At 38.6% G+C, this 121,896-nt stretch overlaps 2 protein-coding genes across 5 annotated transcripts; both read left to right on the top strand.

Annotated features, from left to right (window-relative positions):
- The first annotated feature begins 8,668 nt into the window (after positions 1 to 8,668).
- On the top strand, positions 8,669 to 23,222 carry DSCC1 (DNA replication and sister chromatid cohesion 1). Of its 2 annotated transcripts, none has more exons than XM_057367999.1 (9): positions 8,669 to 8,893; positions 10,359 to 10,527; positions 12,951 to 13,085; positions 15,909 to 15,999; positions 16,930 to 17,068; positions 18,591 to 18,643; positions 19,867 to 20,021; positions 20,566 to 20,714; positions 21,475 to 23,222. In XM_057367999.1, the coding sequence occupies exons 1-9, from the start codon at positions 8,682 to 8,684 to the stop codon at positions 21,581 to 21,583; spliced, it is 1,212 nt and encodes a 403-aa protein (XP_057223982.1). In that variant the 5' UTR covers positions 8,669 to 8,681; the 3' UTR covers positions 21,584 to 23,222. The 2 variants fall into 2 exon arrangements, with proteins under 2 accessions (XP_057223982.1, XP_057223972.1); XM_057367989.1 differs by having other exon boundaries at positions 19,864 to 20,021.
- Positions 23,223 to 23,626: 404 nt separating this feature from the next.
- On the top strand, positions 23,627 to 85,718 carry TAF2 (TATA-box binding protein associated factor 2). 3 transcript variants are annotated; one of them, XM_057367967.1, is made up of 26 exons: positions 23,627 to 24,337; positions 25,815 to 25,868; positions 26,672 to 26,832; positions 37,161 to 37,279; positions 38,611 to 38,752; positions 39,125 to 39,356; positions 39,682 to 39,866; positions 40,440 to 40,553; positions 41,846 to 41,945; positions 43,545 to 43,630; positions 47,436 to 47,571; positions 48,577 to 48,731; positions 50,916 to 51,030; positions 51,164 to 51,273; positions 51,903 to 51,968; positions 53,888 to 54,140; positions 57,491 to 57,631; positions 58,952 to 59,062; positions 60,408 to 60,601; positions 61,145 to 61,284; positions 66,972 to 67,041; positions 68,529 to 68,638; positions 70,890 to 71,119; positions 73,737 to 73,889; positions 74,296 to 74,401; positions 84,693 to 85,718. In XM_057367967.1, exons 1-26 carry the CDS (start codon positions 24,284 to 24,286, stop codon positions 84,956 to 84,958), a joined length of 3,603 nt encoding a protein of 1,200 aa, XP_057223950.1. In that variant the 5' UTR covers positions 23,627 to 24,283; the 3' UTR covers positions 84,959 to 85,718. The 3 variants fall into 3 exon arrangements, with proteins under 3 accessions (XP_057223950.1, XP_057223961.1, XP_057223956.1); XM_057367978.1 differs by lacking the exon at positions 73,737 to 73,889 and having other exon boundaries at positions 23,629 to 24,337; XM_057367973.1 differs by lacking the exons at positions 23,627 to 24,337; positions 25,815 to 25,868; positions 26,672 to 26,832 and adding an exon at positions 35,381 to 36,164.
- Positions 85,719 to 121,896: the final 36,178 nt, after the last annotated feature.

The raw sequence follows: 121,896 nt of genomic DNA, 5'->3' as shown, positions 1-121,896 counted from the left end.
TTTATAAAGGAATAATTTTTAGACAAAACAATCTTGGCACAGTGTTAAAAACACAAACRTATTTGACTCCATCATTAATTTTCYTCCTCAATRAACACCAAAAATCACTGCCCAATCTAGTAAAAATGAAAAATTAAAGCCAGGAAAACACTGGATAATTCAATATTCTCTTTCATGAAGGCACACTGCAAGCATTTATCTGGGATTCCCTGGGTTCTCAAAATATTTCTGGTTGTTTTACAGTGCTGAAGCAATGAGATTAACTCAGTAGAACATGATTCTAAAATTAATCAGAATATGCATTGTGCTGAGATATAGCAAAATGATTGGCTATGACCATACCCTTTATTGAACTAAAGAGAGGGTATCTTTAGTGCTATTGAGAACCAGAATTCTTTATGGAGAAAAAGTTTTTCTGCCAGTCTGCATCAGGGTGACTGGATACCAAAGAAACTGTTGCAAGGTGGCACCAAAAGACAGAACTGGGATGAAACAGAACCACATTAAGGTTTTATCATAAGACCAAATTCAGATTTCTTAAAATAGAGAACTGAGTGCCAAGGGCTGAACTGTAGKGGGAACACTGTTCTGCTCTCAACACCTCAGCAGAAAAAAAGCATGTAAAAATCAGTCTTGAGTCCAAGAAGAAAGTTTCACCAAGGCACATTCACACAGGGAAGGGTGAAATGAGGATAAAAAGGTCCAGGAAAAACCAGCGAAGAAAAGAGGATTGGTGAGAAAAGCATCCCACTAAGAACATAAGTAGGACTTGAGCTGAAAAAAACGGAAAGAAGCTGGAACAGCAGCAATAAAGCCAGGGTGAGCTAAGAGATGGAATAAATTTTCTTTGTGATGTTCCTCAGAGCTCTTCCCCTCTGTATTATACTGCTTCACAGCAACTGTCAGAGAGACAAGACCTTCCCTCCCTACCTGCACTGACTTCTCTCTTTGGAAAAGCCCTCCAAATTGTCACTTTKAAAGATGTCAATATAGAAAACTTACCTGGAAGTATCTCAGAAGACTTKTTTTTTGCACATCTCTATCATATAATAGGATCAGCTAAACCTGTACATTTCTATAACAAATTTGGCAGATCCCAGTGTGCACTCCCCCAGGAATGGAACCTGCATAGAATTTTTAATCAAAGCTTTCTAAGTATTTTAATTGCCTTTGATGTTTCTCTCATTCAAATCATTAAATTTCAAAGGAAAACTCATTTAGGTTTCTGAAGAGGGGCCTAAAGGACAGTATTTCTCCTCATGCCTCACACAGGATCTCTTCTGAAGCAGGTCACGATAAGAGAAGCCTCATCATCCACTTACCAAACAACTTCCCAGGGAGAGGCAATTCTGTTAGGTGAGGTCCATGTCAAAACTGATGACCCAGTCTCCACCACTTAAATAGGAGAAGGTGAGACAATAAGGATCTCTCCTAAGTGTATAGGCARTGAACTTTCTGAGCCAAAAGTGATTGAGGATCTGAGAGGCCAAAGCATCCAGTGAAYGGAAAGCTGCTCAAGTTGTCCTGGTTATARCCTACCACATGATGGCAAATTGTWCAAYATCTCAAGASATTGATAGCCCTTGTGATATACTTATTACTATTCATTACTCAGAGAGTTGTAAGGAAAAAAGTCCAGCTACTCATTGACACTGATTACGATGAAAAAAACAATTGTTCTCTTGACAAACTCCAGTATTCAGCAGCAGGAGAAAAAAAATACAGAAGGTTAGCATCTTCACAGGAAAATATAAAAACCACAACAGACATGGGATAATTGGATCATTAATGCTTTACACATAGGCCCTAGTGGTACCTGATGAGGGGGGTAGATGGAAATCTTCAGAACAAAATGTTTCCTGYAGAGATGTCTGCAGAGTTTTTCCACTTTCATGTCAGGTTGATGGCTTGAGACTAAAAAAGGCATAGGACTAGAAGGGCTTCTAGGTGTACAGGGGAGCAGAATGGGAAGGGTGTAGCTTGCTCATCTAACATTTCAGCATCAGGAAGAAAGTTGAGAATGACAAAATCAAGTGAACTGGTAATTCTTGGATGGTTACAGCCTGACATCTCATTATTCATCATGACTGAGAGTGAGACTAGAARGCCCTACAAGCAGAAACAGGAGAAACAAATAAAATGTAACAGAATTAGATATCTGTTCTGCAGCTTATTACAATATTGGGTTTGTTGGACAGAATTTWTATGATGTGTTCACGTGTATTGCATTTTATTCTTTCCCGATGTAAGGCTTCTGCTCCCTTTGTTACATAAGCTTTTCCTATATTGGCTTCTTTTCATTTAAGTTTTCCTCCTGCTATTTTTCACTGTCATTTTCCTGTGCCACACTACTCCTCCACTGTATTCTCTTTACGAACAGACTACTTGATGCATTTTCCTGTTTRGGTTTTAAAAGATACTTTGCATCAAATGGCTATGGTTTTCCCATTAATTTGATTAATCTATTTATTTATTTTAGATTCACACAGAGAGTATAAGTATGTGGTTTGCTGGGATATATTTGTAGCAYTTATCCCTAGCAATGCCTTAAAAATTAATAATAGATTAAGTCAAAACCACCCACTCTCTGAGGTTATTACTATGCATATAGTAGCTAGTCAAGAAGTTAGATGATGTGGTAACTTGCCACATATGGATATTTAGGTTGTAACTATTAATAAGGTCTCCAGACTGAGTGTGAAATTAGCCACAAAACTATCTACACGGTATTTTAAAAACTACATTTATTTGCATTTATCTCATGTAACTTCTAGATATTAATGGTAACACTGTTTCAAATAATTCTAGTGGCAGGTGTTTTATGTGATTAAATTTCAGGACCTGCAGTAAAGTATTGCTGTTAATTTTCCCAACAATCTAAATGATATGAGTCTGAATTACAGGTTTTGCTGTGGTAGGAGCACTCTGGAGATCTATCCAGAAAATGACGTACAGGGAGCAAAAGATTTTAATTATGTGCTCATGCGTGAACTAACATGGTGGCCTGACATATACTCTTAATCTAAAAGGGACTGTGTCCCTGTAATTATTACATTCTTTAAAAAAGTAGCTTGCTCTTTTCCTGCCAATGTGAACAGACATCACAGCACCTTCCCACCCACTGCACCCGTGTTTACATTGTGAGGACAAGCTGTGTAGGAATTAATGTCCTGGCTGACTGGTTGAGATTGGGAAAAGCTCTGAACTCAGGAGGGGTTCCAGCTTGTTCAGGTTTACCCCACCTTATCATGAAATCAGTGTGGCGTGGCTGATTCTCTGCCTTTGTTTGCAATTASACATGCAGTCTGTGCAAAGAAATAACATAGCAATGAAACAGGTCTCAAATTGCTGATTGTCTCATAAGAATTGAGCATCTGGGTTCTTGCTTGTCACAACTATGTATGTCACAACTCTCAAAGTCAYTTTTGAACTGTGTTGATCATGTGTGTGCTCCAACTATTTTGGTRTATGCTTTCCAGCTTTGTGGTTGAGTGTTTCTTCTGCATCATTTGCAGGCCAGAACCAATTTTATGTCCCCAAGATACTCCAAGCTATTGTATATTTTACACAAATATTTAGGTTTAACCAAAMAGCTGTTTATTTTCCCCTATATTTGAATATAACTGTTTTGCATTTYCCTGGTGGCCTGTTAAGACTGACAAGACAGCCTTGTCTGAGGTAGCAATGAGCTATCTGGTTATTCTACTAATTGGCTGAAATCTTCCCTGTTTGAGTCTTGGGCTTATTAGCTCCTGCTTTGTGGTGCTTTTCTGGCTGACATCATCAGGTATGATGGTTTTAGTGGGGTAAGATCATACAAATGAATCAAAGTCTGCAACAGAGCAAGCCACTGTTTTGCTATTTTACCTTTTCCAAAAAAAAAAAAAAAAAAAATTAAAAAATTAAGTGTGTCTCAATAGCCAACTCCAGTGAAGAGCAGAAAAGCGTGTGGTCTGGTGATTTAGGAGGTCTGAATTTATTTAGGATCCTGAGTTCTGACTAAAACCTGGATATTGTGATTAACAAAGAGAAGCATATCTAGTCTTCATGAACTTGTTTAACTCTTCTGTAGATCACAGCCATTTTCACTTTCACCACATCTCCCAAGTTCCACAATGTGTGGTGTAGAAATTTATTATCTCATGTTATCCATTACTTTCTGTTCTTTTCAGTAATAATCCCCAGTTCTTACATTTAGGACTGACTAGACAATTATTATTCAGGACAGGTGTGCACCATGGATTTATACAATGGCATAGTGGTATTTTCTGTTTGGTTTTTCTTTTCTCTTTCTAATTTCCTAGGAAGGAAATGTAACACATTCATTACAGACCATCATTCTCCCGAGGTCCCATGGGAGTCTGCAATGTGCTGAAACAGCATTCAGAGCTCCAACCTCAGTCACATCTACAGCTTCGGTGGTCACCTCTACTGAAACACAATGAGCACATCCAATGGCTTGAAGGTATTTCTAAATGATGAGTAACAGTCATTAAATGAGTGAAAATGTAACACACGTGCAAATTTTCAATATTGCAGATAGGCATTCCAGCTGAAAAAATAAATCCTTGAACTAGGGCTTATGAGGCTTTAATCAAAATGAGTCTCTCTTGTGGAATAATTTCCAAGAACTGTAACTGTGAATTGTGTAATTATCACTGAACTGATAATGTGTTGCTGTGTTCAACTTTGGCTCTGTGCCATTTTTTCCAGTGCTGGCTTTATAATTTTTTTTCTCAGCTAYTTCTGTTGTGCTTTGAGGACATCTGTAAGTTTCTAGTGTGTACATCTTTGTCATTTAAATGCCCCAGTTTTCTCACTACATTTAACTGCAGGGCTCCCAAGCACTTGAATTGCAATCACACACAGGAAGTCATCCTCCTAACAGGCTACCTAATAATTAAAGCCTGACAGTGGTAGCATGTACTGTTATGTCATCGCTTCATTCATGTTTTAGCTGTAGAGCTTTGGAGTTATTTTTATTTCATTGGCCACAGATGCCCTTCATTTATTTAACAGTTCACATCCCTCATGTTTGAGTCCTGGGAATKATTATAAAGGGCCAAGAACTTCAAAGGCAAGACTATAACAATCTGCAACAATCCTTGTTTTTATTTTGCCAATGTCACTGAACATTAGTCAACCACATTCCATTAACACTAATTTCCATTAACATTTGTCAATTGAAAAACTACAGCAAAGCTTATTTTGCTTGAGACTCGACTTCATTCCTTCCCTGTTCCCAGCCCAGCTGAGGATACAGAGGCTATTTAGCAGTTCAGTCTGCTTCTCCCTTATGCTGACAGGTGTACACATTATACACTCACAGCAGCCACTTAAAGCCTCCTATGGCCACCTGGGTGGACTGGTTGCAGTTAAACTGGGATGGCTGAATTAACTGCTTCCTCAACTCTTACTTTCATTCTCCTAAGGTGAGTTTCATGYCTGCATGTACCATGATGTTACATGCTCCTGAACCCTGATAGTTTCAGCCCACCAGACCAGCTCAAAGTGAAAACAGAACTTACTTACGATACAGCAACTCCAAAGCAAACAAATAACCCCACAGCATCAATATAAAATAATTTCAGGATCCTAACAAGCACCCTTGCCATAGCATGCATTTCCCTATGAATTCACAGCTACACTGAGAGTTCAGCATCTCTTATTTTTCTCCGCAGTTCTAATTCATTAAATGATTCATCCATGTTTCAAGAAATCAGCTTCATGAGTTCCTAGACAAACCCATTTTTGTCAGTTAGGTCACTGCTCTAAAGCACTCTCAGCAAAAACAGATGCATTATACCAGTTGTTTCCTGAGAAACAAGATATAGCTATAGATTCATGTCCATCTTTTTACTTAATAGGCYAGTTGGCTTCTGYCTCTTWGAATGAGGGCAGAGCAGCATTCCCMTAAGTAGAGGCTTCAATATACCACCCAGCTGCTGATTTCTAACAAACTTCCAGGAAACTTACCTGCCAAAKTTGCTTTACCTTGAACAGCAACTTCCAGAGTGGTCAGCGAGGGACAGGCAAAGATGYCAGGCAGCATAAGCATATATATTTCAATTCCTAAGGAAAAATATGTAAAAATTATCTTCAACCAGAACTACCAGGATAAACAAAACTGATTAGAAAAATTAATAGCTACTACAAATGTTCCTGACCACAGAATAATGTCAGCTCCTGAATAACATCCAGTGATTTCRTTCCTGTTGGATTTCTGTTACATAGCAGAGCTCTTAAGATACAAACTCCATGAACCCATRCCTTGGATTCAGTTTCTTGGCTATRCTAGAACCTTCTTTTATTTCACAGAATGAAAAGTAGAAAGAAGAAGCAAGTGTGCAAGGCCATTGGAAAATTGCACAAGTTAAGGTATAAATCAAAGCGAGCACAATTAAGCTGTATTTAAATAGTTAGTAACTATGTGAGCATTTACTTGGTAAAAAGTGATTTTCTGGTTTACCTGACAAGTGGGCAGGAAGAGATTTACATTAAAACAAAATGTTAAGTCTCAAGGCCGTAGACATACCAGTTTGTACCTACACATCAGTAGAAACTAACCAAAGTTGGAGTGTCTCTGGTTTCCTRTGTGCACAATGACAGTATTTCCCCCTTCCAATACTGAAATAAAATATGAAAATATGATAGATATCTGAGTCTTTGAGCAAGCAATTGCACATGTGATAGAGGTAACTACCTAAAAACTTCAAAGTTTTCTCCAAGGCCAGCTGCCTCGCTGGCACCACTCAGGCACCACCTTCTGAAGGCCTGACTTAGTCACATACGATAGTTGGTCTCTGCCAGGCTGGCACTGAACCGAGCCAGCTCCATCCCACCAGCTCCTGCTTCTGGTTYCCACACAAAAGGGGTTACAACCTCCTCGTCTGGGTCATTTGGCACTGGCTTCTACCAAGCACAGAGGTACTCTGCAAGTGGATATAGCTAAGTTAAGAGCACTGAGTAACTATTTGTTAGCTGATGCAYGCAGCAGATGGCTAGGGCTAGCACACTACTAGGCAGAGTGTTAATATACCCCGCAGCAAAAATCGGTATCTGAGGAGCCAGTTGTCCTGGACAAGGCAGGTAAAAGGCATCCTGTGCTATGCCTTGCGGAAGTCTGACTCCCACTGCTGCTGACTTGCTGTGTTCTGAGCCCCTGCTTTTGTTTTCTTCTTATAGTTTAAGGATGTCAGTAGACTTCCCCTTGCATTTCTGAGCTGCAGACTATTTCCACTGCAATAACTGCGCATGCCTGTGGTTTCCACTCATTTCTGTCATGGCTTTAGCTCAAGCGCTGCCTCTGGCAGAGGGAGCCCTGTCAGGCCACAGCAAGAAGCYGAGCCCTGAGTCACAGGGAGACAAACCTCTGTGTGGAGACAGTGCAAACCCTTTCCCAAGGGGTCATGAGAGCCTGCAGGTAGCTGCCCTCAGTCAGACTGTCCCCAGAAGGACAGAAAGACCTGGGGTGAGTGACACCAGTGGGTGGCAGCTCTGTCAGCAGTGCCTTCCTCCCACAGTCAGGCCCCATTGTGGTGACTCGGACACAGCCTCCTTCTCTCCACACTTGCGGTCACRCTCTAGCATCAAGGAAGAACTTAGTGAGTGGCACAGCAATGCTGCAGGCTTGGGGCASCATGGCTGGTGGAAAGGGAGTGCTGGTCAACAGTCACTGGACATGRGCCAGTGTCCAGGTGTCCAGGTAGGCCAATGGCATCCTGGCCTGTATCAGAAACAGTGGCCAGCAGGACCAGGGCAGAGATTGTCCCCCTGTACTCAGCACTGGGGAGGCCTGGAGTGCTGTGCCCAGTTCTGGGCCCCTCACTACCAGAAAGACACTGAGGGGCTGGAGCTTGTCCAGAGAAGGGCAGCAGAGCTGGGGAAGGGTCTGGAGCAGGAGGCTGAGGAGGAGCAGCTGAGGGAGCTGGGGGTGTTCAGATGGGGGAACCCTTCCTGCTCTCCATCACTCCCTGAAAGGAGGCTGTAGCCAGGGGGGATTCTCCCAGATAAGGAGTAACAGGGTGAGGGGAAATGGGCTCATGTTGCACCAGCAGAGATTTAGATTGGATATTGGGAGAAATGTCTTCACAGAAGTTGGCCAGGCCCTGGAACAGACTGCCYAGGGAAGTGGTGGAGTCATCATCCCTCGAAGTGTTTAAAAGACATGTATATGTGGCACTTAGGGTCATGGTTTCATGGTGGATTTGCCAGTGCTGGACTTGATCTTGGAAGCCTTTTCCAACCTAAACACATTTGTGATTCTATGTTGCCTCAGAGCTGGGCAGTGAATTCCATATGGGACCGGTTTTACAGTGTTCTGTGGTTATATTTAATTTTGTGCATTTTGTAGATTTTTTTTATTGCATTTTTGGCGTGACGAGAGATTTTACGGCAGTACAGCCCGGCTCCTGTGCAGCCGGTCCGAAATCGGGAGGTTTGTCCCAGATTAGACCCGGCGGAGAAGCAGAAAAGAGCTCGGGGTAACCCCGAGCCCTCCGCGCCCGCCCCGCCGGCCGCCGCCGGGCGCACGGCCGTCAACCACAGAATCAATCCAGGCCCGCGCGCGCCGGGGAGGAGCGGGGCGGGGAGGGGAGGAGCGGGGCGGGGAGGAGCGGAGCGGAGCGGGGCGGGGAGGAGCGGAGCGGAGCGGGGCGGGGAGGAGCGGAGCGGAGCGGGCGATGGAGGCCGTGGCGCGGGGTTCGGAGCCGCCCGGGGCCGCCATGCGGAGCCGCGCTGAGGTGGACGCAACTCTGCAGACGGCCAAGCTGAACCCGGCGGAGCTGCTGCCGGCCGTGCACTGCCTCAGCTTCGGCCCTCATGTCGGCAGCGGCGAGTGCTGCCTGCTGCAGCTGGAGCCGGGGCTCTGCGCCGAGCTGGAGGCGGGGCGCAGGTACGGCGGGCGCGGGGCGGGCGGGGCCATCGCGGTTCGCGCCGCGGGGACGTCGCGTAAACGTGGTGTTGTACACGTTTATCATACTTGCGGTCTTCTGATGCGGTTCGCATAACTGCCCCTTAAATCCTTTCAACCTGTCTCAGTTACACTGAACTAAAAGCTATATACATCTATAAGAAGTTTGCTTGGTTTTTGTATGGAAAACTTTCTCCTGTGGAGACTTCTAAACAAAACTCAGAAGATGCTGGAATAGGCTCCYCAAGAAGTGGCCACAGCACCTAGCCTGCAACAGTTCAAGAAAAAACTGGACTGCACACGGTGTGATTCACACACGGTGTGATTCTTTGGGCTGTCCTGGAGCTGGACTCAACTTGTGGGTCCCATCCAGCTCGCGATCTTCTAGATCCCGTCGGTGTAGAAAAGAGATTATAACTCTAAAAGAATTCTGACTTTTAGATTTTCCTGTGAGAACTCTTGAGGTCTGATGGAGGGCATGGTACCTACAAAATGGAMAAATTGGCAGGGCAGGATATGCAGTGTTAGCATGGGCATGGAGTAGGCTGRTTATGTGACASCAAACTCTAGACCAAGAGCAGATTYTRGATAAAATTTTGATACTRTTTTAAATTTATTCCTTTATTGCAATACCAGTGACATAAGGAAAATCTTTACAATGATACAATATGAGAACTCCCTCTAGAGAAGGTTATTCTCTGACAGGTTTATTAGTAAGTCCGTTCTTATTTAGTGCAATTCTGATAGAAGTATCATCTGTTAGGTCCTGAATCATGTTGAGGATCCCTTGGGGCACAGCTGAGCTTTGTTCATGCRTGCAGCTTTGGGAAATGAGGAGCAGTTAAATGAAATTGAATCTGAGTGTTTAAGTGTAGCCTGGGAGGAACTGATTGTTCCTCCTGCTTTGGTATTACCACATCCGCACRCAGAATCCTTAATTAAGTATGTGAGCTCAAGAGAGTATTGGTCCAGAATTGTTCTAGAAGATGATTTTCTTTCCTGCTTGGAATTGCTTGAAAAAAATAGATATTAATTATGTGAAGAGCTCTGGACAATAAACACGATTTCTGTTCACTTTCTTGTTTCACAATGAGCCAGTTTCAGTCCTTATTAAAGAACAACTCTGGTTRTAATCTAACTTCTAAAATTAGTGAACTAGTTCAGACATTAAGCATCACTTAATMAGTGTTTTAGAGAGGGTTGTGTGAATGACTGGAGCCATTCCACTGTGATCTGCGTTTTCCCACACTAAAATGAGAGGGGAAAATGTCAGTTAATTGACATTTGCATGTTTATATTTTGGTGAAGTGTGACTGCGCCYACCAGAACTACAGTTTATAACTACTTTACAAATGTATAAATGTGAGAAAATACCAGACAAGTTTAGTAAGTGTTCATCCTAGAGGTAAAAATTTGTGTTTACTTCTGTGCTGGTTTTTTTTTCCAGCCTAGTAATCCGTGGTGAAAGGGATGAACATGCAGTGTTGTGCAGCAAAGACAAAACTTACGACATGAAAATAGCAGATACCTCAAATATGCTGCTGTTTGTTCCTGGTTGCAAAACTCCAGAGGAGCTGAATGCAGATCCAGCATCTTGTAATATTATTCATTCACAGGTATGTCTTTCAGGGTTTTTGTTTGTTCGCTTTAATTCTCTGCTTTCTTCTTCTCTCTGATTTCTTGTATTTTGTCCAAGATGTTTATGTGAAACGCAGCTGGGATTCAGCTGCCTAAACACAGGCTTCTCGTGCCATTTTAGAAGCCCTGTGGTATTGCTCTAGCTGCTAKTGCAGACTGCCAGTGGAGAAAGGATGAGTCTCCTGTAGCTTCTTTGTATATTGACCAGCAGCAGGAGGATATCTTCATAAATGTGCTTTTTAGACAGGGTCATGCTATGCCTTAGGGCATCCAAAACGGCTTTAGGGCTCTTCTTCAGGCAACTGAACTCTCTCTGTAATGTATGATTATTATTATTTCCAAGAAGCTAAAACTTTGTTTTATTTTTAGTGCATAGTAGTTACATGGTAGGTATTAAAAGCTTGCAAAGAAAATATGATYTTTTCAGTGTTACCAACTATTTTTAAAATAAGCTATTTACAGGTTGATTTTTAGGAGTGCTTTCCCCAAAAGGCAGATTTTACCATGTCATGCCTGAACAGTATTTTTTAAATTTAGAAATATATTCAAAGTTGGCTCTTTCAATTAGCATATCAAAACATTTGTTGGAATGAATGATTTTAGTGTTTTCAGTTTAAACTCATTATTTTCTGCTCTTCTGAAGCATAGTTAATTAAATTCTATTAAAAATAGTTAGGCAAATATTGTTAATTAATCATTTTCTGTGATAAACATGAGGGCATCATTGTGGAATAATCCTGCTTCAGCATCAGTTCTTCCATGAGGTATAGTGAACTAATGTGGAAAGTTAATTCAAGCTGACATAGATTAATGCGAAAGTAATATTCTTCCATATACAGGGTGGGTTTTTTGCTACATTTAATGATTTCACTATTCTTGTGAAGTTACACATCATGAAAGTGTGATTTTCTTAGGAACTATTTAAAGAGTTTTCTTTCTGAGAGCTTTCAGAATGTTTTCWAAAATGTTAGATGGTTCGTTGGCAYTGTGAATTGTGAAACATAGCAAAAGATACTATGTGTACTCAATACTTTGGGGCTTCGCTGCCCTTTGCTTGCAGTCTGGCTGCTGGTCCTTGAATCACTTGCAAGGCTCATACTCATGGACAAAGCATCTGCCTTTTAATCACCTCACAGAGCCCAGCTCACGTTATGAGCTTTGGAATATAAATTAGAATTATTTATTTACTTTTCCATGCAGAGTATCTTTTTATTAACAAATTGATGAGAAAACAGCTTGACCGGAAAAAAGCCTAACGCTTAAGTAAATACTATTGGACATGGAGCTTGGAAGTTTATCAGGAAATTCTTGAATTTTTAAGCGTTTACTTGAATTTTTTGCCTAGTCAACTGTGGAATAGTTAGATTAAGTTGAGAGATTTTTCTGTGTTAGATTCGTATAGGATTTCTTTTGTATATAGGTGGTTTTGCTTATAATTGATTTAAATGAAACATTATTTTAAAATTTTTGCTTTTTTTTCATGGAGGACTTCTAAAATACCTCAAGTACTCTAGTCAAGCACTTGAGTCTTTTAAAGTATTGTCTAGAAGTACAGTAAGTACTGTACTTTTTCATGGAAGMTTTTCTTACGTGAGACTAGTGATTGGGTCAGGAATCACTAAGCTGGAGCCTGTTCTGCCACTGCCATTCTGATCCCATTTCTGTCAGTTTGGTAAATAGAAACTATGCTCAAGGGCCTCCAATAGTCTGTTCTCTTCAAAGAATCTTCTGGGAAGTCCAGGCTGTACCCCATGAAACACCTCAGGATTAATCTGAAAGTAAAGCTTTTTCAGGTTAGTGTTGTTGAGTCAAGTACATCCAAGCTTTCTGTGCACTCTCTTCATTTGTGTGTTGAGTCAGGGCAAGGAACAGAGATGTCCTGTTAGTGGTGTGCAAGTGTAGCTTACTGTCCATGTTAATGTCTGCTTTGCTTATGTTTTGTGCTGTGATGATTCATTGAAGTGTAAAAACACCATGAAGTAGATCCCAAGCATGGGAAGAAATGGGGAAGATAGACACAGGTTAATRCAGGAGGGCTTTTATGGCAGTAATATAATTTCACATTAAGACAAAAGGCAGTTTGGAGGAGAATTGTGCAGAAATAGATCCCATGGTGATTTTCTGTCATTTGCATGCAGAGTTGAGTTGTGTTACCTTTGTCTTAAGCACTGTGAGTGTATTTTTATCARTCCTCACTGGATTTTTATTCTTCATTGTCTGTACTAATTTTTTTTTATTGAAAACATTGCAATGATTGTTTTGTTTTCAGTTAATTACTCTGTTAATAATTTCTTGTTTTCAGTGAGTAGATTAATGCTGCTTGTTGATAATTTTTAGTAAGCAGCTTTGAATYCAGATGCTATGTTAAAATGTTTTAAGAGTTGCTGTTTTTTTCTTGTAGATTGCTGGTTTCTCCAATAACTATTGGGAATTAAGGAGATGTCGACCAAAACTGAAGAAACTGAGGAAGCTTTTAATGGAAGATCCATATGAAGGRCCTGATAGTCAGAAAGATCAGACTTCAACATTTTCAAAGGTGAATCAGCTGTGTAAATTGCTTACTTGTAATTGGTAATGAGCAAATGAAAGTGAAGATACATTCTTAAGTAGAAAAATTATTTTCCTTACATGATTGAGTGCTTCTTTGAGTTAATTTTTTAACCCTTCTATTCTAAACAAGTTGGTAGTTGTTAGCACTTCCAGTGAGTACAGTAAGAAACCTTYTATTAGTAAAAAGAGAAAAATGAAGGACATGGAGGAGATTGGGCATCTCCCTTTTCCTATGTAAAATTTCTCAGAGGACAATCTTCAGAACCTTTTCAAAACTCCTTGAGAGTTATATGACTACTAAGGTATAGTGCAGCTTTTCCTTCTGCTTTGGGAGGTCAGAGCACACCCATGTGCAAGTTCTTGCCAGTCAATAACTGGTGATGATAAGAAGAATGGACTTGAAGAGAGTAACAGGGATGCTATAAGACATAGAATAAGACTGACAGTACAAGAAGGGAAAACAAATAAAATCCTGTCCTGCTGTGGTATCATGTGTTTCCAGGATATTCAGTTTAGGATCTAAAGAGTAATGGAAAGACCTGGACTGTGCAGCATGTGATCTCAGATAAAAGGCTGATAAAAATTCCAGGGTTGTGTTAGTTTGGTTGGTTTTCCTTTTAACTTTAAAACCAAAAATAGTTGCTCCCAAGTATTTTATGCTGAGTCTAGATTGAATCTGACACCAACAAACCATCTGTGTGTGCTTGGATGTGCAAACACAGATGTTATTTTTCTCCTTTAGAGAGACATGATGCCTCTCTTTTTGATGTATTAACAGACTGATTTCTAATCAGTTACAGAATCTTAATACCAGCATTGCCTACCTACTCTGGTCTAGGCATGGAAGGACATACAGAGAAATAACAGATGGCAAAGGTTAATGGGCTTAAATTGTCCAAAAATTTTAAGCATTGACAAGGCCTAGCAACACAAGAATGTCATATGCAATAATATTTATTCGTAATATYTGGTATTATAAAAAGATAGCAGTATCTCCCAAACATTAGTACCCAGTTTGAGGATTGATCACCATTTATTTTGAAGGAGAATGTATCTCCTCTATGAACTTACTGGAGAACAACTAGATATATCTGATACATGTAGACARGTCTTAACCTTGCCTCTGGTGGAGCTCCTAAATGAATCTGAAAGCTCTCCTGGGGAAAACTCTTTCCCATGGGACTAATTCTCACTGAAATCCCAAACAATACATGTATAGTAATGATTTCCAYTGTTTTGTTTGTTTAAACTTAATGTTTATCATGTTCTGGCAACTAACAGGCCACCTTTGATGTTTGGAAACATCTTCCTTTTGGTTGTTTAATGTAAGCTTCTCATGGTTTTCAGGACTGTATCATTTACAGAGAATCCCAGCAAAAGAGGCATAAGGAACATTGACACTGTAGGGAACCTGTCACACAGTGATGTGATTTGGAAAACTTTTAAATAAGTAGACTAGTACTGAATTTTACAGTTAACAGGAGGGCATACTCAGATGATCCCAGACGTCTGATAAGAATAAGGATATGAAACATTAAATACATTATCTGGAAGTTGCTGGTGTGTACATGGTGCAAGTCAGGCCATTCCATTTWGTGTTTGCAAGGGCAATTAGCTGATAATAACATCAGAGCTAAGAGCAGTGATGTCTTAAAGCTTTTTAAGATTGCTAGRCTTGCCTCAAAGCAAGAATATACGCCACAGACTTCTGTGCAAGGTATCCAAATGGCAGCATTTAACTTTCAAACCCACATATTGATTTRGAGATATTTTTGCTCTCAGTTGCTAGCAGTGATTTTTTAAAGTACTGTATAATAGTCATCCCTCATTGACTTATGATGGGAGTTGGGCCTGATGATATTTCAACATGCTCTAATAGGAATAGCATAGCAGGAAGTGGAGGMCTTTCTGTATTTATTAAATGCTCTTTTAATGTGTGGACATTCCAAATTTGGTATTGGTTTGTTCCATTTGTGTTCCCATAGTCTGACGGATCTCAATCCAATACTTAATCCAGTGTTTTCCTTTTTGATAGGAAATATTCTTGAACTATTATCAACAGAACTCTTATATTAGAGTTGATYAAGTAAGCTGTAATGTGAATAAAGGGATCGATAAAGCCCTGTTTCCTTTGGATTGAAGTCTGGTATTTCTTCCATGCACTTCACTTCTCATGATTCCTTCTGTTCTACCCACGTCTTTACCACTGTATCCCACAGCACCTTCCTATCTCACCACATAACTGTTGTGCAAAGAGATGTTTGTCTTATGGCTGGGCCTGTGTATGTGTTGCCAATTGATTTGCAGACACCAAAACACAACTGGTGTAACTGTTGAGGTCGTGGTGAAGGGAGGTTTTCCCTCAGGGGAGGTAGTAAGTTCAGGTTCTGACTTCTATCTAAAAGTGATAAGTCATTTTTGCTTTGCCTTTTCTTTGAATTTCTCAGATAAAAATATGATTTCAGGAAAGGCAGRACACTTTCACTTTTCATTCTTGCTGGGATACTTTATTTACAATGTCTGCTTGTGCTAGTTTGACATTCTGGGAATACAGCTACATTACTTATGCCTGGTACAAAGACTTTCCTGTAGTTAGACTGGGTTTTATGTTGAATAATCCTTTGACAAAATGTTTTGCGTTACAGGAAAAGAATCAGAAAGTGTGGTAGATCTTAGAAACTTCAGAGGAAAAAAAACATGTCTCTTAAGTCTTTCCTTCATTATAGCTCATAGTGCATTTAGYATGGTCACCGAAGCAAAAGAGTCGGAATAACCTATTTTATTTCCTTCTTTTTTTCCCTTGTTGCAGTATACAACAGAAGATTTGTTAAGTCTGATCCAAGCAAGTGAGGAAGAAATACTCCAGCAATTGCAGGTTATAGATGCCTGCAAAATTGACGGTATTCATATCTAAAGAATATTATTACCTATGAGGAAATAACCCTGCTGTTTGCCCCAATATATGTCTCCTTTTCCTAAGGCCCATTCCATATCCTCATTTTTCAAGGTGCAAGTTATTTGAAAGTTSTAAGATTTGCTTCTGTAGTTCTATATCCTTTGCTGCTATGAATCTGATCAGAAAGATAAGGCTGAGCAGGCACTGCCAGTCTCTCCGAATAATTCCTTCTTTGCTGCTRCAAACACTGGCATCTGAGTATCCCACCCACAGGATAAATATTTTTTAACTRGTCACCCTCTTCATGAATGAGTGGGTACTGCTTTCTGTAGTTCTAGGGGCAAAAATAGCTGATTCTTATGTAAGCCCAGCCTTTTCATAGTCTTTTCTTCCTCCCAGGCTGAGTTTATCTCAGTGTCTTCCTACCATGTGAGGCAAGGCTTGAGCAAGTGCCTCACCTTGGGACAGGTCCTACTCATCCTTCACCTGGCCATGGCCAAACCCTCACTGGGACACAAGGTGATGGCAGTCCTAGAATCTGGATTTCTGGATTTTTGTGAACTTCTCTGGACGTGACCTRTTGCTTTGTAGGGCAAATGCAGCCAGTTCTGTTCATGCAGTTCTGTGCCTGAACTAATTCTTAGTCTTTCCATGCCTGATTCATCTTGGAATKATACTAGAAGTGTCTTTGTATCTGTGGCAGTTAATCTACTAAAGAATTGCAAACAATTGAGATAATKAAGTTATATTCTCCTTTGTATTTGCTCATATTATTAGTTCCTTTTCTCAGTTTTTAATCCTGAAAAAGACACGTTACTGCATTTTGTAAAGGAGTGACTTGAATGTCCAGACTCCTGCAATGTATCTTTCTGGCAATAGGACTAAGCTGTTAATGTTTTCTTCTAACAGTGTTTTTTGGTGGTCTGTTTGATAGGATATTGGAGAATTCTAGACTTTGACTATGAGATGAAACTCTTGAATCACGTGACTCAGCTAATAGACTCAGAGTCCTGGCCTTTGAGTAAAGTTCCTTTATGTCTTTGCCTTGAAGAACTTGGATCTCTAGAACCCAAGTAAGCAATTATTTTTAGTWCTTAAAGTTGCCTACATTCATTATTAACTATCACTGATTATTGTACTTGTTAACTGTTTATTAGAATTATAGTCTTGCAAATCTAGATTGTAGTTACTGTGGTATAAATGATTTTCTTTGTTTCTAAAGATACAGAAGGGAATTTTTAGACGGATAGATTAGTAAACTAATTTTAGTGTCTATTGGTAATRTTTCCATTGATTCATAGTAGAAACATTACTGCTGAGTTGTAAATGATGGAAGTAGCATATGCATAAGTTGTAAATTTCTGACCATCTTCTAATAGGTGTTCTGAAGCTATAGCTAGCTAAAAATGTTTGGTTTTACCTGCTGCAWGCTGTCTGAGATGGGGGTATGTTTTCTGGTGTAATGCTGGATTCAGAATGTAAGAGTTRAAGTCATTAAGTAATTCAAGATTACCATTCAAAGAAAGTTTCAAGTTTACAATATGTAGCATTTTCCATTTATTTGGCTTTTGGGTCAAAAAGATGTCTTGCTTTAGTGTCTGCAGTTAGGGCATAATTTTATGCCAGAGTTTCATTAAAATGCCTATTATTCAGTAAGGGATAATTAACTGCCAAATTTTTGACTTTCATYATAGGATCATTTAAGATTGGTAAAAAACATTAAGATCATTGAGTCCAACCATTAASCCAGCACTGGCAATTTCAGTACTAACTGTATCCCTAAAGTGCCACACCTACACGTCTTTTAAACACCTCCAGGGATAGTTTCTCCAGCGCTTCCCTAGRCAGCCTGTTCCAGTGCTTGACAATACTTTCCATGAAAAAAAAATCTATTATATGTAGTCTAAATCTGTGGTGATTTCCTCTTGTCCTATCACTTGTTGCCTGGGAGAAGAGTCCCAACCCCTCCACCTGGCGAGAATTTCCAGCCGGTTGTAGAGAGAGATAAGGTCTCCTTTGAGCCTCCTCTTCTYCAGGCTAAACACCCCCAGCTCCATCAGCTGCTCCTCATCTGTCTTTCTTGTGCTCCAGACTCTTCCCCCCACTRCCCTTCTCTGGCCATGCTCCAGCCCCTCATTGTCTTTCTTGCAGTGAGGGGCCCAGAACTGGACACAGGATCTGAAATGCAGCCTCACCAGTCCTGAGTACAGGGGGACAATCCCTGTCCTGGTCCTGCTGGCCACTGTTTCTGATACAATTCTTTCTCCTTGGAAAGACGTGATACTGCAAGAGTCTCTTTTCTTTATTCTCCTTATGCATTTTAGTTCTTTCTAGTTATAACTAGAAAATGGAAGAGACCTTTGTGTGTGACGGGCTACATCAACTTCCATCTGTTATTTGTCCCCTTTTGTTCTTCCCTTTTACTTCTATTTTTTCAGTTTCTTCATTTCACCCATAAAAACATGTCTCATCATCTATTCTGTTCGATTTTTTTTTCCTCCATACTTGTTTCTTAATCTTCTTCTTGGTAGCTGTTTCTGCAGTGTCCTAATGAAGAGTGTTAGAACTTGATTTGTGATTTTTTTTTTTTTCCAGAGAGATGATAGAACACATTCTTTTAAGCTATGGCAGGAAATACGTTGATGATGGTAAGTTTGGGAAAGCTTGCATGGTTTAACTTTGCATAAAAGAAATAATTATTAGTGAGGAAATGTAGGTTTTGTGAAGAATGGCCCAAATAAATGAGTTTGCTACGATGAAGAATGGCCCAAATAAATGAGTTTGCTACGATGAAGAATAGCCCAAATAAATGAGTTTGCTACAATGCCAGTATAAGGAGGGAGCAAACTGGGCTAAAAATCAGTACAATTGTTAGAGGAAGTTTAATAGGAAAAAAGGTTATTAAACTGCACAAGACACTAGGGGAAAGCTGTCAACAGAGGTACTGGAAGTGATTTATTAAGTGTCTACAAGCCATAGAGAAAAAAGAGAGATCACTAGTAAAATGTAGATGACATCTCTCTTTAGATACCCTAGAAGGACTCAGGCATTTAACCAACTAATTGTGAACTATTGTGAATAGTCAATGGCATGAATTCATCTTGMCTGAAGTAGGTGTCTGCCTTTCATCTCTTGAACTGCACCATAAGACCCGCTGGTTGTGTTGATTACATTTCCATTGTCCATCTCACACACAGATGTAATATTGCAGTGCCTTAATCTCAGTCTGAATTCTTCCCCACGATTGCTTTCATCTCACCTTTGGCTGAAGTAAGAGTTGCACTCAACCTTAAAGGACATACAAAAGTAATTGGAATGACAAAAGACTCTTGTCTTAATATGTTTAAGCAGATTAGACAAGGAACAAGTCTTAATTACAGACAGGTGGCTGAAGAAATACAAGGAAGTGTTTATACTTGATTTTGTTCAGAGAATTTTAGCCAAGTCAGTGTGAAGAAATTGAAGTCTCATCACTTCATAATCTCATAAGGGTGATCAAAGAATGAAAGTTTTGTTAGTTTAAGCAAATGCTTTAATACAAGCCATTCAGAAATAGGAATGAAAGCTATATGAGAAACAGTATACTGTGAAAAGGGAAAAGATGGAGGGCAAATACATTTATTAATATGAATCTATACTGYAGTTGGGACTGTGCTGCTGTATTCTGCATCATTTGTTCTTGAGAATGAGAAGATRCCATCATTTGTCCAAATTAATACCAAAAGTCAGATTACTTCCCAAGGAAAAAAAAAAAAAAAGAGGATATTTGGTGTGTAGAACACTGAAGAACAGAATGTAAATACAAGGCTGTTCTCTGTTCTTTTATCAAAAGGCAAGAACCCAAGATAACCTAGTTTTTGCTTCTCAGCAGGGGAGGTTTTCTTTGAAATGCGTGAAGATAAAATATGCAGAGCTATAGCACGAATGCTTTTGCAAAATGCAGTTAAATTCAATCTATCAGAGTTTGAAGAAGTCTGGCGGCAGAGTGTCCCTGAAGGGATGACAACAAGGCTTGATCAGCTTAAGGTAAACACATAAAGAAATATGGATCTTTTGTGAGTAGGCTGTAACTGACTTGTGCCATGTATCGATTTTATTCATTACTGGGTATTGTGTTGCTTCTGTCAGCTTTTGAGTATGAGTATGCTTTATGCCATCCTGTATAAGCACCAGTAGTCTGGAATCATGATAATTCAGGTTTCTGTAATTTTGACACGTTTCACTGTTTGAAGAAAGGTTGCAGTTGTACAGTTACTACTTGTAAATGTGACTAGAAGAGAAGCTGAAGCTTTTGTTGCACAGACTGTAGTGACAGSCAGTAGAGTAGCAAGCACTATGGGCATCCTTTTGCTCAAAGGAGGCAGGTGTTGGATTCTCCCTTCCTTCTTGTCATAAAGGAAATKATAAATACTGCTTGTGAAATAGTGCCTTCATGACAGTTCTTCACTCTGCTGGTAGTACAGTTCTAGAAGGTTTTGGATGTGCAAAGAGCAGSTTATATGGAATATTGTCAGAAAGAAGGAAGTTTAATTGTTTTGCCTGTGCTTAATATTTTCTCTCTGATCTGCAGGGCTTGGCTCTTGTGGATARAAGTTCAAGACCAGAGACCATCTTTCTGCTGAAAGTAGAAGACTTACCTGAAGACAATCAGGAAAGATTCAACAGCTTATTTGGCATACGGGAAAAGTGGACAGAAGTGGATATTACCCCTTACATACAGTAAGGATGTATTTCTTTTTATTAAAATAAAATTAATATTAAGTTCTTCCATTTTGGGGAGCTGGCTTCTGATGAGCTATCACTGCCTCAACTACTATAGTTTGCATTTTAAATTAATATGAATTTTATATGCATAGAATACCCACCTCTGGGATCTGAAGCTCTCTTTCTTGGATTTAAATATGTATATTGGATTTAAATGAGTGATAGCTCTCTGTCATTTGACTAAGGCAGACTAAGGAGGCTAAACCTGCCGACCTTTCCAATCAGTCTCTATATTTACAACACGAGACCTATAGAGCAATAGTGCCTCCTGTACTACGTCCTTTGCTCCTTTGGTGGTTATGGCTTACRCTACTGCACTGTCTGGAATACCCAGCTGTGATATATGTGAGCAGATAYTGATGGTAACCCAGAAATAACTGCATCAACCCTTTATGACTGGCTCTAAATTTACTGTAAAAACTGAATAGTTAAAAACTGTTTTGCTAGACTGAAAACTCATCAGAGAACAGTAATAATAAAAACTCGCCCTAAAAAACAAAATACTTGTTTCTGAAATAATGCAGTTTTGTCTATTGCTTAAATGTCATGGTAACTTCTAAATTTAAGATAATTTAAAGYATTATGTGACAGGTGGAGTAGTTTGAGTTTTYTCCTAATATCCTAATCCAGTTTATTGCTGTAGTTACAAATATTTTACAGATTCATTTTGTGTGAGAATCTAATGTCAATGYCATCTGTTTTATTTCCTCTTCAGAGATTTATGTGCAGAGAAGCAGACTGTTGGTGCTCTACTGACAAAATATGCTCGTTCCTCAATGCTGAATGGTGTTAAAGTGTATAATTCTAGAAGACCCATCTCATAACAAGTATTGTTTGAAGAACTGAGGGTACTGAATGTAGTAACAATCAATGTTACTTGCTGCTGCCTTCTGGGGAAAAGAGTGGCTGACCAACATTATACAGTGTAGTTGAGTTTAAGCAGCTAAGCTACTTGAACCACTTCTGTTTTCTGCTCAGCTAAGGAGAGTGTGAGGGCATTTGTGCCCTCTAAGGAACAATAGTTCAGCTCACCTTCCTTTGCCTACCTTTGCCCAACTTCTTTTCCATTTGTGTCTAGTTAAGCCAAGAGCCAAGCTACTTCTTGAATACACTTAATCTGTTTATCTGTAAGTCTGAAATGAATACAGAAAACCACCTTGATARTATTTCAGTCAACTGAATTGATTTGAATAGCAAAACGGAGTTTTTAGTCTTTTGCCCATTGGTGATCATTCTTAAAGATTCAGGTTTCATTGCAGTGTTCACATTTTGAGTAGCACAGACCTTATCAAGCTCATGACTAAATCATTCCCCATTGAGACTAAACAAGTCTTGATTTTGAAAAGTGGTTCTTTTTAAGGTCATGTCTGTGAACACCATTAGCACAAGCACCTGACACTTTAGTACTTGGCAGAATGGCCTTTTGTATGTTACAAAAAAACAATTGTAATGAAGTGTGAATGTAAGAGAGTAGTTGAACATTGTGTTACAAATTTCCTATAAACTGTCATTAAAATATAGCTGAGATAAAACTAAYGCTTCACAGAAGACAACTTGTGCTTTTTGAAAAAACACAACTTTGTAGTAAAATTTTTTTAAGAACTTTGTTATGGCAAATAAATGCACATAGAAATTGTGCCTTAAAAACTTACAGTATAATATTGTTCTGTTTAGAGCAATGAAACAGGATTTTTTCTTATTATACTGTCAGGAAGTGGTATGTGTACTTTTGTGCTTTTGAGATGGTAGTTTTGTAATTATTAAAAAGGATTTTTTGTATGCCAGTAAAACAGATTTTAATACCAGGTAATTTTCCTATTTATATTTTAAACTTAACGATTGTAGGTTATTTGATACAAAAAGCATTTGCTTCATCACACTCAGATATGAGGTATGAAATACCTTGGAACTGCCAGCATTGCCGCTGTAGGGTGAGTGGGGAGAGAAACTCATCCTAAATCAGATGTAACTCTTAAGATGCACATGTGCATACTTAGAATTGGGTTGATTAAAAGCTGAATAAAACGTTACTGAATAAAAATCCTGAGCTCCATTTATTGTTGCCCAGTGCTGCAAGGTCAGTGCCTTGTGTTCCACATTGCTGGTGCAGGGGGGTGGTGTTTGACCAGCCGTACAATGGTTCTCTGCTGGGAAAAGCTGCCTTGTTTGYTGTCTGGTTCCAACAAGTGCACTCGTCCAATTGCACCAGAAGGTTCCCCCTCAGAGATCAGTGGTAATATGAATGGAAAAACCTTGGAAATTCCTTCCCTTGTATCACAGAAGGCTCCTTAGCTGAAATACACAACACACTTGATACTTCGTAGCCTGTGGTCCAAGTTTATATTTATATAGGGGTTTCTTAGTAAAATAAGAAATTAAGTATTTCATAAATAGCGCTTCTCACAGCAGCGCGAAGAGTTTGTGTAAATTAATTGTATGTGTTACCATTCTGTGTGTTCAGTGCTCCTGATATAGGTTTTGGTACATTAAAAATGAAATTAAGCTCCATCAGTTTCTTTGATGCATTTATTTTAACATAAAATAGACAAACCTAAACTTACTAATAATAGAGCAATCTCGGTTATGAAAAGCAGACCCCCACGGGCTGTGTGCCGGGACTCGAGCGGTGCCGCCCCTCACCCGACTCGCGCGGCAATGGCCGAGCCCGCGCTGCTCGCGCCGCCCTTTCCCGCCTTCTCCAGGCCCCGGCCCAGCCCGCGCCTGCGCGAGCCGCGCCCGCCGTGCGCCTGCGCACGGGGCCACGGCCCCGCCCCTCTCCTGGCTTTTGGAGGGTTTATTCTTTTTCTTTTTCTTTTTTTTTTTTTAATTTTTTTTCTCCGGCTGCTGCCGCCATCTCTGCGCCACCCCTCTGAAAAAGCAAGACTCCAAAAGTCTTTTCCGCCTTAAAGCGATGGAGCTCAATTAATGGGGCCGTGACCTCTCACCCGCGGGGTCGGAGGTGAGCGGCAAGATGGCGGCGGCTGTGGCAGGGCCGCGCACGGCTGGGGCGCGGCGGGCGCGCTGCTGAGGGAGACCCGCGGGGCCGACGCTGCCCCGGGCCCGGCCCGGCCCCCGCCCGGCCCGCTCAACCCCTGGCACCTCTTCCGGCTYTCAGCGGACGGCGCTGTCCCCGCTGGCGCTCCCGGGAGCGCGGACACCGGTGCCTGCCCGGCTGTGGCCCTCCTGATTCCGCAGCTCCCGCCGCCACCATCCGCTGATCCCGTCGGGTTCCGCAGTTCCCGCGGGGAAGAAGCGCCTCCGGACTGGTACCGTACCCGCAGCGGACAGAGGGGCTGCGTGTGCGCTCACAGAAGGTTATGTGCAAACACTGGGCTTTGGTGGTGCTGTAACGATGGTGCACATTCGAGCTGAAGGTTCCTGACTGCTGGGGGTCGCGCATCAGCTGAGGAGATGAGTGATCAAAYACGACGTGACACGGGGAAAAATCGAGGGACCCATTGAACGAGAATGATGTTGATGCCTGTCTGACGGTCAGCAGTGTGTGTTTAGTGCTGCGGTTCAGAATGAATAGGAAGAAAGGAGACAAAGGATTTGAAAGCCCAAGACCATATAAATTATAAGTATCCATTTTTTTAAGTTGCTATACTTGAAACTTTGAAATGCACATTAAAACAGGCTGATTAGTAATGATTTGCCTAAGAAAGTTGGAGCTGTWGCTTGTGGTGTAGCTTGCATTAAGAAAATGGGTGTTGCAGATGTATATTTTATTGTGTAAATGGACTTACTCATGGGCAGTGAGTCTGTCAACCATTCAGTCTCAGAAGATCTTTACATTATGCTCTTCAAACCTTGGACATTCCTCCACACAGTTTCAGTACCAAAGATCATACTGCAATGTTCCATACTTACTTCTGTGTCAAAAAGCCTTTTTGACTTAAGGGCAATTTTATGTATARAAAATGCTTGCATTTGCAGCAAGCAGCTTTGTTAAAAAAATTGTCATCTTTACACATTCACTATTTGGGTTGTAACCAAGCTGCAGAGCAGTTGGTGATGGATTTCAGTGCATCTTTATACCTCCTTGAYTCCTTTCTAWATGAGTTACACAAGTGTATTTCTAAGTAGAGTCAGTCTTCTTATATACATTTGAATGTAGGTAATGTCTGAATCCATTTTTAGGTGTAATTTTCTTTCTGGGATTTTTATCAAATTTTATCTCATCTGAAGCAATGTCACTTTGTAATGCACAGGGTATGTGCAAATAAATGTTGATGTGCTGTAGTAGTTGAGTTATTCCAAGGTTTTATCTTGAGTTATGAATTTCACTACTGTAAAGATGCCTCCAAGTACAGAGAAATATGTAGAAATAACTTATACCGGTTTAAAGTTGGAATTATTTTATCTTCCACCTTTTAAATCAGAGTTTTGTTTACCAGGAGTAATGTTACATCACTCAAAGTGAGTACTAAACACACTAAAGTTACATCAGTCAAAAATTAAGCAGATGCATTTGACTATATTAAAAAAACCATCTTTATTAATATATCACGATTAGTTTAAAGAATAAGTTCGTGGGGCATGCTAATTGTAAAAGCACATACTATATCTTTTAATTGTGATACCTGCTTACATAAATTATGTACGAGTGTTGATTCCCCAGGTAACTTTCCACAGGTCTCTGATTGCAAGTGTTATTATGGCTGTATGCCATTACTGGTACCACACATCACTTCAGTGTTAGACCATGACACTCTGCTATTTTTARTTCTTTATTTTTATATACAGATAAGTGATGTTCAAAAATGATTTTATTAATTTCCTGTATTACCAGTAATATTCATATTGGTGTGATACTGTGGGGTTTTTTTKGAACTTTCCTGACATTGTGGGCAACTTCTATTAATTACTATGTTTAGACCACATAAGAGATTGAGACAATGATTAATTGTTTAAATGTAAATATATTCTCTATGCAGTATTTACCTACATGTACTTATATTCTGTGTGGCTCTCTATTAAACTAGGTTAAAAGTACTATTTTAAATGCYGTCATTTGTGCAAAACTTTACTTTTATTTTCTTTTTTTTCAGCACAACTCATCAGGTAGTTTGTATCAACAACATAAACTTTCAGAGAAAGTCTGTTGTAGTAAGTATTTTTTAATAAAGTGGGAAAGTAGAAATTAAATGTCTGAGTTTTCCTTATGCTTTTAGAGGGAAAAACTGCATTCACCAGCTAATTATGCTGTTCAGGTACTTCATCTGTTATACTTTGTAATCTGATGCTTCTCTTAAATCTGTCATTGCTTGAGATGAATCAAATAAAATAGGTTTTAATTGTGAACACTTTTATCTGTGTAAGAAAAAGCTGTCTAAATGAAGGTTGCTGCTGTAAATCATATTACAGAGCAATTTGCAGTTCAGAATTCATGCTCACAGAGTGTTAGGTGATGTTAGGGATAGACTTACAGAGTTTTCTAGCTTGTATGTGAGTTCACTTGKGCCTTGAAGAGACTAGCATAATTTCAGGCCTAAAGTCCCTGATGGTCTTTGTCAGTGTTGATATCTGCTTAAATGGGTTCTGCTTAGGTTTTAAGAATCCCTGTCTCAAGTTCAGATACCGAAGCCTACAACATAGTGATGCTAGTAACTTGACATCTTGTCAACAGAGGCAAATTCTTTACAGTAAAACGATCAGTCATTATCAGTCATCACAATCAGTGATTATCAGTCAAGTTGAATTGTTTTGTTTTATTTCACAGCTGTGAAAATTCACCTGTTAAACAGCATGAAAAAAATCTAGACATTGAAGAGCAAAACATTTTCCTTTTTAAATATGAAAGTACCTTTATACAAGTTATTTTCTTTGAATTGTATTAATAATAATTTTTATAACTCTAGTTTTTGAGTTGATAAGGATTTTACAGATTATTTTGGTTTGTGTTTTTATAGGGTTATGTGGAGCTGACAATATTTCCCACAGTTGCAAACCTGAACAGAATCAAGCTGAACAGTAAACAATGCCGGATTTACAGAGTGAGAGTCAATGATTTAGAAGCAGCTTTCATCTATAATGATCCAACGCTGGAGGTTTGTCACCATGAGTCAAAGCAGTAAGTGGTGTGTTTAAGACTGCAGATGTAGTGTTCTCTGTTGTTCCTAAGCATAATCTGTTCTAATTTACTGTTGTGTTTTACCTGGTAATTTCCTAATGGTAACTTTTGGTATGGTGCCTTAATTTTGGAGAAGTATTTTGGCAATAATTTTGACTCTTACACTGTTCTTCTTTGGAATTTATTTTACTAAGGTATCTTTGTATTATCATGTCAAAGTATCAAAAAATTTTCTATAAAGTACTTTGGGGGGAAAAATGCCTTGGATTTGAACTGTGTGCTCATGCAAGACTCTGTATTCCTTTATTCATCAGTTATGCAAGAGCTTCAATAATTCAGTTTGCAGAAACAGTGTCAGTTTATATAGGACACCGAATTTGTATCAGTTATGAAATTTTCTTTGAGTGTTGATACTGAAYCACTTGAGTATATTAATTCTGTAATTGTTTGCTTCGTGACTTGATTTTTTTGTTGTTGACGCTATTGCTCGTTATGTCAAAAATTCAGAATCCTCTTTGCAAGGATTCTAGATCATTAAGAGCTAGAAAGTAAAGCTTTTGGCCTTTCCTAAGAAATCAGTATTTTTTGCTGTAGATAACAGTATAAGTCCCAGAATGCTACCTGAACTCACTTTAAAATTTGAAAGGAAAAGTTTCAAATTTCTTCAYCATCTGGTATTGAAGAATAAGTTTAAAAATGTGGATTCCTGCTTGCTTTSGGGAACTGATACAGGAAGGGGCTTTAGCAAAAAATCTTGTAGCTGTTTGATTTTTGGTGAGAGCATGATGGGCAAATTTTTTCTCCAAGTATTCTCTTTTGATTTGCTGCAACTTAGGGTCATATACACACACCTTCTTTTGGCTGTCTTGGCTGAATTTGTAACTTGCTGAATTGTTAAAAAATTTCTGTTGAAAGTGTTGTACATGTTTGATAGCAGCTGATAGGAAATGAGTCACAGAGTCCTTTAGGCTGCAAAAGACTTACTAAATTCACCTAGTCCAACTCCCTTCTCACGCAGGGTCAGATAGAGCAGGTTGCACAGGGCTGTGTCTGTTTGGGTTTTAAATATCTTCAGGGRTGGAATCTCTGCAGTTTCTCCAGGCAACCTGCTCCAGTATTGGTTACCATTACAATAAAAAGCATTTGCTTGTATTCTGCTACAATTTCATGTATTTTAACTTACGTCCACTGACAGGTGCGCAGTGCACACAAACTGAAACAGAGGTTCCCTCTGAGCATCAAGAAACAGTTTTTACTGTGAGGGTGACTGAGCACTAAGATAATTTACTCAGAGACACTGTGGAATCTCTATCCTTGGAAATACTTGAATCATCTGGACATGCTCCTGAGCAGCTGGTTGTAGGTGACCCTGCTGGAGCTGAGGGCTTGGACCAGAAGACCTTCAGAAATCCCTTCCAACCTCAGCCATTCTGTGATTCTGTAATAACTGGAATCCTGTGTAACTTCTGGAAGATGTGGGAAAGGAGCAGCATTTAAAATTATCAGTGAGCACTCCATTATGTTGAAAAGAGATTAGGAGAGATAATTCTGTCATGTTGTGGTGTAAGTGAGGKTTTTTTTGTTCAAGCTATTCAAACTTAATAGAAAATCTCTGTATTTCATATACGCTTTGTTATTCACAGTTATGAAAGACAGAGGTCACCAAATATTCATAACAAAAAATGAATATGCCTCTTTCTCTATCTCAGAAGTTAAAGGCAACATGAGTTACAAAGTACTAGATGAAGTTAGATGTRTTTTTCCATTGAAATACCTGGTCTCGATTGGTTAGTTAAATATACCATCTTTGCTCTTAAGGCAGGATTGCAAACAAATACTAGAAATCTAAAAGCTCTAGAATTAGTACTTAAAAAAATCATCAGTGTGTTCCCTCTGCTCTTCTTTTACAAAGAATTGCTTCTTSAAACAGTGGTTTGTAGTAGCCTTTACATCTAATCATCTGGTCATCTCTTCCAAATTCTCTTTTGTTATGGCAAATTTAATGATGTCCTTTGTACTCTTGCAGCTGAACTAGCTGCAGCAATTATTTTGAAYGGCACACAGATTAGACATGATGGTTTGTTTCTGATGTTACAGGGTTAGTTACTTTTTGCACAGTTTTCTTAAGTAGTCTGCTAAACAAGTTAAAAATATGAAATTAAGATGGTTCTTGGCAATCCGTTTATTTTATATATTTTGTTTTCAAGCTTTGTTGTTTCCTGTGGTGTGTAGTAAATATAAGTTCAAGTTACCAGATTTTGTATACAAAAATCTTAGTTTGTTATGATTATGCTTTTAGTTTTTTAGATGTTGTTTTCTAAAAGAGCACATAAAATCATAGAAGYGTTGAAGTTGGAAAAGTCCCATAACATCATCAAGTCCAACTGTCAACCCARCACCCATTAAATCATGTCTTGAGGTGCCATGTCCAATTGTTTTTTRAAACRTCATCACTTCCAGGGATGGTGACTCCACCGCTTCCCTGGGCAGTCTGTTCCAATGCTTTGCAGTCTTTTCTGTGAAGAACTTTTTTCCAAATAGTTGATCTGGGGCATGAATATGTAGAAAAGTTTTTAATTTGATGGACACTTTCCTATCTTTTTATCAGAGTTAAAATAATTTGAAGAATTCTTACTCCCTTATTTAGCAACAGAATTCTGTTAATGGAAAACTCTGCATGGAGTAAAGATTAGAAAACTTGCTACATCTSTGACTTGAAGGATTATGTTTGCTGATAGGAGGTTAAGAGAAATGGTTCACTRTTATGTTGTGCAAATTTTAGCATGCAAGAAAACAGTTAAAAGGGTTAAGAAATTCAGCTGTATGTATGACAAACAATTATGTCTGCCTCTCTGTGATGTTCTTTGCTACATCTTTGTGAGATGTGAGATCACCTCTTGGTGTTCTGAATTGAAATACTCTACTTGTTTTCAATTCAAATAGTACTATTAGGTTTTAGCCCCCAAACTATAAATTCAGATAACAAGGGAGAGAATTTTTAAAGGCTTACCTAGAAATAAAGTCAGACTTTTATCTTGTAATTTCCTTCAGGTAGACATGGCTTTTTCATATCAGAATAGGTGATAGTGCAGTCACTTTCTTCCTGACTGAGCAAACACTTAACAGTGGTGTAAGCTATGGAATAATTCACGTTGCTTCACTGTGTGTATGCAAGATGGCAGAGAATCCCCTTTTGTTCGTGCTTTTGAGAAGAATTTCAACTCTGGTGAGGACTGCAAATAGTGTTGGAGAATGTCTGTTTTAGGGCTGCTGGTTTTGAATATTATAGCTATCCTACTCATCYTTCTTTTCCTTGTAAATTGTTGCTTTCTCGATTCTGTCAGTGTGAGAGAAATGAGTTTCCCTTTTCTGTGCTATACTGTGTAGAAATCTCAGTGCGTATTCTGAATACTGAGACAACTGCTTGTATCTCAGCCCTGTTTATTTAAAACTGGCAAAGATGGGGTTTTTTTCCCTTAATCTTATGGGTGAGATTGTAAACTGTTAAATAAGTGCAGGAAAAGTTTGGAGTTTCGATGCAGTGTTTTGATCTGTGATAAGTGAAGTTTGTGATGATCCTGCTGTGCCTGCTTATGTTTGTAGGATGCCTAGATTGCAACCAGAAGCTGTTGCATTTTAATGTTATTTCTGTGTAAAGGAAGTTATGTTTTTATACAGCTAGCTAATGTGCACATAATGCTTTCCTGTGCATTACCAGTTAATTTTGCTTTTTTTTTTTTAGCTTGAAGCCTGTAGTATTTAAACATTACAAATATGAAGGTGTTTTGATATCCTCTGACTTCACTGTTGCTTAAGTTACAAGTAGTAGTAAGCTGTGAAAGAGAGCAATGTGGTAGCCTTCAGGGCATGTCTGTCTTGCARTATTTGTTCTTCTGAGAAGTCAATGATCAAGCCTTTAGCCTTTGCACAAAATAGGAACATTTCTGGTGGACTGAGTGTGTGTTGCCTTGCTGCAATAAATAGCCTTTATTTCCSTTGAAATGATGYGTRTCTAATTGAAAGTTCAYGATACACTTYGTTCRAAATAAACMAAGTGTCCTGGCCAGGACAGGGYTAATTTTTGCAGTAGTCAAGAGTGGGGAAGGCTAAAATGTGAAGATTATTCTATTCCACCTCACATCATTTCCCATGGATGGGGGAAGGGCTTGCTTTGGGGTCACATAGTGTGGTGGGAGGGAGCAGTCAGGTATTTTCAGGGAGTGGGTGTTTCTGCAGGGTGAGCAGTGTGTGAATTGTTTGCGTCTTCTACACTCTGTAATTAGTATTGTTGCTGTTACTGTTTATGTTCTTACTTCATTGCTGTTTCCAGTAAATTGTCCTTATCTCAACCTGTGATCTTTACGTTTTGTGCCTTCAATTCACCTCTCTGACCCCAAGGGGGTGGGGTCAGTAATCAAGCTGCCTGTGGTTTGGAGTGTCTAAATGGGAACACTGAATGGGGGAGTACCATTCCTAAACCAGGACAGCATTATGTGGGGCCCAGGTTGGGCATGAAGGGTTGAGATAACAACAAATTTCATTGAAACATTTGTAGTGTTAGATATGGAGCCACTGGTCACACTGTCTTGATCTGKTCAAGTGGTTGTGCTATCTARCCTTGTATGTGTTTCTGTATATGCWTTATGTGCCCATCATGGTGCTTTTTTTCAGAGTGGGGAGAGGGATCAGGATTGCTTTGTTGGTGTACTGTGGGATAGGTTATGATATAACATCAAGGACAATGAGGGTCATTTGGGATGTGTGTTCAGYGTTGYTCTCCTACCCTTACCTCAGTTGCTACCTTTGGGAGTCCATTAATAACTGTACCCAGTCTGGGGAGAATGRGGGAGGATGATTTTCCCTAGCTTTTCACCCCCTTTTTCTCCTTCATGCCTTACAACAGCAATTGAGAATTTTAAATTTCCTTTGGATGTTAAGGAAAGCAGACCAACAGGCACTGAGGCCACTCAAACTGCAGCTGCACCAGAGGARCAACCTRTGCCAGTACCAGTCACMCCTATACAGAAGAAGAAATCCAAGACAAAATCARTTCAGTTGATGAGGGATGAAGAGGAAGAGGGCCCTCACAACAGGAGGAAGAAACAGGGCCAGAGATAATTGCCTGATGTTCAAAGGGAAAGTCCCTGCAACTCCGATGCTACATGGAGTAAATGGATGGTGCTGATCSCACCATAGCGAGCTCATACAGGAAATCCCAGYCGCCTGGGGATCTTGRAAATCATCACAAACTGGCCTGAGGGTGAAAATTTCGGACTGTCATCATCAKMRGAGGAGGAAAAGGTGACACATGCTGAGGAGGCCTCACCATACAATCCGCTACCAGAAAATGCTAAGTGACAGGGTCTCTTTACTGACTCTTCCTGCTGTATCATAGGGCTACATCGCAAATTGAAAGCTGCTGTATCGAGTCCTATGCCATGAATCATAGAAGCTCTTGATGAAGAGAGATAGCTCATAGATGAACAAGGTGGATCAAGCCTGGTTGCAGAGCTGAAAGCATCCAGGTGGCTTTGGGCGTTGCTAAGTGAGAAAAGTAGCCAACACTCCACCTCTACACTGGCTCATGGATGGTAGCAAATGCTCTGTGGGGGTGGCTGGAACAATGGAAAAAGACCAATTGGCAGCACAGAGGTAAATGCATCTAGGCTGCTGAATTGTGGTACGATACCACTGCCCAGGTAGAGAAGTTGGCTGCAGAATTACGTTATATACTGGTACCCAAGAGTCAGGTTGGTGAAAAGTGTTGCAATGAAAGGGTGGATAAAACTGCCAAGATTAAAGTGTCTCAGGTGGGTCTGGATTGGCAACATAAGGGTGAAKTATTTCTGGCTTGGTGGGCCCATGATGCCTCAGGTCATCAGGGAAGAGATGCAATATASAGATGGGCTCATAATTGTGGGATGGACTTAACCATGGTTATCCATAACTGTGCAACATGCACTGGAGTCAGGCAGGCYAAGTGGGTAAAGCCTCTGTGGTGTGGTGGATGATGGTCAAAACAGAAACATGGGGAGGCCTGGCAGGTTGATCCCATCATGCTCTGCAAACCCCCCAAGGCAAGCGCTGCGTGCTAAGAAGATGGAAGTAGCCACTGAATGACTGGAGATGCACGCAGTGCCTCACACCACCTCTGAGAACACCATCCTGGGCCTTGAAAAACAAGTCCTGTGGCAACATGGCATCCCTGAAAGAATTGATTCGGACAGCTGGACTCATTTCAGAAACAGCCTCATAGACACCTGGGCCGGAGAGCGTGGTACTGAGTGGGTCAATATTCCCTGTTATGCACCAGCCTCTGGGAAAATTGGGTGGTACAATGGACTGTTAAAAACCACATTGAAAGCAATGGGTAGTGGAACCTGAGTTTGGAACTTCCACCTTCCTACATTGAGTCAAGGCCAGGTGCTTGGTTAACACTAGAGGCTCTAACAGTTAAGCTGGCTCTGCCCAATGAAGATTCCCATATACTGTACAAGGGGATAAARCCCCTGTGGTGTATGTGAGAAATGTGTTAGGGAAGACACTTTGGATGAGTCCTGCCTCAAGAAAAGTCAAACCCATCTGTGGGATTGTTTTTGCTCMAGGACCTGRGTGCTCTTGGTGGGTAGTGCAGAYGRATGGGGAAGGATGATATGCACCTCAARGGGATTTGATTTTGGGTAAGGACAGCCTGTAATGTTAAACTATATAATACTGCCACTCTATGTCATAACCACCATGGAAAATTAGTATGGATTGCTCCAGTTACASCAGTCATGAGTGCTTGATACAGCTTACAGCCAGCTGATAGCACAGCAGCTCTGCTGCCCTGAAAGACATTTAGGATGGATAGAACATGCATGGACTAATGAACCTCCAACAGAGGTGTTGGAGAGATGGCCATTGACTGTGACAATAATTTGATATGTATATATGTATGTATGTATAGTTGAAAAGTGTAGGATTTGGACATGATGTTGACAGTAAGAGGTAGATAGATCCTGATTCTGGCCAGGATAGGGGTAGTTTTTGYAATAACCAGGAGCAGAGCATGACTAGGACCTGGAGATTATTCTATACCAMCACACGTCATCTTCCAGGGATAGGGAAAGGGCTCACTTCTGGGTGCCATAGCATGGCAGAGGAGTCAGATATGTTCAGGAGTTTAYCATGGGGGTCAGCAATACCATGTGAATTGTTTGCCTCTTTTCTTGTACACATTGTCATTAGTACTGTTGTTACTATTCCTTGTCTTATTTCATTGMTCTGTCTGGTAAATTGTTCTTATCTCAATCCATAAACTTTGCCTTTTGTGGCTCCAGTTTTCTTCTCCAGCCCACCASAGGGGAAGGGAGGGGAGATCAAGTGGCACATGGTGTGAAGTAGTTTCAGTGGAAACACTAAATGGGAGAATTCCTAAATCATGACACAAAAGTGTAGACAACTTTTGAAAAAAGATGACAAAGCCTTAAACTTGGTCAGAAATTAAAATTAGGTTTTTCAGCATGACAAAGATTCAGGTCATTGCCTTATTAATGAAAYATCTATATGTTTGGAAAATTTATTATTAGTCCTTGGGCTGTGAATTTTGGCATGTGCTCTGTTTTTCTTAAAATGTTCGTATCCAGTTTATCAAGAGTAGTTCAACCTATTTTAAGGTTGAAAGAGAGATTAATCTGTAGTACTAAGCTTTTAATGGATTCCTTTTACAATGAATCACCCAGTTGAATTGGAACACTTCACAAAACTAGAAATATCAGGATAGACTTGTTTTCTATAAAATGTTAAGCTCTGGAGTCTACCTTCTTTGCTGTAAAATCATAACCTTTTCCTGTCTGTGAACCCACTGATGTTTTAAGTGTAGCCAGAAGCTCATGGTGATCCTTGAATTTTGAACAAATTCTCACTCATGTATWGGAAAGGAATTCTCTAGCAATAATAGTTAATTTTCAAAACCAGTTTGGATTGGAGTTGAAAACTTTGAGACTTTACAATGTAAYAGAATTTAACTGTTGTTTTCTGTTGCTAGTTTTTTTTTAATTACTGATTATTCTTAGTCATGCAGTCTGTTTTTCAATTAGATTTTTTTCTGGTGGTATTTGTTTGCCTTTCTAGGATGTTATTTGAGAATAGCTCAAAGCAACTTTGCTTAGGGGGGTTCTTCAGACCCTCAGTATGACAGATCAGGGAAATAAAACAGCTGAAAGCTGCCTGATTTGAAAGAAAGGACTTATTTTTCCRTTGACACTTCTTTTCCCTTTGACATTTTCAGCTGCATCTCTGCAGGGTCAGATGAACAGTAGTTTCCATAGTGGGTCAGGTAGTAGGAATGCGTGAGTGAGACTCGGAGACAGCACATCAGCTGGGATTTAGATGGCTTTGAATTGTTCTGGAGCCATACCTGAAGTTATAGAATATTCGAGTGCACAAATTCGATTTTTTGCTTTTAAAACTTGTTGGCACTATGTCCTACCTTTAGGTACATTTCAGCTGTGAAAAAAGGAAAAAAAAAATTTATTAAAACTTCAGATTTGTGTGTTTTTATGTGTCCGATTTTCAGAAGCTTGTGAGCAAAGTAGAAAAGTTTACTGCTCCTGACATTCTTGGTCTTGGTAGTGGTGCCAGGGAATTTGTGCACTATTATTGCCAAAGATGAAGAACTACATAAAAATATGTTCTCAATATATTTCAGTGTTTTAGCAAAGTTTTTTTATATGTGGAAGAATAGCAATATTAAGCATAGTGTTTGACATACCTAGACTTAGAGAATGGTGCTGGTGGCATTGTTAATTACATTTCTTCCAACCAAGGTACTGTAATTTGAGTTGTTTTCTCTCTGGGTAGTGAATAGAGAATGGTTAGATGAAAGCAAAATCGTGAAATGAGATCATGTCTGCTTTGTGTGGGCTTCAGATTCCATGGAAGGTGGAGTCCCCAGCCGAAARTCATTTACTCCACTGTGGTGCAGTATTTCTGCACCTGGGTCAGGACAGCTCTAACCCCCAGTACCAGTGCAGGCTGRGGGATGAAMGGATTGCAAGCAGCCCTGTGGAGAAAGATTTCAGGGTGCTGATGGATGAGAGGCTCAGCATGAACTGATAATGTACATCGACATCCCAAAAAGCCCCTGGTGTCCTGGCCTACATCACCAGCAAAGTGGGCAGCCGGGCGAGGGATTCTGCCCCTCACTTCACCTGTATGAGACCCCCAACTGCAGTGCTGCATCCAGTTTGGAGTTCCTCAGTGCAGAAAGGACATGGACCTGTTGGAGCACATCCAGAGGAGGCCACAAAGATGATAAGAGGGATGGAACACCTATCTGTGGGGAAAGGGTGAGAGRGTTGGGGTTGTTCAGCCTGGAGAAGATAGGGCTCTGGGAAGATCTTATTGCASCTTTTCAATTTTGGAAAAGTATAAAAACTAAAGCTGTAAAAACAGGGTTATTTTTGAACTTGGCTGGTAATCCTCCAGTAGCTAAATATAATCACATTAAATAATAAGGTAACTTCTTGCTCATAAGTACTTTTAACAGTAGACATATCCTTGTTCCTGATCATTTCAGTAGAAAACAATTAATCTAAGTCATAACTGAAGTAATTATATGAATTTGGAMTGAAGAGAGCAGTTAATGAGCAGCTAATACATAGTTGTTTAAACCTGATTACAAAAAATTGTGTTTGCATCTTAAATAAATTATGGTACACTTTAAAAAAAAAGAAGAGTGTTCTAATATAACTAGAAACTAAAAATTATATMACGTATTTCTGTGTTTGTGTGTTAAGGTCTTTTATGTGATATTTACAAGTGCATTAAAAAAGCCCTATTCCAATTCATCACACTAAAGGGGAAAAATACCATTGCCAAGCTAAAATCTTGCTACATTTAGAAAAAGCAAGGTAAGAGCAARACTGCAATATATGAGGAAGCAGATCTTCAAGACAGAACTTTGAAATAAAGATGTAAACTTCATCCAGAATAAAACCCAGAATTTTTCATTTCTGTTCCAGTAAATGTAAATATTACTCTCACTAGCAAGAAAAGAATGCTGAGCATTTCTCAGTTTATTGGGAATTATTACTGCTTAAGTCTTTTTGATCACAGATCTCTTCTGCAAGAGCCATATTTTAAGTTCTGGTTTTTGAAATCTAATCTTCACTCCTTTTCTCTTTCAATCCTTTGAAAACAAAACAAAACACTTGGTTGAACATACACCTTGAAGTATAGRAATTTTAGTATACACCTTTAAGTATAGAAATTGTCTTAATTTCCAAAGTTTTTTGTGATTCAGTACAACTGCACTTTAAGAATTAACTGGGTATTTCTGACAGGAGGAATCTCAACTATTTTTCCAATGCCTATGCTGCCGCAGTCAGTGCTGTGGACCCAGATGCTGGAAATGGAGAACTCTGCATTAAGGTTCCCTCGGAGCTGTGGAAACACGTTGATGGTAAAGAGACCATACTGAAAGCTTMATTTAAGATGTCATAGAGTTGTCAGCTTCAAATTAGCTTGGGAAGATAATAGGTTTAAATAAATAGAATTAGTGTTACATAGTTTTATGAATTTATGATTACTTTCCTTTTTCCACTTGAAGTCTGAAAAATATGTTCCCTTTTTGGTAATATGAAGTGTTGCAAGRTTTCTTGACACCATATACAAACATACTCTTGGGTGCTCATGACCCCATAAGAATATTTGAGGGAGTAATGGAGTATACTAGGTGCTAAATTGTAGTTTTGAAGTTGCTTACAATATACATGATCCAACAAAGAAAATTATTTACAAGGTTATATATGCATCTTTTTACAAAGCTGTATTGACTTTATGCTATCTCATTTTGAGAAATGGTCATTTTAAAATCGATTTGGTGGTGAAATAGACTACTTTTATAAACTGACATACTAGATCCTGGAATAAGTTAACAGTTTTCATAAATTACTCTCCAGTGTTGATTATTTTCTTACAGGGATCTTACTAGTTTCTTGTATTATTACTTGCATGATTTTATCAGTTTTTCCTGTGGATTTTTGAGACGTCTGAGTGAACAATAACAAATCTATCATGAGGCTGACTCATGCAAATTATCAGATGCACCTTAATCGGAAAGATGCTTTTGTTTGTTTTCATTTTTGTGTAAGTTCCTGTTGCCTTATGTGCAAGCSTAGCAGGGAAAATACTCAAACACGTATCGTTTCACTTTTCAAAGTTTGAGTGTCAAAATATGTTGAGACTTGTGGGATAAATTTCAGCATATGCTTGAATTTCTTTTCTTGCCAATCTATTCATCACTGAGATGTCTGTGAAACAAAATGAAAACAAAGACACTTCAGTTACAGGAAGAGCATTAACTATAATAAGAGATTTTAAGCAATTGCCAGTGACAATAATGTGTCTTTTAAAAATGTGCCTGCTACATGGAGTTTTTGGAGAAAATTATTTCAGGAAGGTACTAAGGAGATCATGGTTAGGGTACAGTCTGTATAAAGATGCTTTACTGTTGGGGAATTAGAAGATGAAATGTAACTCTAATTGCAGTTTTTGTTAATTAATAAGAATTCTTATAAAYTCATCTCCTGTAAGTTGCACTTAGGCTTTGCATAAGTTTGCACTTAAGCTTTGATCTGTGTTTTATGTAGATGGGGAAATCCTCGAGAATGAAATAAACATGTAATCTTGAAAGAACTTTGTGTTCTTTCTGTGTCCAAAACACAATTACTATTCTGAAAGAACTTTCATGTAAATTGTATATACTTACTCCAACTTTGGTCTTTGCTGCAGAGTTAAAAGTCCTGAAGGTGCACATAAACTTTTCTCTGGACCAGCCAAAAGGAGGCCTTCATTTTGTGGTACCCAACATGGATGGTAACATGGCAGAAAGAGGGGCTCATGTCTTTTCATGTGGTTATCAAAATTCTACAAGGTAAGAAAACTGTCTSAGTATTATACTTGTATTTCCTATTTATTCTCAGAGTGTAGAAAATACAAATAATTTCATCAAATTCTTTAAGTTTAAAACATTCTAAAACTTAATTTGTGCTTGAAAGGAGAGTACCGATATAAAGTAGCATCTAATGACTACTAATTAGGATGTCTAGTCTTCATAGCTCAGCAGRAGAGAACAACAAAAAGACTTGTAAGGCTTTCTAAAGTTAAGGTCTTGTAGGAGTCAGTATGTTAGCATTCATATATTCTTAAAGTATTTAAGGATATAGTTTGGAACTTGAGAGAAAAATCACTTGTGAAAAAAACTATAATTGTTAACCATTTTGCACCCTAATCCTAACTTCCCTAGATTTTGGTTTCCTTGTGTGGATTCGTATTCTGAGTTGTGTACCTGGAAACTTGAGTATACTGTAGATGCTGCAATGGTGGCTGTTTCAAATGGAGATTTGGTGGAAACTGTGTACACCCATGATATGCGAAAGAAGACTTTTCATTACATGCTGACTATTCCAACTGCAGCTTCTAACATCTCCTTGGCCATAGGACCTTTTGAAATCCTTGTTGATCCATACATGCATGAGGTAATAATCTTCGTTATGGAAGCCTCCTTTTCTTATTAAAGAATTACTGACATTTTATGTTGCATTCAGTATATATTAATGCAGAAATGGGTATGTCTAGATCAACCTTTATGAGTACGGTTATATGATAAATCTGGTCTGGTAGTGCCTGTGTTTAAATTTATCTCCAAAAGAAATGTCTTTAAATAAGCAATAATTCCATTTATGTTTGAATTTATTAGGTGAATGTAGTTGAAATTGGATATCCTCCCTGTTATATAATATACCTGATGTATATGTATTTAAATATATTCGTAGATCTTGTCACAAATTTTCCTGTTTGTAGGTGACTCACTTTTGCTTACCACAACTTCTCCCATTGCTCAAACATACCACATCATACCTTCATGAGGTGTTTGAATTTTATGAGGAGATTCTTACCTGCCGCTATCCATACTCCTGTTTCAAGACTGTTTTTATAGATGAAGCTTATGTTGAAGTAGCTGCTTATGCATCCATGAGTATTTTCAGGTTAGTATTTGAAAAAATTACACCTTCTAAATCCACAGGCCTAGAAGCTCTAGATCCAAAACGGTTGAGAAATGTGTGAAACTCTATAGTTATTTTTGTAGCTTGTAGTTTTGGGCTCTCTAGTTTGAAAAGGCTTGTTTTTATTGACATTACAGGCTTTTAACACCATTTCCATTTTTATCTGTTATAAAGATGTTGGATTTACTTTAAGAAAAAAACTGGCAGTAATTTTCCTTCTAAATTAAAAATGCCATGCACGAAATACTTAATCTCAAATTAAGTGCAGGAGTTTAATTGTGTTTTATTTTTCTTCACCTGGAATAGGCTATCAGGAATCCAAGAGAGTTTCACCAGTTGAACTGCTTAGGCTCTACCCAGAGAGTTGTGTATAGATGATAATAGAAGGAGATCTGCTTGCATTAAGTTTGGTGATTTTTTTTTAAATCTTTGACTATCTCACTGGAAAAACAGTGAGGGAATTACTTAATTTGTTTTGGTTTTTAAGGCAAGGTCTCTTATGTTTCTTTGGAGCTGGTGCTCATGTTGTGTTATTTTCTTTTTATGGGGGTCCAGCACAAATCTGTTGCACAGTGCAATGATTATAGATGAGACTCCAYTGACAAGGAGGTGCTTGGCACAGGCCCTGGCCCAGCAGTTCTTTGGATGTTTCATATCCAGAATGTCGTGGTAAGTATTTTAGCATAGTATTCTCCAGAAAATGGKGAGGATCTAGGAAGCTCAAATTTGATTTTGCAAATTACATTTTATTAGAAAAATGAATGAAACAAAAAAGAAGAAAGCAAAAACAAGGGGAAAGAAGTAACAAATAATAAACCCAGCTCAATAAATGAAAATACATTAGTATTTTTTTGTTGGTTTGGAATGAGAATGTGAGAGGTAAAAGTTCCAAAGGTTGTATAGCTTGAATATATCTTCCTGAATGTTTTATTGTGCTTTGGCACCTGAAGATTTTAGAAGGGAGACTCTTTCGCATCATCAGTCAATTTCTGTTAGATTTTGTGCATGATGAAGTATAACCTGCAYGCAAAGTACTTGTAGAGCACAGAACTAATAAATTAAGAAGTTGTTCAAGGAGAGGAATGCAGAAATTAGTGTCAAATGGGAAAATGCCTGCTAAGGTGGCTGTATCTCCATGTCTCAGAAAATCTCCCCAACTGGCTCCTACACAAGTCTTGGATCAGTATTTATTTTAAATCCTTTTGCATACTCTATCTCTTGGGGATGAGTAGCCCATTATTTTTTTTTTTTATGGCAAAAGTCTATGTCCCAGAGTATCYTTGTCCTTAAAAAAATGGAAATCARCATGTTGTTTAATTGRTATTTGTGCTGTTGTAATTTCTCTTGCTYTCTTTCTTATTTCTAGCCGCCTTCTGTGGTGAAGGCAATTTTTTGCATCCTTCATAATGACTGCATTTTCATATGTTCTTGTTGTATTTACTTCATGGTACCCTGTGTGCTATGTCATCCTTCTGTTTAAGATTCTAGTTCATGACAGTGATGTAGTTTTTGTCCATTTTTTCTCTCTGAGAACATAATTCACAGAAGATGTGTTTAAAAGGGTGTCCACCAAATTGTGAGATAGGCATTTTGTCTACTTGTTGTCTACTGCACTGCATTGAGATGTTTRTAAAGAAATCAAGATCATATAGATGAGCAGTTGCTTTAATTTTAGTGTCCGTTTCCACCTGTTTATTATTGTTTCATCTAAAATAGTTTGGTTTTATATTTTAATCTGGATTTCTGTGGTTAAAGTTCAGTTTTCACTGACTTTTCAGTTTCATTGCACCCGTCCATGTGCCAAGTTCCATAAATTGGTTCACAGCTCATCAGACTTCTGTTGACTTAGAGAAGTTATACAACCTCTTGAAATTTGTCGCTATGTTTGAGCTGGTCATAAATACCATCCCTTGCAAAACATCTTCTGAAGTGATATAATTCATGTTTCTTTCTTATAATAGGTCGGATGAATGGGTGCTAAAGGGAATCTCTGGTTACATTTATGGCCTYTGGATGAAAAAAACCTTTGGTGTTAATGAGTACCGCCACTGGATTAAACAGGTAACATCATACCATTTTCTATACCTTTCMGACATTTTGCATCAAAGAAGATACAGTGTAAAACCAGAAAATAAAACAGCTTTGCATTGCGATCTGAAGACCTTTTTAGTAGTGACAGAACTTAGAGCTAAAATATTTTTACCACTTGCTGCAAGGAAGAGTAAACAAACCAAATAGACTTTTGTCACTGACATATGAATAATAATTTTCATTGTCTCTCTGTGCAGTTAGTTTTCCTCTTTTTGTTTGGACTTCTGCACCAAAAAAAAAGTCAAAAAAGATGTTACTTTTGGAATACTTAGTGTAGAATGTAGGATTCATAAAGATATGTATTTGGTGGATTTATTACATTGTGATAACTATCCATATAGCTCAGAAAGGCTCCAGTATTAGCTAGGGTCAGTGGTGATTCAGGTATCTTTTTGTATCATTGCAGTACTAAATGAAGTAATGAAACAATAAAAAAATCCCTGTTTGAAGGGTTTTCTTTTCTGGGAAAATAAATTTCTGTSTGTAGCTTACATTTCCAAGTGCAATGCTGTAAGACAGGTACTTTCTAGTAGTAGCAGCACTGACTCCTCATTCTTTGCCAGTAACATTTATTCACACAAAGATGTGTATCTTTCTCTCATCACATTCTCTTACTCTTCCTGCTCCAAAAATTAAATCCTAACCCCACTTTCTTCATTTACATCCCTCACTCACATGGAGAGCCACTACCACATTCTTCCCTGCCTAATGCTCATTCAGTTCACCAGTGGTGTGTTGTGGTGTGTTCACCAGTGGTGTGCTAAAGGTGTGGATGCTGCAGAGAGCAGCAGACCTGCATGAAGGTCTGTTGTAAGAGTTCCGTGCTGTGTGCAGCACAGCTTATGTTGTTCCCCATGAGTTGATAAAGGTGTCCACATAGAACTGAGGTGCTACTGTCACAGCCTCCAGCTCTGCCCTTCTTTTAATCTATTATCAGTACATGAAATTGTGTAAGTTGATATGTATCAATAAATAYCAATGCATACAAACATTTGGAAATTCTCTATCACTAGGTTGCAGATAGGCATCAGTTTACATTTCCAGTGCTTAAGCTGACACAATTTGATTCACGTTGACTTTTGGGTGACAGTAAGCCCTCATGAGCATCCTGCCTTAAAGTTTGCATGTTACCATGGGCACAGCATCACACAGATTGAGACTTACTGCAGAGCGGGGTTCAGACATAAATATTTATATATTTATTTAGTAATATCGGTGTTTAACATACTCATGTGTGTCTGTCTATAGTTGTTTCATTGCATGAAATGCTGATCACATTTGTTTCTTTTTCTCAAAGACAGCTTATTTATTGAGTAATAATACTCTTTAGTTAGAATGTAGTTTAGTATTGTGGGGAGTCTAGCACCGAAACAAGGATAACTGCTAATTTCTGTTGGTTTATTATTTTTGTCATTTGAGGAACATCCCTGATTTTAAAATATTTCTCCCTTTGTAAACAAACTTAATTAGGAAGTATGGCTTGAACAAAATTAAGAACTTATCTGTCTTCTTTAAATGATTTCTCTGCTCTTCAAAATTATGCTTACTTATGTATATTGTTCTTCTCAGGAGTTAGATCAAATAGTGGCATACGAGCTGAAGACTGGTGGAGTTTTACTGCATCCAATATTCGGAGGAGGAAAAGAGAAAGACAAGTATGTTTCTTTTAGCTGCAAGTTATTGCAGGCTATGTTTTTATGGGGCCATTAATATATGCCTTGGGTGCATTGTGCAGCATGAGGCCAAAGGCTGAAGGTCTCATGCTGCCCAAGGCATGTATTACCAGTCTCATAAAGTACATCTTGAGTATATTGTAATCGCTCTTGGTTTACTTTTCTTTCAATTTGAATCTCAAAGGAAATGAAGTAAAATGAATGTTTTTAATGCTGTTCTGAAACTACTTTTTAGTTAGAGGATAAGAGAGAACATGGACCCAGAATTTTGATGTGAGCTATTTCTGGAGTGGTTAGTAATTTTCAGGCATTTTTACAGTATCACCAGCTTTCTATTTCTTTGCTCTTTTTTCTTTCCACTCTCAGATATCACCTTGTAGTCTTAGGCTGAGATTTCTTAATATATTGGTCATCTGTGAAACACTATTAGATACCAATGTGAACTGGCTGGATTTTTCTTTTCCCTGTAACTGTAGCTCCAGTATATCTAATTTGGAATGATTCCCCTTCCCTCTCTTGTAATATTCCAGTGCTAACCACTGAGTACTACTAACCACTGGAGGTAGAAAAATATTGCTACATGTCAGATCAGTAAGTTGATCTGCGTTTCAGTGACAATCTTTTGCTGGGTTTTTCTTGCATAAATAGTTACAACACAGCCTCAAAAGGAGTTGCTTTTTGGAGATACTTGAGCATGATGTGCAAAATTGCAAGGTTGAGCCTGTGCAGGTAGACTGCTATGTCTGTTTCTGGTCTTTACTGCAGCAGAATCCCCTATGTTACGAAAATAGAACCAAAACTGCCTATAACAGTGGTTCTTTTRCATTTGATTGTGTGCAAATCCAGATTTGGTTCATTTAAAGCTAAAACTCTGGATTTAGAGCAGAATGAATTATGAAAATCACTAAATTCACAGTAGCAAGATCAGATTAAACTAGAGATAAGGGACACGTATTAAAAGAATGAAATTCACAAACATCAAAGTCTCTTTTTAACTGTTAATTTTATTAGTTTCATTGTCTTTATTCTAGAATTGGACACAAATAACTGACAAAATCTTGTCCTAAGCTCTTACACGTGTGTTTCCTCTCTGTGATGTATTTTTGGAAACTGTTTCTGCAGTTATTTTATTACTTCATTGTATTACAGCTTCKTAGTAATCACAACTTAATTCACTTAAATGTGAATTACAACTTGCTGGTCTTTGTAGACTTCGGAGTTCCTTTGTATGTAAATGACGTATATGTTCCTGACTCTGGGAAATTATTTGTATTTAGGGAAAGTATTTTCATAATGGTATCTAGGACACTTTTCTCCAGTATATTTTCTGCATTTTATTTCTTTGTTCTGCTTGTTATGATACAGTTTCCTGACAAATGTATTTGCAGGACAGCAGTTCCAATTAATAATAWTATGAAGAAAATCTGTGTTAATTAATGATCTCAATTTGTGGCTAAATTAGAAATAAAATACCATAATAAATCATCAAGGGAGAAAAAACAGTTTACTTACACRTGAATTAATTTGTGAGCAAAACACAGGTCTCACAAATTCTTCCTGTTTATGTCTGGTGTAGCACAAACACTGCACTCTAGAGTGCTTATTTTAAAAGACAAAACCCCAGACCTTGGGAAAATGAAGGAAAGAAAACTGCAGGTTAACTGCCATGTGGATGAAAGCCTCAGAACAAAGTTTTGTGTGTAACCTTTTCATTTTACCTTCTCCCCTCTCAGACTTTGGTTCACTTCAGCATTTTATTGTGCTGCTACCACTCAACTGCAAAAATTAAAAACTTCTAGAAATTTATATAAATATATATTTTTATAGAAGAAGCATACTAACCAGGTTTATACTGAATGGCTGGACTGTGTTCAAGAGCATGCGCATTATAAATTTCCATGGAAAAGCTTTCCATGGTTCACTTTCTAATTCAATAAAGGTTCTAGGTCCACATTGTTGATTTTAAGTCTCTTTTGGTGCCAGTTCAWTAAAAACTTTAGAATTATAATAATTGAAGAAAAATATAATCTRAAGAAATGTGTTAATATTGAATGAACTACAAAATGTAACTGTCAAATGCAAACTTGTCTGAGTTTGTTTTGCAGTTAAATAATGTAACCARTACCAAAATCAATCAACACTTGATAAATTTAAGGAGGCTAAGAATGTGGATCCTGGCTTGGTTGTAATTTGCAAGAGAAGAATTTTACAAAAGTCAATCAGCTGTATAATTTGAAACTGAATAAATGGTTTTTATACTGAGACCAAATTTTTTTTTATTATATAATGTCTGAACCACAACCTCAGTTTCCTCCTTGAATTTCAATTCTTTCATGGTTGCTAACCCTTCCCTACTTCAGAATAGAGAAGTATCCAAAATAACAGGAGAATTCTGATAAGGGGAACTTCAACAGTTGCCTATCAACTAGAAACAGCAAGGAGTTAACCTACATACTTCTTTTTCACCGAATGACTCTACCTAAGGAGGGTAATATGTGCTTAAATTTAGAAATACTTTTCTTTTTGTATYTTCTTAAGATGTTTAAACAGATACWCAYGAGCAAAGTCAAGGGAGTGTCCCAGTAAATAGAAGGATGGAAAAGTTAYTAAGGTATTGCAGCTACCTTGGTTGATGACATCTCCTGAAATCTTAAGGGCTGCAGATACGGAGCTAAGTGCTGGTACTGTCCTGCTTGCTGGCAGAACAATTGCTGGCAAACYTCTTTCAACTGCATGGAAAGATTGGTTGAAGTTGTTATTGTTTAATAGTTCTTTGAAGGTTCTGAAAAACCATTCTCTTTGTGAGGTCCCTGGCATGAAAGATCAACCTCATGGCACTTATTTTTGATCATTGCAATTTGGATGTTATTTCATTCCATATTGCAGTGTCTTCTACAGTTTTTGGACAAATTTGRTGTCTAATTTGTCTGGAAATGTTTTAGTTGGGGAAGAATCCAGTTTTGAGCCCAGACATTTTAAGTAGCAGGCATTTCAATGTTGCAATGGTCAATTTCTGATTCACCAGCTACCAACATAAAATAAGTCTGGGTTTCCACTTCTTAAGAAGTTGGCCTGACATGGTTATGGGTGCAGTTTCTTTAGATGTTTCTTACTCACTAATGGAAAACACTAATGTCCTGTGAAAAAAACTTGAAAGAAAAAACATAGCAAAACATATTGCCACAGATTTGGTTCATGAATAAAATTAGGTCAGAATATTAATAATTTCTACTTCTTAAGTAARTAGAATATTTTGCCTCCTTAAGAGGAGGCAAAAAAGTCTTATTTTTCTCAAGGATTGAATAGAACCTGCCTAGTCTTTGGCATGTTATCTGATTTAGAAAATACCAAATTTACAAAAGTATTGAAAGATAAAGCTGCTAACTAAAATAAGAGGAAAGCAATTCCTTTGGCCCATCACATGAAAGTACYCTATGAATCGTAAAACTCCTACTTCTCTTGAATTGCAATGATTATTTATTTAAATACAGAAGATTTACCATATACAGTCACTCTTAAATGGAAGAATGCTGATTAATTAGTAATTTCCAGACTCACTCACARATTGCTTGCTCAGTTTGCTGGTGGTACTGCTGTCTCTACAGCATTACACAGCAGGTGTCATGTGCCATTAGTCTCTGTRCAGAACTTGCTGGATGCCAGGTACACACACCCTTGTCACCTCTCTGTAAGTAATTTCAAGCTCTAAGCTTTATTACTGGGGTACATTTTAAGTTTCATTCAATCAAATGCAAAATAGAAAACTTTGATTTTTTTTTTTTTTCAGCCCTGCATCACATTTACATTTTTCTATCAAACACCCTCATACACTGTCCTGGGAATATTACACTATGTTCCAGTGTAAAGCACATCTTGTTATGAGACTGATTGAGAACAGAATTAGCATGGAGTTCATGTTACAGGTAGGTRTTTAAATAATGATGTGGAATATAGAAAACTCTTTGTCTTCCAYTGCATTTCTGTTCATTAAATGGAGWTCAGAGAAGAGCAGAACAGGTCATCGTAGCATTCCATTTGTAGTTTCAGTTTTAGCAGGATTGAACAAACATTAAATATAGGTCATTTGGGYTAGGATAAGGTTAGCTATTATTCTTATGCATAACTTAAGATACTTTTTATATACTGCATGTTCTCTTTAATCTTAAGGTGTTTCATTGGTTTGGGTTATTTTGGTTTTTAACACTGAGAGTCTGTTTTACTGTCCCTAGCTGGTTCTGCTGTGAGCTAATCTAATGAAAGTATAAACAATGGAAGTAGTGAGAATCCAGCTTCAGCTCTTTCCATTATATAAAATTTTCAGTGCTAGATGAAGCATAGATGCTTATATTAGAAGARGCAGTTGAATAGAAAACTATTTTTTCCTGAAATACTTACCTTCTGCAGAACTGTAGCTTCTCTTCTTTACTGAGTATCTTTTGTGACATAAGTTAGAAAGAATAGGGTGATACAAATACTCAGTTGGAAACTCAGTGATATTTTCATATTTTTGAGGGGTTGGGGTTTTCTTGGTTTGGGATTGTTTTTAAGAAAAAACAAATGTTATTGTGCTAGAGCTATTATACATAGTTGTCAKGTTGAAAATACAGCAGAGAATCTGATGAATGTTTAATTTCTRAAAAAGAAGATCTAGTCAGTGGTCCCTTTTACTGTAGATAATTTTTGAAAGTTGATCTATTAGTGGATTTTGTATGTGCATATGTACTTGTAACTTTGAGGAAGATRCATTTGGACTGCTAATCACAGTTTCTCATATGGTCAAGCAAATAATGTTTTTTTTAACTTCTTTTTAAGACAGTTTTCAGAGAGTGAGTTTATTGGCCTTTAGTTGCAATTCAGCTGAAACTGAACAGAAACATTTGTTTTTTATGTAAGTATTTAGGGAAAGTAATGACTTTTTATCATTTTAGGTTTTCAACAAGTTRTTGAGTCTGGCCAGTACTGCTTCATCTCAGAAGTTCCAGTCACATATGTGGAGTCAGATGTTGGTTTCCACATCTGGGTTTTTGAAATCAATCTCAAATGTCTCGGGCAAAGACATCCAACCTTTAATAAAGCAGTGGGTGTATCCTTTTTATTCTTGGTTTGGATTATTAATATGGAGAATGCATTTGGTTTCTTAATTGGCACTATTAAAGGAATGTGAAGAAGGGTGTGAACTATCTTTGTATAACACAGTTAAGTACATTATTCTGTGAATTACATGTCTATGTGAGCCACAGGTTCACAATCTTTTCTTAGTCCTTTGAACTTAGCCAGCCTATGCTGCTTTTTTTGCATGTTCTTTACTAGAAGGGATTTCATTATTTTAAGTTTTCCTTTGAAAGAAGCACAGGAACTCTCCTGGAATTTAAGGCCAAATTACACTAAAAGGATTCCAGAGGACACTGCCCATAGAAATATGCTGAAGTTGTACATGGAAAATGCTATAGTCTGGTGCATTTTAATATGTGATTTCCAGTAAATCACTATGAAATAAGTAAGCTAAGCACAGACTATTAGTTTACAATATACTTCAATAGCTTGGTAGCTTGTGTTCATAGTACAGTTTCAGGTAAAATAAACCTCTCTCTTGATTCTGCGAATTTCAGTTATATTAGTCAAGAAWCAGGGTTACTTTAAATTGATATGAGGGGAAATTTGAAATTGCTCAATTTAACAGGTTTAATTGTTAGTTTTATTTAATGTGACTCCAGGCTAGAATTGTATGTGACTGCAGCAAAAACTTACTACAAACAAAAGTAGGTATTTAATTTGAGCTGTCTTAATAACATTCATGCATCTCAATATCTTAAATAAAAAGCAGTGTATAATTTATATAATAATTTGAGAGGCTGGTATTTATTTGCTTTGGRATGTTCATAAAGTGTAAATACACATTATTCTAATTTCCATACTTTGCTGTGCCAAGTACTTGAGAAAAATAGTTCTACATGTACATATATCCACACTGCAGCTACACTTAAATGTCAGTGTTACTATCTGAGCTGCGTGAATCTTAACTGCATCTGTTCTGWAAGAAACAATTGTAGATTTGGGGATTTTTCACCTTCACCTTATTTTGGCCCCAAGGCTGATCCTATTAACTGACTTCCATTTAATCCTGGGATTGCAACATGCGATGCTTCAARCATTGCTGTTCCTGTGACAGTAGATTTTCCACCTTGCAACATCACAGCAGGTCTTTATGTTTTTGGGAGGAGATCTTACTGCCAGTAATTAGTGCTGTCTTATGCCATTAAGCAAGGGCTGTGTTGATGCCAGGTTTAAACCCTGTGCTGAAGAATCCACTAAAAAGTCTTAAACTGTACCTGATGTCAAAGTCACAGAGCTTCATGAGTAGTCAGAGCCTCCATGATCAAAACCAGTCTGAGGTATTTAGCCAAATGGCCAGATTTGGGGAGAAAAGTTAATAACCTGTGTACRATAAGTATCTTTGACTATGGAAGCTCCTCCCTTAAATGTTGGGGCATGAAAGAACAGATTTTCCTCCTTTTGTCTCATACTGTCAGAGATTTATGAGAGTGTGCTTTAGACTAAAATGCTTCAGTTTTGTGGTTTTGTTTAAGTAAATTGTAGTAATGGCTGTCATACAGAGATGAATGATATAATTGTTCACAGGAAAAGTTGTCTTGAAGAAATCATTGCCTGGGCAAAAATTTAGAGTGAGATTGTTACTTTATCATTCATATTGTATACTCTCATGTATATGTGAATTCATACATATACACATGTGAATGTTCACGTGACTCAGTTTGAAAAAATGTAAAAAAATAATTGAGTTAAATGTAGTTTAGGTAGAAAACAGAAACTAATGCCTACATTTCCCCCTAAGTTTTATTTAACTAAAATATGTAGTAAAACAAAACATATTGAAATTACTGAAGTCTTACTCAATTACTTTCTTTGAGGGCATGCCAAGGACATTGGATGTGGTGGGTCCAGAATAGTTTTTCATAATGAATTTCTTCTTACTAGSTAGTTTTCATTGCACTTCTGTTTTTCTCCATAAGAGATATGACTGGACATTAAAGAACTGTTTAAAGGAAAAAAATTGAAAGAACTTCAATTCATGAAAGAACTTCAAACCCCAGAATTTCGTGAATGAACATGAGCGTTTTCATTTCCATATTTTCTTGGAATGGGAAATTCTAGGAATAAAGAAACATAAAGCAAGTGTTAAGAATTGAGAATTATGTTTTTTTATAACTACTGCATTGTGCACTAGAATTCCTATACTGCTTATTAGAGATCAGAGTGGAGTGGTAAAATTTTATGGTAGCTTTGCATTTAATAGAAAACGGAATGTGTTGGAATTGGAAATAAAACAAGATTACACGTCKCCTGGGACTCAGAAATATGTGGTAAGGTCCATTTTCCATATTTTAGCTAACTAAGAAGAATTATTATTATTCAGTGTAATATGTAGAGCRTGATGTATACATCAATAAGCTTAAATGAGTTTAATATTAATAACAAAATCTTGTGCGCTTGAAGGGTCCTCTTAAAGTGACAGTGCAAGAACTTGATGGCTCATTCAACCATACCTTGCAGATTGAAGAGAACAGTCTTAAACATGATATTCCTTGCCATTCTAAAAGCAGAAGGTAAGAACTGAAATACTTTCTGCATGTATTTTTACTATGGATATATAAAAACACACAGGGTATTTGATGATAAATATATGCTTTTTCTTAATCTTACTAAATAAGATTTATCTGTGATGTAAGTGGAGAATTTCTTACTGTTTAGGGACAGCAAGAAACCTTACCCAGTTCTTAATTATAAGTCATTTTGCAAGAGTTTTGAAAAGACCTAAGGTATGTAGGATGAGTTGAATGAAGACTAATTAATCAAATTATTCAAATTAGAAGAAAGACAAATGTAGGCCAGAGGAGTGCCTCAAGTGAAGAGAGTGGCGGTACTGTTTGGTGAACTTAAGGAAAGTGGCATATTTCTCACATAGATTTTCTCAGTTTTCTAATACATTTTCATAATTACTTTGAATTCTACTTCTCAAAGTTCTCTGTTTATGTATAATTGTAAAAATGGTAGTTTTGAAAATTGTAGAAATGGATGCATAGCTCAAATTGTGAGTATTTTTTGCTGGAGAGAGCATTATGATTTTGTGTGTTGAAATACACAGAGTATTTTTGCAGTCTTAAAATCCATTATTAAAATATGTTTGCCAGTCTGGTACTTTTCTTATTCTTTCCATTTTCTCTTTTTTAAATAGAAATAAGAAGAAAAAGATWCCACTGATGAATGGAGAAGAGGTGGACATGGACCTTTCTGCTATGGAGTAAGTTGGCTTGTTGGAGTTTCTCAKTGTGAGTGTGAGCCATGTTCCCGTTGTCTAAAGCATGCTATTTTGAAGGATTGGACAGTAATGTGCATCATCATATGAGTGACAGCTTTCAAGTCCATCCCACATTTCTTTGAGGCTTTTCTGCTGTAGCTGGGGAAATGCTGGCAAAGTCTAAAACATATGGGTTAACCAATATAATCAGATTTTATAAAAAATCTTGGGCATGGTAAGGTGATACAATAAATTACTTGACTCTAGCACATTTCCAATGATACCGTTCAGCTGCCTTTAAAGGTAAAATATAAATAAGAATTTGTTTGTAACAAAGTGAGAGCAATTTTTATTTGATCTTGATGAAGACCATTTAACTGCTGCTAACACAGACAAGTTCCTGAACTCTGTAATTACAAAAGAATTTTTCTAGATTAAAAATAATGATGAAGTGTYTTACTCTGAAATCCACACTGGCATTAATTTCAGTTGGAACTGTTAAGCTCTTTGGATGCAAATTATTACTCAATGTAAATACCCACCTTACTRACCTTGATTTGAAGCTAGTAGTACCATCAGAAATAGAAGGTGTTGGTACTTTGTGTTCTGGCTAAGGGAAGAAAATAATCTGCTCTTGAATGCCAGTGGTGTCTCCTTGAAGAAGGATASGTTGCTTGTCACTTTAAAAGTGTTGGAAATTCTCATAAATTTAACCTCATCTAATATGATGAGAAAAAAAATTTAAGACATACTTACATTGARCAAATTATTGTTATCATTTCTAGATGACAGTTGTCATAGAAATTGTTTTAATTGTATTGAGGGATAATTACCCTAAATATTTGTGCGTATTTTTCATCGGTTATGCTCTGGTGCCTGTTGCATTACTCTTAGCTGAGACKTCAATGATCTTTGAATGACCTTTGAATTGTATTCGATTTTATGCAAGACACTTGCACTTGATCTGCTAACCTAATCTGCACCGTGATCATTCTCTTGTCCACTTTGGACTCCTCTACTCCAAGCATATATGATAATACACATCCTATTCTATTTTCTAAATCTTTCATGTACACTCTTTCACCGTCCTTTCTTTGGCTGCATCTTGATGGTAATTCTAGATTTTCTACAAACATACAGAAATACACATCATATTTATAATGATGCTCTTTTCAGCATTCCAAACCCTCTCCTAATGCCATATCTGTTTTGTACATATCCATATTTTGCTATTGTGGTTTTTATGTGGTAAAATGAGTAAGAGTATGTATTGCACAGTTTGTGTTTGTTGCACCCATAAATTACTTCTGCAGTCATGGTGCTGTGTGAATACTTCAGGGTAATATGTTTGTTTGGGTGGAATACAACTGAGTCATTTTATCTGTAGGATAACTGTAATCCTGTCTGTTGATACTTTCACATCTATCATCATTTACWTGGTWACCGTTGTCARGTTKCARCATCATAGYATGGGARTGGTTGTAAAGCCATTTCACATCTATTGATTAAAAAAATAAGTAKTGACCACCAGGTGTTCTTTCTTGAATTTTTTTTTGTAACGTTAACCTTTAGAAGATGATGAAATGCTTCTCAGTTAGGAAAATTGTAGCACCTGAGGAAGTAGATATGCTGATATTATACCATAGTTTACCATAAACAAAGGTCTGTAGGTTAAAAATACTAAAACACTGTTCACTTGGATGTGTTAGAGGTTTGGACTGATTGCCCCGTGAAGCTATAGAATTGCCATCCTAAAAGCAGGAGATTGGACCAGGAGGCCTTCAGAAGTTCCCGCTAACCTATATTTTGTTATGGTTTTTTGAATTTAGATACTTTGCAAATAACTCATAAGTTATAACATCTTTAGAATTTCTATTTCTTGAAATTTTGTAAGCTATTAYTATTTTTCGTGTCTGTCTTAGTGCTGATTCCCCCTTGCTCTGGATAAGAATAGATCCCGATATGTCAGTACTGAGGAAGGTGGAGTTTGAGCAGTCTGATTTCATGTGGCAGTATCAGCTGCGATATGAGAGAGATGTGGTTGCACAAGAAGAAGCCATTCTGGCATTGGAGAAGTTCCCTACTCCAGCATCACGACTTGCACTGACTGATATCCTGGAACAGGAACAATGTTTCTACCGGGTGAGAATGCTGGCCTGCTTCTGCCTTGCAAAGGTGAGCTTKTGTGGATGGGAGGAAGGGAAGAGATCCACTAGACTTTGTAAATGGGTAAAAATGGGTCAAAATTCATCACAGCTCTTAAACCGGCTTGGTATTTAGGCTCTTAAATATATTTGCCAAGTATTTTTAGCATAACTGATTTAAAAGGAAAGTTTTGTTATTTTAGTCTGTAAATGGAGACTGCAGAAGGCTTTCATAATTGTCARAATTGAGATGTCAGACATGAAAACCACAAGGGATTTTTCCAGATTTCATTAAGTGGCAGAAATAAAAGCCTTTTGTTTAATTTTTCTTCAGAGCCAGAGTGTATTTTTTATTATTTTACTGGGAAGTTCCTTGGCCAGTCTGTTGAGAACTCTTCATCTTTGTTTAATTRGAATTGAGATTTCTGCTCTATATTGTTTCAGATTGAATAGGGTCACAAAATAAACATCAAGCTGGGCTACAATTAAATAACAAAAAGTCAAATAATTGCCATGCAAAGGGATCTTTTCTTCTTACATATAAAATTAGTATTAAGAATGAAAATTAGTAAACCCCTGATTTTACAACATCTGGGTGGAAACACAGAACAAGAACTTCTAAAAATGGGCATGTTAGTGACATACTTTTATGGACATRAAGGCATATTGGTGGACAATTTGTACAGTTCAGGTTACTGGCATACAGCTTGCTTTCTGCTGTGTACCTGTTGGGAGTAATTCAGTTCCCACATAGAAATAAAACCTTCTGCCRTATTTTGAAATTCAAAATCCAAGTGTTTTTGATGAAGTATTTTAGTATTGTGAGCACTGACGTAAAACTGCCAGTGTATGTGCTGGTRTTGGTGCTGCCAGTATCTGACTTAAAATAATGCTCTTTTCATAACGAATTCACTTGGAGTATCTAGTAGTGTATATTCCACAGGTAAATATTAAAAGAGCAGTTGTTGCAACATTTAAATTCGATAGTATTTTCTGTCTTTAACTTCTTAGGCAGTTGGGCTGCAGATAGTCATTACTGGTTTTTGTTCAGTTGTAATTGTATGGAAAATCTTGGGTCTGTGGATTGACTTAGAGAAAAGAAGATAATAAGGCAAGGAAAAAGCATGGCTGTGACATTAAATCAAAGTGAAAGAGGCATGGCAAAACAGAGTTGTAGATATGTTTGTGTAAGTTAGCTGGGAGGAAAGTGTAATACRTTCTATTGCTGATTCCAACATCAGGATATTAATAACATCCTATTGTCACTGACTTTAATTTTCTGTGCTTGTAAACAGTCAGGATTTGTATTCTTTATTGAAAAAGGCCAAGTCRCTTGTGATTATTCAGAGGAAGGTTTCTGTTTTGTTGATTTGCAGTTTCTAGTTGCGTTGCAGTTACTGTTGTCAAATGTTTTCAGTGTGCTCAAGTTGATACAGAGAGATGATAAGTGACACAGCAATTATCAAACTGAATTTACTACACTTTCTTGGTGTACTTCATTGCAAAACAGGGCTTCAGTCTCAGCCGTGAAGTATCCAGGTGACAAATTAAAGCCTCATTGATAAAGAAATTGAGAGATATGTGTGAATGTGTGTGCACACACTGTGCTGAGTCCTTCAGGATAAATAACAAATACAGAGAAAGGAGAAAATAAAGTCACAACCTTAATTTCTGAGAGTACACATGCTGATTTCCCAGTTTGGATCCACTGTAGTGTGAGTGATGTGCTATAAACTTGAAAATAGGAACACTACCATTACAYACTTTTCCCTCCCAAAAGTTGAGGAGTTTCATAGATGTGCATGAGAGTTGCACCTTAGTCTACTTTKTAATGCTGTACTGAATTGAATGATGCAGAAATGGATTGTACCTCCTGCCTTTTTAAGTAGAAACAGTGCAAGACAGGCCACTTGTGTTACTGTGTGGGCAGTGTGCAGATATATTTAGTTCATAGTATGTAATGTCTCAGTAGAATAAGCAGAAAAAACAGATTCTGTCAATAAAGAGAAATTCARATGAGTCAGAACACATGATGAGACCCCAAAAAATACTGAAAAGATGATGATTTAACTACTAGTAATTTTATTGAAAATAGTTGTTCATCTAAAGACTTTGTGAAATGAAATGCTTAAAATAAGTTAATATTTAAAAATGTACCCCCTGATATTAATGGAATAGTTAATAWCTTGTAACTATAGTAAACTTTGATATTTTGGGGATTGAGTTTTATTGGACACTGCTTCATAAATTYCATATTTTTAGTTTTAAGTTCTTTATCCTGGTTTCTAAGCAGTCCTTGGGGATAATCATCCTCTGYAGAAAGAGTCATTGTAGCTTTCAGAAAAGCTGTACCTGCATCTTTAGTTCAAACACTTCAGTTGTTGCAAAGGGAAGGTTGATACTGACTGCAATATTTTCTCTCTCTGACTTCCTTTGAAGCCTGGCTTAGTGGGAAAATGGTTTTCAGTAATAAAGCACCAGTCTTCCACAAAAGCAATGGTGAAGTAGATTGCCTCTTGCTTTTCCTTCACTTACTCCATATGTAATAGCCTCTGAAACAAGCTAAATAATTTAGAAGGAAATAATCAAATCCATTTTTTTCCTTTGTGAAAACATTTTTTTTTGTGGTGGGTGTGTAACAATGGAAATTCCTGCTACATTATAGGGTGCATTGGTCCCATTTGTACACACCCATGCATCAGCAGGCACAAGTGTTCCAGTCTGCAGGCTTTCAGTGTTCCACACAGCAATGTATGAAACCCAGGATGCTGGGAAGGCACAAAAACCATTTTTGTCTCTGGTGTAAGGCAGTTAAGGTTTCACAAAGCAGTCAATAGCAGTAAATAGCTCATAGCACACAGTCCTTCTAGTAAATTACAATTCAAGTTAGAAGGAGCTGCCTTGCCTTTRACTTTAGGGGTGGTCTTTTATTCTTAGGGTGGCTGAGGCCTATTTTAAAGTCTAGGCTGAGGTTACTGGCAGGGTAAATTTTGGAAGTTGGTATTGCAAAATCCCCTTCTGTCACTGGCTTCTGTAGAGTCAGAGAACTTGACTTRGTAAACACAGAATTTTGATCTAAAATATATAAAAGACAAAATAATTAAGAACMGAGTTTTATCATGGAAGGATATTGGGTTGCAGATGTCTTCCAAATGGAAGTATTTTCATAAAACTTAGCTTTAATGTAGAGAAGATATATTGGGAATGACAGTGAAAACTTAGCTAATACAAGATAATACACTTAGGAAAGTATCTATTTAAAGGAGAGAATGTTCTTGGCAATTACTCTTTTTGATTATGGGAAATGTGTGTTTTTCTACAGCCAAACTAAACTTGCAGTGGTCATGTTAATACCATTTCCCTTCCCCCCTACTTATTCAGATTGCAAATTCCATGGTAAGTACATGGACAGGACCACCAGCCATGAAGTCACTCTTTACCCGAATGTTTTGTTGTAAGACTTGTCCAAACATTGTGAAGACCAACAACTTCATGAACTTCCAAAGTTACTTTCTTCAAAAGGTAAAATTCATTTTTCTTGATGAATGTTTGAAGAGAATTRTCAAAGCACAGAAATGTTCTTACAATTGACAATTACAGGAACATGGATAGCACAATCCTSATTTACTCATTAATAAAAATCAAAGTAACAAATTCTTTCTCATATGACTTCTGTTTTTTCCTTCTTAGTAAAAAATCAACCAATTTTTAGCATTTTTTTTCTGAGTAAATTAGCAGTTTCTTAAGGCGAGTGGAGGGCATATAATAATAATTTGCAATTATTTGTGAGCTCATTCTTAAATAGCACTGTAAGGAAGATAGTAATTTTATCTTTTAGGTGAATTCAGAAACTGCCTTTACTCTTTAATAGCAATTATACCATATTGCAAGTGAAATCTTAYAACTCTTAAATTGGTAGGCTTTTTAATTCAAGACATTGCATAATCCTTCTTGCCCTCTTCTTTCTATTGTCAACATCACATACTGCTGCTGCTTATTTTGGTGTTAGCACAGTTTTTTTTACTGTAACCTGTAGTTTTTGATTGTTCRTTGGATAACAAAACATAATTACAATGTTTTTCTCTCAAGATTCRCTTTACTGGGTGATTTGAGTTCTTATTTCATAGATTTCGTATTACTGATTTTGTAGAAGACTAAATTTTGGGTTTTTTACTCTGTCCAAATCTTCTTCATCCTTCATAGATGGACYTTCTTTTTGTGTTTTTCTGCTTTTTTTGTCATTATGCATTCTTTATCACTAAGTCTTACATTTTTTCTTTTTAATCCTGTGTGTCAAGCTTTTAGATCTAGAGTAAGATTCCTAAATCTGTGTTGAGTGGAGTGTAGAGATCTGCTTAGCTGATTCTAAAATAAATACCTCATCAGAGTAACACTTACCTGGCTAATAATTCTTCAGGCTTCACTGACCCTGTTGGATCTACACCTCTTCAGTGGAAGTGGAGGCTTAAACATTGTTTCACATGAAAACACTCAAATTCAGTGTTGAACTCAAAATCAATTCCGTCATCGTTTTCTCTGTTTCATTGTTTTTCATTTGATACCTTTTTAATAGTGTCTTGACTCGAGAGTCTGTTCTTGGGTATAGTTTTTTTTCAAGTATCTGTACTGTGACTGATTATGGAGCAMTAACTACATAGTTTGTTTGATCTGAAAATTATATAGTATATGGTCCAACTTTCAAAAAATACCTAAATACAACTTTTCAGACATTTGCTATTGCAAATTTGTTCATTGCTGATTTTCAGGATGTACCACTTTTCAGGGTGTAACTATCATTTCACTGATGTGAAGAATGATGTTAGTATTAATTTTATTACACAGACTATGCCTGTTGCCATGGCTCTTCTGAGAGATGTTCACAACCTTTGTCCTAAGGAGGTTTTRATGTTTATTTTGGATTTGATCAAGTATAACGATAATAGGAAGAATAAGGTAAAGACTGTGCATATTTTATCTACTTCTTTTTTGTTATTGTTGAAAAAAAGTTGTTAATACAGTGCATGATGTTTGATGCCACTGCTGTAAATATCTGGCTCAGAGTTTATGAAAAGGTGATGCGCTAAACAAAACGATAAATGTTAGAGAGTGTTCTKTAGCTGACATTTCTGTGGTGGCATTTCTTGGGTGTTTCAAAGCTCTGTGTGCTTACTGAGGACCTGTCTGTCATAATTTGCACACATACTTTTCTTTTGCTTTGCTCTTTTTCATTCAAAAGACCCATGTATTTGGAGAAAATATAGTGTGCGAAGTTAAGCACTGGTTTTTTTGATGTTTTTTTCACCTCAAGGATAGTATTTGAAAGAGCAAGAAAAGGAGAAATAATCTTTTTTTTTAACAATATACAGGACTCTGGGATTCTGTGTTCTGAATTTCAGTTCTAGCTCACAGAACAGGATTGTTTTCATCTACTTAAATAACAGGTGAACCACAGGTTAATATTGTTCCATCACTAAACTGAAACATCTGAGTTGGAAATGTTGTCACCTCAAGTTCCTTCCCACACAAACCACTTCTGAAGGATAATTAGATGACCTTTAAGATTCTGAAATGAAATACAGAATTCCATCTCTCTAGCTGGGAGCCTAGCATGRTCTTCCCAGTATCCAAAGTTAAGTGGAATCAGTCTGATGCATKTGACACTTCATTTTTTCTTGTGTGTAGAACACATACTGTAATAAGACACTTGTTGCTTTTTACTGAATTAAGGATGATGGAGGGTGGAGAGGTAGAGAGTTGGAYGCAGGAATGCAAGCATCAGTAGTCACAGAAAGTGGTGAGATGTGCTGACATCTTCCTACCACTGAGGGAGAGATCCAGCCTCCCTTTTCCATGTCACTWCCGTGTGTTTGATATCTTCTGCTGGATCTGGTAGATGTTGGGTTTGTTTAGATTAAAATAACTAATATTCAAATCGAGTACTTTCTGCTTTTTGTAAATTTTATTTTTATATGTTCTACTGCTTACTAATGCAATGAACAGATGCAAAAGCCAGCATAATGGAAGGGGTGAAACTATGAGCCCAGGTAAGAGGGGTAAATGAAGAAACAAGGTTTTCTGCACTAAGCAGCAGTGAGCTCATTAGTTTGGTTCAGAAGCTTGTGAAGTTGCTGGCTGGATTAATGGTTTGATTTTCAGAACCAGTTTTTGTTGTTTTGCTTTCTCATGCCGTTTCTCCCATGGTCTTAGTTTTAAGATCCGTTCTGTAACAAGGCTTARCATTTCTTAGCTTTGAAATAATATATATTGTTATATTGTGTTAAATGTTGGTTTTRTCTAGTTTTCAGACAACTACTATCGTGCTGAGCTAATTGATGCCCTAGCCAACTCTGTAACTCCTGCAGTCAGTGTAAACAACGAAGTTCGAACATTGGATAACTTAAATCCTGATGTACGRCTTATACTTGAAGAAATTACCCGTTTCCTAAACATGGAGAAGCTTCTTCCCAGTTACAGACATACTATTACAGTCAGGTATGGTGTAATGACACTGCTTTTCTTGGGKTTTATGTACCTTTCTGTAGTTACCTTTTGAGATTTTAGCTTGTATGTCTTGAAAAGAATTTGACATTTAAGATTAAGTTTCAAAGCTGATAATGCAGGTTTGTCTTGATTGCTTTACTTTTCAGCATTAATTTCTGCCAATGTAGACTTTTAATAACAGTCGTAAGTTGATCRTGCCATGCTTCTTCAAGAAGAACATTTATAAAAGTCTTGCCTTGTAGCAATAACTGTAGAGTACACAATGTCATCTGTGTTTCCTCTAAGTTATTGTATCTCTTCTGAAACTGAGCAATGGATTTGACAGGGTGGAGAATTTTGTTTGTGTTTCTGCCTAATTCAGAGGTAATAGCTGTATGTTAATGCTGTGAAAGTAACTGTAATGTGTTAATCGTATTAATGTGGATAACATAATTCAGAAAATGTACAGTACTTAATTTGGTAGAAGGTAATTTTATTTTTCTTGGCTGGTATTCCCTAAACTTGATGCAGATTTTCTCTTTCCACCTTGACTAGCTGTTTAAAAGCTATTCGAGTGCTTCAGAAGAATGGGCATGTCCCAAGTGATCCTGCTCTCTTCAAGTCGTATGCAGAATACGGGCACTTCGTAGATGTCCGGATAGCAGCGTTGGAGGCTGTGGTCGATTACACAAAAGGTACATTTTTCCAAGTWTTTTGACATTTTGTAACAATTCTCATACAAATGTAATGTTTWCCTCATTAATAGTAGGTTGAAATAGTGTCCATCAGAAGAGCTTGTATGATGACAGGTGTATTGATAAGAAGCTGAGATTTCTATTAATACTTTGTCCTAGCAAGTACAAGTGTTATRAAGATTTGCTGAGCATTGTTTCTCATTGCTTTGCAAATTGAGTCAGATACCTAAGTTTTGAAATAATGAGTGGCAGTAAGGGGATTTAGTAATTTCTCTTTGACACTTCATCTTCATTGACTTGGATTTCGTTGATTTCAGCCATAATTGCTAGTCCGAGTTTTTGGTTTTTTGCTTTACCTTCTTACTGATATCTTTATTGCTTTTTGCATGCATCTTATGGTTATCAATTTAGGAAATTTAGATTATTGTAGTGATTTTTTGGCTGATTCTGTTTTGCCATTCTTTATGCATAGCTTATACTTGTGAGATGTTTACATTCTTTTAATGTTGCCTTTATCTTAGTTGACTATTGCAGGTCCACAGAAAAAAAAAACCCGGGCATTTTTTTAAGTGTTCTGTAGCTGAAACTCAATCCTGACAGATTTCTAATGGCAGGTAGAAATTACAGCTTCAATGATTTTCWTTTCATAAATTTAATTTAATACTATATTGCTCTGTTCATTTATATTTTCCTGTTCATTACATTGTCCTCTTCATTTATTAGTCTTTCTTTGTTCAGCAGATYTGTAACACTTTTGTGTTTGAAGGTTTATACCTTTCAAAGTGGCCAAATTSTTCAGTTCTTCCTCTGTAGCATGGTGGATCTAGATTTCTAATTATTCTGTCTCAGGTTTCATGGATTTGGGTTTTTTTCAGGGTAATGGAGTTTCTTTTGCCTATTACATGAATAAATGTTTACTCCTTTTTTTTAAGGACTATTATTACTTTGACATTAGTCCTGTTATTCTATCCAAAGACAAGACAAGCAGTGGGAAACAGTTGGAATCTTTGAGTGAATGCATCTGGTGGAACTCGAGCATCCACTCACAGACTGAGACCTGTGAAAACTGAAAGCTGACTCAGGCTGTCATTTCAAACAGCTGATAACTTCAAGGGAGGCTGTGCACTGAGCACCACTCAGGCTCTCTCTTGTAAACCACCAAACACTCTGTATCCATAACCCACTGCACATAAACCACTTGGTGATCCTGTGAGTGATAAACAGCTAGAATTCAGAACCGTGCTAGAGCTGTGCATATCTCTGGTGGGCTAATTGCTTCATTCCACCCTTCACAGAATGCTAGTGGAAAGATTTGCTGGAGAATAGAAAGCTTAGCCATCAGCTCTTTTCCTTTAGAATAATCTCACTAATTCATTCCAGCCTTTGGAGAGACAAACCAATAGAAATAATGTTTTCCATTAAATTCTTGACCTTTAATGGATGGTATTTATAGTTAATAATTGGCTTGAATAAGAAAGAGTTTATACTACAAAGTAGTAAAGTACATCTTTAAAAGAGCTGATCAAATGAGATGCTGCTGTATGAACAAGGTAATAGGGTAATTTGCTTGAAGCTTTCTATAGGAATCTAAAACTTGAATGGTAAAAAGTAGTAGATTGCTTGAAACCAGTGGTTAAGCTGAACAGTTTTTGACTGAGCTCACTGTGAGATCTCAGAAAATCAGATCATTATAGGCTAAATCTAGTGCAGACTAGAATACTACTGTACCTAACTGCCTTGCCCCTTGCCAGCAGCTTTTTCTCTGATGCACAGGTAGCAGATGCAAATATCTATCTGCTATAAGGTCACTACAGTTCATCACACAGCCTAGTATCTAGCTGGTCATCACTATCACTTATCAAATACAACTAAACACAGGAGCTTCTGCTCCTGCTGTAAGACTGGTGAGTTTTTGATGGAGGGGTGATCTGGGAACTCTGTGCTTACTGACTTCTTCTTCTATCCATAGAGAAGTTAGCAGTGCTTGTCTTGCAGAGCCCTAAACCTGGCTTCAGAAGGAGAAATGATTGGCCATCTATTGCMAAGAGATCTGATTCTCGTTGTTCCCAGTTACCTGGTTTCCAGTTCACACTGGATGCAAACCAGCAGCTATCAAATGCCTATTGCTTGTGCCAAAGCTGCCTTTTAATAGTTCTTGTAAAGGAAGCCGACAGATTTTGTAATTTCCATAAAAAGGAAAGTCTGTGTTTTCTGGGTGGAACTTTCAGAGTAGGAATAACACTACCTTTTTTTAAGTCACTTGARAAGAAATAATTTCTCGATGGAACTGAATAAGTTGTTTTCTTTGCCATTAATAGCAAGGTTTATTTTGAGACRTGGTAACGTTTTTAAATGCTTAAGGCAGCATATAAGGGCTTGGACGGTTGATCTACAGTGGCTTGAAGTGAACAGGGTTTATTAACTTTTTTTAAGTTAGTTTGTGAGAGCTATATGACCATTAATAGTTACTTGTATAGAATAAAGCATAGTTGCATACTTAGAATAGATAACAACAAACTGTTTTAAATATATAACCATTCTAAATTTCATGATTGTTAAAGTTTAGTGTGTCAGAGATGCTCTGCTGCAACTGAGAATGGAGACAATGTCACTTGTAATTTGAAAAACAAATCACAAGGGGATTTTTGTTTTGGAAAGCAATCACTTGTGCTGTATCTACCAGAAATACGAAAATCTACACATGTTGCTTTTCCCATARTCTTCTCCTAGACAAACTGGCAGGCTCCAGACAGGATGGATGGTCAGTGCAGTTGGTAGGGATTCAGGTCAAGGGCCACACTCAGTGGTGATCAGTGATTTTTACTCAGGCTGGCAGTCTGTCACAAATGGGTTCTTCAAGGAATACCTTCAGAAATTATGTGGAGAACAGCATTGAAAGCAACCTCACCAAGTTTGTTCATGACAAAGCWGGTGGTGAGGTGGACACATCAGCAGGGAGAGACATCTTACAGYGAGCCCCTGGGCAGGCTGGGAGAGCAGGCCAGCAAGAACTGTTTGAAGTTTAATAAGTGCAAGGTCCTGCRCCTGRRACAACATAACYAAAGAGCCCAGAATAGGCCWGGATCTGTGTGGCTGGGGAGCAGCATCACTGAAAGGGACCTGGGGGTCTTGGTGGGTGACAAACTGACCAYGAGTCAGCRGTGTGCTGCTGCAGAGAATCAGATCCAGGGCTGCATCTGCAGGGACAATGCTAACAGAGACAGAGATGTGATCATCCCACTCTACTTTGTATCCAATCTCTACTTCAAGCAGTGTGTATAGTTGCAGCCYTCACAAATCAAGAAACTTGTGGGCTGGGGAGGGTCCAGAGAGGGGCCACAAAGATGATCAGAGGATCAGAGGGCTAGMGAGCTTGCTCTGTCAGGGAAGACTGATAGAGTTTGGKCTTTTCTCYCTGGAGAAGAGAAGGCTCATCACAGTATTCCAGTACTTGAAAAGCAGCTACCAAGTGGATGGAGTGTSTCCTCTGCTTGGAAAGGAGAAGGATTAACAAGTACAAGTTGCACCAAGAGAGGTTTCATCTTGATAAAAGAAAAAAATATTGCAGTGAGAACAATCAGTCAGTGGCAAACCTCCCCAGGCATGTGGTGGAGTCCCCATTGCTGTTGGTTTTCAAGATGCAGTTGTTGAAAACAGAGTGCTAGATGGTTGCATCTAAGCTCTTTTTCCCATGGAAGGCTGGAGCAGATGATCTTGTAAGGTCTCCAGWCCAGGCTGGTGTATGGTTCTTCTGGCTAATTAGATTTGTTCTGTGTCAGGTTTAATTTGTCATTGCTGTTCTAATTGTTTCATAGCTTCTATATAAATTTGAAGAGCATGTTAGATGCATTAATATCAAAGCTTTGAAAGCCTAGAAAGCTTAGTTTACACTATAAGGCARATAGCAGGGAAGTCTTACTTCATTTCTAGCAGAAATTAATTTAAAATACAAAAAAAACCCTTAACTTTTTTATCACAATAGTACAATATTTCTTAGTTTTGTTATCCAGTACTGTCACCTAAAGGATTAATCTCCCAGACTTTTCATTTTCTAACTAAAAAACATTTTTAAATCTGTTTTGTTAGTCAAAATAATTRCAATTTGCTAATGACCTCATGTTTGCAGTGTTGCAATTCTTTGCTGCTTGGTAATACAATATTATTTTTGTTACACRCAAAACAACTTTCTTTGCAGTGTTCTAGCTGCCTTCTGTCCCAAGCCAGGAAAAGCAGCTGTGCATTGAGCTGAGCACAGGCAGTCACTAATCCTTTAAAAGTACGTTCTAGGCATAGTTTTCAAAGATTTCTCTGGTTTTTAAAGCAAATCTGAGATGGTAGTTCTGGTCTGTATGGATACAGATTTGCTCTGGCATCATCCAGAATTGTGTAGCCATKCTCTAAACAATGCACTGTGTGAGCTAATACATTCTGCCTCTGAACAGGGCTCATTGGAGCCTCAYCAGTGTAACCAGTTTTGTTTTGTTTGGATCGTAGGAAGAGCAGAGTTTACTTGTGAGTGGCCTGAAAAAGACTCTTCAGCAATCTTCTAAGCAATATTATAATGTAGTTGCCTTCTCCTAGCCCAGAAAGGGGTCTTATGTTCTAGTTGTCCAAAGTACTTTTTAGACTTGCARTGGAACTGAAGTGTTGATTCTTATATTATAAATAAATGCCTCTTCTGGTAAAAGCAACTTATCATAGTGAAATRAGAGAATAATAGGTACTGGAATTGGTTGGACTAAAAAAGTTGCATTTAAAAATTGTTAATTGAAATAAGGAAGAAAAGTTGGACTGAGATAAAAATACAATTGACTAGKGGAAAAAAGAAATACATTGCTAGGACCACAAAATGGAAAGCAACAGAAATGGTTTTGGGCCTRTGTATCTAGTAATGATTAATACATKCTCTTCATTGTTTTGAAGAAATGAGACTACTGCTCTTTTAATCCTGCAGTTGTGCACCTGACAAAAAGACCACATAAAAGTTCTTTCGTTTTTTGTGTAATGAGTGATGATGATATCCTCTGTAGTTTCCTATTTTGCAATATTGCTCWGATAATCAAAGGAATTTTGTAATGTAACATTTCAATCTAACAAGCTGACTTCGTTTCCAACAGTGTCAAACAGCAATTTTYTAGAAGCATGTGTTGATAGGTTCCAAAATCCATTTTAGTTGCAAAATACACCGATTTAAAAAAACTACTGAAGGCTACTGAGGTGTGCATGACTGCAGTTTTGTATAAGCCTTGTGGTATTCTGCTTTCTATCCTATGTAAAGATAATAACCTTTCACAGATTCCTGTGTACGAATCCTGTGTACAATTGTATCTTCTCTACAGAAAAAGTTTCACTTCTGGTTTTTGAAAGGATATTTGAATGTGTTAATTTTAGGAAGCACACAGTGTCAAGATGATAATTTACTCTGACTTTCCCAATCAATGCTCATGCAATTATTTAATTGGTTGTTATTGAACAGCTGAGGAATGTAAGAGTTTCATAAAGAGTTTCTATTTCAATGTAAAGTAAAACASTTTTTGCTTTGAATTTGCTCTATAATTAGTGGAGTTCCTCTTAGTTGCAATGATTCAAGCTCTTCGTGTGCTAATTCAGGAGCTCATCGTTGTCTTCATCAAAATACTTCCAGTTTATCTATATTAATAGGTATTTTGTTTTATTTTGCTTTGTAGTTGATAGGAGCTATGAAGAATTACAGTGGCTACTTAGTATGGTTCAGAGTGATCCTGTACCCTACATAAGGTGAGTTAATAAAGAAACWGCTTTTTCTACTAATGATGAAGCTACTAAGTAAATTCTTCACTTGGAATCAATAGAATAGACCAGATCCTTAAATGCTTCTTCACAAAACTGGTTTTCCTTGTTATTTTACATTAATTGAAGCATGTTTTGCTGTTTCAAAGCTCACAACTCAAAATTTTGTTTATTTTTACTCTGCATTATGTTCTTTTTTCTTTTATGTTCTACCCTTGGGGCAGAAGTCTGAAGTTAGAGATTTTTTCCTGATCATAAATAAAGTGTATAAATCTGATGTTTCATATTGCAAAAAAGACTTGGTGATATTTGGAAAAGACAGAGGCTGGGACRTAGCACACACAATATTTGGACAGCAAGGGGTGTAAAGCAATTGTTAGACTGTAGATGGGGTGAAAGGATCATGTGAAAACATGGTGAAATTTTCAGTATTGCCTGTTTCAACTTTGTTTTCACACAAGTGCTTGGGTATTTTAACTTGTTTGTTACAAACCTGTGAACACCAAGCTTCTTAATAAATATTTTCCCACAACACTTTATTCTTTTGATCACCATTAAAATATTGAGTTTAAAAATTAAATAGTATTTCTTTTACTCCCTCTCTATAGGTAATTTCTTACAAATATCATAGCTGCAAGATTGTTCTGTTTAATTTCTGTCATTCTTGTTAATTAAAATACAGGTTTATCTTCAGTTTAARGAGATTTGATTTAATTTGTTTCCTTTTAAAGAGGAGTTCAAATTTTGAACTGAGTGCAACATGTTAGGCTCTTCTAAAAGAAAATGCAAAAAAAAACAATTATCTGCAAGTCTTCTTGTTCTAAATTGTAAGACAGCAAGGTGAAAGCTAGCTATAGAGTAAATTGTTAAAATAGTAAGTAATGGAACAAAGAATTATTCATTTAATGTTTTCAAGGCCAAGTTTGAAGAAAGAAAAATGTATCTACTTTCAGCTCAGTGTGTAAATATTGTAAGCAAACATGGTAAATACAGGATCTTCATACTCCAGTGTAACTTAAGAGGTTGCAGTGTTTGTTTCCAGGAATATGTGCAAGTCACTGGTTTTGGTCCTGCCATTTCGTATCATAAACATTTAGAGTTATTTAAAAGCCCTTTGGTATCAATAYGTAAGGAGTTTATTTGCCAGTGTTGGTTCTTCTTGGGAAATTTCCAAGTCAGTGTGTGAAAGAAAGASCATTACTAAACAGAAGAGTATAATGTAGCCTACTGTTAACAGTKAAAAACATCTACTGCTTTGCATCTTACTTTTTTATCTCTAAGTTACATTGCTGATGGTAAATCTGGACAGAAGGAAGAACTAAAGGCATCAAACATTGGTTAAATATTTGGAAGGAATACTGTAGTTTGTTGTTAAGTTTTAATAAGTTTATAAGAATATTGCGAATTGAACTGACTTTGTATCCTTAGGGTTTTTCTTCTGGATTTAATAAAGATTATTTTTCTGTTTCTTTCAGGCATAAGATCTTGGATATGTTGACTAAGAATCCACCTTTTACCAAGAATATGGAGTCCCCTTTATGTAATGAAGCTTTGGTAGATCAGCTTTGGAAACTGATGAATTCAGGTTAGCGTTTTTTTATTTGTTTGTAGTTTCGTTGTGTTAAGGTTTTATTTTGAGGTTTTTGAAATATGTCTTAAGGACTTGCTTCAGAATATGCCAAGAGCTCTCTTAGTTTCCATAGTTAGAAATTGAAAATCCAGTCTCAGAAGTTGAATATSATCTGTGAACTTCCAGAACATTCTTAGTGACATAGGCTAGTAAACCTTGGCTTTAATTCTTTTTGTACTAGTCTACTTTGATGTCCTTTTGCACAGAATGATACTTTTAGTGTTAAAAGATGTTCAAAGGAAGTGTTTCCTCGAGCAGTGGTGTTTAGAGCACCTTACCAAACTTAGAGTTTGCTTTATCTTAGATGGTCTCTTTTTGCCCATTTTACTAAACTCTCCGAGAATATGAGAGATAGCATTGGTATAGATAATTTAAATGAGATTTTTAGAAGTGCATTATAATCCTAAAACTCAATTTGCCTTGTGAGACTAGGAAAGATCCTAGTGAGGGAAGGGCTTGCATCTTTACCATTGACCTGTTTTTCATTAGTGAAGCAGTTTCATACAGTCCTGACAAAYTGCCCTTTAACATCTGGCATATTACTACATAGATTACATATAAACATTTATATAGCTTTTTTAGGTCATTGCAGGCTTTCTGTTTTCTGTGTGTCATTATACCTAGTGTTTAAAAGTTTACAGCTACACTCCAGGGGTTGAAGTKGGGAGACTACTAGTAGTTCAGTTTCATTGGATTTGCCTAGTGTCAGACACAGAAAATAAACAATTTTGATGTTCCCATCAGAGATTCTGTTTTGCTTTTTCGTGASAGAAGAGTATGTGCAGTGTTACAAGCATTACCTCTTTTTGCAAGTAACAAATAGGGTTTACATCCTTATTAAGGTTCAGGGGCCTTTAAGTACTTAAATTTCTATGCCTCAAGATGACATAATGTTTCAATTTATTTTCWGTAAGGGATAACTGTAGCATTCCAGGGTGCCTTGGAAAAAATCRTTGATGTGTGACAAGCTAGTAGCCAGGTTTAAAGGTGCATGATTCTGGAATCATGAGTTGCTTTCATTTAACCTAAGCACRTGCTATAGGGACAGACTCTGATTGTTAAGTGTAATTTTTCTTCTCTGTGTTAATGTAAATTAAATTGATTATGTTATAATAGTTCTAAAATTTATATTTTTGAATGTGTCACTCTCTGGGGAGTATATTAATGTTAAAAATGTCCAGATTAATATTCATATTACTTTCCTTTATAACTGGTTAAGTTTAACTGGTAATTTGCAAMTGTTAAGGGTAAGCTAAGCTTGCTCATAACACTATTTTGGCCCCGTAAAACTACTATTTACAGGGATAGATCTTGTAATTTTATTTTGTGCTAAATCTTGCACATCCACATTAACATGGCAGTTGGCACATCTGTGTCTTGTTTACCAGATACAGTTCAATTCCTGCTGGGGAACAATATGTTCAATAAACTTGCAATCAGTCAAGAGCTGGGCTGAGTTAACACCAGAATCCCTGTATTTGCAGCATTGCACCAGATGTTAAATGTCTTCTCTTGTGATTGGTGCCAAACGTGCTTAGACCATTTGTGTACAGATATAAAAGCAGTACACAGTTTGCAGTGAAAAATAATAAAAAAAAACGAAGCATTTCTTTGTGCAGTAAGAATACACATTTCAAGTATGAATGCAGATTAAAGTACTGAGTATCAGTGAAGTACGTGACATAGTGATGATGTTACAAAGCGTGCTTGTGCATTTCTCTATCAGTGCAGTGGGAAGACCTTAGTTGTGGTTCAGGCTCTCACTACATTTTGTGGAATACATAGGCAAATGCAACCAAATCCATTGATAMAGGAAGCCAGTTTGGTAACAAAATGTTCTATTTAATTGTCCAGTAGAAAAACTTCAGAGTGCAACTTGAAAAATCATAGCATATGGGTGTGGTTATTTTTCTTYTATTTTTCATTATGTTATTATAGTATTTAGTTTTCCAGTCTTSTTCTATTAAACATGTCTAACTTACAACCCAAGAAAGTTAAAGCCTTCCTTTTAAATAGGAAAACTTTAAAAGAAAAGAAGTTTAAAAAGAAAGCAATTTAGAGCTAATAAGAGGCAAGAATAATTAAGGAAGTGTATCTTWAGTGCAGAAAATGTCATACTCTGGTGGGTCTAAATCACTTAAACTGTTTTATTTGTGGAAGAGGAGGAGATTTTATCTTTGTATTAACAATCTCTTTTGGATTTTAGGAACTTCACATGATTGGAGATTACGATGTGGTGCTGTGGATCTCTATTTCACACTCTTTGGCCTCAGCAGACCTTCTTGTTTACCATTGCCAGAGCTTGGACTAGTTCTTAACCTGAAAGAAAAGAAGGCTGTACTTAATCCAACGATTATCCCTGAATCAGTTGCAAATAATCAGGAACCTGTGAACAGTACTAACAATCATGGACAGTCAGTAGGATTTCAGAACACCGTAAGCACAAACCATCTGCATACATCCCCAGCTGGCTCCAAGTTCTTGCATGGGTTGCTGCTATAATTTTGTGTTGTGTTCAAGCTTCTCATGCTTTACCTAAGCTACCTTCTTACCTTATTGCTCTTTATTTTGTCCACTTGAAAAGCTGGCATATACCATGGCTTTTTTGACTTTTTTTAACTGTTTTGCATTGCATATGCAAGCTTTTTCCTTGTTTTTTTTCCTAGTCTCATCATTTCTGTTCTTTATAAAACTTTATATATTGTTTTTGAGATATGAAGTGATTCACAGAAATGTTTGATGCTGTGATGGAAACTTTTTTTATGAGACTATTTCTTACAGGCAAGTTACCCAATTTGCCAAAACAAAACCTTTTATCAGGAAATTTATTACATTTTAAAATACATAGAGAATCCTAATTTTMAACAACTATAAGAGATGTGAAAGTTGAAATTTTAACACATCTGCATTGAACATTTGAATCTGACTTTTTAGTACTTTACTCTGAAGGATTTGTAACAACTTCTGAAGAATGGCATACATTCAGTTTGCTGTCTTTCTGGATTCGGAGGCTTCAGTCCTAACACATATTCCATTGTGTAGTTAAAAAATATTTTTTGTAAACTATTATATTCATACTTTCCTCAAGAATAACTTCCATTGCTACAAGATTAAGTACTTTTATTGGACAAATTTAATTATGAGGGGAAAAAAAATCAACAGACATGGAAATAATGAGTGATTTTTCTTAAGTTTCAAAGACTTCATTTGATTGAAACTGCTCAGGAGTAAATCCTGAAAGAGAATGTGAACCTGTGATTAGCATGTTTGAAACTTTCTACCCTTTTGAATGGGATGGTTTACTGTTACTTTATCAGTCCCTTATTTAATGTGTAAACAGTTTTTATTGCAAGGTATACTGAGAGWGCTAATTAACAGTACCTGGCAGGCCCTTTCCAGCAGAGGGAGAAATGTTGGTAGTCAGATATCATTACACCCATCCTGCATATTTACAGAGCATGTARTAAGTCCTAATTTGCTGCACCTACTTGTTAGCACAAAAGAGCAGGAGGCAATTGGTTGGCAGATTTTTAGGCTGCAGTTCAGTGAACACCCCTAGGTTTTTTGGAGCCAGACTATCAAAATATTTCCTTGTAACTCTTCTTTTCCTAAACTTTCCCCTCCMTTGTGCTAGTAGTTGTTGCTGTGTAGTGAGCTGATCAGGGTGGAWCTGGTTGAACAGTACCTTTGTGTGAACAGGTATTTCCGTTTCCTGAGCTGATTTGTCACAGTTGYAAAAGTGCTTGTGGCACCCCAGGACAGAACTGTGTGTGGATGAGGCTGCTTCATTGAGAAGCCACACTGGCTTGCACTGGTGTGGAAATACAGCCCTAGTAAAAGCCTCAATTTGTACATCATCCATTGTATCTTCTCCTATTCCTCATCTTCATTCTCCTACCCCTTACTTTAACGTTATTATTTTCACTGTAATTCCCCCAAAATTCAGGGAACTGATTTTTCCATAGCATGAAACGAAGACTGCCTCTTCTATCAGACAAATTTAATCCAAAAGCATTTTGCAATAGCAGTGCCTTGGACAAAGTAATAGGGATGAAAAAAGGGAAATACATATTTGAGGAAAAAAAATAATAAACAGGTGAAAGATTTTATCAGATTAACTAGATTCTTTAAAAAAGACATACTCTGAGAGCATAAACTTGTTAAAATCAGTACTGATAGACTAGTGACACTGAAGTTGCTGACGATGGTAAAAGTTGCCCACTTCAGAAAATGAATTTGAATTGTTCAGGACAAGAATTTGTGGAGCTAAAGTGCCCTTTGTAGGATAGAGGAAGAGCAGTTCAGGGAARTAATATAAGCCTTTGAGAGTCTGTGATATATATGCCTTTTATCTAGTTTTTAGTGAGCTTTTAATTAAGTTTGCTTCTGTGGATATTTTGTTTTCCCTTCTAAATTTTATCTATTGGACTTGTTGAAACACCTGTCTCCTGTTTTCATTACTATACGTATAACTTAAGAGACTCTCCTATTTTGATCTCTTTGACCTTGTTCTTTTTATAATCTAAGCAGCAATTTACYGAACAGTTTTATTCTTTTTAACCAGTATTGTTGTAATATAAAGAAAAAAGTTATAAGAACTTGTAATGATTTGTACTAAGTATAGTAAGTGTTAGCTTTTAAAACTAACTAAAAGAAGTTGGCTAAATCCCATGTGCAGATCAGAGGCTATCACAGTTTTTCAACTGAGATTTGGCCTGGAGAGAGTCTGCAAGACACAGATTTATAGAAAGGCTATTCAGAGGCAGCAAATGTTGTTGYACACCAACAGTACCATGATTGTGAGAAGCGACAGAAAAGATGCCAATGCTAGATATGCAGAGGGAGCAGGAATAGAAGTAAAGGGAAACTATGTTTGTAGGAGTGGTTGGCACAAATCCATACAGGGTTTTAGAAAATACTTTTTGCCAGAACTACAGAGAAAACTTTGTTCAAATCACCCACTTTACTCAGAAGATTTTTCAGGTATCAGGTCTCTTTCTCTGAAATATGGATCTTGCTGTCTTCTAATTTTGGTCTTTTAATGCCGCTTCAGGAGGATGATCATCTTATTAAGGAAACAGCATCCAGCATTTCTGGTCATCAGCAGGGGGTGAAGAGGAAGGCTGATATGCCACTCGGGTCTCCATTGGAGCCAGGGCAAATACTAGAGAAGAATGAAGACAGTAAAGTCAAACTCAAAATCAGAGTAAGAAATGGAAATTCAACTTGCRCAATATGTAGGATGTTCAGAATAACAGCAGTGGCGTCTGCTGGCTTCCCTYGAAGCTGTGTTCAAACAAAAGACATGCTGTGTATATGTGTACAGCAGTTGTTATGCTTACTTTGGCAAAATTGTTTCCTATCAGATTCTTTATTGGCTGGCAAGAACTAAAGTTGACAGATAATGCTCTTGTTCGCACAGTAAATTAGAAAGAAGGAAAGACACTGACCCTTTTTAATTTTACTGGATTTTTATTCCTTTGCAGTGGTAGATATCAWTTCCTTTCCCTCTCACCCCCAGTTTACCTCAAAAAGAAAATACTTTAAATTCTGTTTGGTGATGTTTTTATGAGTTATTAGCATCTGCTTATTTTTTTTCCCTGATATCTTAGTTCTCAAACTCTCAAGAGGAAGAGGAAATTGATATGGACACTGTTCATGACAGCCAAGCTTTTATTTACCATCATTTGAATATGCTGGAGAGACCATCCACACCAGGTACGAGTAACTTTGTAATCAACATGGTTGTATTTATTTTCAACTGCTTCAGTTGTGAGGTTTTTTTGCTACTGCTTATTTCCATACATACAGTGTTGGTAAGTGTTAAATGTTACAGGAATTCCAGGACCTCTATAAAGGGTGCATAAGAACGTTTCTTTAGGTTTCAGTAGATGTACAGATACATGTATGCATGTGTCCTTTTCAAGCTCATCTAAGTAAGACAACTATAAACCATGCTTATAAAAAATGAAAARCTAAAGAATGAATAAAAAAGCGTGAAGTTGAACCCCATAAGCAATTAGGTAAAACTTGTTTTGCCATAGGTGTCATTTAACCACTAACAATTTTGAAGGTTGAAGAAAATAGCAAGACTCTTTAGGTAAAAAAACCCTCAAACATTAATAATGATTTATTACTTAACATTAGCARTTAAAAAACATACAAGCCTCAAAGGTATTTAGAAGGGTTTTCCACAGTTGAAAAGGTTCATCTGTGAATAAAATAGTTTCATTTCAAGCACTTCCTTTCTTTTACTACTTCTCTTAGTATCTTTTTTGTACAACACTTGACAAAATTATTCCCRAAGCATAGTGTTTCTTAGAAACCTTAACTTCATTGTTGAACTTCATTGTTGAACTTCCACCTTCTTTGCTTCACTAGCAAAGACATTCAGTGATTAGTCTCATTTTCTTGAAATATTTTAACCACATGTGTAAAGTTCAGTTCCAGAATGTGCCAGTGGAGCTGAAGTCATGTGACAATGTACCAAGCATTTTGAGGGATCTTCCATACAAATCCAGAACAAGATTTTAATATTGCAGTACTGTAGTGTTTACAAGTGGTGTTTTTGTCTTTAGGAATAGAATTCAGAGTAATTACCCTCTTGCTTGTTTTTCTGCTTTGATCTGGTAACTGCCTTATGTAAAACAGAAGTACCTTAGCAGCAGAATCTGGAATGTTGGYTCCATCTTGAGTTGCCCTAGGTCCTGAATTATCCTGACAGGTGACCTCAGCAGCTTTCCCTGTGACCAGGCAATTTAGTGACCCCACTGAAGAGAGGGGCTGGTGGATGCTGCTCCCCTGAGGCTTGTATCTTGCTGCCAGTGGTGTAGAAGCTGTAGACTCATATTTCATTAGGGCTTTGGACATAACGTTTTTCCTTCCTTGGCAGATGCTCTAGCCGCTAAGGGAGTTTATTTCTTTCTTTTAATTCTTTTATTTTTATAAAAGGTAACTGCTGTCACCTCTCAGCTAAGAAATTAAGTTCATATGGGGACATTAGAACACAGGGAGGTCTAGTTCTGGATTCCAGATGGCCTTCAGTTAACAACATCTGCCTGTACAGCCAACTGTACCAGAACAGCTTTGCTGTTAGATACCTGGAGTAGGAAAACACACAACTTTTTGATTTACCTTAACAGGGTAAAGGGGCAGACTGCGTAGAGGTTACTCTCATGAACTTAGGAGCCTATATCTGCTGAAGCTTTAGTTTAAACTTCTYAGAGCTGCTTTGAATTTTGTTCTCAATGTTATAGTCAACCATCAYCCTTTCTGTTACAGAAAAGAATGATGCATCCGGGCTGTGCAAGTGCAAAGCTGATATGCTGAGGATTAGTGTTTATAACTCTTACATGATAGTTTGCAACAAGTTTTTTACTAAATTTACACACTCCCTGGAATATAAAGTCATAAACAAAACTTGATCAAATGCTTCACAAGTAGGACTTATGGGACCCTCTGTATGCCAGCTCTGTGCTTAGGAGCTGTTTGGATTAAGTTTGTGCTAGAGGTCAGAAAGGGTAAAGTCTGACCAAGAGTGGAGCAATGGCTAGTTGACTGGTGCTTTTGTAGACTTACAGCAGACACAAGCTACTTCAAGTTTCACTTGTGTCCTGAATGATTTTCTCACCTCTGTAAAGCATTAATTTGAAACATTTCAGATGATTTTGTTCTTTTTTTTTTGGTGCCATTAGAAACAGTTCCATTTCATATATTCTTTGCTTCTAAAATTTCACCTGTTTCTTATTCATGGCATTTTTCTTAGAAGCAGAGATGTATGAATTACAGACTGAGTAAATAAAGATGGTTCAGTCTTTAGGAAATGGTACACTGCTGAGAAGAAACAGATGGGGAAAAATAAAATACATAAATAAAATYGTTCACGCATAGCAATGTTCTGTTTTACAAAGGAATCCCAGGGTCTGTGAGGTTTTACAGAAATGGTGGAGGATGAATGCATTTCAGGGAGTGCTCATTGTGTAATAGATTGACAGCAGGTTCCAAAATGCTCAAAGTATCTTGTCAGTATCTGCCTCAGTTCTGACTCGTACTTGGAAGGAGCGAGCTCTTAGTCCACCCGCAGTTTTCCTCCCSCAGCTGTGGGCAATGTCCCCACGTGTCACATGAAGTGTTAGGTCATCAGCCAAAAACAGCATGTGAAAAGCAGCTGCCAGGAGGAAGTTCATGTTGGGTCCTGTTTTATCTGTGTTTTTTTTGCTGGATTGTTGGGTTGTTGTTTTTTTTTTYACATTTCCCAGACCACCCCAAATGATGATTTGGATTTGATCAAGTTGATGTAACCCCCCCTAACACCARGAAAACATTATTTTCCTTTAAAAGTTGGGGGGGGGGAGGGGGGATGTTTTTGTATGGTTCTGCCCATGGATGTGARAGGTTAAGGCTGAGACAATAAAAAAGTTTTCCAATACAACACATGCTGGATTATAGGTTGCAGTTATAATTACAGCACCTGTCCTATTTCATATAGAAAATAAATGGTTTAAATCCTACCAAAGCATCCTGACTGTAATAGTAGAACTGTGGACTCWGGTAGTTATAAGGGAATCTAATAATTTTATCAAGAAATTATTAAAACAAACAAAACATCAGTTGTGAGCTGTCTGAAGAATGATGTTGTGATGATTACTCATCTGCCCTTAGGAGTAGAAACTTGGTAGCCTCCTTTGAGCCTCCAAGGCTGTGCAAGGTTACATTTCTAATGTGAGAACAGATTTTATTTACTATTAATCATCAAGAATATTAGGAATGCTGCCTTCACTTAAATCTTAAGATAAAAGAATTTYGAGATCAGGTTTTGTGTTAGCAACAGATTTGACCTCTCAGGCTATAAGGTGACTTGGCTTGCTTTGCTGACTTYGGTGAAATCAGATAAAGATATACTTCTTTAATGTTTCACTCACCTAAAACTACAATACATGAGAAGTAACCTTTAAAAGGTTCTGCTGGATCTGTCAGATATTGATTGGCCTGGTCTTTTCTGCTCCAAAATAAATTCCTGGCTGTAGGCTGCATGATCTGCCAGTGAGGTTACATGTCATTATGGCTCATCACTGGTAGATACTTAATTGAACTTTTTCCAACTAGTTTTGGTGGTTTGAAAGTTGATAAARAGCAGTATCCAATTCTGTCCTTATTTCTGCAAAGGAAAGGAAAATAAAAAACAGTGATATTCTCTTAGTGTACTGGCAGTCCTTTTTCTGATGGCATTCAGAGGCAGTGGGTTTTGAGGACACATCCTGGGCATTCCGATTCGGATCATACAGATTTCTTGGCCATTCTGTTACTCATTTTGCTGTTTTCCAGGATAATGAAGTTGGAATTTGCCACTGCTGACTTTGTAGGTTGCTCTGTTTACTGTGTAGAAGTACATGAAACTTTGGAGGTCTTGACYACAGTCATAGTGTTGATAGGATTGTGGTCTTGTTTATGACAGTTACTGTCTGCACTTTCAGGAAATTGTGATTTATCTGGATTGACTTTTTTTCTGGAACAACTGGAAACCAGACATACTGCATATRTTGCAGTAAAGAATTGAGGTAAACTACTGTAGTTATTTAAATATTTAAACCGTGCATTTCCGACWGCTGATCCAAGCCTGAGATGCAAATCACTGCACTTTGAGTTTGGATGCAGAAGTAAATAGGGATTCAGTCTGAACTGTGTGAGAAGCCCAGTCCTCTGCARCTCCACAGTTACCCAAGTTAGCTGTAAGTGCACCAGTACCTCAAAGTCTAGCTATTAGTGGCTCTTTGGCAAAAAGTGCTATGGAAACATCAGCACACAGACAAATACATAAATGAACACTTCTAGGATATGAGGACACCACTGGCTTTTTGCTTTACTTTCTAAGGATGTAAAAGTTGTTACAACTGTTCYGTTAAAATGCCTTGTAATAAAATATAATATTAATACAGTATCTGTTACATTTTATTACCCAAGATATAACTGTTTCCAGACTGGTAAGGCATAGGCTGTGAGGTTTGTAGATAAATTTGCCTCACTGAAATAGTATGTTCACAAGGAATGGTGTTTTCCAGTGCTTTACCATAAAGAAAGCAGCTTTAATAGAAACACAAGCCCTGCAGAAAGGACAACGTGAATGAGAATTGCATCATTGTGTGGCTGCAGTGTGTCAACCCCATGATTTAATAAAAACAACATAATACTGTAGTTGTGACTGTCTCTGAGGAAACAACTCATCACCCTCAAATCTAGAGGATAAATAAAGCTAGCAAGTTTTCACATGAACTATCTGAAACTGATAGAGACACGACGTATTCTGAATTGGCCTCCTGATTTAAATGTTGTTTATTTCAAAAACAGGAATTTCACTAGAATATTAAAATAACTGTAGTAAAAATAACACYACAGTTAAGCTATTTTAATGTAATTATAAGGCAATATAGTTACATGAAAGTCAAATGAGGAAATTAATAAACTTTTTACCAGTTAAAAGTGTATTTTGGTTAAAACACCAGCTTGTCTATAYAATACTTTAGTTATAGCTTATAGGTATAAGGAATTGTCTGGTTTTAAATCCCACTAAATAATTGAAGTCAAATGAATGTGTAAATTGGAACTGGTTAAAATGTTTATTAGCCAAATTAACTGATTTACTTAGCATATCTTCAGAAAACTTTTAKCTGGTTTTATTTTGCTTCTCACCCTCAAACTTTACATTTCGTCCCGTGGACCTTAAAAGAGCACTGTCCTAGAGAGAAAATTGATAACCTTTTTCAGAGATATATAATTTGAAAATTCTACTACTTTAGACTAATTACAGGACATTGCATTCTGGAAACTTGAAATAATTTATGCTTGGTAACTTTTTCTATGTACTTTGTTGGTGGTTCAACAGATGCATAAACACAGCATTAAATTAAAAAATAGTGTGTCTKGGGCGTTTCCAGGGTAACACTAAAAAAAAAAAGAAATAAGGAAAACCAGAATAATTTTGAAATCGTTTTTATGGTCTTTTCTCTTTGAAAAAAAGTGTTTTCTCTTTGAAAAAAATTGTGAGGCAGAGATGCTGTTCAACTGCTKGGCAAAGAGAGTGCATTATCTTTCWYGTTWGTAAGCTTTCTTTGGGTTCTAGGAGAGACACATTAAATGTTTGCATGCTTGTATTGATGTCCCACTCTCCCTGAGCTTGTTCATGTCCTGGAGCACCAGCCTGTCCTCAGGACCCATGGGCTCCAGCCTTTGCTATGATTTGTGTACTTAGTTTCTCCTTCTCTGATGTTTGAATGAATCAGGGTGCAAATGGGGTCATTTCAAACAAGTGTYAGTTTGTAAAAGTCCTGTATAAGGTAGCTGTTTTACGTTCATTGGTCATGCAAAAAACAGAGGACGTAARTTTGTGGCATCCTACTCTCTTCACACAAAATCAGAAGCATAGGAGGGACCATATGAAAGATCTCATGAAAGCTTGTTTGCATGTTAAAGCCTCAAGTTACATGTTTTCAARCTGTAAAAGATCAAAATAAGAGAAAAACAGGTAAAACACTCTACTCAACAACATAGTTCAATATTAATGCACCAATGAGTCTTACACAGAAAAAAACTTAAGTGAACAGTGTGTTAAAATTACCTGACAGCAAATTGTATTATGACAAAAAAATTACTTTAAAGCTTAGCAGGATTTAAATCCCTTTAATTTTAAATCTAAACTACAAGATCTATGTTTTCATACTTTGTTCTCTCCCACAACATTTACAGCATTTGTATTTGTCCCTGGGGCAAATGGTACACAAAGATTCTGATCTTTCTCTCATGGGATCATAATCCTGTCTAATTTTAAACACCTACCCAGCTAGCTAGAATACCACAAAGCCAATGATTACATTGGAATCTCCACATCCTAAACAGGAGGAGATCCATGTGGATAGACACATGTATGTGCATTTTCTTCCAAGGAATGCTACTAACCACTTCAGAAGCGAGCTCCTGGGCTCACCCTCCACTTATTGTGTGTTTCTGTGTTTTGCAAAACTGGGTTTCAGTCCTGCTCTCTCTGCCAGCAAGAAGTGGGTTCCCTGCAGGAAGAGGGAGTGCTCTGTGCCTCTTTGCATCAGTCCTGCTACCCCTGTTGATAAAAGGCTGATGGATGATATTCCCCTATAAGGCAATTTCTATTTAGCCTTGCTTTCCTTAACTATGCTTGCCATGTTTCTGGCATAAGTAGATATTAATTAAAAGAAAGGGAAAAAAAGGTTTTGCAAGTTCAACACTGGATTTTATGCATGCAAATCTGTAACATTTTTGATAGAGCTTTTATAGGGCTGTCCATTTTAGCACACAACTGAGTTCGGTAGTTTTCTCTTAGAGCCATGATCAATATATTTGATTCTTGATTTCAAAACACTCTTCAACAGGAGTAGGAAATTTTCTGAATAGCTGTTAATTTTGCCTTTAAAAGCCCAACAGACTAGACTCATTATTGACCTCTTTGAAAAATTGTTTGTGTACTCCTGKTGCTGACTCAATAGAAGCAGGTTTTTGTAAAGACATTGTTTCATTTCTTACTGATGTCTTTTCTGTATTACCAGTGTTGARTATCTCCTCACATGTCAGTAGCCCTTGAGTTGCAGTTGGATCCCATTTCTCCCCTTCATGAAGACTTCCCTTCCTCTCTAGGTGGTCACCACCACCCCTTTAGTCCTGTTGGCTTAAACTACTGTTGTATTTTCTCCCTAACTTACACCAGTCAGTGGTGTTTAACTGCTTTAATGAATGGATTTTTTTAATAACACATTTGAAATAAGTAATGAGATGGTAATACAGAATGTTRCCTTAGCAAAGCTGGTAGCTCAGTAAACTGTAGGAAATTAGCACAATTGGCAGGTCGTGTAACAGCCAGGAGAGTTCTGTCCATCTTTACTTGACACTACTGCTACATCATCCTGCAGACTTAAGCTAGTGTTTTTATACAAGTTCTGGTTAAAATTTTTGGAGTTCAGAGGCTTAGCTTTGGTTTGAGGTTGTTACAAATGTAGTGTCTAGACAGGTTTAGTTTCCATATAAAAATAACCCCACAATTTGGAATTAATGGAACTGAGAAGTTTTAAGAGTTTGTGTCATGTTGTGTGGGTTTTTTCTTTTATTTGAAGTTGACTTGAGTTTGCTATGTATATTTTAATGTATCATATGCCTGCGGCTTGAGAACATATGAGAATGTTTTCTGTGCTTTAGGTGATCTCTTGTACATTTTCTATACAACCAACCAGGGGTCTTCAAGCTCTTTGCCAAGATCTTTATTTCTGTGCTTCCAGGAACTCTGTCACTGCCACAGTTCACCCTTAACTATTGCCACCTATTTTAATGGTGTCAGATACTGCCTGCTTTGGTTTTCTGAGGTGCAGCCTCCACCCTTTCCTTTCCTTTCCTTTCCTTTCCTTTCCTAATGGCCTGAGTCAGATATGCTTCTTTTTTTCGCCATTGTGTCATCTGTTTAATGTCTGGGTTTGTATCCTTGCTGCTGTTAAACAAATGCTTTAGAGGAAAGAGCTCAGGTTAGGGGGATAGGTTTAGATACAGGKAGGAATTCCTGTAAAAATAGAATTGGAAATAGTTACATTGTGAAGCAGTCTTGTACCTTTTTGCATCAAATGCAGTATACTTGCACACTGTCTGCCTTATCGAGAATGGCTCCAGACAACAAAATAAAAAAATGGTGACAAGTAGGCATTGAAATCAGTGAGTGAAAGTTGGAATTGGTGTGCATCTCTTCTACCTGCCATAAGTTGCATAAAAAAGTAAACTTTTTGATTTTAACAATAAATGTTTGCATTGATAACATGAGCTTAGTGCTGCTTAGTTCTGATTAAATAAAATTTAAATATTTTWAAATTGCTTTTATATTAGAGATAYCAAGTTTATARGAAACTATTGTACTCTAGACTGGCCTCCTTCATAACCTCAGTAGGATTTTATATTGCAACATATTCCTATCTTGTGGTTAAGACCAAACATATTTCTAGRAAGACATAATTTTTCTGTTTAAGACTTCAAGCAGTAGAACTTCCACAATGCCCCATAGTAAGTTATTGATTATCCTCATTATAAAAGTGTTTTGTGTTTCTATTCTGACTTCTAAATGCTTCATAAAGATGTAGACTTTGTTTTTTCCAAATATATTTAAAAAAAAAAAACCAAAATAGAATGGTACAGAATAGCTGTAGCATCTAGAATAGCTGTACCATCTAGAAATTTTCTTATCTATATGTATGATTGAGTTAGTCCTTAATCTTTTGGGTAAGGCTAGAAAGATTGCATGGAATTTTTTCACAATACTGGCTTGTCATAGTACAGGGAACTGTCTCTTTAGACTTCCAGGAATCATTACCATACACAAATCATTCTTGTCTTTAGAGTTACAAAACCAACCAGCCAAATGAAAAGATGTACTGGAAAATAAATGTGTTTTCAAATATACAGAAAAAGATAATTACAAAGTACATAACATAATTACTTGTTATTTAGTGGGGATATTTTCCACCAAAAAGTGGATGGGGAAAAAAACATATTTAAAGTGGCTATGAAGAAAATCCATTTTGAGTAAAACTTAGAGGATTAGTTGTCTTGAAGAATCTGCTGGTGCTTTTCTACATTTATGTAGTTGTTAAAGCATTCTTGCTATGTGAGTGATTTGATTCAATTTCTGCCTAAAGGAATGAGTTTTCCTACCTTCCAAGCATTTCCGCTCTTTAGCAATGGTGTCCTTAGAACAATGTCCTTTAATCCTTACTATTGAAGCTATTGCAGTCTGTCTGAAATAATGAAATATTAAATGAGTCAAAGAGAGAATGAGAAAATCATTCCTGAACTCAGATGTCATGTTCCTCAGTTTCAGATACCAGGCTTGCTGAATATATAACTGCTTCTAATGTACTTGTGAAATATGCACTGATAAATATGGTATAATTGTCTTTATTGTGATTTGGTTTTGTTTAAGAAAAAAACTTTGTATAATCTTTCAAATGGGCTAAATTGGTTGTAAGTGTCAATYTTTAGAAAAAAACAGTTTAATTCTTCACTATCAAAAGGGTTTTATGTTCTTGCAGGGAGCTTTACYTCCTGACTAAAAAGAGTTCACATCCCAAAAATGCGTTTTAATGAATGCCAGTCTTGCACTYTATAGCAGAATTTTCACAAGCAGTTATAATTGCATTATTCAGCAAATATATAGGCATATAGCTGCCTCCCTACTCTATTTAAAAATTAATTTCAGGAAGCTAGTTGGAGTTTCTTAGGGCTCTTTACAGTTCCTGATTTTCTGGGATACTTCTATGCTGTTGAGGAAGGAAGGAAGGACCATCTTTAAGARTCAGTAGTGTGGGAACTTCAGTGGCATGTTCAGGCCCTTCTCTGAAGCTAAATGCTAAAAGTATCCTAACAGATTCCGTGTTTGCATGTTTGGATTGATGCCTTAAGGACCTTAGAAATGAAACAACATACTTCTGAGATATTAGTATAGGAGATCATATAAAAACTGGTCATTATTTGGAGGCCTCCAGGAGCAGATATGGAAAATTGTCCAAAAACTCCACCCCTCACAGGGTGAATACAGTTTTAGAAATTTGGCAAATTAGCAAATTTGACAAGAATTCCCAATTAAAAGCACAGGTGATGAGGTCATCCCCCCTTCTGGTTCAACCGTTTCTGGAGCCCCCCTTTGGTACTAGTGGTACTTTGTTTATGAAAATGTGTTTCCAAGAACTATTTTTCAACCTTGGTACCCAGGGAGAATCAAGATAGGATAGGGACCCCKGGAATGTGTTTGGTCTATCTGCCTGGGGAAAAGGGTAGGGATAGGTACTGGGAAAGTTACAAATACATGTGTAAAGAATACAGAGAATATATAAAAGAAAAAAAGGCAAAAATCATTCCGGCATCAAAATGTAGGTTTTATCTAATATTTCAGAATTCCTTATGTTTGGAAACAATGCAAGTTAAACATTTACTAATCCTAATCTATCGATTCTTTTAGGTAAGGAACAATCTTCGGGAGAAATAAACATGCACCCTGTCTCAGCAGCTCCACTCTCTGTGTTTAGTAAAGAATCAAACTCCTCAAAACACAGCGATCACCACCACCATCACCACCATGAGCACAAGAAAAAGAAGAAGAAACACAAGCATAAGCATAARCATAAACATAAACATGATACTAAAGAAAAGGAGAAGGATCCCTTTGTTTTCTCYAACAGTCCAGCCAGTGCACGATCAATCCGTTCCCCATCACTTTCAGACTGATACCAGTGGCTTCTCTGGAGTTCWACTTGCAATATTCTTGGAGTGCATAGAAGGATGTACATAACTATYGCTTCTATCTTTTTTTATGGAACTAAGAGTATGTGAATTGCYGTAGCAATTCAGAAGCTCTGCCACCTTTGAAGCCTTCTTTTTGCATATGTGGTTGTTGAAATCTGATTCAAAAAGTATGGTTTATGATTCTGACTCATTTTGTATTTCACTGTTCTCCACACCTCCCACTCATTTTTCCATTTTAAACAAAGAAAACAGCCCTTTATGTAAGGGCCCCATGTCCACTGGCAACCCCCTGCACATCACGCTTACCATGTGTATTGCCAGAATCAATTATGGTTTAATCCTTTGAAGAATGTTAGAGGCAGAGGATGTTTTAAGCAGAAGCCAATTGCCAGGCCTTTGGTGACAGGCTGTTTCCAGAGCAGTATTGTACAACTAAGTGCAGATCTCCTCAGAAGACAGGGATTTTCTTTAGTCTTCAGCTGACCTGTTTCTTGCTTTAACCATTGCAATGTTATGTCAGACTTTTAAAATAACTGTATGTAGAACATTTGCATTTTTCAGATACTAAAACTCTTGAAAAATTCCAGGCTGCTTTTAAGCTGACGGTATTTATTATGGACATGAGCCTTTGAATATGATTAAATTCTGCAATTGTTTTTGGAATTTTAGCAAAATGCATAATGCATGTTTTGTCCTGTAATCAGGCTTTTAAGAATCCAATAAAGTTTGCGAATTATTTTGACAGAGGCAGAATTTTTTCTTCAAGCTTAACATTGGAATATGCTTTTGAAAGATGTTTGATAATTTTTTTTTAATTCTGAAAAGCTTGAAAATGGAAATACTGAAAAATAGGTATTCCTTCTGAGGGGTGGTTTGTTTGGAAGAAAGATCAGCTCATGAATCCACAGGAGAAATGTATTAGTGGATTAAACTAGGTCTGGGACTTGAAATGATGGTTACATTTAAATTTTCTTTAGCTGTGTTTTATGCAGTGTACTATTTACACCTAGGAAATGTTTTATTTAAAAACTTAATTTTTAAAAAGTTTTAAAAATAGAGATAAATAATCTCTGACACTTTTTATCTGTTTTCTTTATATGTGTGTAGAGGCAGCATTTTATTTCCATGCGCTGGTTAGCTTCTGTTGCCTAGAGTTCACATAGTGTTCTATAAGATGGTTGTATTTGGGTTAAATATTTTTTTAAATTTTCAMAAATTTTCATGAGATACTGATTCTCCTTCTTAGAACAAAGAGAGAAAGTTCAAGAGGGACCCAAGAAGACTTTTTTAAGCCATATTCTGTTTCGTGAAAGTTAATAAATACTTTTATATTCTATACCTGCTGGTGAATCCTGTAGTTCTTGGAATAAGAAGTTATCTGTAGACTAGAAAGATGATAGACTCGGATGTTTTGTAATATGCAAACACTTAATTTGTTTTTCAAACACCATACACTTTTATTCCTGCATGGATAGTTGTACTAATCTACTGATGTAATAGTTGTTGCATTTGGAACACATTTGGGCTGGATTCAGACACAACAGCCCTGGGCAACATTGCAGCCTCTGCTGATCCACTGCTTTGCCATGTCAGGGGAAGCCCACCTTGGTTTTGTTTCCTTTTAGYARTAACTGCAAGTTCTTGGAGCTTAGGAGAGCTGAAGGTGCAAGAAGAACACCTGAGCATGGGTTGAATGAGGTGCTGAGCATGTTTTGGGTACTAACCCTGTGCTGCTCAGCACTCCTTGTGAGGCAGTGAGTAATAGCTGGATGGAAATATTTTGAGGTGTTTTTTCCCTTGGCTATGGAGTGATGTAACAGTGCCAAGGGTGTTTGTGGGAGACCTGGGCTAATAGGCAATGAAAGCTGGCATTGTTTGGGAGAGTGAAGGCCAATGCATTTATGTTTTAAAAATGAGGTCATGGATAATTTAGACCGGTGTCGTTTCTACTTTTGGAGAGGTGGATTTACACTCTTGGGCTGAGGGAACATGTATTGTCCAGTGAAACAGGCACAGAACTGAGGCAGGGCTGTAGCACAGGAATTCTACCATCACYGGTTTTGCTGTATGACTTTAAGTGAACTATTGAATATATGCTAAGAAAATATGGCAAAAATACTGCCAACAGAAAACTGGAAGGTAGGGGAGGGAGGGGGAGAATGTAAAAAACCTTTTTCTAATGCAGTTTCTGAGATACATCATGTTTCTGGTTCAGAATATCCATTAGTGTGTTTGATGGAATACAGAGTTTGAGGTCTGCAGGTGGTGCAACRTGGACAATGTTCACAAACTGGTAAGTGTGCTCAGAAGTCAGAATAATTTGGCAGATTGCACAGGTGATTCAAAAAAAGCAAAGTGAAATCCAAAAGGAATGGATGTGAAATACTGAACTCCGGGGAAAATGAAGTGCATGAAAGCAAGCCATTCTCCTCATCTTGYATGGTGCAGTGAAAAAAAAAAATAATCTAGTTGCACAGAAGTGAGCAGTTTAATACTATGGCAGAAGTAAAAGTCATTTARGGATTAACAGGATTTTTTTTTCGTATAAGATGTGAATGTAATTATGCTATCCAGTGCCAGTGATTTGGGGCAACATATTTTAAGAAATAGGTGGGCAAAAGGAAATGAGATAACATTGCAGATAAGAAAACAAATRAAAGGAACTGAGTATCCCTGGTCTRGAATAAAAGAAGTTTGAGGAAGGAACTCGTCCTTCTCATACCTAAAATATTGCTGCAACAAAAAAAAATTATCAGTTGTTCTTGATACTTCCTTTGGGAAGAGAGGGATTAGCTTTATTCTCAAGGAATTTTTTTTGTTGTTGAATATTAATGAAAAGCATTTTAACAGGAACCTAATGATAATGTGAAAACTCATTTCTTATAGGCTTTTAAACAGCAGATTGGCAAATGTCTGGAGGGGATGTTTATGAGATGCTTCACCCCACTGAAGTGCAGGGACCTCGCTGCTATGAGTGCTTTTGTGGTTTCTTTGATCTTGCATTTTGTCAGTGGAATTTTTGCTTTGACTCCCTGGATGTTACCAGCACTTGTGGAAGAAGCAGAGGTCTTTGCCTGCCAAAGATCTCACCCATTGTGYTTTAGCTGGAGTTTTCCTTCTGCTGAGAAACTGGTGACTATTTCAGTTATAATCTGACATCGACTCAAGTTAAAATTTGATATTTGGATAGTGGATTAAGCTCTTTGTCCTCTCCACCTTCAAACCTCATAGGTTGCYTGTAACCTATGCAGTTGCTTTTGATCTGGGTTTTGATTTTTGGTAAAACTTCTGCTTCATAGTGTACTCTTCTTGAAAGGAAAAATATATTAAGCGGGGTGTTACCCAAATACTGCAAGAATGTACATTACACATATAAAGTAGAAATTAATGTGTTATTGAAAATAAGCAAAGCAGTCAGAGTCTGGAGAATTTATTTTGATATCTCAGTTTTTAACATGAATTCCTTTATTTTGTTCAATATAAAAGTCAGAACACCTGTAAGTGTAGGGCAAATATGTAATGCTAAAATATCTGTATGCACTTCTAATGCAGACTTTTCAGTGGGTTTTTTTTCTTTATTTCTCAATATAATTATAGAATAAAATGTCCACAGAGTAACTGTAGGCATGCTGAAGCATCTAATGAGGATATAGTTTCTCTCCTTAGGTGTCCAAGTATTTGGGCTTTTCAGCTTTGGTCAGTCACTGCTGGGCCCTGTCAGAGTGTCCTGGTGCAGTGGAGGAAAGGACAGCAGGATGCACCTTCCTTGAGTCCTTGGGTGAGCTTGTAACATCCTTCTATCAGTAAGCTCTGCTGTCCCATAAAGCACTCCAGCTGACATGAGGGCTCCTATCAGTGAAAACATATGTCTTACACTGTTTTTCTTTTGGGGATATAAGAGCTCCTTAGTTTTAGTTCATTTGTTTTATTTCACAGAAATAGAGTTTTTGTAAATTCTAATACAAGAAATTTTTAGTCATGTCTGTCATTATTTTCAGTTCCCTATGAGTTTTTTTCAGAAACTTAAGAACCCTTYAATGGATCATCGGTGTTAGATGGGGCCCTTAAAAACATAAGGTAAGTAGAAATGTTTTCAATATTTAATTTTTTATGTTTCCTTTTTTTATATATCCATTAAAATGTATGTTCTTTATGTTTACTTCCTGATTTTGTTATTTTAAATGCCAATAATATGTGAGTTTTCATATTAAGTCACAACTGCTAGTATTTAAAGTCTGCAATATTCTGTAGTCATCTGATRCCATAAACATAGGCTGTCTAAACAAATTTCTAAGGCATTCTTTTATTAATATTTTTGTCCTGATAAATCTACAATGTTAGCAATCTTTGTTGATGTTGAAGAGTCAGGATTTCATTTGAAAGACTCTGTATTTTATTGAAAAAACCTTCAATTAGTATGGTGCTTAGGTTGTGGTAACCACCATAAAGTGACAGAACAAATGAAAGCACGTTTAGCTGGATTTTCTTAATTTCTGAATGAAAGTGAATCTGCATGGGTATAACTTTGGGCTGGTTTAACAGCTTGTCCCTCTTGCAGCAAGAAGCTTCTTGTCCCTCCACAGCTCCTGACCCCCCCAGTGCCATGCTGGATGTTTTTGCTGAGCTCTTCTATGCCCTGATACAACTTTAACCTGCACTAGGTTATTCTTGTATTATTAGTGAGCTGAAACTTTTGGGCAGAGGCTGTGTAGGYAGCAAGGCTTTTGCCTGGCTTATGGAGCCAAGGGTGAAGTGGGAAGAGGGAGGGAGGGAGGGAGGCGTGAGCAGGAACAAAACCCTCTTTGGCAGCAGCAGTCGGTTCATTTGGCTCCACTGCTTCTTGTGACTTTGCTCCGAGAAAATGATACAATAGGGAGAATTCAAGTTTTCACATCTGCGCCTCTTTGGGAGTCTTAATTTTGTTGTGAATTGGTTGAGTGATTGTTTTGAACCAGATTCATTTTGGAAATTTTGTAAGGTTGGAGTGAGATGAGCTTATTTTTTCTTCGCTGTGTTAAAAAAAAAAMCAGTCCCAATGATAAAGTGGAAAAGAAACTTTAAAAATTACTCCAAAACTAATTTCAGGCCAAATAGAATTTTATTATATTCTATTTCAGACCAAATAGAATTTTCTTTTATTCTTTCTTAATTTTATTATTATCCTTACTACTATTATTTTATTTTTATCCACATAATTAATTTCACAAGAGAGTTAAGCATTTAATTCTGAAAATGCACATCTCATTTTCTAAATATTCCTATATTTTATAAATAAAATACTCCATGAAATGTAAGTAACCGATAAAGCTTCTATATTGAAATATTCCCTAAAAAGAAGGAAAGAGTTTGAAAGCATGTTGCAAGACCTGATTTATTCTTCCCCTTTTCAAAACCATATTTCTGGGGGAAAAAAATCTTTTTTGGAACTTAATGACATAGGAAATTTCCCACCCAGGAGCTGAAATCAAAGTATCTGGGAAAGAAGGTTTCTTAGAAGTTCTGAAACTATTTAACTACAACTTTTCAAGCTGATAGCACAGTCATGGAACTTACTGACAATGCATTATTGTTTTGCTAGTTTTAGTCACTGAATTCCTTGTTTTTCTGTGCAGTGAGCAACTTGAGATAGGAAGGAAGAGAAGGGTCTGTTACCTTGGGGAAGAGAGACTTGGAGAGATTAAAGATCTCMCATCAACTCTGTCTTTCACCTGCCTAAGGCAGCTTCTGCTGCTTTCAGGTATTATGGAGCTGTTGCTATCTTCACTTGTTTTCCTCTACTATTTCTTTACCTTCAAGTCTTCTTCCAGTTTATAGGTGTAACAGATGTCAGAGGAASATCCAAGCTTCAGGAAAGACAAATCACTCAAAGACATCCACTAAAGCRGAGGGTTTAAGCTGCTTTGGTGCAGGCTGATATCCTACACGTGGGGATTTGACAGTCTTGTTGAGGTTTTTAATGGTCTGTTCCCAGCTCTGTGGCCAGCAGTCTGCCACAGCTTATTTCTCCTCCCTGAGAGCCAGACATAGGTGCTCCTTGTCCTTTCTGGACATTTACAGTTTCAGAGTCTGTGCAAGCATCTTTCTTGTGTTTGGAGCAGTATGTATAAAAAATGCTTCTCCATCTCAAATGTCATTTTAAAATGTTAGAATCCTTATGTTTGTTATTGGGTACTTGACTAATTTAAAAATACTGAATACTTTCTGTTGCTTTGGAGAGTAACATTTTTACAAAGAGGCATTTGTTTTCACAGCACTGAAAATCTTCCAGCTACTCTAAAAAACACTCAGCACTTAATAACTAGGACAACACACAAAGGAGTAGAGAGAAAAAAATCTTTTTGTATATCTTTTCATGGAAGAGAAATGTCCTTACACTGTAGGAGAACCTACAAAGGACTTCAAGGAAACAGTTGTTCACTACTGCTATGATGAAGATATGTRAAAATCTCAGAGTAAAAATAGTGTGGGGAGGGCAGCTTAATACAKTTCTTTTTGCAATAAAAGTTCAACAAATCAGGTGGAAATAAAATAATTTATAAAATTAAAGCAGGACAGTGGTAATGTATATAATGTACAACAGCTGCTTAATTTTTGACCATTGTCCTTGAGTGCTGTATTCCTAAATCGAGAACCTGGCAAGAGCTCCATCATGACTAAGTATCTGTCATCCAGCTGAAACTAACAGCTTGGCAGTTCACTTTTAATTTTCCTTTAACGATTTGTGCTATCAGGAGTAGAGAAAGTTTCTAAATATTTGGCTTCTAGCTATTTTACAAAATTCAAATATAATTTGAACCTGATTTACCTGTTCTGTAACAACATATGTAATGTGTTCTTGGGCTGCACAGAAACAAAGTTGGAATTGGCCTTTGAGTTGTATTTTTATGAATACTTATTTCTGGTTGTGGCTGTGAGTTGAGGCAATGACTTGTACCAGCTCTCAAGCTCATCTTCTCCCTGGYCCCATCCCCCTGCTCTTCTGTCTCATCTCCTCCTTCTCTCCATTTTTTTTTCCTCTACTATTGTTTTACATTTCTCCAGCTCAGACACGGTTTCAAACCTTATTGAGATGAAGAGCAGATCCAGAGGATGGAAGTATTTTAATGCAGAGGGCATGAGTACATGCCACCAGATAGTCTCTCATGGCCTTGAGGCTGTTCCAGAGAGGGTTAAAACTGCACATGCAAGTGTGCAGGTGAGGGAACTCCCRTAACTCACCACTGTCTACTCCCAAAACTTTACTTTTTCAGAGGTTTTGACTTTCCCTGGTGTTTTCTACAGCCCAGGTGGGCAGTGTTCTGCCCTTGGCACAGCTCTGGGTTGGTGGAGTGGACTGGGGATATGGAGCAGCACCACTGCCTGGCACATCTTCGCTTTCCAGACTGGTGGTCATACTGGTGCTGCAGCAGCTATCAGAGACCTGTTTGATCAAAATATAGGCAGCAATTCACCTCCACGCACTGCTCATATCCAATGCTGTGTTTACAGGCTGGCGTGRGAACAGGTGACTGAGCAGCAATTTTATCCTAGAGGAAAACAGATAGTTTTGTTTAGGATTGGGTATTTTTTCCTTTTTAGGAGGCTTTTCTGTTAGTTATCTTAAGGATCTGAAATCAAGCTGGTCAGGTACTATGTCCTTTCCATTCAGAGAGAGTAGATTTCCCTATATATATATATATGTACATATAAATTTGTTCTGAATGATTGCAGGATTTCTATATAAATTAACTTTATATTGCACCAATCATGTCCCTCTCAGTTAATAATGCTCATACTAAGGTTTGATTCTGAAATACAGCAAAATCTTAGTAAGGCATAGGGAAATGAGAGTCCCCRTTGTGAGCTAATGACCTCTGTGAAGGAACCAACATGTCAGCACTGTAAAATGAGATATACACTTAATAGCTTTTCACAATGGATGCTTGTGTACGATACACATCAGCRTACTGTGAAGTGGCTTGTTATGATAAGACCATAATATAGAACTTTTCTGTTGAAATGGTTCGCTCTCCCTACTTCTTGGGAAATATTTGTTCAAATAAATATGTGGGTTAGTGAGGCAACAGATAGTTATTTGTCTCTCAAGTGTGAGTAATGTAATATGAACAAGCATTAATGACCTAACTCCTTAATTCAACAGGAGATCCTTATTTTTCTTACACGCTAGCTTATTTCTTAATATTTTGGAATCCATTGCTCAGTGTGTTGTGTATTCCCAGGGGAGCTGAGAACAAGTTACAAGCTTTGGATTAACTCTCAGTTTTGCTCAACTGTATCATCTCTTGGACTCTCTCTGGGGCTTCTTCAACTCAATGGCTGGCAACCATGTGTATCTGCACCCTGAATCATGACTAACATCTGCCTGAAATACTGAAAGACTCCACATTTTTCAGTGGACCTGAGAGGTAGAACTGGCCAAACCATTCACGTGATTTAGAAGTCCTTGCCCATTTCCAGGAGAGATTGCAGCATGGCGAAACCAAAGCCCTGTGAATTTCTGAGTGAGTTAGCACATCGATACACCTCTGAAGCAGTTCACATAATCACTGTCCCCAGTGCAGAGGCAGCAGAAGGGAACTTTGGGCTCAGCCATTCCACAGTGCAGTCTGTAGCTTGGACAGACCTCTGATGAAGGTGAATCAAAGATGAAATAAAAAGCTAAGCTAGCCCAGGGAGTGAGCGAGTGAAGTAAATGGATCTGAAACTGGGAAAAGGAACCAGTGACAGGGCATAAAATCAAAGGAAAACCTGAAAGGCAATAACAACAAGGAAGAAAAGCTGGGCATCAAGGGACAATGGGCAAAGACAGCAACACAAAACAATTTAGAGCCACAACCCACTGGGTTGTAACCAGAGGTTCAGGAGTCTCACTGCTCCTGAGCAACAGGTTTCATATCCATTTGCTTAAAATTCAGGTTTGATTCCTCTATAGGTATGAGCTACCAGAAGATGACAGTCTACAACAGCTGTTGTTGCCAATCTCTTACCTCATGCAAGCCAGACCTGTTCCAGTACTGCTGTTGAACCATGAAGGAGGCAGCACAGCATCWACACACTAGGAATTGCTCTTCTTCAAATTCAGTTGTTTAAAATAATTTTTAAAAAACCCAAACCACCAAGCATTCTCTTTGGAGAATATGAATAAGGTCCATTTGAATGGACATAAGACCATCTGGGTAACTTTACACAGTACCTTGGCATTTGAGTATGATGAGACAATCTCAACACAGTGTCTTTAGTGGGGAATGGGCCTGCAGGAGAAATCAGGTCATGCTCAAATCAGCTCGTTCAGTCTTGTTCTGGAGAGCTGGATCCTGTTTCTGTSTCTCCATAGACAGAATTATTATGAGATGCTGCCAGGTCATTTCAGCTATAATTTTTAGAAAAGGTCATTTTTTAACTTCTCTATTCAGCACTCAGCTTGAAATGCCCARCCCTGATTAGGAGACTTGCTGAGTCTTGATGGGTTCATCTGAAGGTAGCAGGGATCTGTGCTGCACACATCCAGTACAGCCAGTCTCTGGTAGTGCCTGTTACAGACTGGTAGTAAAGATTTATGATGCTGTGCATTCTTGAACCTGGCATTCCTGAAGTCTTAAGRTAGGCTCTTAAATGTAGTAGAAATAGTTTGTTAATGTCCCTGTGTCTCATCTGCAAATGGTGCTGCCTTTACCTCAAAGGAATGCTGTCAGGATATTTTGAAAACTTCTTGGACACTGCTGCAAAGACATTTCTTCATCTTCATGGTCCATAGAGAAGTTTTGAATGATGCTCAATAATGAAGAAGTCAGAAATTTTTATGTAGTGACTGTGCTGAGCTACTGTGCTGCTGTTGGTATCATGGCAGCACCTGGAAGATTCAGCTGGTCCTGCAGCCTGATGTGCTGTTCTGCAGCATTTGAACAGCAAGGATGTGGTCCCTGCCCCATTCTTCACAGCAGCATTTATCATGGCAAAATAGATGTGTCTGAGAGCAAGCTGGCTCAACATTTCTGATCTGCAACAGCTCTCTCTGCCTTGGTTTGCTGTGTGGGGTTGATGTGGGAAGCAGATGAAGCAAGGGTGAAAGAACATCTGCTTGTTGATGTTGTTTGAAACAAAGGTCTACAGCCATGAGCTGTGCAGAAAAGCACCTGAACAGGACATATAACAGACAGGAATCCGTGTCTGGCCAGAGGACAGACTCTGTGGCAGTGGCAATCTATCCTAGTCTGAGGGACTTGGAGTCCATTTTGGGTGATATATTTTGCAATTAGGTGAAAATGCAGATACCCTAAGAGCATACTAAAGCTGATTGTTCCAGAGAGATGAATAAGAAGTGCAGAAGAATTATTGGCCTACACTTGACGTTTTCTCCAACACAGAATTTGTTGCTATCTTGATTAGCTCCTCAGTAGCAGAGAAGCCCAAAACCAGCTGGGAGCTCCTTCTGTATTAGGCAGGAGGTTGTCCCTCAGCCATTCTTCCACTCCCTTCAGCCCTGTGTGCTTGTTGAACACCATGTGGCTTCTCATACTTGATCAGTGTTGGTATTTGACAGGTRACCTTGGAGTCAAGCCAGTGGCTACTTGCCATCCCTTGTTTAATCTGCCTGCTTTAGGGTCATTGTAAAACATTAGATGGACTTTTGGTAAATATAACTGGTTTTCTCTTTGGACACCATTCCAAATTTAGCACATCCTCTCCAAAGCTTAGCAAAGCAGTTCCCTGGAGCTGCATCAAACCCCAGCACTCAGTGTTTAAAACTCAGTTAATGCCTGTTGGAGATGATGTTGTAACAGTTAGAARCCTCTGTCACACTTTGAGTGATGGTCTTGTTTTCTTGAAATTTTTCTTAGCATCTTGGAGATATCAAATTTTGGAATCAAACACTGACTTTAATGCAGGAATGTTCCCCGTGGCCCTGATGTTTTATCCAAAAGTCCCAACCTTTGTATACAATTGCTGCTGTTGTTTTCCAGTCTAGGGGGCTGTCTCAARTTACCCTCTAGTCTGCTGTCACCAAAAAAACTCACATCTCTTTGCAGCTAATCAGAAAGAAGGACTGGACATTAGGAGATCATTTAAGTTTGCAGACATTGAAGGAACCCTTGATTAGTAGTTTTTGAGTTGAAGATTTATGAAGTGATTTTGTGTATTATATTCCTTTTCCTAGAGGGACTGAATCCATCTCTTGACAAAATGAGACATCTCTTTTCTGCTTCTCTCCATTCTGCACGGTTCATGATCCCCAGGGATGGGAGGAGTTCCTTCAATAAAATACAAACAAAAAAATGGAGATTCAGTTGCTACATGGGGAATAGCAATTAGTATTTTCACTGTTTAAAACCTTTTACATGTTTTAACCCTCTTATTCTTGTTTTCTATGTGAGGAAATTGTTTTGGCTTAAAATTCCCCAGAATGGCCTGGGTAATCCTGYTGCTGAAATATAGAATTTCTTTGTGTAATGGAAAGCCACGAGCTGGGGAGCCAGAAAGTGCCAGCTCCTGGACTGTTTACTCAAACACTTGTAAAGGATGTGGATTAATTCAGGGAACCTCTTGGTTTTGTCATGAAGGATGAACTTGGCAATGATGTTGTTGCACCTCCAGCTTGGAAGTATTTTGATGAAAGTGAATTTTTGATATAAAGTTCATATGCAAGGTGCTTTGTGGCCCCAGGTGGAGGGTAAGGTTTGGAATCAGGTAAAGGAAGGAATCCCTTGTCTGAATGAACAGCCCAGCTGTGTGTTACTGTTGGGCCTGTTGCTAATGTTGTTTCTGATGAGGCATGTTTACTTACTTTCACCATGACTGTCCGGAAATCCCATGRCAAGGAATGTCAGAATGTTTGCCAAGTCACTACTTCACCCATCAAGCTGATTGTTGCATGTTATTCAGTCTGGTTCACATTAAGGGTTTGCTCCTTCACTGCCTTTGCTCTTTTGGGGTATATTGATTACTTGTGGTGGGTTTTATAACAAACAGCCCTTTTTGGAGGGATTACTCCCCCCTTCTTTCCCTGAGCCTGCGGCATGTTAGTAAATACAGAACTAATCTYTTCTACTTCAGGCATAGTCTGTCTAAGGCAGTTCATCCAAAGGAATCAAAAGCAAACTCCTTCCAGTGGCTGATTACTATAATATCATGTCTTTTGCAAAGCAAACAAAAAAGAAACAGCCTACCTATAAAATGGAAGGAATTAAATAAAACTGAAAGGGGCCTAATTTCTTCTCCTGACAGGTATCTTATTTTTCTGTGTATCAAAATTTCTCTAAGAATCAGAAGTCCTGCAGGCAGAGGGAGGCTGGTGCTGCTTGAGAGCCATCTGGCTGTGTGAAGGGTGAGTCTGGCAGCCCGGGGTCTGGCTGGCTGGGGGTGCACACAGCCGAGCCCCATTGCGCCAGCACAGCCAGGGGGCTGAAGTGTCTCCAGAGRTTCCTCCAGAGCACAAGAGGAGATTTCACTGATAAAGACGGGCCTGAAAGGCTGTCTCAGATCTGCTGTCTGCAGTCCCTGTGAAACTCTGCAATGGACAGAGGGGGCCTTTCACAGCCTGGGTTTGGAAGTCTGGCATCCTCCCCAGCCTCTGATTTAACAATTTCATCTTACATCTAACCTTAGATGAATGGCGAAAGCATAAGGGGTCAGAGAGAGTGGACTTTGCTTTGCAAGAGAGAGGCAACACTCGTGGAACCCTCTTGTTTATTATTGCTGTTATTTATTTGTATAGTTCCACATTGATCCCGCTGGTTTTACCTATTGGTAAAGAACGAGCTGAATTAATAGAGGGGTGAAATTCCACTGGAGAGTACATGCTCCAATAATTAGYTTTAAAAATGGACTACTTGTTTTATTTCTGCTATGCGTGTATTACATTTATACCTAAATTGGCTTTTTGTTGAGCTTCAAGAATTCCTGGATGTCTTGCAGGTAACTAGAGAAGGAAACAAGATAGGATTGTACTCTATAAATCCTTTCAAATGGATGAAGACACCTTAAAAATCATCTTTCAAAGTATATTTGTGCTTAATTTTACTGTTGAAATTCGTATGGGTTCTCTGAAAGATGTGTGAGGACTGACAGTTCAAACAGCAAAATTCTACTTCAGTAGCATTATGTGTTTTCTAAAGGTGCTGCCTTGTAAAAGGTAAAATGTATTTTTCGTAGAAAGATTTTTATATGTGAAAACTTACGTCTAAATTACTGTCAGTGAGGGAAGAAGAGAAAGTGGAAGAAGGATGGGTGCTGTTCACCTGCTGCGCCAGTCTTCCCTAGACTTCTTCTGTGAAATGCTTCCCTCTGAGGTAATGGATTTAGGGGAGGTATGATAGCAAGAGGCACAGCAGGCTGAGTCCGAAGGTGTTTTCACCTTTTGAGCCAAAAGTGGTGATAAGAATCAGCAGTGGTACTGAGAATATGATTCTGGAACTTTGAGATGAACCGAAGAAATCAACACTGAAATTAGGCTGTGATGAAGAACTTTTTGGRGTTTTCTAAGTCAGCTCAACAGCTCTTCATTAATGCAATCTGACACATGTTTATTTCAATGCTGTCATCCATAACAGCTAACTCCAAATGGAAGCAAGAAACTGAGCTGAACACAACTTGGCAAGTTGCTGTGGTGTCTGAGTTGTATATGCTCTTCTGGCTACATGGAAGAAGTTACAACTTAAACTGGAAATGCTCAAAGCCCTAATGAAAGGTTTCATATTTGAAATGTGGAGGATGATTGTGCTCTGGGCACGTGCCAGAAAATGAGAGGGAGGAGCTGACATTACCTTAGCTGGTAGTGGATTTGAGCTTTCGTTGGCTGAAAAAAGGCCTGAGAAAAGAGTAGGTCTCTGTAACAGCAAAAATCTACGGAGACTTCTTGCTGTGCTGTCCAATTCCTTGGCATCCATCATGAAAGCAGCTGAGAGCTGAAAGAATACAGTGCAAGGAGATGTAAGGAAAATAGAGGTGTTAGCTCTCACCTGCCCCAGGCCTCTTCCTTAGTTTGGCCTCACAAGTCCATTGCCTCTCTCTGTTCCAGTCTCACAGACCCTGCCCTTTGCATGTGACTGCCAAAAACAGAAAAGGGAAACAAAACCAATCAACCCTGGAGAAATGTTTTTTAAATTCTTTGTTTAGTAAAAGGTGGCTAAGCAAGTGATGACCAGCCTCAATTTACTGTATGGGTCCTTGTCTCTGCTGGGATGTTTGGGAGTCTGGTTGAAAACAAATTGACAGAAGTATCATTGATGGTACGAGATCCTGCAAGAACGAAAGCAAAACCTCAGGACATGTAAATAAGCATCCATTTCTTGGTATTCCTATACACTTACTTGCTGCTCCTTGTGAGCAGAATGGTGCAGCTAAGAAATCTGATCTCATTTCCCAGGTCCTCCTTACCCTTGGCAGGGACGGGAAGGGATACAGTGCTGTTGACCTGCCTCCTTCATTTGGGCTGCTGTTCTACAGAATTTGATGTCATCATACAGCTAATTAAATATGCAAACACTTATAATAAATTATCATAGCTATCAGCRGGAAAATTCAGCTGAAGATAAGTCTCCAAATTTTCTGCTGTAAATCTTGGTGCATTGGCTCACTGACAATGTGGTTAAAACACAGCCATAAATCTCTTTGAGACATGTGGTGAGGAAGGAAACACACAGGAGTTTTTCATCACAGCAGTTACAAGGAAAAGGCTCGGAGCTCCTCGCTGCTGCCAATCCAACCCCACTGGTGTCTAAAGTAATTAACAAATTCCTGTTTTTGTACTAAGGCTGGAAAGTGATAAAAAGAAACAATCAGGTTGCTTTTACCTTGATTCCTGTCACTGAGAAGTTCAAACACCTACAAAAGCCTTCAGATGTTTTCACTTGAGTTCAAGTCRAACATTGCAAAGCCTGTGGTTCCCRCCCTCTTCTTTTTGATCTGGAGCATGATATAATCAAACTGTTTGCATCTTTACCTTAAGAGCAGGCATGTAGCTGTCACGTAGCTGTCACGCTAGTTTTGAAATAGGTTTAGGTGCTGCTAAAAATCTGTCCAGCTTCACAATTGCCATTATTTTCAGGAAATCTGCACTGAAATATTTTCTTATATTTTTTGTATTGTAAAATGCAGACAAAAAGGAGAAGGTGCATGGAGTTATGCAGCCAGAAGGATAGATGGAGCTGTCTCTGTCCCTTCCCTAATTCGGGTACGATTCTACAATTAGTTAATACAGGATTGATGAACTGGTCATGTCCTCCTCCCACTCCACTTCTGGGGATTCCTGAGCATCAGCCCAGAGGCTCAGCGTGATCTGGTGAGTCAGTTTGCTAAATAGCCAGAAACCAGATCCAACAGAAATCAGGGGGGRAAAGTATTTTGCACCTTTTGGCAAATTAAATTAAATCCCCTGGGAGCTAAGTGGGAGCCATAGATGGTGCAAGAAGGGGGCASTGGTGCCAGCTGGGGGCTGCCCCCTCCCGAGCTGCAGGGCTGCAGGTGACATCCTGCTCTTGGGAACTTGGAGGGACCAAACCCCATGGAGTTGATGGGCTTGGTGTGGGGCACTCAGCGGGTACTTAGCAAGAGTCAATTCCATCGTGTAAAGGGCACAGGCACCGAGCTGCAAGCTGGAGGCAGTCATGACGCAGTGGATTTTGTGAGCAGATTTGGAAGAGAAAGCYAGCATGTTTAGGCACTACAAGTGGGAGGCTGTTCCCTGTTGCAGTGCGGGGACACAGCTCTATGAATGGAGGCATTAATCGGGAACACGGCTGCAGCACTGGCTCAGGAAAGCTGCTTGGTGCTCGCTTGTGTCCCTTCCATTCCATCAAAGCTCGAGCACTTCGTTGAATAAAGGCATATGGGACTAATAAAGCAGATTTAAGGAGATGGAGTCCAGGTGGCAAAAGGGTATAATGGGAAGTGACTTATGGGAAAATGTTGCATTCAAAACTCCTCTGTTGGTTTAGGTGACCCTGTAAATCCAGGCCCTGCCTTTAGTCAATGGGACTACTCATGAGAGCTAAATTACTTATGTTGCAGGATTGAACCTACTGAAAGGAAGACTTTTCAAGCAGGTCCAAATAAATGTTCTAACTCATGCTCACAGTGTTCTTGGTTTTTAGCATGAGTCCAGTCRTGAACACAGTCAACCAATTTGCTGTAATTTGTGTATTTGGTTGGCATGTGTTTACAGAGGGGAGAGCTGGATTTATTTTAAAGAACTACTTTGCCTCTGGTTTCCGTATCCTTCCTTTAATCCCTCTCCACAAAAGAAGCTCAAACAAAACCCCCATAGCTTCCCTCCCCCCACTTAATGGAAAACTTGAAAGCAAACCCTGCACAGTGTACCTTTCATATGCACATAGGTACCTTGCAGTGAAATGAGAAACAGCAGAAGAGCTCTACAATAACCATGACAGAGTGTGCAAGGGAAAAACTAAGCCTTCAGTAGAATGCTGCTTTGTTAGATCTTAATAGCAGAAAAAAGTCCCCTAGAAATAAATCCTCAATATGATTCTCATATGAAAGAGAATCTTTCCACGTTGAAACCAAATGTTCAAAAGCCCTGTGCTTTGTTGTATTAATGTCCATAATTTATTCTTCTTAGAAAATATCCCTCACAGGCTGTTRTAGGACTCAGTGTGGTACATCATAATAAAAACAACTTAGAAGGCAAAAGCATTAGAACAAAAACAAAACTCTGAAAGCTTTAGTGAATAAAGACTTGCAGGGGGGTCTGGAAAAAGGACACAAACATTGTGAGAAATCAAAAACAGAAGATAAATTGTAAGCAGAAATATAAACTRAGCTTTGTGAACAAACAAGTCCTTTTAGAATTCTCAAGTAGCTTTATGTAAAATTGATTTGTGAAGCCCAAAAGCCTTCACTGCACAGTCATTCCTCTCTGCAGCATCCAAAGCTGAACATGCCAGTTCACTCTTGGGGCTTTTTTCCCAGAATCGAGTACATTTCAGTGCAGGAGCAGCTGTCACTGTCATCAGTACCTGCTCTGGTATTGAGCACGGCCCTAATCCATGCTGCTGCTAGGCTTGTAGCTTCCTCTCACAATGGATTTTTCATGGTTTCAGACAAAAAAACAAGGATTCAATCACTTGAAATAGCTTTTACACCCCCAACTGGAGATGATAAGAAGTAAGAAAGTATTATTATTTTGTTTTGCTTCTAAAAAATTTATCCAATTTCCCCAGTCCCAAAAAGATTGAGATGTTTATGTTCTCTAGAGATTCAGCTTTCTTTTCAGGAAGATGAAAATCGAAGCACTACTTGGTGCTTGGATTACTTAATAATGGTGGCCAACCCACTGACCTTGAAATACAAACCCTTTATCAACAGCCCAAGTCATGTCACAGCTTGGACCAACTGCTTGCTGGCACAGTAGCTGATGGGTGGTCAAAATTCCTCGCTGTGCTCCAAAGGTTTGGTGTATCACCTGCAAGTCCATGTATATTTCCAAGACCTGTCCTGTAGGAGACCCCTTGGAAGTCATCAGTCCTTCCTCTGCAAGCCTTTTCTGGAGTTTCTTGGCTTCTCTCTTCTCTAGGGTATGTGGGCTGTATTTGTGGCTATTTGTTGGCTACTGTCACCGATGGATTGGTGTTGGCACCTGAGAGTGTGTAATTATCATATTATATTTTRTTTAACCTTCATAACCCTTATTCCTAGTGTAATATCTCTTACCAGGTTTTAACACTGGATTTTCTGTGGCAGATAAGAGCAGCCTTGAAATTTATTGTGTTCCCTTCTTTAGGGATTTCATTAACTTGGTCCCTAGTTACRATTTGTGAGTTACTGTTTAGTTTAAGAAATGTGTACATCTTGTTCAGGATGTAGAATTTGACTTCACTTGTACATATTGTACATGACTAGGCACTTCAAAATTAGGTGGTGCCACAATTGTGTTCAAGAGATGTATTTGGGATAGGGCATAAGCAATTGGGTTTGGGACAAAAAAAAACAGTAGAAGAGAAGGATAGAAGATGCAGAGAGCAATGTTTTAGTAGTAAAGAAGGTAGATAAGGAGCCGTGGTGTCARCCCCCAAACCAAGGAGTAGGATCTGGGCTGATGCTGGTAATGCCCTATTCTTCCCTGTGTCCCTGGCTTTATCCAGGCCTTGGAGTGCCCTGCATGATGGCCAAAATGATAAAACTGTGAGCTGTCTCAGGTAATTCTAGCTCTCTCAGAGGAAAACTGCAGCCCATGCAGAGTCTTTTCATGTTGGTCATAGAGAACTAAGCTTTAGTTTATGATCTTTATGATTCTTCACACACATTTACCCCTGGTTACAGGTGATGGCCATTTCTCTTCCATCCCAAACTCCCCATAGCAGACACCCTCACAGAGGTGGATCCTGCTGGTGCAGGTTTATAGAACTGTGCTATTTAATAACTCCTCGTAGCCCAGCATACGTTGGTTAACAGAGCCCAGAGGAGGAAAGGAGGATTCTTATTTTGACAGATGATTTTTAGAAACTCTGGGTCCAATGACTTTTCAGAGGGACAACATATTTCTGCATAAACTGAGGATAAAGGATACCATAACATCCCCACTGGTTGGCAAAGTCTAGTGGAAATAAAAAACATTTTATGGCAGGAGAAGTGTTGTTTAACAGAAGTGGTAAACCTCTGGAGTTTGAACAAAGCTGTTATGTAGTATATACAATGCTGTAAATGAAGGGTTAAGAATAAGAAAATATGCCCAGGCAAAGTCAGAGATACAASACCACATAATCCATTCAGATTGCAGACGGAGTAACTCCAGCCATGCCTAGAAGGTAGCTGGACAAAGTATGTTTTTTCCATTAGCTCAGCTCRTGCAATTATGCTTGTACAGAATTACATATTTCTGAACAGTTCTGGCCACAGAAGCTATTTCTTCATGTTCAGACCTGTTTGCTGGAGGTGAAACTGAGCTGGGTCATTGGAGCGGCAGAGAAACTTCTAATGAAACAAAACTGCATGAGGTTGTACTTTGCAGGGGGTGGATGGTTGGATTAGGCAGTACACTAAATAGTCCCCCAGGATATTTTTCAACTGCTATGCAAGCTCAATGATCAAATRTGGAACAGATTAACAGGAGGAGGGGTTGTATATTTCTTCTAAGTAACAATCTTCTTTTATTCATGACTATCTGCAGTGCAATATTTTGAAGAGCTGTTTTTATGGTTGAATTTAGTGCTGTAATATCCATGGCATATTAAACTGCCARTATAATTTTCTGATGAATTTAATTGCTTCAATTCTGTTTTAAAAGAGTGCAGAAGTGCAGGGATTAAAAGGAGTTATGTTCAAAATGTCTTTATTTCTAGCAGTCTGGGATATCTGTAAACACAGCTTTTAAAAACAGGATCTTAATGTTAGCTCCAGAAATCCACATATAGGTGCTCAATGTGTGGCCTGATTTCATTATGTACCTAGTTCCCGTGATTGTATGACATCAAGAGATTTTCAGATTTCTGATTCTGATGAGAATAGCTGCTTTAAATCTCAGCCTGTACAGTCTTTTCTGTATTATAATTTTCTTTAATCTTAGCTAAATATGAAAGCACGAGCCTATGCCCCTTACAATGAGTATTATCCTCAGTTCATTGTTGTAAAATTAAATTATTGAATATTAATTTCTGGACCTAGCATACCTGGAAACTCATCATTTTTGTTTTCATTAGTTTGGATGTTTTGCATGATCAAAATAGGACCTTGGTGTCTGAAATTTCCTACGTGCAGCTATACCTGTGCAAGCCCTGATGAGCAACTTGTGCCTTGCTGCCACGTGCAGAAAGCAGATCCAACATCTCTGATCACAGCTTGCTCACGGTATGCTGCACGGGGAGGCTGTTTGATATTTTCACAAGGGCATGCACTGATAGGGCAAGGAGAAATGGTTTCAGACTGAAAGAGGGCAGGTGTAGATTGGATATTAGGAAGGAATTTTTCACTAGATTAGTTTTRAAGTCCCTTCCAATCTAAACCCTTCYATGATTCTATTTTCACACTGTGAAAATGCAGTGATGGCCACAGCCTATAAATGAGTGGTGGTGGCACTGCACAGATTGCCTTTTAGGCATCYTAAATAACTCTTATACATACATATTTAAAAATTATGTGGTTTTGGGTAGAAATCCATTCCCAAAGCCCTTCAGGACAGGCACTGGCTTCCACTTCCATCACTGTGTACTCCCCTGCCCCAGGACATTGCCCCTGCCTGAACTGTGGTAGYTAATTCTGATGAAGCATTACCTAAAGCAATACCCACTGCTCCCCACAACATCTAGGGAGAGCAGCATCTGTTTTGCTAAATAGCCTGAATGTGTTTATACAGAGTGAGAGTTGCCTAAGATTTATTTTAACTAAGTATAACTCAAAAGAAATCAGTAGCCATATAACCAAGWATGCTGTGGTGTTAAACTGATGTAGAGATTGACCAAAATATTTTTAGATTGCAATGAATATACTGGRAAATGCCAAATCTTGCCAGTTCCTGCAAACCATGCTGAAATTAGATTAAGTAGGGAAGCTTGTGCTTGTCTCCAAATACAGGTAYATAATAACTCTGCAAATGTGGAGAAATCATTCAGTTTATAATATAGACAAATGTCTTTATTCAGCAGAGCACTTGTAACARTAAGTTTAAGCCCCTCTGGTGTAGTACAGACTCTATTTCATGGGCCAACAATTAATTAAAAGTGATAAACTACAATCAAAGGAAAAAAACCAGAGAATTATATTAAAGTGAGATGGGGCTAAAAGTTGTCAATGGCATGGCAGGCTGCAGATTAGCTTCTGAGGCAAGTGAGATGCATCTTTTTTAGAATGGAATTCAAATAAATACYAGGGATCACAGTGTTAAGAGCAGCCTGCTATGAAGCAAGTTTGCTAGTTTCTTTCTTCTTTGGTACTTTTTTGCTCCCTTTGCTCTGATATTTTGCATSCAGATATTGCAGAATATCTGTACATTTTAACTTGCTTACATTCAGTAACTGTAGTACTCTGACTGGATTTGCATGTAAAATTCTTTGACTTCACATGCAGAAACACTGATATCGTATCTTAATATTTCTCAAACATTTGAAATCTGTCTGCTTCTGTGGTTTCTGTGCATTACCACATGCCCTATGCTGTCTTTCCAACAGCAGCCCTGTTTCACTTATGRTACAGGAACCACTACCCATGCAGTAATTCCTCAAAGCTTTGATTTTATCCTCCTTTTCAGTGTTCCCTCTGTTGAAAGACTGATGTTAAAGGAAGGGGCTGTAGGGAACAGGGAAGATGGTTGGTGAGATTTCACAGTGGGGGTTTGGGTTTTTTTGGGCACTGGGGTGGGATTTATTTCAGGACAAGAAATTTGCTTTCCCAGCATGCTCAACACCACCCTTTTTTATGGGAGAGATGCAGGCTGTGTGTACAGCTGTGCTGAGAGAGTGGTGTATGACAGACAGCCATGACCACGCTCCTGGATCACAGTTGGAACTGTGAGAAGCTTTTAAAACTCCTTCCCTTTGAAATAAATGTCCAACATGATCCATGGTCTGTAAGGGGCTCAGACATCCAGAGAAGATGATCGTCAGAGAATTCAGACATTAAGTGTGAGCAAGCTGYACACAGTGCTCAGCAGATACAAAGATCTCTTGAAGATTTATAATTTGACAAAATTTTTATGGAATTTGGTAGGGATGAATGAATGTATTCATTTGGCAAAGGCCATTCTTCCCTGGTCCCCAAAATCTGGTCTGTTGCTCCAGAGTATGTAAGCCCAAGATCGGTTTATAGAAAGGAAAGAAAATTTTTGTTAACATTAGTGTGGAAAAGAATACATTCTTTGTTTTAATCTCAAAAATGTTCAGTGTATTTTGCTGTAAACTGAAAATAGATTAAAAACTCCAACAACTGCTTTCAACACAAAAATTTCAGTGCAAATATAAGTTTGTCAGAACTATAAACAGCAAAAATCAAGGTCTTATAAAGGAAAATTTGGCTAAGCTAGGAGTGAATAGCTACTATTCACTTTCCCTGTAACCTAATAAAGAATCACTCTAATGGCCCATCCTTTCACCTGCCATATCCCAAGATAAAGTTGATAAATTCTGTTTTCATCCCCCCACCYCCAGCTCAGCTAGAGCGATATTTGGATTTCACGTATGCTGTGTATTGACAGCCACTATTTTATATTTGTTCAATTAAGAAACCTTCAAAATACTTAAAATCACAGTTAATTTAGAATAAATTTATTTATAATAAATAAGTCACTTCAATCCATTAAAAACTCAAAGGCCCTACTCTTGTTATCTGGATGCATAAATTTAAAATTATATGCATTCTAGCAAAGGTGGCCTGAGCTCGGAAGTATCTGGAAGTGTTAGCCAGTGGAGGCTGTCTCAAAGCATGGGTTTGGAAATTGGTTTTGTAGTTAAATTCCTAGAAGCAGAAAAAGCACTCCAGATAGATGATCCTGGTGGAGGACCTTGCAAAGTGAAATAATCTTATCCATTACTGAATAGCTCTGTTAAATGATGAGGAAAAAGCTCAGCACCACCTTGTTATCTGCACATGACCTCTCCTGAGGCATCTGTGGCAAAAAATAAAAAAGAAGGACAGATTAAGCAAGCACCCGAGAGTGCTGCATTTGAAAGCAGAGCTTCAGGACAGGGACACTCCATAGAGCCATTTCAGGCAAAGGTCACACGGATGCATATAAAATCATCCCTGAAAGCAGCGCCTTTGTCCCCCAGCTCTGTCCCAATGGAGCCATTGTCCTGCCGGGGCAGCTGGCACCCTGAGTTCAGCCCCGCTGCCTCGGGGCCCGCGGCCCAGGGCGGCCAGGAGCTCCCGGAGCCAGCCCGGGGCCGGGGCAGCCGCCACCTTCCCGGGACATCCCCGGCCGAGCGCAGCTGCCGGAGCCGCCGCCAGCGCCGGGCGAGAGCAGCTTCCACGGCGAGCTGCAGACATGGAGAAAAAAGATCCGCTGGTACGGTAGGAGCRTCTGCCCTCCCCTTCTGCCTTGTGTGTTCTCCTGGCTTGCCCAAGTAGCCTTAAGTAAATATAATTACAAGCAAAGTCAGGTAATGAAGTAGCATCAATGTGTTCTTGCAAAATGTAACTCGGAGTGGGATTTGGCAARTAGGAAGTCCTTCCAATGTGCATTCAGTGGTGATGTTGGAGGTCCCTTGATTCATAAATRAAGGAGAACATTTTATTTAATGCACAGAGAGGAAAAGATATTTTAGAAACCACAGTAATTCTTGTGTAGCTTGTTTTGCCTCCTGAAGAGATCTACTCTCACAACCTTTTAAATAAAACTTCTCTTCATATATATTCCTACCTTAAAGCAACATCTAAATTGGCATCCAGTGCAGCTATGAGCAAAGTATCTTGTGTTTTGTTTATATTTAACTCCTACAGTATTAATATTATGTAAGTACACAAACATGAGTTTAGAACTCCTCCATCACTTGCCTTTTGATTTATATTAAAATTTCCAGTGTCTGGAGCTTCACTGGTAAAGTACTGGGCTTAAAGACAACCTATCTTAATAAGGTTCCTGGTAAGGTACCTCTCCGTAAGCCTTTTTCTCCAGGGGAAATATAGGGATTTCTTTAATCAAGGTAGTAATACCTCAAGGATCTGTAGTTTTTTCCATAACTCCCTATGCCACAACTGTAAAATACTGATTAGAGAGACAAGTTGATAAGGAGCAATGAAACACTTCATGCCTCACATAGTTCCTCTCCTCATCATGGCCTCAATGGTTTTGATTATTCTGATTCTGAATTATTAGTCTTGGGTCCTTCTTTCAAGTTCCTTTTGCTTTTGTTTTGCTTAGATTTTGATTGTGATTTGCTTCTGATTTCTGCAAGATTCCTGTCAACACTTGTCAGGGCTGTGCAGGCTGTTCCTTATTGCCACMACATCTGTGATGGAAATTCTGAGCTCTGCAGGTGGAATCAGGACGCTGACTTGTCCAATTGAAAAAAGAAAAAAAAAAAGGGGGGTGAAATAGGGCATTTCAGGGGTGTTCAGGTTCTGCCTGAAGTTTATGTGAGTGCTCCAGCCCTCCCACTGGATGCATGCGGGGTGTTGGGGAGGTGGGCTGGGGGCTGGCAGGGAGCACTGGCTGTGCCTGGTGGCTACGGAGAGATAGTGGGGGTTGCCCCCCGTATCTAAAAGAAAGCAAATGTGACTCTGGCCCTAACATAGCCTGCCCACAGGGGGCCTGCTGGACTGTTCAGGGTCAGATACAGACACTTTTAGATTAAGAGTTTCTCATGAAATGAAGAGCTGTAGAAATGTTTCCTCCTAGGAGGCTGGCCTGTATGGCATGTTAAGAAAACAAAGCAGTGCTCCATTTGTGTAGCAGTATTTATTCTACAAAATCTTAGCTTATTTCAGAGGTTGTAATATGAAGGTTAAACAATGAGTTTAATGTCAGTGCAGCAGGGAAGTTTCCAATTATTCATCAAGGGTGCCAGATGCATTTGAATGCCAGACAGTTATAGATATGTTATCATCATTCTTGAAAGCTGGACCTGTTCGTTAGCAGTGCCTGCACTGCAGCCTTTGCCTTTAAGGAAGCCAAAAAAATCCTTTGACATTAACTGAACTGAAAGTGGGAGTAATGAATATTTGTGAGAGATTAATGAAGGGGCAGTGTTGGGTCCAGCACCAGCTTGTCCGAATTGCCGTGTGCTTCTGGAAGTGCTCATTTATGGCACCTCCCCAGATGCACGAACCACTTACGGAAACACATCAAAACCTGCTGTTGCTGACACACCRGTAACACAAATTGGTTTTCAGGTGCTTACAAAGCTGGCAGCATCCTTGACCTATGCCACACCTTGCTGGTGTGCCCTCTGCATGGCTCTCCTCATGCCACCCCACCAGCCCAGCTGGGATGTGCCCTCCCTTGTGCTCATCAGCGGGTGAGATGACAACTGTGTTTGTAGGGTGCCAGAYTAAATGATCTCACAGGCTTTCTTTGTCTCAAAACCCATGAAAACTGTGTGTGTTCCACACAGAATAAAAGAGAACAAAGTCACTGTCACTTTGCTACACAAAAAAAAATATGTAAATCTAGAAATAAATACATATGGGCTCTATCACTACTGGAGAACTATTTTCCTATAGTGTACAGGGAACTAGTGTTCCCTGTGTACTGTTGTTTAAATTCCATGAGAAAGATGTATGGTAAATGGTCTTTTGTCCTAGAGGGCTTCATATTTCAAAATATCGAAGCAAAGAATTGCTTAGAAGTTCTAGTTGATAGTGCTATATATAAAAAATTACATGATTAGAGATTAAAAAGACAAGATAATGCAACTCCTCTCCTCTTGCCCTAAACCAGAGAGAACTTTTCTCCTATTGCAGATGGATTACATCTGTGGCTGGCATATTGTGTCCTCAAATACCAACTCTTCTAATACAATTCCTACCCAGCCATTCTCTTTTCATTCCTTTGGGGGGGCTTCATGCCCTCCTTCCGTGCTGTTTTTCTCATGAAGTACCTCAGAAGTTTTATCCAAAAGCTTTCTCCTTTKTTTATCCAGTTTCATCATTTCTTGWAGAGATTTTTATTAGGAAGCTGTGTTGAGTTAGCCTTGTCTGGCTGCCAGATGCCCAATCACTCATTCCCCTTCCTTGACAAGGCATGGGGAGAAAATAAGATGGAAAAGCTCATGGATTGAGATAAAAACAGGGAGATCACTTACCCAATTAGTGTCATGGGCAAAACAGACTCAACTTGGTAAAAATTAATTCAATTTTTTGCCATTTAAAATAAATTTATATAGTGGGAAACAGATGAAAAAATTAAAAGAGCACCTCTCTTTCCTCGTTTCTCAGTTCTTCATTCCTGGTTYGTCCCCCTGTCCCCTCCATCCCAGGCAGCACTGGGAGAGGATCAGTCCATGGCAGCCCCTCTGTGCTGCTCCTCCTGCTCTCACGTCTCCCTGCCCCGCTGTGGGGCCTTTCCCTGYGCCGCCATCGTTCAGGACAAACCCGCTCCTCCGAGGTATTTTCTGGTGGCTGCAGGGGAATCTCTGCTCTGGTGCCTGAAGCACGTCCTCCCCTCCTTCCTCGGTGACCTTGGTGTCAGCAGAGCTGTTTCTTCTCGTACTTTCCCCCTCACTCATCACCACCCACACAGCATTTTTACCCTTTTCCATTCTGTCCTACCTGAGGCGCTGCCATCTTGGCCCATGAGGGGCTGTGAGGGCCTCAGCCGTGGCCTGTGGAGGGAAGGGCTCTCTCCAGCCCCGGCCTCTCCAAATAATGCTCTACTGCACATACTTCTGGATTCTCACCCTCTCTGCATTCTCACCCTCTCTTCTTCTGTTTCCATGTATTTTTTTGGCTAGTGAAACATTTCAACCTGAGCATTTTAACCTTCTAGCTCTGAAGACCTCTCTGGCTTTGCTGTCACTTGTCTCTTCAATAGTTTTATCTTCCTTTTTTTTTGTAAGAAGTTTTTAGAAACCCATCCTTATCCATAACCTGCTTTTTTTTGCTTTCCATGTCATGAGTAGAAACCTGCAGAAACACCATTGGTGGGGACATGGCCAGAGTAGTTCCTGCCATTYTTCTCATGAAGCATTCCCTCCTGCAGCATCTGCCTTCCATCCCCATCACTGAAATTTCACATTTTATTCCTTTCAGATTTATGTTCCCTGCTGCTTGCTTTAAATGACATGTTCAGCTGAGGTCCTGCCTCTCGTCCCTGTGGTGCTCAAAGACTTGGGATATATGGATTGTCCTGGGTAATAATGCTTTGTTCACACAGGCTTCTTCATCTATGGCAAATGTCAAGCTTCTGGCTCTGTACTGGCACAGTGGCAGTGGGGGTGGCTGTTGGGACATGGTAGGACGAGCTGTTTAGGCTGCCAGCTGAAATATGCACTTAGTCAGCACCACCCCATCAGTGTCCATACCCTTGTGTTTACACACAAACCATCTCACCAGGTAATTCTTTTAKCAAAAGTGGATAATTTGCAAGGGGCAAATGCTTTAACCTGAATAAAGGATGGTTGTGCTGCTCTGTGCCTGCTATAGGAAAAGCTGTCAGAGCCAGGAAAGGCAGGACTTCCCAAATGGGCTTCACAGGGAACCACTCCCTATGCAAACCTGCAACAGGACTGGAACACTCCCCTCAGCTGTTTAACCAGCATAACAAAGCAGAGGGGAGGAACACAGCCCAGGGACAGCCCATCACATACYCTGAATTTTCAATTACTTGACTCCAGCAAATGGTCTCTGCAGGATTGCTCCAGTCTGCCTTATTTAAGTGCTAGTCCTTGCACTCTCCTTGAAGGAGATTTTGGTGCAGCAGGATGCACCATCACTCAAGTAGCAGTAAAAAGGGCAAAGACAATGAAGTGAATTCCAAGTTACTGTCCACAGAACGTTTGTGAATTTGAACTTATTGCTGTATATTTCACCCTGCTGAAAAATCTCTAAAGTTGTATTAGCTGTATGATGAATGTGAAAACTTTAAAATCTTTTCTGTCCRGTGACAGGAGAATGGGGAGGAATGAGACAGGAGTTATTTGAGCTGGGACAGGATGGCGGTGAGGAACCATGTTGTGGCAGCAGCAAAATCAGRGACCAGCCCTGTACCAAATTCAGGGTTGGAGCTGCCAAAGGRGACAGGGAACCTCTGATTGCGGCTGCCAGGAGTGTGACAAACTGCTGCCCCTCCAKCTGCACCAGGCCATGGTTTGTGTGTCAGCATCAGCCTCAGCTGTGAGTGCAATGGTGGGAACGGTCACTCATCTGGATCAGGATCAGTGAAGAATGTTCCGTGCAAAACTTAATGACTTCACAGGCTGTAWAAGAAGAAAATATGGCTTGGTTCAGCCATCTCTGGTGAAAGAAGAGAATGAATTTGTGGCTGCAATCTGGTAYCTGCAGCAGGTGACACTGGAAGAGAGGTACAACTTCCACAGTYATTTTAAGCATTCCTCAAAGGCTCTTTGCACACCCTAAACTAATTTTGGTTGAGACAATTGTAAAYATCCAGTGGATGAAAATATGGTTACCATGAGGGTAGGAGAAAATGTCTTCATGAAACAATATTTTGTAAATAATTAAGCTGCCATCACCTGTAAATACTTGTTTTTATTTCTTTCCATGCTGAGGCTGATCTGTTAAAGTGTCAGCAAAGACAACAGGCAAACCCCAGAAAAGGTCACCCCTCCACCTGGGAGGCAATGCTGGGACAGAGGGAATGCTGTTGGGTTGGGTGAAATTCCCTTGGAGCTGATGACCCTTCATCTGGTAGAAATGTAAGAAGCCCTTAAGTGCCTTGTGGATACCCAGAACAATAGGATTCCTTTCCCTGCTCAGGGAAACAGCATTTCTTTGTACATTCCTTGTAAATGATAGGATTGTACCAAAGAATCTAAGTCCTCTTTTRCAGGAAACAACCTGAAGGGTCCCAGTCTCGCTTGCTAAGTTCCAAAGCATTAACTCAGGGCATTTATGCTTGACCACATAAATTTAGTGCACCTAAAGATGCTCTACTGTTTTGACATTTCCTAACATATAATGGACTTGGGCAGCTGTGTACAACTGAAAGAGCATTAGCAACAGGGCAGAGCTCACAAGGATGTTTTCCTCCTTCCAAACCCTACAATAGCAGGAACAAGAAGGAGGCTCCCTTTTAGAATCTCCAAAGCTCTGTTCTGCTAATATATTTTGTCTCTTTTTGCCCTCCACACTAAGATGTCTTTTTCTGCCCTTCCATTGCTCTGCCTAAGCCAGCCCAGCATTCCCCACAGATGGCAGGAGATGGCTGTGACAGTCATGGGACATTGGATACCCCTCACCTACTGTGCTGTCCTGGCAGTTGCTGTTGGCAGCATCAGTCCTGGTTTGTGTGCTGAACCTGCCCCTTCTCCACAAGTTTCCCATGCCTCTCCCATGCCTTCTGTCCTGCAGTCTGACTGTACTTCCACCTGTACTTACACAATGGGATTTGCCGGTTGGTTTTTTTGTTTTATTCATAATGCAACCAAGTAGGAAGCAACAAAAACAGTTGTTTTCTTAGTGGTTTTTTTGTTGTTGTTGTTGTTGTTGTTGTTTTTGTTTTGGGGGTTTTTTTGGTTTGTTTTTGGTTTTGTTTTTTTTTTTTTTTTTTAATTCAGTCCCTTCCAAAGCCATGCCTGGAAGAAGCAGAATCAACTAGATGCTTCAGCAGGCTTAGACTCCCAACAAGCAGGGGTATGGACATGAGGCTGATAGTACCATACTCATTTTCAAACCAGCTGCCATGGCTTCAGCTACCACAGAGGAAGTTTGTGCTCCTGCTCTGTCTCAGTGCTAAGGGAACTCAGCTCACCTGGGGGTAGAGGGGCARGGGTGCTCCTGCTCTGATGACTTCAGCTGTCACCCAAAGATATTGCTGCTCCTTGCCTCTTTCCATCATCCATCCTGGCTTCTTTGYCCAAAATGTGTTGGGTTTTTTATAGTTTTAAAGATCATTTAACCATAGTGTTCCTCCTTTCCCAAAAGGCGGAAATTCTGAGCTCAATTYTGAGCTCACACAGCTCAGCAGGGACAGCAGGCACTGGAGGCTCTCCCTGCAGCTGGCAAAGATGTCCCTGCTCTTTTCATCAGAGCAGTAGTTTACTCAAGTCTTTTTTACATGGGTTGAATCAGGCGTTGCCATCAAAGTTGTTTGGTTTCAGTGTCCTGGAGAAAGGTTAGCCATGGACRGTGAAGGGATAATAAATAATAAAAACAGTCCCAGCTGTTTTGCAGGCTCTTTGTGGATGCCCAGGAACCTCTGTCTCTGCCATGGAAATCTTCAACAAGTATAATTTTAAGCTCATTTCAGTCTTGTCTGCTGTGAAAAGCAGGGGTGGGGAGCCTTTTCTGAAGGCTGAGYACAGCAGAACTGCTTTTGGTCTACAGCAGTCAGCAATCATTAAACCAATGAATTGTTTCCTTATGAAAGTCTTGTTTTGCTAAATTAAAAAAAAAAAAAGTTAAACAAAACTTAACTCAGTAAGATTATTTGCTTTAAAATAATGAAGTCTATTAATATTTAAGTGACCTGAGTTTCCCTGAAGTTTACTTGTTTAATCCATTATAAAAAATACTTTATTCCTTTCCAAGTTTTATGCTGAGAACGTGAAAAAAGTATTTGCCTAAAACCCCCTGATAATCCTTATGCAAACCCATGCAGAGTTGCATATTTTTGATTGCTAGCATTTTTCTTCATTATTTTTATATTGCATTCCTGCAGACTTTGAAATTTATTGTTACACATTATGATATGTGTTTAAAAAAAATCATTCAGCAATGGATCACATTGTTTTGTTGTTGAAATGTTGCTTATACTTTTCTCACCCGTAGAAAACAGGGAGTACTGTTCCAACAGGATGTTTTTCCCTTTGTACTTACATTTGTCATCTTTGCACTCAGCTGAAATCAGAAAAAAAAATGTGACCTTCAACTGAACTTGTGGTGACATGTTTCAACTTAGGAAAATTTGTGATCCTTGGAAAGTGGCCCATCTGTCCAAAGCGACCTAAAAAGCAAGATGCGATTGTTTGACGCTTTTGTGCTTTGCCATTTCAACAGGCAGCAGCAGATGCATGTTAAGAAACGCGGGGTGGTCAGTGAATGCTGCGGTGACACCGCTCCCCTGGGAGCAGAGGGAGGGGGGAGAGCAGAGCCTTCCCTGCCCCCTCCCCGCTCCCCTGCCCACAGATGCTCCTCGGTTACAGCGCCCGGCTCGGGGCTGGGAAARCAGCAGCAGTTTGCAGCTCACTGTATCTCACAGACACACTGCTGCCAGGGCTGAGGACCAGAGCAGGAAACTCACCCAGCTGTAAAACCTGTCAAAGGAAGGGAAGTTTTTAACCTGTTTTGATTGCAGTGTATCTCTAGAAGTGGTTGGGGTGAGAGGATGGAAGTGATAGCAAGGACTTGGCAACACTGGTGGTAGGCACTTGGTATCTGGATTCTGCATGCTGGGTTTATTTCTGTTCTGAAGGAAAAGGGCAGAAAAGCCAGTTATTTCCAAGGTAATGAAATACCTCACCCCTCTCAATAGTTGGGGATAGTTTAAGCTATCAAATGTAAATAAAGGTGTGTATTTTAATTATAAGATAAATGAGTGCACCCAAAAAAGGGCTGCAGATGGGATTAAGTTTGTTAACATGTTAGTTGTGTCCCCATTTTATGCATTTTTCTATGAACAAAAGCCTGGACAGTTCCTGTTGTACCCTCTGCCACATAATGTTCATGGAGCCAGTGAATCAGATCAGGCAGTGCAGGCAGTTTAATAATTGTTGTTTTTTTCTTTTAAAGAGGACATTTCTTCATCAGCTGTCCTAATTTCTTCAGGATTTCCTTCTCTTTGTGCTGGACTGATTGCTTTCAGTGATATGGTCTTGCTGCCCTTATGCAAATAAAACAAATCTGCTTGAATCAGGCTCCTGCTCATGTGAAGTAGGTTCRAGCCCCACAAGGCTCTCAGCATTTTTTTTTTTGGTCTTAACTGCCAAAGTCTGTTCTATGTTCATGCATTCATTTACCACACAAAGAAAAAAAGCTTTCATAGGTGCAAACACACATTTCCATAATAGCAGCAAATTCTTCAGCCTTTGATGCCTCTCTTACATAGAACCAGGAGGAAAATGTGCCCATCTGAAGGCGTGTGCCTATTTGTTGTGTGGGTATCCTCTATTTCCAGCCTGACCTCACTCTGATCTTTCTGCAGAAGTGTTGATGCTGCAAAGCACATCCAAAGCCTCAGCTTCAGGCAAGTTRAGAACAACATCCCTAGTGACATATCTCTTTAAACGGAAATCAAATAGGATTTTGCGGTTTTGAAAATATTAGTGGGTTTTTTTTTTAGATTAACTAGGAGAAAGATATTAATTAAAATATTTCTTTTTTGATCCAAGCGCTGAAAACATGAATAAAAGTATTTCAAACAAACAGAAACTTTTGTTTGCAAAGAAAACAAAACAAAACAGTATTAATTATATCCACATTTTACTTGTAGGGGAGAGACTAGTACTTGGAAATTTTTTAATCATATCCAAGCCTTGACCTTGAAAATGTGCCAAAATAGAGTTTGAGCTGAGGGTAAATGTAATCAAGTCAGAGAGATATGTTACAGGATTACTGTAGAAATCCCCACAATAAGTTTTATATATCCAGAAGATTCAAAGCTAATATTCTACTGAGAAAGGTTTGAACATGGTAAAGGATGTAAATACAAGTTACAAAAAGAAATTAGAAATATTATTTGAAGTCTAGAAAACCTGCTTTTTGCATCTTTAAGTAGCTTTCCCATCTTTGTGGGTTTTTTTTTTTTATTTTTTTATTATTGTTTGTTAGTTTTTGTTTTGTTTTGGGTTTTTTCCTCTCATTCTTTCCCCTCATTTATTTCCCCTCATTATTTAGCTGTAATTCCTTATTTTAAAGGGGTTATGTTTTTTGTGGGATGTAATAGGTTGTATTACTCATAAAATTAAAATTAATTAACAATGATTGTGTGTGGCACATGCAAGGTACCATGCAAGGCCCTTGAAACCTCCAAACTGCTGTCTGGGATGGGCTAGGTGAGTGGATTTCACACCACTGAAATCTWCAGCTCTTTTTGAAAAAGACCGATGTAAAGCTGTTGATGGGGACCTGTGACACCCATATCAAGCAGTGGAAAAGGATGAGGACCTAAACCCTGTTATGGGCCATGCTAAAAACACATGTGGATCTGTGGCTCCATGTTTCACTCCTTCATAAATTCCCTCAAGATGCAATTTTTCTTCACAGAACAGTTTTTATTCTGCAGTTGCTAGAATTTTTATATATATTTTTATATATATTTTATATAATTCTCAATGCATTTTAGTGAAGYACTTGTGCTGCTTCATTATAGTAGTGTTGTCCAGAAACTGAATTGGGTAWATGTTAGTTTCTTTGAATGTGAGTAAGGCACAGAGGTGGGACTGGTGTGAATGCTGCTGCTGTCATGTGAGTGGTTCACAGTGAGAGGTCGAACAGCCTGTGTTGGAGTGGGTGGTGGCACTGCTGTGGTACCATTGGGAGAGAYGAGTATTCAGGCATCCAAAGCTTCTTCAGGTCATCAAAAACTCTTTCCAGCTGACCTAGCTGTTCTGCTAAAAGACATAACCTCACTCATAAATCTTCTTGTGCTTGTGTGCCACCACCAATGGTGACTGTGTGCTGAGRGTGCACTTGAGCTGAGACCCCTCCACAGGCATCATAGGCAGCTTCAGGAGCTGTAGGGCTGTCACCAAATCTACACTCCTCACTGAATCATTGAAGCTGGTGTATCTGCTGAGGGGTGTGAGAAAGTTTATTTCTCTACTGCATTATGCGCTCCTTTTCCTCACCAGGCTGCTCACCTGGGTTTCAGTTGATTATCCCAGTGGGCATACAGCTGTTTTATGTAAGTAAAGCATAGCTGGGGACTCAGGTCCTCCCCTAGCCAGTGGCTCCTCTKCTGTCTCTGGGCAGGCAGAACTCAGTTTCAGTCATGAACCCAGTACCCTTGTGTTTTGAACAGGACATGTACGTGAGGGTGAGGGGAGGAGGGGTGCCACATGCTCGGCTGCTCAACGTGCTTTGCTGGTTGTACTCGGTGAGTTTTGGGCCKTATCTGGGTGCTCACCCCCCAGCCCTGTGAACCCTGCAGGCATTATATAGGATGCTCAGAAATGCTGATGGGTCTATATGTGCATAAGGCACTTGGTGCTTCAGGGSCTGGGCTGCAGCAAATGGCAATTTTGAAGACTTTAATTTGTCCATGGTTGTCCCTGAGGGTCTGGCACTGTTTTAGGGATCTTTCTGGCCAAGAAAGTCATTCTCAGCACAGTTCTCCAGTGCACCAGGCACTATGATTTGCATACCATTCCCCTCGGGGCAGTGATGAGCAGACAGATAATTGGAGACTGGTGGTGTTTTGAGAAACTGTGGTGAGGAGGGTGTACTTTCATGTGCGCACGGTCTGGTTTGTGGGTCTTCCCAGGCTCATGGGGTAGCAGAGGGCATGATGGTGCAGCTCCTTGGCAGTCAGTCCTGTGCCTTCTGTCTCCTTGATGAAATGCAGCTTTTATGTGTGTAAGAACAAAAGACACATGCAGAAGTTTCTGCAACTCTCAAACATGAATGRATAGTATGACCCTTACCCATGCTGAGTGTTCCTTTTCCTCTCTGCCCTGCCTCTACTCAATGCATCCATGTGAACATCTGGGTTGTCTCCTGACATTTATGATCATGTAACTTTTTGTTTCCAAGCCAGCTGACAGCCATTTGAAATCCATCACTTGCTGAAGTGTTTTAGCTTTAGTAGGTGAAAAGAGGACTTCTCAGTGACTCAATTTTGGGGTCTTCAGTGATGCTCTTACAAGTTGAGCAGCTACAGGTCCATCATCCTGCAGCAACTCTTGTATATTTTTTCCTGCACACCCAGRTTGTGCAATCACCGTTCTGCATTTCTGTATCTGGCTGTAGCCTGGCTCCTGGTCCTCCTCCTCTGCTGAAGGATTACTTGTCATCCCCCTCCTGCACTGATTCTTACTCACCCTGTCCCTCTTTTGGTCATCAGACTGCTGACCATGGCTGRCTTTGCTGTCCATTTGCTGTCCTTCTCTTCACATACATCTTTCCTTCCTTCTCCATCTCATTTGTCAGTCACTGTGCTGTCTGAGTGCCAAGATATATAGGTTTCAACTCTATAGGTTTTGGAAGTCCACCACCACTTCAGGATGCCAAGCTGTAGGATGAGAGGTAACAGGCAGAATCTGGAACACAGRAAGTTCCACCTGAGTGTGAGGAAGAGCTTATTTGAGTGACTGAGCACTGCAACAAGCTGTCCAGAGAGGCTATGGRGTCTCCATGTCTGGATATATTCACTATCGTTAGTAATGTGCTCTAGGCAACCCTGTTTGATCCACCTCCAGTGGCCCCTTCCAACTTTAACCATTCTCTGATTCCATAATAAAAACATGGTTTAAAGTTCTTCATGTACAAGAATCAGCTCTGCTTGGTATGTTGTGCCTCTTTGATTTTGTTAAAAAGACTCGGGGTATCTTCAGCAAGGTACTCAACTCTTCCCATGCTCACTCTAGCTGATGGAAGTTTATTTGGTTTCACAGTGCTGATACCTGAGTAGGCTTGATGTGGATGCTGCTTTAATTTCTGTGTTTGTCAAAAAGTTTTGTTCCTTAAAATATCTATTTTGTGCACTCAACCAGCTGTTTTTCTTGGCCACAAGTATACATGGATGCTGTTTGGGAGGGTGAGAGCTCTTTGACACTTAAGAGAAGTCCTTCACCTTTCTGTCTTTCATGCTACTGTCAAGCCTACTGGAAGCTTTCTCCCTGGTCTCCCAGTCACCTGATACATCCAGCAGGCAGTGAGAAGCAGATGGGAGTAGCTAAAAAGGCTTTTATTAGAGTCCACTCCATCCCAAACCTCTGACTCAGCCACTATACTTGATTTCTCTGCATTCCTTTTCTCATTAGAAAAACTGCTCAAGAAAAAATGAGTCTTATATAACACTGTAAGTAATGTCTTGCTTATATTAACTCTGTGGAATAGCATTYGATACAATTTCCCATAGCGTTCTTCTAGAGAAACTGGCTGTTCATAAACTRGATGGGTGCCCTCTTCAGTGGCTAAAAAACTTGTTGGATGGCTGAGCCCAGAGARTGGTGATAGAGTTAAATCCAACTGGTGTGCAGTCTCCAAGATCAGTACTGGGGTCTGTTCTATTTAATACCTTTAATGAWGATCTGGACCAGGGGATTGAGGGCACCCTCAGTCAGTTTGCTGCCCAGCAGAAAAGAACCTGGGAGTGCTGATCARCAGGGCTGAACATGAGCCACTGTGTGCCCAGGGAGCCAAGAARGTCAGTGGCATCCTGGCCTGGATCAGAAAYATTGTGGTCAGCACRAGCAGTGACCAGGAACTSGTGAGGCAGCACCTTGAATCCTGGGTTCAGTTTTGGGCCACTCACTCAAAGAAAGACATTGAGGGGCTGGAGCAAGGCCAGAGAAGGGCAATGGAGCTGGGGACGGGTCTGGAGCACAAGGCTGATGAGCAGCARCTGAGGGAGATGGGGATGTTTAGCCTGGGGAAAAGGACACTCAGGGGAAACTTTATCACTTTCTACACCTCCCTGAGAGGGGGCTGTAGCCAGATGGAGTTTTGTTCTCTTCGTCACGTAACAGGATGAGGGAAAACGGCCTCAGGTTGTACCAATGGAGGTTTAGATTGCATATTAGGAAAATTTTTTTTCACAGAAAGGGTTGTCAAACTGCCCAGGGAAGCTGTTGGAGTCATCATCCCTGGAGGAGGTATTTAAAAGACGTTTAGGTGTGGCACTTAAAGGACATGTTTTACMGGTGGACATGGAGGTGGACTCAGTAATCTTTTCCCAACGTAAACGATTYTGTGATTCTGTGRCTGAGCGTTTGTAACAGGAAATGTTACAGCACAAACGTCTCATGTRAAGCGCCATCTGGTGCCTCGCTGTAAGCTTTGCACCCCGTGTTAAATAATCAGTGTGATCTTGCAACCCTGAAAAGCCAAAGGCCAGTTTTTGTGCACAAAAACTGAGGAAGAGGCAATTCATATTCTGACGATCTTGTTAAAAATTAAAAACTCCTTTTTAATGTCTTTCACTTAAGCCTTAAAACTGAATCGCTGAATTCTTGGGCTGGGAATATGTTATTTCAGCTTTAGTCCTTTCTTTTCTGATTAGTAAAATGGCAATTAGTTGCTGAAAAAACTAGTTGCCACTGATCCCAGCAGGGAAATTTTTCCTGAACAAAATCATTAGACCTTGTTCATGCTAATAAGTTCCTTGTGAATCTGTGGGATGGCTTCAGGCACAATCCTTGTGACAAAAAGGACTTTGTGYATCTGACTGTGTTCAGTTCAGAACTACTGGAAAATGTGTCTTA

Source organism: Malurus melanocephalus, unplaced genomic scaffold, assembly GCF_030028575.1.
Source record: "Malurus melanocephalus ecotype Western Australia unplaced genomic scaffold, MMel_1.1 scaffold_3, whole genome shotgun sequence".
NCBI lineage: Eukaryota > Metazoa > Chordata > Aves > Passeriformes > Maluridae > Malurus > Malurus melanocephalus.
This window is presented reverse-complemented; position numbering and strand designations above follow the sequence as displayed.